We start from the raw sequence: 144,179 nt of genomic DNA, 5'->3' as shown, positions 1-144,179 counted from the left end.
ATATCTCGGAAACGAAGAGAGCTATGGCAAAATGTTAAGAGACCTTTTTTGTAGAGAATTAAGTTTCCTACTTTTTATGTTCTATGATATTTTTTGATCAGAGGCGTAGTTCTCGAGATATATCAAGATATTTAAAAGTTCCGAAGCCGCACCAACATAATAGAGATACAGAAACACCGTGGCCCCTTTCTTTGAGATAACTCTGCACTAGCGCGAGCCGCAAATGCCACTTACAGCTTAGCTGTGCAGAAGAAGAACAACGAGAAGAAGAAATATCTCGAAATATGTCCGTCAGGCCCCTTCCCTTGAGATAAATCTGCAAATATCTCGGAAACGAAGCGAGCTATGGCAAAATGTTAAGAGACCTTCTTTGTAGAGAATTAAGTTTCCTACATTTTATGTTCTATGATATTTTTTGATCAGATGCGTAGTTCTCGAGATATATCAAGATATTTAAAAGTTCCGAAGCCGCACCAACATAATAGAGATACAGAAACACCGTGGCTCCTTTCTTTGAGATAACTCTGCACTATTGCGAGCTGGAAATGCCACTTCCAGTTTAGCTGTGCAGAAGAAGAACAACAAGAAGAAGAAATATCTCGAAATATGTCCGTTAGGCCCCTTCCCTTGAGATAAATCTGCAAATATCTCGGAAACGGAGAGAGGTATTGGCAAAATGTTAAGCGACCTTTTTTGTAGAGAATTAAGTTTCCTACTTTTTATGTTCTATGATATTTTTTGATCAGATGCGTAGTTCTCGAGATATATCAAGATATTTAAAAGTTCCGAAGCCGCACCAACATAATAGAGATACAGAAACACCGTGGCCCCTTTCTTTGAGATAACTCTGCACTATTGCGAGCTGCAAATGCCACTTCCAGCTTAGCTGTGCAGAGGAAGAACAACAAGAAGAAGAAATATCTCGAAATATGTCCGTCAGGCCAGTTCCTTTGAGCTGAATCTGCAAATATCTCGGAAACGGAGAGAGGTATTGGCAAAATGTTAAGAGACCTTTTTTGTAGAGAATTAAGTTTCCTACTTTTCATGTTCTATGATATTTTTTGATCAGATGCGTAGTTCTCGAGATATATCAAGATATTTAAAAGTTCCGAAGCCGCACCAACATAATAGAGATACAGAAACACCGTGGCCCCTTTCTTTGAGATAACTCTGCACTATTGCGAGCTGCAAATGCCACTTCCAGCTTAGCTGTGCAGAAGAAGAACAACAAGAAGAAGAAATATCTCGAAATATGTCCGTCAGGCCCCTTCCCTTGAGATAAATATGCAAATATCTCGGAAACGAAGCGAGCTATGGCAAAATGTTAAGCGACCTTTTTTGTAGAGAATTAAGTGTCCTACTTTTTATGTTCTATGATATTTTTTGATCAGATGCGTAGTTCTCGAGATATATCAAGATATTTAAAAGTTCCGAAGCCCCACCAACATAATAGAGATACAGAAACACCGTGGCCCCTTTCTTTGAGATAACTCTGCACTATTGCGAGCTGCAAATGCCACTTCCAGCTTAGCTGTGCAGAGGAAGAACAACAAGAAGAAGAAATATCTCGAAATATGTCCGTCAGGCCAGTTCCTTTGAGCTGAATCTGCAAATATCTCGGAAACGAAGCGAGCTATGGCAAAATGTTAAGAGACGTTTTTTGTAGAGAATTATGTTTCCTACAATTTATGTTCTATGATATTTTTTGATCAGAAGCGTAGTTTTCGAGATATATCGAGATACTTAAAAGTTCCGAAGCCGCACCAACATAATAGAGATACAGAAACACCGTGGCCCCTTTCTTTGAGATATCTATGCACTATTGCGAGCTGCAAATGCTACTTCCAGCTTAGCTGTGCAGAAGAAGAACAACAAGAAGAAGAAGTATCTCGAAATATGTCCGTCAGGCCCCTTCCCTTGAGATAAATCTGCAAATATCTCGGAAACGAAGCGAGCTATGGCAAAATGTTAAGAGATCTTTTTTGTAGAGAATTAAGTTTCCTACTTTTTATGTTCTATCATATTTTTTGATCAGATGCGTAGTTCTCGAGATATATCAAGATATTTAAAAGTTCCGAAGCCGCACCAACATAATAGAGATACAGAAACACCGTGGCCCCTTTCTTTGAGATAACTCTGCACTAGCGCGAGCCGCAAATGCCACTTACAGCTTAGCTGTGCAGAAGAAGAACAACGAGAAGAAGAAATATCTCGAAATATGTCCGTCAGGCCCCTTCCCTTAAGATAAATCTGCAAATATCTCGGAAACGAAGCGAGCTATGGCAAAATGTTAAGAGATCTTTTTTGTAGAGAATTAAGTTTCCTACTTTTTATGTTCTATGATATTTTTTGATCAGATGCGTAGTTCTCGAGATATATCAAGATATTTAAAAGTTCCGAAGCCCCACCAACATAATAGAGATACAGAAACACCGTGGCCCCTTTCTTTGAGATAACTCTGCACTATTGCGAGCTGCAAATGCCACTTCCAGCTTAGCTGTGCAGAGGAAGAACAACAAGAAGAAGAAATATCTCGAAATATGTCCGTCAGGCCAGTTCCTTTGAGCTGAATCTGCAAATATCTCGGAAACGGAGAGAGGTATTGGCAAAATGTTAAGAGACCTTTTTTGTAGAGAATTAAGTTTCCTACTTTTCATGTTCTATGATATTTTTTGATCAGATGCGTAGTTCTCGAGATATATCAAGATATTTAAAAGTTCCGAAGCCGCACCAACATAATAGAGATACAGAAACACCGTGGCCCCTTTCTTTGAGATAACTCTGCACTATTGCGAGCTGCAAATGCCACTTCCAGCTTAGCTGTGCAGAAGAAGAACAACAAGAAGAAGAAGTATCTCGAAATATGTCCGTCAGGCCCCTTCCCTTGAGATAAATCTGCAAATATCTCGGAAACGAAGAGAGCTATGGCAAAATGTTAAGAGACCTTTTTTGTAGAGAATTAAGTTTCCTACTTTTTATGTTCTATGATATTTTTTGATCAGATGCGTAGTTCTCGAGATATATCAAGATATTTAAAAGTTCCGAAGCCGCACCAACATAATAGAGATACAGAAACAACGTGGCTCCTTTCTTTGAGATAACTCTGCACTATTGCGAGCTGGAAATGCCACTTCCAGTTTAGCTGTGCAGAAGAAGAACAACAAGAAGAAGAAATATCTCGAAATATGTCCGCCAGGCCCCTGCCCTTGAGATATATCTGCAAATATCTCGGAAACGAAGCGAGCTATGGCAAAATGTTGAGAGACCTTTTTTGTAGAGAATTATGTTTCCTACAATTTATGTTCTATGATATTTTTTGATCAGAAGCGTAGTTTTCGAGATATATCGAGATATTTAAAAGTTCCGAAGCCGCACCAACATAATAGAGATACAGAAACACCGTGGCCCCTTTCTTTGAGATAACTCTGCACTATTGCGAGCTGCAAATGCCACTTCCAGCTTAGCTGTGCAGAGGAAGAACAACAAGAAGAAGAAATATCTCGAAATATGTCCGTCAGGCCAGTTCCTTTGAGCTGAATCTGCAAATATCTCGGAAACAAAGCGAGCTATGGCAAAATGTTAAGAGACGTTTTTTGTAGAGAATTATGTTTCCTACAATTTATGTTCTATGATATTTTTTGATCAGAAGCGTAGTTTTCGAGATATATCGAGATACTTAAAAGTTCCGAAGCCGCACCAACATAATAGAGATACAGAAACACCGTGGCCCCTTTCTTTGAGATATCTATGCACTATTGCGAGCTGCAAATGCTACTTCCAGCTTAGCTGTGCAGAAGAAGAACAACAAGAAGAAGAAATATCTCGGAATATGTCCGTGAGGCCCCTTCCCTTGACATAAATCTGCAAATATCTCGGAAACGAAGCGAGCTATGGCAAAATGTTAAGAGACCTTTTTTGTAGAGAATTAAGTTTCCTACTTTTTATGTTCTATGATATTTTTTGATCAGATGCGTAGTTCTCGAGATATATTAAGATATTTAAAAGTTCCGAAGCCGCACCAACATAATAGAGATACAGAAACACCGTGGCCCCTTTCTTTGAGATAACTCTGCACTATTGCGAGCTGCAAATGCCACTTCCAGCTTAGCTGTGCAGAAGAAGAACAACAAGAAGAAGAAGTATCTCGAAATATGTCCGTCAGGCCCGTTCCCTTGAGATAAATCTCCAAATATCTCGGAAACGAAGCGAGCTATGGCAAAATGTTAAGAGATCTTTTTTGTAGAGAATTAAGTTTCCTACTTTTTATGTTCTATCATATTTTTTGATCAGATGCGTAGTTCTCGAGATATATCAAGATATTTAAAAGTTCCGAAGCCGCACCAACATAATAGAGATACAGAAACACCGTGGCCCCTTTCTTTGAGATAACTCTGCACTAGCGCGAGCCGCAAATGCCACTTACAGCTTAGCTGTGCAGAAGAAGAACAACGAGAAGAAGAAATATCTCGAAATATGTCCGTCAGGCCCCTTCCCTTGAGATAAATCTGCAAATATCTCGGAAACGAAGCGAGCTATGGCAAAATGTTAAGAGATCTTTTTTGTAGAGAATTAAGTTTCCTACTTTTTATGTTCTATGATATTTTTTGATCAGATGCGTAGTTCTCGAGATATATCAAGATATTTAAAAGTTCCGAAGCCGCACCAACATAATAGAGATACAGAAACACCGTGGCCCCTTTCTTTGAGATAACTCTGCACTAGCGCGAGCCGCAAATGCCACTTACAGCTTAGCTGTGCAGAAGAAGAACAACGAGAAGAAGAAATATCTCGAAATATGTCCGTCAGGCCCCTTCCCTTGAGATAAATCTGCAAATATCTCGGAAACGAAGCGAGCTATGGCAAAATGTTAAGAGACCTTTTTTGTAGAGAATTAAGTTTCCTACATTTTATGTTCTATGATATTTTTTGATCAGATGCGTAGTTCTCGAGATATATCAAGATATTTAAAAGTTCCGAAGCCGCACCAACATAATAGAGATACAGAAACACCGTGGCCCCTTTCTTTGAGATAACTCTGCACTAGCGCGAGCCGCAAATGCCACTTACAGCTTAGCTGTGCAGAAGAAGAACAACGAGAAGAAGAAATATCTCGAAATATGTCCGTCAGGCCCCTTCCCTTGAGATAAATCTGCAAATATCTCGGAAACGAAGCGAGCTATGGCAAAATGTTAAGAGACCTTTTTTGTAGAGAATTAAGTTTCCTACATTTTATGTTCTATGATATTTTTTGATCAGATGCGTAGTTCTCGAGATATATCAAGATATTTAAAAGTTCCGAAGCCGCACCAACATAATAGAGATACAGAAACACCGTGGCTCCTTTCTTTGAGATAACTCTGCACTATTGCGAGCTGGAAATGCCACTTCCAGTTTAGCTGTGCAGAAGAAGAACAACAAGAAGAGGAAATATCTCGAAATATGTCCGTTAGGCCCCTTTCCTTGAGATAAATCTGCAAATATCTCGGAAACGAAGCGAGCTATGGCAAAATGTTAAGAGACCTTTTTTGTAGAGAATTAAGTTTCCTACTTTTTATGTTCTATGATATTTTTTGATCAGATGCGTAGTTCTCGAGATATATCAAGATATTTAAAGGTTCCGAAGCCGCACCAACATAATAGAGATACAGAAACACCGTGGCCCCGTTCTTTGAGATAACTCTGCACTAGCGCGAGCCGCAAATGCCACTTACAGCTTAGCTGTGCAGAAGAAGAACAACGAGAAGAAGAAATATCTCGAAATATGTCCGTCAGGCCCGTTCCCTTGAGATAAATCTGCAAATATCTCGGAAACGAAGCGAGCTATGGCAAAATGTTAAGAGATCTTTTTTGTAGAGAATTAAGTTTCCTACTTTTTATGTTCTATGATATTTTTTGATCAGATGCGTAGTTCTCGAGATATATCAAGATATTTAAAAGTTCCGAAGCCGCACCAACATAATAGAGATACAGAAACACCGTGGCCCCTTTCTTTGAGATAACTCTGCACTATTGCGAGCTGCAAATGCCACTTCCAGCTTAGCTGTGCAGAAGAGGAACAACAAGAAGAAGAAATATCTCGGAATATATCCGTCAGGCCCCTTCCCTTGAGATAAATCTGCAAATATCTCGGAAACGATGCCAGCTATGGGAAAATGTTGAGAGACCTTTTTTGTAGAGAATTAAGTTTCCTACTTTTTATCTTCTATGATATTTTTTGATCAGATGCGTAGTTCTAGAGATATATCAAGATATTTAAAAGTTCCGAAGCCGCACCAACATAATAGAGATACAGAAACACCGTGGCCCCTTTCTTTGAGATAACTGTGCACTAGTGCGAGCCGGAAATGCCACTTCCAGCTTAGCTGTGCAGAAGAAGAACAACAAGAAGAAGAAATATCTCGAAATATGTCCGTCAGGCCCCTTCCCTTGAGATAAATCTGCAAATATCTCGGAAACGAAGCGAGCTATGGCAAAATGTTGAGAGATCTTTTTTGTAGAGAATTAAGTTTCCTACTTTTTATGTTCTATGATATTTTTTGATCAGATGCGTAGTTCTCGAGATATATCAAGATATTTAAAAGTTCCGAAGCCGCACCAACATAATAGAGATACAGAAACACCGTGGCCCCTTTCTTTGAGATAACTCTGCACTAGCGCGAGCCGCAAATGCCACTTACAGCTTAGCTGTGCAGAAGAAGAACAACGAGAAGAAGAAATATCTCGAAATATGTCCGTCAGGCCCGTTCCCTTGAGATAAATCTGCAAATATCTCGGAAACGAAGCGAGCTATGGCAAAATGTTAAGAGATCTTTTTTGTAGAGAATTAAGTTTCCTACTTTTTATGTTCTATGATATTTTTTGATCAGATGCGTAGTTCTCGAGATATATCAAGATATTTAAAAGTTCCGAAGCCGCACCAACATAATAGAGATACAGAAACACCGTGGCCCCTTTCTTTGAGATAACTCTGTACTAGCGCGAGCCGCAAATGCCACTTACAGCTTAGCTGTGCAGAAGAAGAACAACGAGAAGAAGAAATATCTCGAAATATGTCCGTCAGGCCCCTTCCCTTGAGATAAATCTGCAAATATCTCGGAAACGAAGCGAGCTATGGCAAAATGTTAAGAGACCTTTTTTGTAGAGAATTAAGTTTCCTACAATTTATGTTCTATGATATTTTTTGATCAGATGCGTAGTTCTCGAGATATATCAAGATATTTAAAAGTTCCGAAGCCGCACAGACATAATAGAGATACAGAAACACCGTGGCCCCTTTCTTTGAGATAACTCTGCACTATTGCGAGCTGCAAATGCCACTTCCAGCTTAGCTGTGCAGAAGAGGAACAACAAGAAGAAGAAATATCTCGGAATATGTCCGTCAGGCCCCTTCCCTTGAGATAAATCTGCAAATATCTCGGAAACGATGCCAGCTATGGGAAAATGTTGAGAGACCTTTTTTGTAGAGAATTAAGTTTCCTACTTTTTATCTTCTATGATATTTTTTGATCAGATGCGTAGTTCTAGAGATATATCAAGATATTTAAAAGTTCCGAAGCCGCACCAACATAATAGAGATACAGAAACACCGTGGCCCCTTTCTTTGAGATAACTGTGCACTAGTGCGAGCCGGAAATGCCACTTCCAGCTTAGCTGTGCAGAAGAAGAACAACAAGAAGAAGAAATATCTCGAAATATGTCCGTCAGGCCCCTTCCCTTGAGATACATCTGCAAATATCTCGGAAACGAAGCGAGCTATGGCAAAATGTTAAGAGACCCTTTTTGTAGAGAATTAAGTTTCCCACTTTTTATGTTCTATGATATTTTTTGATCAGACGCGTAGTTCTCGAGATATATCAAGATATTTAGAAGTTCCGAAGCCGCACCAACATAATAGAGATACAGAAACACCGTGGCCCCTTTCTTTGAGATAACTCTGCACTATTGCGAGCTGCAAATGCCACTTCCAGCTTAGCTGTGCAGAAGAAGAACAACAAGAAGAACAAATATCTCGAAATATGTCCGTCAGGCCCCTTCCCTTGAGATATATCTACAAATCTCTCGGAAACGAAGCGAGCTATGGCAAAATGTTAAGAGACCTTTTTTGTAGAGAATTATGTTTCCTACAATTTATGTTCTATGATATTTTTTGATCAGATGCGTAGTTTTCGAGATATATCGAGATATTTAAAAGATCCGAAGCCGCACCAACATAATAGAGATACAGAAACACCGTGGCCCCTTTCTTTGATATAACTCTGCACTAGTGCGAGCCGCAAATGCCGCTTCCAGCTTAGCTGTGCAGAAGAAGAACAACAAGAAGAAGAAATATCTCGAAATATGTCCGTCAGGCCCCTTCCCTCGAGATAAATCTGCAAATATCTCGGAAATGAAGCGAGCTATGGCAAAATGTTAAGAGACCTTTTTTGTAGAGAATTAAGTTTCGTACTTTTTATGTTGTATGATATATTTTGATCGGATGCGTAGTTCTCGAGATATATCAAGATATTTAAAAGTTCCGAAGCCGCACCAACATAATAGAGATACAGAAACACCGTGGCCCCTTTCTTTGAGATAACTCTGCACTATTGCGAGCTGCAAATGCCACTTCCAGCTTAGCTGTGCAGAAGAAGAACAACAAGAAGAAGAAATATCTCGAAATATGTCCGTCAGGCCCCTTCCCTTGAGATAAATCTGCAAATATCTCGGAAACGAAGCGAGCTATGGCAAAATGTTAAGAGATCTTTTTTGTAGAGAATTAAGTTTCCTACTTTTTATGTTCTATGATATTTTTTGATCAGGTGCGTAGTTCTCGAGATATATCAAGATATTTAAAAGTTCCGAAGCCGCACCAACATAATAGAGATACAGAAACACCGTGGCCCCTTTCTTTAAGATAACTCTGCACTAGCGCGAGCCGCAAATGCCACTTACAGCTTAGCTGTGCAGAAGAAGAACAACAAGAAGAAGAAATATCTCGAAATATGTCCGTCAGGCCCCTTCCCTTGAGATACATCTGCAAATATCTCGGAAACGAAGCGAGCTATGGCAAAATGTTAAGAGACCCTTTTTGTAGAGAATTAAGTTTCCCACTTTTTATGTTCTATGATATTTTTTGATCAGACGCGTAGTTTTCGAGATATATCAAGATATTTAGAAGTTCCGAAGCCGCACCAACATAATAGAGATACAGAAACACCGTGGCCCCTTTCTTTGAGATAACTGTGCACTATTGCGAGCTGCAAATGCCACTTCCAGCTTAGCTGTGCAGAAGAAGAACAACAAGAAGAACAAATATCTCGAAATATGTCCGTCAGGCCCCTTCCCTCGAGATAAATCTGCAAATATCTCGGAAATGAAGCGAGCTATGGCAAAATGTTAAGAGACCTTTTTTGTAGAGAATTAAGTTTCCTACTTTTTATGTTGTATGATATATTTTGATCGGATGCGTAGTTCTCGAGATATATCAAGATATTTAAAAGTTCCGAAGCCGCACCAACATAATAGAGATACAGAAACACCGTGGCCCCTTTCTTTGAGATAACTCTGCACTATTGCGAGCTGCAAATGCCACTTCCAGCTTAGCTGTGCAGAAGAAGAACAACAAGAAGAAGAAATATCTCGAAATATGTCCGTCAGGCCCCTTCCCTTGAGATAAATCTGCAAATATCTCGGAAACGAAGCGAGCTATGGCAAAATGTTAAGAGACCTTTTTTGTAGAGAATTATGTTTCCTACAATTTATGTTCTATGATATTTTTTGATCAGATGCGTAGTTTTCGAGATATATCGAGATATTTAAAAGATCCGAAGCCGCACCAACATAATAGAGATACAGAAACACCGTGGCCCCTTTCTTTGATATAACTCTGCACTAGTGCGAGCCGCAAATGCCGCTTCCAGCCTAGCTGTGCAGAAGAGGAACAACAAGAAGAAGAAATATCTCGAAATATGTCCGTCAGGCCCCTTCCCTTGAGATAAATCTGCAAATATCTCGGAAACGAAGCGAGCTACGGCAAAATGTTAAGAGACCTTTTTTGTAGAGAATTAAGTTTCCTACATTTTATGTTCTATGATATTTTTTGATCAGAAGCGTAGTTCTCGAGATATATCAAGATATTTAAAAGTTCCGAAGCCGCACCAACATAATAGAGATACAGAAACACCGTGGCTCCTTTCTTTGAGATAACTCTGCACTATTGCGAGCTGGAAATGCCACTTCCAGTTTAGCTGTGCAGAAGAAGAACAACAAGAAGAAGAAATATCTCGAAATATGTCCGTTAGGCCCCTTTCCTTGAGATAAATCTGCAAATATCTCGGAAACGAAGCGAGCTATGGCAAAATGTTAAGAGACCTTTTTTGTAGAGAATTAAGTTTCCTACTTTTTATGTTCTATGATATTTTTTGATCAGATGCGTAGTTCTCGAGATATATCAAGATATTTAAAGGTTCCGAAGCCGCACCAACATAATAGAGATACAGAAACACCGTGGCCCCGTTCTTTGAGATAACTCTGCACTAGCGCGAGCCGCAAATGCCACTTACAGCTTAGCTGTGCAGAAGAAGAACAACGAGAAGAAGAAATATCTCGAAATATGTCCGTCAGGCCCGTTCCCTTGAGATAAATCTGCAAATATCTCGGAAACGAAGCGAGCTATGGCAAAATGTTAAGAGATCTTTTTTGTAGAGAATTAAGTTTCCTACTTTTTATGTTCTATGATATTTTTTGATCAGATGCGTAGTTCTCGAGATATATCAAGATATTTAAAAGTTCCGAAGCCGCATCAACATAATAGAGATACAGAAACACCGTGGCCCCTTTCTTTGAGATAACTCTGCACTATTGCGAGCTGCAAATGCCACTTCCAGCTTAGCTGTGCAGAAGAGGAACAACAAGAAGAAGAAATATCTCGGAATATATCCGTCAGGCCCCTTCCCTTGAGATAAATCTGCAAATATCTCGGAAACGATGCCAGCTATGGGAAAATGTTGAGAGACCTTTTTTGTAGAGAATTAAGTATCCTACTTTTTATCTTCTATGATATTTTTTGATCAGATGCGTAGTTCTAGAGATATATCAAGATATTTAAAAGTTCCGAAGCCGCACCAACATAATAGAGATACAGAAACACCGTGGCCCCTTTCTTTGAGATAACTGTGCACTAGTGCGAGCCGGAAATGCCACTTCCAGCTTAGCTGTGCAGAAGAAGAACAACAAGAAGAAGAAATATCTCGAAATATGTCCGTCAGGCCCCTTCCCTTGAGATAAATCTGCAAATATCTCGGAAACGAAGCGAGCTATGGCAAAATGTTGAGAGACCCTTTTTGTAGAGAATTAAGTTTCCTACTTTTTATGTTCTATCATATTTTTTGATCAGATGCGTAGTTCTCGAGATATATCAAGATATTTAAAAGTTCCGAAGCCGCACCAACATAATAGAGATACAGAAACACCGTGGCCCCTTTCTTTGAGATAACTCTGCACTAGCGCGAGCCGCAAATGCCACTTACAGCTTAGCTGTGCAGAAGAAGAACAACGAGAAGAAGAAATATCTCGAAATATGTCCGTCAGGCCCCTTCCCTTGAGATAAATCTGCAAATATCTCGGAAACGAAGCGAGCTATGGCAAAATGTTAAGAGATCTTTTTTGTAGAGAATTAAGTTTCCTACTTTTTATGTTCTATGATATTTTTTGATCAGATGCGTAGTTCTCGAGATATATCAAGATATTTAAAAGTTCCGAAGCCGCACCAACATAATAGAGATACAGAAACACCGTGGCCCCTTTCTTTGAGATAACTCTGCACTAGCGCGAGCCGCAAATGCCACTTACAGCTTAGCTGTGCAGAAGAAGAACAACGAGAAGAAGAAATATCTCGAAATATGTCCGTCAGGCCCGTTCCCTTGAGATAAATCTGCAAATATCTCGGAAACGAAGCGAGCTATGGCAAAATGTTAAGAGATCTTTTTTGTAGAGAATTAAGTTTCCTACTTTTTATGATCTATGATATTTTTTGATCAGATGCGTAGTTCTCGAGATATATCAAGATATTTAAAAGTTCCGAAGCCGCACCAACATAATAGAGATACAGAAACACCGTGGCCCCTTTCTTTGAGATAACTCTGTACTAGCGCGAGCCGCAAATGCCACTTACAGCTTAGCTGTGCAGAAGAAGAACAACGAGAAGAAGAAATATCTCGAAATATGTCCGTCAGGCCCCTTCCCTTGAGATAAATCTGCAAATATCTCGGAAACGAAGCGAGCTATGGCAGAATGTTAAGAGACCTTTTTTGTAGAGAATTAAGTTTCCTACAATTTATGTTCTATGATATTTTTTGATCAGATGCGTAGTTCTCGAGATATATCAAGATATTTAAAAGTTCCGAAGCCGCACAGACATAATAGAGATACAGAAACACCGTGGCCCCTTTCTTTGAGATAACTCTGTACTAGCGCGAGCCGCAGATGCCACTTACAGCTTAGCTGTGCAGAAGAAGAACAACGAGAAGAAGAAATATCTCGAAATATGTCCGTCAGGCCCCTTCCCTTGAGATAAATCTGCAAATATCTCGGAAACGAAGCGAGCTATGGCAAAATGTTAAGAGACCTTTTTTGTAGAGAATTAAGTTTCCTACAATTTATGTTCTATGATATTTTTTGATCAGATGCGTAGTTCTCGAGATATATCAAGATATTTAAAAGTTCCGAAGCCGCACAGACATAATAGAGATACAGAAACACCGTGGCCCCTTTCTTTGAGATAACTCTGCACTATTGCGAGCTGCAAATGCCACTTCCAGCTTAGCTGTGCAGAAGAGGAACAACAAGAAGAAGAAATATCTCGGAATATGTCCGTCAGGCCCCTTCCCTTGAGATAAATCTGCAAATATCTCGGAAACGATGCCAGCTATGGGAAAATATTAAGAGACCTTTTTTGTAGAGAATTAAGTTTCCTACTTTTTATGTTCTATGATATTTTTTGATCAGATGCGTAGTTCTCGAGATATATCAAGATATTTAAAAGTTCCGAAGCCGCACCAACATAATAGAGATACAGAAACACCGTGGCCCCTTTCTTTGAGATAACTCTGCACTATTGCGCGCTGCAAATGCCACTTCCAGCTTAGCTGTGCAGAAGAAGAACAACAAGAATAAGAAATGTTTCGAAATATGTCCGTCAGGCCCCTTCCCTTGAGATAAATCTGCAAATATCTCGGAAACGAAGCGAGCTACGGCAAAATGTTAAGAGACCTTTTTTGTAGAAAATTAGGTTTCCTACTTTTTATGTTCTATGATATTTTTTGATCAGATGCGTAGTTCTCGAGATATATCAAGATATTTAAAAGTTCCGAAGCCGCACCAACATAATAGAGATACAGAAACACCGTGGCCCCTTTCTTTGAGATAACTCTGCACTACTGCGAGCTGCAAATGCCACTTCCAGCTTAGCTGTGCAGAAGAAGAACAACAAGAAGAAGAAATATCTGGAAATATGTCCGTCAGGCCCCTTCCCTTGAGATAAATCTGCAACTATCTCGGAAACCAAGCGAGCTATGGCAAAATGTTAAGAGACCTTTTTTGTAGAGAATTAAGTTTCCTACTTTTTATGTTCTATGATATTTTTTGATCAGATGCGTAGTTCTCGAGATATATCCAGATATTTAAAAGTTCCGAAGCGGCACCAACATAATAGAGATACAGAAACACCGTGGCCCCTTTCTTTGAGGTAACTCTGCACTATTGCGAGCTGCAAATGCCACTTCCAGCTTAGCTGTGCAGAAGAAGAACAACAAGAAGAAGAAATATCTCGAAATATGTCCCTCAGGCCCCTTCCCTTGAGATAAATCTGCAAATATCTCGGAAACCAAGCGAGCTATGGCAAAATGTTAAGAGACCTTATTTGTAGAGAATTAAGTTTTCTACTTTTTATGTTCTACGATATTTTTTGATCAGATGCGTAGTTCTCGAGATATATCAAGATATTTAAAAGTTCCCAAGCCGCACCGACATAATAGAGATACAGAAACACCGTGGCCCCTTTCTTTGAGATAACTCTGCACTATTGCGAGCTGCAAATGCCACTTCCAGCTTAGCTGTGCAGAAGAAGAACAACAAGAACAAGAAATATCTCGAAATATGTCCGTCAGGCCCCTTCCCTTGAGCTAAATCTGCAAATATCTCGGAAACGATGCCAGCTATGGGAAAATGTTAAGAGACCTTTCTTGTAGAAAATTAAGTTTCCTACTTTTTATGTTCTATGATATTTTTTGATCAGATGCGTAGTTTTCGAGATATATCGAGATATTTAAAAGTTCCGAAGCCGCACCAACATAATAGAGATACAGAAACATCGTGGCCCCTTTCTTTGGGATAACTCTGCACTATTGCGAGTTGGAAATGCCACTTCCAGTTTAGCTGTGCAGAAGAAGAACAACAAGAAGAAGAAATATCTCGAAATATGTCCGTCAGGACCCTTCCCTTGAGATAAATCTGCAAATATCTCGGAAACGAAGCGAGCTATTGCAAAACGTTAAGAGACCTTTTTTGTAGAGAATTAAGTTTCCTACTTTTTATGTTCTATGATATTTTTTGATCAGATGCGTAGTTCTCGAGATATATCAAGATATTTAAAAGTTCCGAAGCCGCACCAACATAATAGAGATACAGAAACACCGTGGCCCCTTTCTTTGAGATAACTCTGCACTATTGCGAGCTGCAGATGCCACTTCCAGCTTAGCTGTGCAGAAGAAGAACAACAAGAAGAAGAAATATCTGGAAATATGTCCGTCAGGCCCCTTCCCTTGAGATAAATCTGCAAATATCTCGGAAACGAAGCGAGCTACGGCAAAATGTTAAGAGACCTTTTTTGTAGAAAATTAGGATTCCTACTTTTTATGTTCTATGATATTTTTTGAACAGATGCGTAGTTCTCGAGATATATCAAGATATTTAAAAGTTCCGAAGCCGCACTAACATAATAGAGATACAGAAACACCGTGGCCCCTTTCTTTGAGGTAACTCTGCACTATTGCGAGCTGCAAATGCCACTTCCAGCTTAGCTGTGCAGAAGAAGAACAACAAGAAGAAGAAATATCTCGAAATATGTCCCTCAGGCCCCTTCCCTTGAGATAAATCTGCAAATATCTCGGAAACCAAGCGAGCTATGGCAAAATGTTAAGAGACCTTATTTGTAGAGAATTAAGTTTCCTCCTTTTTATGTTCTACGATATTTTTTGATCAGATGCGTAGTTCTCGAGATATATCAAGATATTTAAAAGTTCCCAAGCCGCACCAACATAATAGAGATACAGAAACACCGTGGCCCCTTTCTTTGAGATAACTCTGCACTATTGCGCGCTGCAAATGCCACTTCCAGCTTAGCTGTGCAGAAGAAGAACAACAACAAGAAGAAATATCTCGAAATATGTCCGTCAGGCCCCTTCCCTTGAGATAAATCTGCAAATATCTCGGAAACGAAGCGAGCTATGGCAAAATGTTAAGAGACCTTTTTTGTAGAGAATTAGGTTTCCTACTTTTTATGTTCTATGATATTTTTTGATCAGATGCGTAGTTCTCGAGATATATCAAGATATTTAAAAGTTCCGAAGCCGCACCAACATAATAGAGATACAGAAACACCGTGGCCCCTTTCTTTGAGATAACTCTGTACTAGCGCGAGCCGCAAATGCCACTTACAGCTTAGCTGTGCAGAAGAAGAACAACGAGAAGAAGAAATATCTCGAAATATGTCCGTCAGGCCCCTTCCCTTGAGATAAATCTGCAAATATCTCGGAAACGAAGCGAGCTATGGCAGAATGTTAAGAGACCTTTTTTGTAGAGAATTAAGTTTCCTACAATTTATGTTCTATGATATTTTTTGATCAGATGCGTAGTTCTCGAGATATATCAAGATATTTAAAAGTTCCGAAGCCGCACAGACATAATAGAGATACAGAAACACCGTGGCCCCTTTCTTTGAGATAACTCTGTACTAGCGCGAGCCGCAGATGCCACTTACAGCTTAGCTGTGCAGAAGAAGAACAACGAGAAGAAGAAATATCTCGAAATATGTCCGTCAGGCCCCTTCCCTTGAGATAAATCTGCAAATATCTCGGAAACGAAGCGAGCTATGGCAAAATGTTAAGAGACCTTTTTTGTAGAGAATTAAGTTTCCTACAATTTATGTTCTATGATATTTTTTGATCAGATGCGTAGTTCTCGAGATATATCAAGATATTTAAAAGTTCCGAAGCCGCACAGACATAATAGAGATACAGAAACACCGTGGCCCCTTTCTTTGAGATAACTCTGCACTATTGCGAGCTGCAAATGCCACTTCCAGCTTAGCTGTGCAGAAGAGGAACAACAAGAAGAAGAAATATCTCGGAATATGTCCGTCAGGCCCCTTCCCTTGAGATAAATCTGCAAATATCTCGGAAACGATGCCAGCTATGGGAAAATATTAAGAGACCTTTTTTGTAGAGAATTAAGTTTCCTACTTTTTATGTTCTATGATATTTTTTGATCAGATGCGTAGTTCTCGAGATATATCAAGATATTTAAAAGTTCCGAAGCCGCACCAACATAATAGAGATACAGAAACACCGTGGCCCCTTTCTTTGAGATAACTCTGCACTATTGCGCGCTGCAAATGCCACTTCCAGCTTAGCTGTGCAGAAGAAGAACAACAAGAATAAGAAATGTTTCGAAATATGTCCGTCAGGCCCCTTCCCTTGAGATAAATCTGCAAATATCTCGGAAACGAAGCGAGCTACGGCAAAATGTTAAGAGACCTTTTTTGTAGAAAATTAGGTTTCCTACTTTTTATGTTCTATGATATTTTTTGATCAGATGCGTAGTTCTCGAGATATATCAAGATATTTAAAAGTTCCGAAGCCGCACCAACATAATAGAGATACAGAAACACCGTGGCCCCTTTCTTTGAGATAACTCTGCACTACTGCGAGCTGCAAATGCCACTTCCAGCTTAGCTGTGCAGAAGAAGAACAACAAGAAGAAGAAATATCTGGAAATATGTCCGTCAGGCCCCTTCCCTTGAGATAAATCTGCAACTATCTCGGAAACCAAGCGAGCTATGGCAAAATGTTAAGAGACCTTTTTTGTAGAGAATTAAGTTTCCTACTTTTTATGTTCTATGATATTTTTTGATCAGATGCGTAGTTCTCGAGATATATCCAGATATTTAAAAGTTCCGAAGCGGCACCAACATAATAGAGATACAGAAACACCGTGGCCCCTTTCTTTGAGGTAACTCTGCACTATTGCGAGCTGCAAATGCCACTTCCAGCTTAGCTGTGCAGAAGAAGAACAACAAGAAGAAGAAATATCTCGAAATATGTCCCTCAGGCCCCTTCCCTTGAGATAAATCTGCAAATATCTCGGAAACCAAGCGAGCTATGGCAAAATGTTAAGAGACCTTATTTGTAGAGAATTAAGTTTTCTACTTTTTATGTTCTACGATATTTTTTGATCAGATGCGTAGTTCTCGAGATATATCAAGATATTTAAAAGTTCCCAAGCCGCACCGACATAATAGAGATACAGAAACACCGTGGCCCCTTTCTTTGAGATAACTCTGCACTATTGCGAGCTGCAAATGCCACTTCCAGCTTAGCTGTGCAGAAGAAGAACAACAAGAACAAGAAATATCTCGAAATATGTCCGTCAGGCCCCTTCCCTTGAGCTAAATCTGCAAATATCTCGGAAACGATGCCAGCTATGGGAAAATGTTAAGAGACCTTTCTTGTAGAAAATTAAGTTTCCTACTTTTTATGTTCTATGATATTTTTTGATCAGATGCGTAGTTTTCGAGATATATCGAGATATTTAAAAGTTCCGAAGCCGCACCAACATAATAGAGATACAGAAACATCGTGGCCCCTTTCTTTGGGATAACTCTGCACTATTGCGAGTTGGAAATGCCACTTCCAGTTTAGCTGTGCAGAAGAAGAACAACAAGAAGAAGAAATATCTCGAAATATGTCCGTCAGGACCCTTCCCTTGAGATAAATCTGCAAATATCTCGGAAACGAAGCGAGCTATTGCAAAACGTTAAGAGACCTTTTTTGTAGAGAATTAAGTTTCCTACTTTTTATGTTCTATGATATTTTTTGATCAGATGCGTAGTTCTCGAGATATATCAAGATATTTAAAAGTTCCGAAGCCGCACCAACATAATAGAGATACAGAAACACCGTGGCCCCTTTCTTTGAGATAACTCTGCACTATTGCGAGCTGCAGATGCCACTTCCAGCTTAGCTGTGCAGAAGAAGAACAACAAGAAGAAGAAATATCTGGAAATATGTCCGTCAGGCCCCTTCCCTTGAGATAAATCTGCAAATATCTCGGAAACGAAGCGAGCTACGGCAAAATGTTAAGAGACCTTTTTTGTAGAAAATTAGGATTCCTACTTTTTATGTTCTATGATATTTTTTGAACAGATGCGTAGTTCTCGAGATATATCAAGATATTTAAAAGTTCCGAAGCCGCACTAACATAATAGAGATACAGAAACACCGTGGCCCCTTTCTTTGAGGTAACTCTGCACTATTGCGAGCTGCAAATGCCACTTCCAGCTTAGCTGTGCAGAAGAAGAACAACAAGAAGAAGAAATATCTCGAAATATGTCCCTCAGGCCCCTTCCCTTGAGATAAATCTGCAAATATCTCGGAAACCAAGCGAGCTATGGCAAAATGTTAAGAGACCTTATTTGTAGAGAATTAAGTTTCCTCCTTTTTATGTTCTACGATATTTTTTGATCAGATGCGTAGTTCTCGAGATATATCAAGATATTTAAAAGTTCCCAAGCCGCACCAACATAATAGAGATACAGAAACACCGTGGCCCCTTTCTTTGAGATAACTCTGCACTATTGCGCGCTGCAAATGCCACTTCCAGCTTAGCTGTGCAGAAGAAGAACAACAACAAGAAGAAATATCTCGAAATATGTCCGTCAGGCCCCTTCCCTTGAGATAAATCTGCAAATATCTCGGAAACGAAGCGAGCTATGGCAAAATGTTAAGAGACCTTTTTTGTAGAGAATTAGGTTTCCTACTTTTTATGTTCTATGATATTTTTTGATCAGATGCGTAGTTCTCGAGATATATCCAGATATTTAAAAGTTCCGAAGCGGCACCAACATAATAGAGATACAGAAACACCGTGGCCCCTTTCTTTGAGGTAACTCTGCACTATTGCGAGCTGCAAATGCCACTTCCAGCTTAGCTGTGCAGAAGAAGAACAACAAGAAGAAGAAATATCTCGAAATATGTCCCTCAGGCCCCTTCCCTTGAGATAAATCTGCAAATATCTCGGAAACGAAGCGAGCTATGGCAAAATGTTTAGAGACCTTTCTTGTAGAGAATTAAGTTTCCTACTTTTTATGTAGTATGATATTTTTTGATCAGTTGCGTAGTTCTCGAGATATATCAAGATATTTAAAAGTTCCGAAGCCGCACCAACATAATAGAGATACAGAAACACCGTGGCCCCTTTCTTTGAGATAACTCTGCACTATTGCGCGCTGCAAATGCCACTTCCAGCTAAGCTGTGCAGAGGAAGAACAACAAGAAGAAGAAATATCTCGAAATATGTCCGTCAGGCCCCTTCCCTTGAGATAAATCTGCAAATATCTCGGAAACGAAGCGAGCTATGGCAAAATGTTAAGAGACCTTTTTTGTAGAGAATTATGTTTCCTACAATATATGTTCTATGATATTTTTTGATCAGAAGCGTAGTTTTCGAGATGTATCGAGATATTTAAAAGTTCCGAAGCCGCACCAACATAATAGAGATACAGAAACATCGTGGCCCCTTTCTTTGAGATAACTCTGCACTATTGCGAGTTGCAAATGCCACTTCCAGCTTAGCTGTGCAGAAGAAGAACAACAAGAAGAAGAAATATCTGGAAATATGTCCGTCGGCCCCTTCCCTTGAGATAAATCTGCAAATATCTCGGAAACGAAGCGAGCTATGGCAAAATGTTAAGAGACCTTTTTTGTAGAGAATTAAGTTTCCTACTCTTTATGTTCTATGATATTTTTCGATCAGAGGCGTAGTTCTCGAGATATATCAAGATATTTAATAGTTCCGAAGCCGCACCAACATAATAGAGATACAGAAACACCGTGGCCCCTTTCTTTGAGATTACTCTGCACGATTGCGAGCTGGAAATGCCACTTCCAGTTTAGCTGTGCAGAAGAAGAACAACAAGAAGAAGAAATATCTCGAAATATGTCCGTCGGCCCCTTCCCTTGAGATAAATCTGCAAATATCTCGGAAACGAAGCGAGCTACGGCAAAATGTTAAGAGACCTTTTTTGTAGAAAATTAGGTTTCCTACTTTTTATGTTCTAGGATATTTTTTGATCAGATGCGTAGTTCTCGAGATATATCAAGATATTTAAAAGTTCCGAAGCCGCACCAACATAATAGAGATACAGAAACACCGTGGCCCCTTTCTTTGCGATAACTCTGCACTATTGCGAGCTGCAAATGCCACTTCCAGCTTAGCTGTGCAGAAGAAGAACAACAAGAAGAAGAAATATCTCGAAATATGTCCGTCAGGCCCCTTCCCTTGAGATAAATCTGCAAATACCTCGGAAACCAAGCGAGCTATGGCAAAATGTTAAGAGACCTTTTTTGTAGAGAATTAAGTTTCCTACTTTTTATGTTCTATGATATTTTTCGATCAGAGGCGTAGTTCTCGAGATATATCAAGATATTTAAAAGTTCCGAAGCCGCACCAACATAATAGAGATACAGAAACACCGTGGCCCCTTTCTTTGAGATAACTCTGCACGATTGCGAGCTGGAAATGCCACTTCCAGTTTAGCTGTGCAGAAGAAGACAACAAGAAGAAGAAATATCTCGAAATATGTCCATCAGGACCCTTCCCTTGAGATAAATCTGCAAATATCTCGGAAACGAAGCGAGCTATGGCAAAATGTTAAGAGACCTTTTTTGTAGAGAATTCAGTTTCCTACTTTTTATGTTCTATGATATTTTTCGATCAGAGGCGTAGTTCTCGAGATATATCAAGATATTTAAAAGTTCCGAAGCCGCACCAACATAATAGAGATACAGAAACACCGTGGCCCCTTTCTTTGAGATAACTCTGCACGATTGCGAGCTGGAAATGCCACTTCCAGTTTAGCTGTGCAGAAGAAGAACAACAAGAAGAAGAAATATCTCGAAATATGTCCGTCAGGCCAGTTCCTTTGAGCTGAATCTGCAAATATCTCGGAAACGAAGCGAGCTATGGCAAAATGTTAAGAGACGTTTTTTGTAGAGAATTATGTTTCCTACAATTTATGTTCTATGATATTTTTTGATCAGAAGCGTAGTTTTCGAGATATATCGAGATATTTAAAAGTTCCGAAGACGCACCAACATAATAGAGATACAGAAACACCGTGGCCCCTTTCTTTGAGATAACTGTGCACCAGTGCGAGCCGCAAATGCCACTTTCAGCTTAGCTGTGCAGAAGAAGAACAACAAGAAGAAGAAATATCTCGAAATATGTCCGTCAGGCCCCTTCCCTTGAGATATATCTGCAAATATCTCGGAAACGAAGCGAGCTATGGCAAAATGTTAAGAGACCTTTTTTGTAGAGAATTATGTTTCCTACAATTTATGTTCTATGATATTTTTTGATCAGAAGCGTAGTTTTCGAGATATATCGAGATATTTAAAAGTTCCGAAGCCGCACCAACATAATAGAGATACAGAAACACCGTGGCCCCTATCTTTGAGATAACTCTGCACTAGTGCGAGCCGCAAATGCCACTTCCAGCTTAGCTGTGCAGAAGAAGAACAACAAGAAGAAGAAATATCTCGAAATATGTCCGTGAGGCCCCTTCCCTTGAGATAAATCTGCAAATATCTCGGAAACGAAGCGAGCTATGGCAAAATGTTTAGAGACCTTTCTTGTAGAGAATTAAGTTTCCTACTTTTTATGTTCTATGATATTTTTTGATGAGATGCGTAGTTCTCGAGATATATCAAGATATTTAAAAGTTCCGAAGCCGCACCAACATAATAGAGATACAGAAACACCGTGGCCCCTTTCTTTGAGATAACTCTGCACTATTGCGCGCTGCAAATGCCACTTCCAGCTAAGCTGTGCAGAGGAAGAACAACAAGAAGAAGAAATATCTCGAAATATGTCCGTCAGGCCCCTTCCCTTGAGATAAATCTGCAAATATCTCGGAAACGAAGCGAGCTATGGCAAAATGTTAAGAGACCTTTTTTGTAGAGAATTATGTTTCCTACAATATATGTTCTATGATATTTTTTGATCAGAAGCGTAGTTTTCGAGATGTATCGAGATATTTAAAAGTTCCGAAGCCGCACCAACATAATAGAGATACAGAAACATCGTGGCCCCTTTCTTTGAGATAACTCTGCACTATTGCGAGTTGCAAATGCCACTTCCAGCTTAGCTGTGCAGAAGAAGAACAACAAGAAGAAGAAATATCTGGAAATATGTCCGTCGGCCCCTTCCCTTGAGATAAATCTGCAAATATCTCGGAAACGAAGCGAGCTATGGCAAAATGTTAAGAGACGTTTTTTGTAGAGAATTAAGTTTCGTACTTTTTATGTTCTATGACATTTTTTGATCAGATGCGTAGTTTTCGAGATATATCGAGATATTTAAAAGTTCCGAAGACGCACCAACATAATAGAGATACAGAAACACCGTGGCCCCTTTCTTTGAGATAACTGTGCACTAGTGCGAGCCGCAAATGCCACTTCCAGCTTAGCTGTGCAGAAGAAGAACAACAAGAAGAAGAAATATCTCGAAATATGTCCGTCAGGCCCCTTCCCTTGAGATATATCTGCAAATATCTCGGAAACGAAGCGAGCTATGGCGAAATGTTAAGAGACCTTTTTTGTAGAGAATTAAGTTTCCTACTTTTTATCTTCTATGATATTTTTTGATGAGATGCGTAGTTCTCGAGATATATCAAGATATTTAAAAGTTCCGAAGCCGCACCAACATAATAGAGATACAGAAACACCGTGGCCCCTCTCTTTGAGATAACTCTGCACTATTGCGAGCTGCAAATGCCACTCCCAGCTTAGCTGTGCAGAAGAAGAACAACAAGAAGAAGAAATATCTCGAAATATGTCCGTCAGGCCCCTTCGCTTGAGATACATCTGCAAATATCTCGGAAACGAAGCGAGCTATGGCAAAATGTTTAGAGACCTTTCTTGTAGAGAATTAAGTTTCCTACTTTTTATGTAGTATGATATTTTTTGATCAGATGCGTAGTTCTCGAGATATATCAAGATATTTAAAAGTTCCGAAGCCGCACCAACATAATAGAGATACAGAAACACCGTGGCCCCTTTCTTTGGGATAACTCTGCACTATTGCGAGCTGCAAATGCCACTTCCAGCTTAGCTGTGCAGAACAAGAACAACAAGAAGAAGAAATATCTCGAAATATGTCCGTCAGGCCACTTCCCTTGAGATAAATCTGCAAATATCTCGGAAACGAAGCGAGCTATGGCAAAATGTTAAGAGACCTTTTTTGTAGAGAATTAAGTTTCCTGCTTTTTATGTTCGATGATATTTTTTGATCAGATGCGTAGTTCTCGAGATATATCAAGATATTTAAAAGTTCCGAAGCTGCACCAACATAATAGAGGTACAGAAACACCGTGGCCTCTTTCTTTGAGATAACTCTGCACTATTGCGAGCTGCAAATGCCGCTTCGAGCTTAGCTGTGCAGAAGAAGAACAACAAGAAGAAGAAATATCTCGAAATATGTCCGTCAGACCCCTTCCCTTGAGATGAATCTGCAAATATCTCGGAAACGAAGCGAGCTATGGCGAAATGTTAAGAGACCTTTTTTGTAGAGAATTAAGTTTCCTACTTTTTATCTTCTATGATATTTTTTGATGAGATGCGTAGTTATCGAGATATATCAAGATATTTAAAAGTTCCGAAGCCGCACCAACATAATAGAGATACAGAAACACCGTGGCCCCTCTCTTTGAGATAACTCTGCACTATTGCGAGCTGCAAATGCCACTCCCAGCTTAGCTGTGCAGAAGAAGAACAACAAGAAGAAGAAATATCTCGAAATATGTCCGTCAGGCCCCTTCCCTTGAGATAAATCTGCAAATATCTCGGAAACGAAGCGAGCTATGGCAAAATGTTTAGAGACCTTTCTTGTAGAGAATTAAGTTTCCTACTTTTTATGTACTATGATATTTTTTGATCAGATGCGTAGTTCTCGAGATATATCAAGATATTTAAAAGTTCCGAAGCCGCACCAACATAATAGAGATACAGAAACACCGTGGCCCCTTTCTTTGGGATAACTCTGCACTATTGCGAGCTGCAAATGCCACTTCCAGCTTAGCTGTGCAGAACAAGAACAACAAGAAGAAGAAATATCTCGAAATATGTCCGTCAGGCCACTTCCCTTGAGATAAATCTGCAAATATCTCGGAAACGAAGCGAGCTATGGCAAAATGTTAAGAGACCTTTTTTGTAGAGAATTAAGTTTCCTACTTTTTATGTTCGATGATATTTTTTGATCAGATGCGTAGTTCTCGAGATATATCAAGATATTTAAAAGTTCCGAAGCTGCACCAACATAATAGAGGTACAGAAACACCGTGGCCTCTTTCTTTGAGATAACTCTGCACTATTGCGAGGTGCAAATGCCGCTTCGAGCTTAGCTGTGCAGAAGAAGAACAACAAGAAGAAGAAATATCTCGAAATATGTCCGTCAGACCCCTTCCCTTGAGATGAATCTGCAAATATCTCGGAAACGAAGCGAGCTATGGCGAAATGTTAAGAGACCTTTTTTGTAGAGAATTAAGTTTCCTACTTTTTATCTTCTATGATATTTTTTGATGAGATGCGTAGTTATCGAGATATATCAAGATATTTAAAAGTTCCGAAGCCGCACCAACATAATAGAGATACAGAAACACCGTGGCCCCTCTCTTTGAGATAACTCTGCACTATTGCGAGCTGCAAATGCCACTCCCAGCTTAGCTGTGCAGAAGAAGAACAACAAGAAGAAGAAATATCTCGAAATATGTCCGTCAGGCCCCTTCCCTTGAGATAAATCTGCAAATATCTCGGAAACGAAGCGAGCTATGGCAAAATGTTTAGAGACCTTTCTTGTAGAGAATTAAGTTTCCTACTTTTTATGTACTATGATATTTTTTGATCAGATGCGTAGTTCTCGAGATATATCAAGATATTTAAAAGTTCCGAAGCCGCACCAACATAATAGAGATACAGAAACACCGTGGCCCCTTTCTTTGGGATAACTCTGCACTATTGCGAGCTGCAAATGCCACTTCCAGCTTAGCTGTGCAGAACAAGAACAACAAGAAGAAGAAATATCTCGAAATATGTCCGTCAGGCCACTTCCCTTGAGATAAATCTGCAAATATCTCGGAAACGAAGCGAGCTATGGCAAAATGTTAAGAGACCTTTTTTGTAGAGAATTAAGTTTCCTACTTTTTATGTTCGATGATATTTTTTGATCAGATGCGTAGTTCTCGAGATATATCAAGATATTTAAAAGTTCCGAAGCTGCACCAACATAATAGAGGTACAGAAACACCGTGGCCTCTTTCTTTGAGATAACTCTGCACTATTGCGAGGTGCAAATGCCGCTTCGAGCTTAGCTGTGCAGAAGAAGAACAACAAGAAGAAGAAATATCTCGAAATATGTCCGTCAGACCCCTTCCCTTGAGATGAATCTGCAAATATCTCGGAAACGAAGCGAGCTATGGCAAAATGTTAAGAGACCTTTTTTGTAGAGAATAATGTTTCCTACAATTTACGTTCTATGATATTTTTTGATCAGAAGCGTAGTTTTCGAGATATATCGAGATATTTAAAAGTTCCGAAGCCGCACCAACATAATAGAGATACAGAAACACCGTGGCCCCTTTCTTTGAGATAACTCTGCACTATTGCGAGCTGCAAATGCCACTTCCAGCTTAGCTGTGCAGAGGAAGAACAACAAGAAGAAGAAATATCTCGAAATATGTCCGTCAGGCCAGTTCCTTTGAGCTGAATCTGCAAATATCTCGGAAACGAAGCGAGCTATGGCAAAATGTTAAGAGACGTTTTTTGTAGAGAATTAAGTTTCCTACTTTTTATGTTCTATGATATTTTTTGATCAGATGCGTAGTTCTCGAGATATATCAAGATATTTAAAAGTTCCGAAACCGCACCAACATAATAGAGATACAGAAACACCGTGGCCCCTTTCTTTGAGATAACTCTGCACTATTGCGAGCTGGAAATGCCACTTCCAGCTTAGCTGTGCAGAGGAAGAACAACAAGAAGAAGAAATATCTCGAAATATGTCCGTCAGGCCAGTTCCTTTGAGCTGAATCTGCAATTATCTCGGAAACGAAGCGAGCTATGGCAAAATGTTAAGAGACCTTTTTTGTAGAGAATTATGTTTCCAACAATTTATGTTGTATGATATTTTTTGATCAGAAGCGTAGTTTTCGAGATATATCGAGATATTTAAAAGTTCCGAAGCCGCACCAACATAATAGAGATACAGAAACACCGTGGCCCCTTTCTTTGAGATAACTGTGCACTAGTGCGAGCCGCAAATGCAACTTCCAGCTTAGCTGTGCAGAAGAAGAACAACAAGAAGAAGAAATATCTCGAAATATGTCCGTCAGGCCCCTTCCCTTGAGATAAATCTGCAAATGTCTCGGAAACGAAGCGAGCTATGGCAAAATGTTAAGAGACCTTTTTTGTAGAGAATTAAGTTTCCTACTTTTTATGTTCTATGATATTTTTTGATCAGATGCGCAGTTCTCGAGATATATCAAGATATTTAAAAGTTCCGAAGCCGCACCAACATAATAGAGATACAGAAACACCGTGGCCCCTTTCTTTGAGATAACTCTGCACTATTGCGAGCTGCAAATGCCACTTCCAGCTTAGCTGTGCAGAGGAAGAACAACAAGAAGAAGAAATATCTCGAAATATGTCCGTCAGGCCAGTTCCTTTGAGCTGAATCTGCAAATATCTCGGAAACGAAGCGATCTATGGCAAAATGTTAAGAGACGTTTTTTGTAGAGAATTATGTTTCCTACAATTTATGTTCTATGATATTTTTTGATCAGAAGCGTAGTTTTCGAGATATATCGAGATATTTAAAAGTTCCGAAGCCGCACCAACATAATAGGGATACAGAAACACCGTGGCCCCTTTCTTTGAGATAACTCTGCACTAGTGCGAGCCGCAAATGCCACTTCCAGCTTAGCTGTGCAGAAGAAGAACAACAAGAAGAAGAAATATCTCGAAATATGTCCGTCAGGCCACTTCCCTTGAGATAAATCTGCAAATATCTCGGAAACGAAGCGAGCTATGGCAAAATGTTAAGAGACCTTTTTTGTAGAGAATTATGTTTCCTACAATTTATGTTCTATGATATTTTTTGATCAGAAGCGTAGTTTTCGAGATATATCGAGATATTTAAAAGTTCCGAAGCCGCACCAACATAATAGATATACAGAAACACCGTGGCCCCTTTCTTTGAGATAACTCTGCACTATTGCGAGCTGTAAATGCCACTTCCAGCTTAGCTGTGCAGAAGAAGAACAACAAGAAGAAGAATTATCTCGAAATATGTCCGTCAGGCCCCTTCCCTTGAGATATATCTGCAAATATCTCGGAAACGAAGCGAGCTATGGCAAAATGTTAAGAGACCTTTTTTGTAGAGAATTATGTTTCCTACAATTTATGTTCTATGATATTTTTTGATCAGAAGCGTAGTTTTCGAGATATATCGAGATATTTAAAAGTTCCGAAGCCGCACCAACATAATAGAGATACAGAAACACCGTGGCCCCTTTCTTTGAGATAACTCTGCACTAGTGCGAGCCGCAAATGCCACTTCCAGCTTAGCTGTGCAGAAGAAGAACAACAAGAAGAAGAAATATCTCGAAATATGTCCGTCAGGCCCCTTCCCTTGAGATAAATCTGCAAATATCTCGGAAACGAAGCGAGCTATGGCAAAATGTTGAGAGACCTTTTTTGTAGAGAATTAAGTTTCCTACTTTTTATGTTCTATGATATTTTTTGATCAGACGCGTAGTTCTCGAGATATATCAAGATATTTAAAAGTTCCGAAGCCGCACCAACATAATAGAGATACAGAAACACCGTGGCCCCTTTCTTTGAGATAACTCTGCACTATTGCGACCTGCAAATGCCACTTCCAGCTTAGCTGTGCAGAAGAAGAACAACAAGAAGAAGAAATATCTCGAAATATGTCCGTCAGGCCAGTTCCTTTGAGCTGAATCTGCAAATATCTCGGAAACGAAGCGAGCTATGGCAAAATGTTAAGAGACGTTTTTTGTAGAGAATTAAGTTTCCTACTTTTTATGTTCTATGATATTTTTTGATCAGATGCGTAGTTCTCGAGATATATCAAGATATTTAAAAGTTCCGAAACCGCACCAACATAATAGAGATACAGAAACACCGTGGCCCCTTTCTTTGAGATAACTCTGCACTATTGCGAGCTGGAAATGCCACTTCCAGTTTAGCTGTGCAGAAGAAGAACAACAAGAAGAAGAAATATCTCGAAATATGTCCGTCAGGCCCCTTCCCTTGAGATAAATCTGCAAATATCTCGGAAACGAAGCGAGCTATGGCAAAATGCTAAGAGACATTTTTTGTAGAGAATTAAGTTTCCTACTTTTTATGTTCTATGATATTTTTTGATCAGAAGCGTAGTTTTCGAGATATATCGAGATATTTAAAAGTTCCGAAGCCGCACCAACATAATAGAGATAGAGAAACACCGTGGCCCCTTTCTTTGAGATAACTCTGCACTAGTGCGAGCCGCAAATGCCACTTCCAGCTTAGCTGTGCAGAAGAAGAACAACAAGAAGAAGAAATATCTCGAAATACGTCCGTCAGGCCCCTTCCCTTGAGATAAATCTGCAAATATCTCGGAAACGAAGCGAGCTATGGCAAAATGTTAAGAGACCTTTTTTGTAGAGAATTAAGTTTCCTACTTTTTATGTTCTATGATATTTTTTGATCAGATGCGTAGTTCTCGAGATATATCAGGTTATTTAAAAGTTCCGAAACCGCACCAACATAATAGAGATACAGAAACACCGCGGCCCCTTTCTTTGAGATAACTCTGCACTATTGCGAGCTGCAAATGCCACTTCCAGCTTAGCTGTGCAGAGGAAGAACAACAAGAAGAAGAAATATCTCGAAATATGTCCGTCAGGCCAGTTCCTTTGAGCTGAATCTGCAATTATCTCGGAAACGAAGCGAGCTATGGCAAAATGTTAAGAGACCTTTTTTGTAGAGAATTATGTTTCCAACAATTTATGTTGTATGATATTTTTTGATCAGAAGCGTAGTTTTCGAGATATATCGAGATATTTAAAAGTTCCGAAGCCGCACCAACATAATAGAGATACAGAAACACCGTGGCCCCTTTCTTTGAGATAACTGTGCACTAGTGCGAGCCGCAAATGCAACTTCCAGCTTAGCTGTGCAGAAGAAGAACAACAAGAAGAAGAAATATCTCGAAATATGTCCGTCAGGCCCCTTCCCTTGAGATAAATCTGCAAATGTCTCGGAAACGAAGCGAGCTATGGCAAAATGTTAAGAGACCTTTTTTGTAGAGAATTAAGTTTCCTACTTTTTATGTTCTATGATATTTTTTGATCAGATGCGCAGTTCTCGAGATATATCAAGATATTTAAAAGTTCCGAAGCCGCACCAACATAATAGAGATACAGAAACACCGTGGCCCCTTTCTTTGAGATAACTCTGCACTATTGCGAGCTGCAAATGCCACTTCCAGCTTAGCTGTGCAGAGGAAGAACAACAAGAAGAAGAAATATCTCGAAATATGTCCGTCAGGCCAGTTCCTTTGAGCTGAATCTGCAAATATCTCGGAAACGAAGCGATCTATGGCAAAATGTTAAGAGACGTTTTTTGTAGAGAATTATGTTTCCTACAATTTATGTTCTATGATATTTTTTGATCAGAAGCGTAGTTTTCGAGATATATCGAGATATTTAAAAGTTCCGAAGCCGCACCAACATAATAGGGATACAGAAACACCGTGGCCCCTTTCTTTGAGATAACTCTGCACTAGTGCGAGCCGCAAATGCCACTTCCAGCTTAGCTGTGCAGAAGAAGAACAACAAGAAGAAGAAATATCTCGAAATATGTCCGTCAGGCCACTTCCCTTGAGATAAATCTGCAAATATCTCGGAAACGAAGCGAGCTATGGCAAAATGTTAAGAGACCTTTTTTGTAGAGAATTATGTTTCCTACAATTTATGTTCTATGATATTTTTTGATCAGAAGCGTAGTTTTCGAGATATATCGAGATATTTAAAAGTTCCGAAGCCGCACCAACATAATAGATATACAGAAACACCGTGGCCCCTTTCTTTGAGATAACTCTGCACTATTGCGAGCTGTAAATGCCACTTCCAGCTTAGCTGTGCAGAAGAAGAACAACAAGAAGAAGAATTATCTCGAAATATGTCCGTCAGGCCCCTTCCCTTGAGATATATCTGCAAATATCTCGGAAACGAAGCGAGCTATGGCAAAATGTTAAGAGACCTTTTTTGTAGAGAATTATGTTTCCTACAATTTATGTTCTATGATATTTTTTGATCAGAAGCGTAGTTTTCGAGATATATCGAGATATTTAAAAGTTCCGAAGCCGCACCAACATAATAGAGATACAGAAACACCGTGGCCCCTTTCTTTGAGATAACTCTGCACTAGTGCGAGCCGCAAATGCCACTTCCAGCTTAGCTGTGCAGAAGAAGAACAACAAGAAGAAGAAATATCTCGAAATATGTCCGTCAGGCCCCTTCCCTTGAGATAAATCTGCAAATATCTCGGAAACGAAGCGAGCTATGGCAAAATGTTGAGAGACCTTTTTTGTAGAGAATTAAGTTTCCTACTTTTTATGTTCTATGATATTTTTTGATCAGACGCGTAGTTCTCGAGATATATCAAGATATTTAAAAGTTCCGAAGCCGCACCAACATAATAGAGATACAGAAACACCGTGGCCCCTTTCTTTGAGATAACTCTGCACTATTGCGACCTGCAAATGCCACTTCCAGCTCAGCTGTGCAGAAGAAGAACAACAAGAAGAAGAAATATCTCGAAATATGTCCGTCAGGCCCCTTCCCTTGAGATAAATCTGCAAATATCTCGGAAACGAAGCGAGCTATGGCAAAATGTTAAGAGACCTTTTTTGTAGAGAATTAAGTTTCCTACTTTTTATGTTCTATGATATTTTTTGATCAGATGCGTAGTTCTCGAGATATATCAAGATATTTAAAAGTTCCGAAGTCGCACCAATATAATAGAGATACAGAAACACCGTGGCCCCTTTCTTTGAGATAACTCTGCACTATTGCGAGCTGGAAATGTCACTTCCAGTTTAGCTGTGCAGAAGAAGAACAACAAGAAGAAGAAATATCTCGAAATATGTCCGTTAGGCCCCTTCCCTTGAGATAAATCTGCAAATATCTCGGAAACAAAGCGAGCTATGGCAAAATGTTAACAGACCTTTTTTGTAGAGAATTAAGTTTCCTACTTTTTATGTTCTATGATATTTTTTGATCAGAAGCGTAGTTTTCGAGATATATCGAGATATTTAAAAGTTCCGAAGCCGCACCAACATAATAGAGATACAGAAACACCGTGGCACCTTTCTTTGAGATAACTCTGCACTATTGCGAGCTGCAAATGCCACTTCCAGCTTAGCTGTGCAGAGGAAGAACAACAAGAAGAAGAAGTATCTCGAAATATGTCCGTCAGGCCCGTTCCTTTGAGCTGAATCTGCAAATATCTCGGAAACGAAGCGAGCTATGGCAAAATGTTAAGATACGTTTTTTGTAGAGAATTATGTTTCCTACAATTTATGTTCTATGATATTTTTTGATCAGAAGCGTAGTTTTCGAGATATATCGAGATATTTAAAAGTTCCGAAGCCGCACCAACATAATAGAGATACAGAAACACCGTGGCCCCTTTCTTTGAGATAACTCTGCACTAGTGCGAGCCGCAAATGCCACTTCCAGCTTAGCTGTGCAGAAGAAGAACAACAAGAAGAAGAAATATCTCGAAATATGTCCGTCAGGCCCCTTCCCTTGAGATAAATCTGCAAATATCTCGGAAACGAAGCGAGCTATGGCAAAATGTTAAGAGACCTTTTTTGTAGAGAATTATGTTTCCTACAATTTATGTTCTATGATATTTTTTGATCAGAAGCGTAGTTTTCGAGATATATCGAGATATTTAAAAGTTCCGAAGCCGCACCAACATAATAGAGATACAGAAACACCGTGGCCCCTTTCTTTGAGATAACTCTGCACTATTGCGACCTGCAAATGCCACTTCCAGTTTAGCTGTGCAGAAGAAGAACAACAAGAAGAAGAAATATCTCGAAATATGTCCGTTAGGCCCCTTCCCTTGAGATATATCTGCAAATATCTCGGAAACGAAGCGAGCTATGGCAAAATGTTAAGAGACCTTTTTCGTAGAGAATTATGTTTCCTACAATCTATGTTCTATGATATTTTTTGATCAGAAGCGTAGTTTTCGAGATATATCGAGATATTTAAAAGTTCCGAAGCCGCACCAACATAATAGAGATACAGAAACACCGTGGCCCCTTTCTTTGAGATAACTCTGCACTAGTGCGAGCCGCAAATGCCACTTCCAACTTAGCTGTGCAGAAGAAGAACAACAAGAAGAAGAAATATCTCGAAATATGTCCGTCAGGCCCCTTCCCTTGAGATAAATCTGCAAATGTCTCGGAAACGAAGCGAGCTATGGCAAAATCTTAAGAGACCTTTTTTGTAGAAAATTATGTTTCCTACAATTTATGTTCTATGATATTTTTTGATCAGAAGCGTAGTTTTCGAGATATATCGAGATATTTAAAAGTTCCGAAGCCGCACCAACATAATAGAGATACAGAAACACCGTGGCCCCTTTCTTTGAGATAACTCTGCACTATTGCGACCTGCAAATGCCACTTCCAGCTCAGCTGTGCAGAAGAAGAACAACAAGAAGAAGAAATATCTCGAAATATGTCCGTCAGACCCCTTCCCTTGAGATGAATCTGCAAATATCTCGGAAACGAAGCGAGCTATGGCAAAATGTTAAGAGACCTTTTTTGTAGAGAATTAAGTTTCCTACTTTTTATGTTCTATGATATTTTTTGATCAGAAGCGTAGTTTTCGAGATATATCGAGATATTTAAAAGTTCCGAAGCCGCACCAACATAATAGAGGTACAGAAACACCGTGGCCTCTTTCTTTGAGATAACTCTGCACTATTGCGAGCTGCAAATGCCGCTTCGAGCTTAGCTGTGCAGAAGAAGAACAACAAGAAGAAGAAATATCTCTAAATATGTCTGTCAGACCCCTTCCCTTGAGATGAATCTGCAAATATCTCGGAAACGAAGCGAGCTATGGCAAGATGTTAAGAGACCTTTTTTGTAGAGAATAATGTTTCCTACAATTTACGTTCTATGATATTTTTTGATCAGAAGCGTAGTTTTCGAGCTATATCGAGATATTTAAAAGTTCCGAAGCCGCACCAACATAATAGAGATACAGAAACACCGTGGCCCCTTTCTTTGAGATAACTCTGCACTATTGCGACCTGCAAATGCCACTTCCAGCTCAGCTGTGCAGAAGAAGAACAACAAGAAGAAGAAATATCTCGAAATATGTCCGTCAGGCCCCTTCCCTTGAGATAAATCTGCAAATATCTCGGAAACGAAGCGAGCTATGGCAAAATGTTAAGAGACCTTTTTTGTAGAGAATTAAGTTTCCTACTTTTTATGTTCTATGATATTTTTTGATCAGATGCGTAGTTCTCGAGATATATCAAGATATTTAAAAGTTCCGAAACCGCACCAACATAATAGAGATACAGAAACACCGTGGCCTCTTTCTCTGAGATAACTCTGCACTATTGCGAGCTGGAAATGCCACTTCCAGTTTAGCTGTGCAGAAGAAGAACAACAAGAAGAAGAAATATCTCGAAATATGTCCGTTAGGCCCCTTCCCTTGCGATAAATCTGCAAATATCTCGGAAACAAAGCGAGCTATGGCAAAATGTTAAGAGACCTTTTTTGTAGAGAATTAAGTTTCCTACTTTTTATGTTCTATGATATTTTTTGATCAGATGCGTAGTTCTCGAGATATATCAAGATATTTAAAAGTTCCGAAGCCGCACCAACATAATAGAGATACAGAAACACCGTGGCCCCTTTCTTTGAGATAACTCTGCACTATTGCGAGCTGGAAATGCCACTTCCAGTTTAGCTGTGCAGAAGAAGAACAACAAGAAGAAGAAATATCTCGAAATATGTCCGTCAGGCCCCTTCCCTTCAGATAAATCTGCAAATATCTCGGAAACGAAGCGAGCTATGGCAAAATGTTAAGAGACCTTTTTTGTAGAGAATTATGTTTCCTACTTTTTATGTTCTATGATATTTTTTGATCAGACGCGTAGTTCTCGAGATATATCAAGATATTTAAAAGTTCCGAAGCCGCACCAACATAATAGAGATACAGAAACACCGTGGCTCCTTTCTTTGAGATAACTCTGCACTATTGCGACCTGGAAATGCCACTTCCAGTTTAGCTGTGCAGAAGAAGAACAACAAGAAGAAGAAATATCTGGAAATATGTCCGTCAGGCCCCTTACCTTGAGATAAATCTGCAAATATCTCGGAAACGAAGAGAGCTATGGCAAAATGTTAAGAGACCTTTTTTGTAGAGAATTAAGTTTCCTACTTTTTATCTTCTATGATATTTTCTGATCAGATGCGTAGTTCTCGAGATATATCAAGATATTTGAAAGTTCCGAAGCCGCACCAACATAATAGAGATACAGAAACACCGTGGCCCCTCTCTTTGAGATAACTCTGCACTATTGCGAGCTGCAAATGCCACTTCCAGCTTAGCTGTGCAGAAGAGGAACAACAAGAAGAAGAAATATCTCGGAATATGTCCGTCAGGCCCCTTCCCTTGAGATAAATCTGCAAATATCTCGGAAACGATGCCAGCTATGGGAAAATGTTAAGAGACCTTTTTTGTAGAGAATTAAGTTCCCTACTTTTTATCTTCTATGATATTTTTTGATCAGATGCGTAGTTGTCGAGATATATCAAGATATTTAAAAGTTCCGAAGCCGCACCAACATAATAGAGATACAGAAACACCGTGGCCCCTTTCTTTGAGATAACTCTGCACTATTGCGAGCTGTAAATGCCACTTCCAGCTTAGCTGTGCAGAAGAAGAACAACAAGAAGAAGAAATATCTCGAAATATGTCCGTCAGGCCCCTTCCCTTGAGATATATCTGCAAATATCTCGGAAACGAAGCGTGCTATGGCAAAATGTGAAGAGACCTTTTTTGTAGAGAATTAAGTTCCCTACTTTTTATCTTCTATGATATTTTTTGATCAGATGCGTAGTTCTCGAGTTATATCAAGATATTTAAAAGTTCCGAAGCCGCACCAACATAATAGAGATACAGAAACACCGTGGCCCCTTTCTTTGAGATAACTCTGCACTATTGCGAGCTGTAAATGCCACTTCCAGCTTAGCTGTGCAGAAGAAGAACAACAAGAAGAAGAAATATCTGGAAATATGTCCGTCAGGCCCCTTCCCTTGAGATAAATCTGCAAATATCTCGGAAACGAAGAGAGCTATGGCAAAATGTTAAGAGACCTTTTTTGTAGAGAATTAAGTTTCCTACTTTTTATCTTCTATGATATTTTCTGATCAGATGCGTAGTTCTCGAGATATATCAAGATATTTGAAAGTTCCGAAGCCGCACCAACATAATAGAGATACAGAAACACCGTGGCCCCTCTCTTTGAGATAACTCTGCACTATTGCGAGCTGCAAATGCCACTTCCAGCTTAGCTGTGCAGAAGAGGAACAACAAGAAGAAGAAATATCTCGAAATATGTCCGTCAGGCCCCTTCCCTTGAGATATATCTGCAAATATCTCGGAAACGAAGCGAGCTATGGCAAAATGTTAAGAGACCTTTTTTGTAGAGAATAATGTTTCCTACAATTTACGTTCTATGATATTTTTTGATCAGAAGCGTAGTTTTCGAGATATATCGAGATATTTAAAAGTTCCGAAGCCGCACCAACATAATAGAGATACAGAAACACCGTGGCCCCTTTCTTTGAGATAACTCTGCACTATTGCGACCTGCAAATGCCACTTCCAGCTCAGCTGTGCAGAAGAAGAACAACAAGAAGAAGAAATATCTCGAAATATGTCCGTCAGGCCACTTCCCTTGAGATAAATCTGCAAATATCTCGGAAACGAAGCGAGCTATGGCAAAATCTTAAGAGACCTTTTTTGTAGAGAATTAAGTTTCCTACTTTTTATGTTCGATGATATTTTTTGATCAGATGCGTAGTTCTCGAGATATATCAAGATATTTAAAAGTTCCGAAGCTGCACTAACATAATAGAGGTACAGAAACACCGTGGCCTCTTTCTTTGAGATAACTCTGCACTATTGCGAGCTGCAAATGCCACTTCGAGCTTAGCTGTGCAGAAGAAGAGCAACAAGAAGAAGAAATATCTCGAAATATGTCCGACAGGCCCCTTCCCTTGAGATAAATCTGCAAATATCTCGGAAACGAAGAGAGCTATGGCAAAATGTTAAGAGACCTTTTTTGTAGAGAAGTAAGTTTCCTACTTTTCATGTTCTATGATATTTTTTGATCAGATGCGTAGTTCTCGAGATATATCAAGATATTTAAAAGTTCCGAAGCCGCACCAACATAACAGAGATACAGAAACACCGTGGCCCCTTTCTTTGAGATAACTCTGCACTATTGCGAGCTGTAAATGCCACTTCCAGCTTAGCTGTGCAGAAGAAGAACAACAAGAAGAAGAAATATCTCGAAATATGTCCGTCAGGCCCCTTCCCTTGAGATATATCTGCAAATATCTCGGAAACGAAGCGAGCTATGGCAAAATGTTAAGAGACCTTTTTTGTAGAGAATTATGTTTCCTACAATTTATGTTCTATGATATTTTTTGATCAGAAGCGTAGTTTTCGAGATATATCGAGATATTTAAAAGTTCCGAAGCCGCACCAACATAATAGAGATACAGAAACACCGTGGCCCCTTTCTTTGAGATAACTCTGCACTAGTGCGAGCCGCGAATGCCACTTCCAGCTCAGCTGTGCAGAAGAAGAACAACAAGAAGAAGAAATATCTCGAAATATGTCCGTCAGGCCACTTCCCTTGAGATAAATCTGCAAATATCTCGGAAACGAAGAGAGCTATGGCAAAATGTTAAGAGACCTTTTTTGTAGAGAATTAGGTTTCCTACTTTTTATGTTCTATGATATTTTTTGATCAGATGCGTAGTTCTCGAGATATATCAAGATATTTAAAAGTTCCGAAGCCGCACCAACATAATAGAGATACAGAAACACCGTGGCCTCTTTCTTTGAGATAACTCTGCACTATTGCGAGCTGCAAATGCCACTTCGAGCTTAGCTGTGGAGAAGAAGAACAACAAGAAGAAGAAATATCTCGAAATATGTCCGTCAGACCCCTTCCCTTGAGATGAATCTGCAAATATCTCGGAAACGAAGCGAGCTATGGCAAAATGTTAAGAGACCTTTTTTGTAGAGAATTAAGTTTCCTACTTTTTATGTTCGATGATATTTTTTGATCAGATGCGTAGTTCTCGAGATATATCAAGATATTTAAAAGTTCCGAAGCCGCACCAACACAATAGAGATACAGAAACACCGTGGCCCCTTTCTTTGAGATAACTCTGCACTATTGCGAGCTGCAAATGCCACTTTCAGCTTAGCTGTACAGAAGAAGAACAACAAGAAGAAGAAATATCTCGAAATATGTCCGTCAGGCCCCTTCCCTTGAGATAAATCTGCAAATATCTCGGAAACGAAGAGAGCTATGGCAAAATGTTAAGAGACCTTTTTTGTAGAGAATTAGGTTTCCTACTTTTTATGTTCTATGATATTTTTTGATCAGATGCGTAGTTCTCGAGATATATCAAGATATTTAAAAGTTCCGAAGCCGCACCAACATAATAGAGATACAGAAACACCGTGGCCTCTTTCTTTGAGATAACTCTGCACTATTGCGAGCTGCAAATGCCACTTCGAGCTTAGCTGTGGAGAAGAAGAACAACAAGAAGAAGAAATATCTCGAAATATGTCCGTCAGACCCCTTCCCTTGAGATGAATCTGCAAATATCTCGGAAACGAAGCGAGCTATGGCAAAATGTTAAGAGACCTTTTTTGTAGAGAATTAAGTTTCCTCCAATTTATGTTCTATGATATTTTTTGATCAGAAGCGTAGTTTTCGAGATATATCGAGATATTTAAAAGTTCCGAAGCCGCACCAACATAATAGAGATACAGAAACACCGTGGCCCCTTTCTTTGGGATAACTCTGCACTATTGCGAGCTGCAAATGCCACTTCCAGCTTAGCTGTGCAGAAGAAGAACAACAAGAAGAAGAAATATCTCGAAATATGCCCGTCAGGCCACTTCCCTTGAGATAAATCTGCAAATATCTCGGAAACGAAGCGAGCTATGGCAAAATGTTAAGAGACCTTTTTTGTAGAGAATTAAGTTTCCTACTTTTTATGTTCTATGAAATTTTTTGATCAGATGCGTAGCTCTCGAGATATATCAAGATATTTAAAAGTTCCGAAGCCGCACCAACATAATAGGGATACAGAAACACCGTGGCCCCTTTCTTTGAGATAACTCTGCACTAGTGCGAGCCGCAAATGCCACTTCCAGCTTAGCTGTGCAGAAGAAGAACAACAAGAAGAAGAAATATCTCGAAATATGTCCGTCAGGCCACTTCCCTTGAGATAAATCTGCAAATATCTCGGAAACGAAGCGAGCTATGGCAAAATGTTAAGAGACCTTTTTTGTAGAGAATTAAGTTTCCTACTTTTTATGTTCGATGATATTTTTTGATCAGATGCGTAGTTCTCGAGATATATCAAGATATTTAAAAGTTCCGAAGCTGCACCAACATAATAGAGGTACAGAAACACCGTGGCCTCTTTCTTTGAGATAACTCTGCACTATTGCGAGCTGCAAATGCCGCTTCGAGCTTAGCTGTGCAGAAGAAGAACAACAAGAAGAAGAAATATCTCGAAATATGTCCGTCAGACCCCTTCCCTTGAGATGAATCTGCAAATATCTCGGAAACGAAGCGAGCTATGGCAAAATGTTAAGAGACCTTTTTTGTAGAGAATAATGTTTCCTACAATTTACGGTCTATGATATTTTTTGATCAGAAGCGTAGTTTTCGAGATATATCGAGATATTTAAAAGTTCCGAAGCCGCACCAACATAATAGAGATACAGAAACACCGTGGCCCCTTTCTTTGAGATAACTCTGCACTATTGCGACCTGCAAATGCCACTTCCAGCTCAGCTGTGCAGAAGAAGAACAACAAGAAGAAGAAATATCTCGAAATATGTCCGTCAGGCCACTTCCCTTGAGATAAATCTGCAAATATCTCGGAAACGAAGCGAGCTATGGCAAAATGTTAAGAGACCTTTTTTGTAGAGAATTAAGTTTCCTACTTTTTATGTTCGATGATATTTTTTGATCAGATGCGTAGTTCTCGAGATATATCAAGATATTTAAAAGTTCCGAAGCTGCACCAACATAATAGAGGTACAGAAACACCGTGGCCTCTTTCTTTGAGATAACTCTGCACTATTGCGAGCTGCAAATGCCGCTTCGAGCTTAGCTGTGCAGAAGAAGAACAACAAGAAGAAGAAATATCTCGAAATATGTCCGTCAGACCCCTTCCCTTGAGATGAATCTGCAAATATCTCGGAAACGAAGCGAGCTATGGCAAAATGTTAAGAGACCTTTTTTGTAGAGAATAATGTTTCCTACAATTTACGGTCTATGATATTTTTTGATCAGAAGCGTAGTTTTCGAGATATATCGAGATATTTAAAAGTTCCGAAGCCGCACCAACATAATAGAGATACAGAAACACCGTGGCCCCTTTCTTTGAGATAACTCTGCACTATTGCGACCTGCAAATGCCACTTCCAGCTCAGCTGTGCAGAAGAAGAACAACAAGAAGAAGAAATATCTCGAAATATGTCCGTCAGGCCACTTCCCTTGAGATAAATCTGCAAATATCTCGGAAACGAAGCGAGCTATGGCAAAATGTTAAGAGACCTTTTTTGTAGAGAATTAAGTTTCCTACTTTTTATGTTCGATGATATTTTTTGATCAGATGCGTAGTTCTCGAGATATATCAAGATATTTAAAAGTTCCGAAGCCGCACCAACACAATAGAGATACAGAAACACCGTGGCCCCTTTCTTTGAGATAACTCTGCACTATTGCGAGCTGCAAATGCCACTTTCAGCTTAGCTGTACAGAAGAAGAACAACAAGAAGAAGAAATATCTCGAAATATGTCCGTCAGGCCCCTTCCCTTGAGATAAATCTGCAAATATCTCGGAAACGAAGAGAGCTATGGCAAAATGTTAAGAGACCTTTTTTGTAGAGAATTAGGTTTCCTACTTTTTATGTTCTATGATATTTTTTGATCAGATGCGTAGTTCTCGAGATATATCAAGATATTTAAAAGTTCCGAAGCCGCACCAACATAATAGAGATACAGAAACACCGTGGCCTCTTTCTTTGAGATAACTCTGCACTATTGCGAGCTGCAAATGCCACTTCGAGCTTAGCTGTGGAGAAGAAGAACAACAAGAAGAAGAAATATCTCGAAATATGTCCGTCAGACCCCTTCCCTTGAGATGAATCTGCAAATATCTCGGAAACGAAGCGAGCTATGGCAAAATGTTAAGAGACCTTTTTTGTAGAGAATTAAGTTTCCTCCAATTTATGTTGTATGATATTTTTTGATCAGAAGCGTAGTTTTCGAGATATATCGAGATATTTAAAAGTTCCGAAGCCGCACCAACATAATAGAGATACAGAAACACCGTGGCCCCTTTCTTTGGGATAACTCTGCACTATTGCGAGCTGCAAATGCCACTTCCAGCTTAGCTGTGCAGAAGAAGAACAACAAGAAGAAGAAATATCTCGAAATATGCCCGTCAGGCCACTTCCCTTGAGATAAATCTGCAAATATCTCGGAAACGAAGCGAGCTATGGCAAAATGTTAAGAGACCTTTTTTGTAGAGAATTAAGTTTCCTACTTTTTATGTTCTATGAAATTTTTTGATCAGATGCGTAGCTCTCGAGATATATCAAGATATTTAAAAGTTCCGAAGCCGCACCAACATAATAGGGATACAGAAACACCGTGGCCCCTTTCTTTGAGATAACTCTGCACTAGTGCGAGCCGCAAATGCCACTTCCAGCTTAGCTGTGCAGAAGAAGAACAACAAGAAGAAGAAATATCTCGAAATATGTCCGTCAGGCCACTTCCCTTGAGATAAATCTGCAAATATCTCGGAAACGAAGCGAGCTATGGCAAAATGTTAAGAGACCTTTTTTGTAGAGAATTAAGTTTCCTACTTTTTATGTTCGATGATATTTTTTGATCAGATGCGTAGTTCTCGAGATATATCAAGATATTTAAAAGTTCCGAAGCTGCACCAACATAATAGAGGTACAGAAACACCGTGGCCTCTTTCTTTGAGATAACTCTGCACTATTGCGAGCTGCAAATGCCGCTTCGAGCTTAGCTGTGCAGAAGAAGAACAACAAGAAGAAGAAATATCTCGAAATATGTCCGTCAGACCCCTTCCCTTGAGATGAATCTGCAAATATCTCGGAAACGAAGCGAGCTATGGCAAAATGTTAAGAGACCTTTTTTGTAGAGAATAATGTTTCCTACAATTTACGGTCTATGATATTTTTTGATCAGAAGCGTAGTTTTCGAGATATATCGAGATATTTAAAAGTTCCGAAGCCGCACCAACATAATAGAGATACAGAAACACCGTGGCCCCTTTCTTTGAGATAACTCTGCACTATTGCGACCTGCAAATGCCACTTCCAGCTCAGCTGTGCAGAAGAAGAACAACAAGAAGAAGAAATATCTCGAAATATGTCCGTCAGGCCACTTCCCTTGAGATAAATCTGCAAATATCTCGGAAACGAAGCGAGCTATGGCAAAATGTTAAGAGACCTTTTTTGTAGAGAATTAAGTTTCCTACTTTTTATGTTCGATGATATTTTTTGATCAGATGCGTAGTTCTCGAGATATATCAAGATATTTAAAAGTTCCGAAGCTGCACCAACATAATAGAGGTACAGAAACACCGTGGCCTCTTTCTTTGAGATAACTCTGCACTATTGCGAGCTGCAAATGCCACTTCGAGCTTAGCTGTGCAGAAGAAGAGCAACAAGAAGAAGAAATATCTCGAAATATGTCCGACAGGCCCCTTCCCTTGAGATAAATCTGCAAATATCTCGGAAACGATGCGAGGTATGGCGAAATGTTAAGAGACCTTTTTTGTAGAGAATTAAGTTTCCTACTTTTTATCTTCTATGATATTTTTTGATCAGATGCGTAGTTCTAGAGATAGATCAAGATACTTAAAAGTTCCGAAGCCGCACCAACATAATAGAGATACAGAAACACCGTGGCCTCTTTCTTTGAGATAACTCTGCACTATTGCGAGCTGCAAATGCCACTTCGAGCTTAGCTGTGGAGAAGAAGAACAACAAGAAGAAGAAATATCTCGAAATATGTCCGTCAGACCCCTTCCCTTGAGATGAATCTGCAAATATCTCGGAAACGAAGCGAGCTATGGCAAAATGTTAAGAGACCTTTTTTGTAGAGAATTAAGTTTCCTCCAATTTATGTTCTATGATATTTTTTGATCAGAAGCGTAGTTTTCGAGATATATCGAGATATTTAAAAGTTCCGAAGCCGCACCAACATAATAGAGATACAGAAACACCGTGGCCCCTTTCTTTGGGATAACTCTGCACTATTGCGAGCTGCAAATGCCACTTCCAGCTTAGCTGTGCAGAAGAAGAACAACAAGAAGAAGAAATATCTCGAAATATGTCCGTCAGGCCACTTCCCTTGAGATAAATCTGCAAATATCTCGGAAACGAAGCGAGCTATGGCAAAATGTTAAGAGACCTTTTTTGTAGAGAATTAAGTTTCCTACTTTTGATGTTCGATGATATTTTTTGATCAGATGCGTAGTTCTCGAGATATATCAAGATATTTAAAAGTTCCGAAGCTGCACCAACATAATAGAGGTACAGAAACACCGTGGCCTCTTTCTTTGAGATAACTCTGCACTATTGCGAGCTGCAAATGCCGCTTCGAGCTTAGCTGTGCAGAAGAAGAACAACAAGAAGAAGAAATATCTCGAAATATGTCCGTCAGACCCCTTCCCTTGAGATGAATCTGCAAATATCTCGGAAACGATGCGAGCTATGGCAAAATGTTAAGAGACCTTTTTTGTAGAGAATAATGTTTCCTACAATTTACGGTCTATGATATTTTTTGATCAGAAGCGTAGTTTTCGAGATATATCGAGATATTTAAAAGTTCCGAAGCCGCACCAACATAATAGAGATACAGAAACACCGTGGCCCCTTTCTTTGAGATAACTCTGCACTATTGCGAGCTGTAAATGCCACTTCCAGCTTAGCTGTGCAGAAGAAGAACAACAAGAAGAAGAAATATCTCGAAATATGTCCGTCAGGCCCCTTCCCTTGAGATATATCTGCAAATATCTCGGAAACGAAGCGAGCTATGGCAAAATGTTAAGAGACCTTTTTTGTAGAGAATTATGTTTCCTACAATTTATGTTCTATGATATTTTTTGATCAGAAGCGTAGTTTTCGAGATATATCGAGATATTTAAAAGTTCCGAAGCCGCACCAACATAATAGAGATACAGAAACACCGTGGCCCCTTTCTTTGAGATAACTCTGCACTAGTGCGAGCCGCAAATGCCACTTGCAGCTTAGCTGTGCAGAAGAAGAACAACAAGAAGAAGAAATATCTCGAAATATGTCCGTCAGGCCACTTCCCTTGAGATAAATCTGCAAATATCTCGGAAACGAAGCGAGCTATGGCAAAATGTTAAGAGACCTTTTTTGTAGAGAATTAAGTTTCCTACTTTTTATGTTCGATGATATTTTTTGATCAGATGCGTAGTTCTCGAGATATATCAAGATATTTAAAAGTTCCGAAGCTGCACCAACATAATAGAGGTACAGAAACACCGTGGCCTCTTTCTTTGAGATAACTCTGCCCTATTGCGAGCTGCAAATGCCGCTTCGAGCTTAGCTGTGCAGAAGAAGAACAACAAGAAGAAGAAATATCTCGAAATATGTCCGTCAGACCCCTTCCCTTGAGATGAATCTGCAAATATCTCGGAAACGAAGCGAGCTATGGCAAAATGTTAAGAGACCTTTTTTGTAGAGAATTATGTTTCCTACAATTTATGTTCTATGATATTTTTTGATCAGAAGCGTAGTTTTCGAGATATATCGAGATATTTAAAAGTTCCGAAGCCGCACCAACATAATAGAGATACAGAAACACCGTGGCCCCTTTCTTTGAGATAACTCTGCACTAGTGCGAGCCGCAAATGCCACTTCCAGCTTAGCTGTGCAGAAGAAGAACAACAAGAAGAAGAAATATCTCGAAATATGTCCGTCAGGCCCCTTCCCTTGAGATAAATCTGCAAATATCTCGGAAACGAAGCGAGCTATGGCAAAATGTTAAGAGACCTTTTTTGTAGAGAATTAAGTTTCCTACTTTTTACGTTCTATGATATTTTTTGATCAGATGCGTAGCTCTCGAGATATATCAAGATATTTAAAAGTTCCGAAGCCGCACCAACATAATAGGGATACAGAAACACCGTGGCCTCTTTCTTTGAGATAACTCTGCACTAGTGCGAGCCGCAAATGCCACTTCCAGCTTAGCTGTGCAGAAGAAGAACAACAAGAAGAAGAAATATCTCGAAATATGTCCGTCAGGCCACTTCCCTTGAGATAAATCTGCAAATATCTCGGAAACGAAGCGAGCTATGGCAAAATGTTAAGAGACCTTTTTTGTAGAGAATTAAGTTTCCTACTTTTTATCTTCGATGATATTTTTTGATCAGATGCGTAGTTCTCGAGATATATCAAGATATTTAAAAGTTCCGAAGCTGCACCAACATAATAGAGGTACAGAAACACCGTGGCCTCTTTCTTTGAGATAACTCTGCACTATTGCGAGCTGCAAATGCCGCTTCGAGCTTAGCTGTGCAGAAGAAGAACAACAAGAAGAAGAAATATCTCGAAATATGTCCGTCAGACCCCTTCCCTTGAGATGAATCTGCAAATATCTCGGAAACGAAGCGAGCTATGGCAAAATGTTAAGAGACCTTTTTTGTAGACAATAATGTTTCCTACAATTTACGTTCTATGATATTTTTTGATCAGAAGCGTAGTTTTCGAGATATATCGAGATATTTAAAAGTTCCGAAGCCGCACCAACATAATAGAGATACAGAAACACCGTGGCCCCTTTCTTTGAGATAACTCTGCACTATTGCTACCTGCAAATGCCACTTCCAGCTCAGCTGTGCAGAAGAAGAACAACAAGAAGAAGAAATATCTCGAAATATGTCCGTCAGGCCACTTCCCTTGAGATAAATCTGCAAATATCTCGGAAACGAAGCGAGCTATGGCAAAATGTTAAGAGACCTTTTTTGTAGAGAATTAAGTTTCCTACTTTTTATGTTCGATGATATTTTTTGATCAGATGCGTAGTTCTCGAGATATATCAAGATATTTAAAAGTTCCGAAGCTGCACCAACATAATAGAGGTACAGAAACACCGTGGCCTCTTTCTTTGAGACAACTCTGCACTATTGCGAGCTGCAAATGCCGCTTCGAGCTTAGCTGTGCAGAAGAAGAACAACAAGAAGAAGAAATATCTCGAAATATGTCCGTCAGACCCCTTCCCTTGAGATGAATCTGCAAATATCTCGGAAACGAAGCGAGCTATGGCAAAATGTTAAGAGACCTTTTTTGTAGAGAATTAAGTTTCCTACTTTTTATGTTCTATGATATTTTTTGATCAGATGCGTAGTTCTCGAGATATATCAAGATATTTAAAAGTTCCGAAACCGCACCAACATAATAGAGATACAGAAACACCGTGGCCCCTTTCTTTGAGATAACTCTACACTATTGCGAGCTGGAAATGCCACTTCCAGTTTAGCTGTGCAGAAGAAGAACAACAAGAAGAAGAAATATCTCGAAATATGTCCGTTAGGCCCCTTCCCTTGAGATAAATCTGCAAATATCTCGGAAACGAAGCGAGCTATGGCAAAATGTTAAGAGACCTTTTTTGTAGAGAATTAAGTTTCCTACTTTTTATGTTCTATGATATTTTTTGATCAGAAGCGTAGTTTTCGAGATATATCGAGATATTTAAAAGTTCCGAAGCCGCACCAACATAATAGAGATACAGAAACACCGTGGCCCCTTTCTTTGCGATAACTCTGCACTAGTGCGAGCCGCAAATGCCACTTCCAGCTTAGCTGTGCAGAAGAAGAACAACAAGAAGAAGAAATATCTCGAAATATGTCCGTCAGGCCCCTTCCCTTGAGATATATATGCAAATATCTCGGAAACGAAGCGAGCTATGGCAAAATGTTAAGAGACCTTTTTTGTAGAGAATTAAGTTTCCTACTTTTTATGTTCTATGACATTTTTTGATCAGATGCGTAGTTCTCGAGATATATCAAGATATTTAAAAGTTCCGAAGCCGCACCAACATAATAGAGATACAGAAACACCGTGGCCCCTTTCTTTAAGATAACTCTGCACTATTGCGAGCTGCAAATGCCACTTCCAGCTTAGCTGTGCAGAGGAAGAACAACAAGAAGAAGAAATATCTCGAAATATGTCCGTCAGGCCAGTTCCATTGAGCTGAATCTGCAAATATTTCGGAAACGAAGCGAGCTATGGCAAAATGTTAAGAGACCTTTTTTGTAGAGAATTAAGTTTCCTACTTTTCATGTTCTATGATATTTTTTGATCAGATGCGTAGCTCTCGAGATATATCAAGATATTTAAAAGTTCCGAAGCCGCACCAACATAATAGAGATACAGAAACACCGTGGCCCCTTTCTTTGAGATAACTCTGCACTATTGCGAGCTGCAAATGCCACTTCCAGCTTAGCTGTGCAGAGGAAGAACAACAAGAAGAAGAAATATCTCGAAATATGCCCGTCAGGCCCCTTCCCTTGAGATAAATATGCAAATATCTCGGAAACGAAGCGAGCTATGGCAAAATGTTAAGAGACCTTTTTTGTAGAGAATTATGTTTCCTACAATTTAGGTTCTATGATATTTTTTGATCAGAAGCGTAGTTTTCGAGATATATCGAGATATTTAAAAGTTCCGAAGCCGCACCAACATAATAGAGATACAGAAACACCGTGGCCCCTTTCTTTGAGATAACTCTGCACCAGTCCGAGCCGCAAATGCCACTTCCAGCTTAGGTGTGCAGAAGAAGAACAACAAGAAGAAGAAATATCTCGAAATATGTCCGTCAGGCCGCTTCCCTTGAGATATATCTGCAAATATCTCGGAAACGAAGCGAGCTATGGCAAGATGTTAAGAGACCTTTTTTGTAGAGAATTATGCTTCCTACAATTTATGTTCTATGATATTTTTTGATCAGAAGCGTAGTTTTCGAGATATATCGAGATATTTAAAGGTTCCGAAGCCGCACCAACATAATAGAGATACAGAAACACCGTGGCCCCTTTCGTTGAGATAACTCTGCACTAGTGCGAGCCGCAAATGCCACTTCCAGCTTAGCTGTGCAGAAGAAGAACAACAAGAAGAAGAAATATCTCGAAATATGTCCGTCAGGCCCCTTCCCTTGAGATAAATCTGCAAATATCTCGGAAACGAAGCGAGCAATGGCAAAATGTTAAGAGACCTTTTTTGTAGAGAATTAAGTTTCCTACTTTTTATGTTCTATGATATTTTTTGATCAGATGCGTAGTTCTCGAGATATATCAAGATATTTAAAAGTTCCGAAGCCGCACCAACATAATAGAGATACAGAAACACCGTGGCCCCTTTCTTTGAGATAACTCTGCACTATTGCGAGCTGTAAATGCCACTTCCAGCTTAGCTGTGCAGAAGAAGAACAACAAGAAGAAGAAATATCTCGAAATATGTCCGTCAGGCCCCTTCCCTTGAGATATATCTGCAAATATCTCGGAAACGAAGCGAGCTATGGCAAAATGTTAAGAGACCGTTTTTGTAGAGAATTATGTTTCCTACAATTTATGTTCTATGATATTTTTTGATCAGAAGCGTAGTTTTCGAGATATATCGAGATATTTAAAAGTTCCGAAGCCGCACCAACATAATAGAGATACAGAAACACCGTGGCCCCTTTCTTTGAGATAACTCTGCACTAGTGCGAGCCGCAAATGCCACTTCCAGTTTAGCTGTGCAGAAGAAGAACAACAAGAAGAAGAAATATCTCGAAATATGTCCGTTAGGCCCCTTCCCTTCAGATAAATCTGCAAATATCTCGGAAACGAAGCGAGCTATGGCAAAATGTTAAGAGACCTTTTTTGTAGAGAATTAAGTTTCCTACTTTTCAGGTTCTATGATATTTTTTGATCAGATGCGTAGTTCTCGAGATATATCAAGATATTTAAAAGTTCCGAAGCCGCACCAACATAATAGAGATACAGAAACACCGTGGCCCCTTTCTTTGATATAACTCTGCACTATTGCGAGCTGTAAATGCCACTTCCAGCTTAGCTGTGCAGAAGAAGAACAACAAGAAGAAGAAATATCTCGAAATATGTCCGTCAGGCCCCTTCCCTTGAGATATATCTGCAAATATCTCGGAAACGAAGCGAGCTATGGCAAAATGTTAAGAGACCTTTTTTGTAGAGAATAATGTTTCCTACAATTTATGTTCTATGATATTTTTTGATCAGAGGCGTAGTTTTCGAGATATATCGAGATATTTAAAAGTTCCGAAGCCGCACCAACATAATACAGATACAGAAACACCGTGGCCCCTTTCTTTGAGATAACTCTGCACTAGTACGAGCCGCAAATGCCACTTCCAGCTTAGCTGTGCAGAAGAAGAACAACAAGAAGAAGAAATATCTCGAAATATGTCCGTCAGGCCCCTTCCCTTGAGATAAATCTGCAAATATCTCGGAAACGAAGCGAGCTATGGCAAAATGTTAAGAGACCTTTTTTGTAGAGAATTAAGTTTCCTACTTTTTATGTTCTATGATATTTTTTGATCAGATGCGTAGTTCTCGAGATATATCAAGATATTTAAAAGTTCCGAAGCCGCACCAACATAATAGAGATACCGAAACACCGTGGCCCCTTTCTTTGAGATATCTCTGCACTATTGCGAGCTGCAAATGCCACTTCCAGCTTAGCTGTGCAGAAGAAGAACAACAAGAAGAAGAAATATCTCGAAATATGTCCGTGAGGCCCCTTCCCTTGAGATAAATCTGCAAATATCTCGGAAACGAAGCGAGCTATGGCAAAATGTTAAGAGACCTTATTTATAGAGAATTAAGTTTCCTACTTTTTATGTTCTATGATATTTTTTGATCAGATGCGTAGTTCTCGAGATATATCAAGATATTTAAAAGTTCCGAAGCCGCACCAACATAATAGAGATACCGAAACACCGTGGCCCCTTTCTTTGAGATAACTGTGCACTAGTGCGAGCCGCAAATGCCACTTCCAGCTTAGCTGTGCAGAAGAAGAACAACAAGAAGAAGAAATATCTCGAAATATGTCCGTCAGGCCAGTTCCTTTGAGCTGAATCTGCAAATATCTCGGAAACGAAGCGAGCTATGGCAAAATGTTAAGAGACCTTATTTATAGAGAATTAAGTTTCCTACTTTTTATGTTCTATGATATTTTTTGATCAGATGCGTAGTTCTCGAGATATATCAAGATATTTAAAAGTTCCGAAGCCGCACCAACATAATAGAGATACCGAAACACCGTGGCCCCTTTCTTTGAGATAACTGTGCACTAGTGCGAGCCGCAAATGCCACTTCGAGCTTAGCTGTGCAGAAGAAGAACAACAAGAAGAAGAAATATCTCGAAATATGTCCGTCAGGCCCCTGCCCTTGAGATATATCTGCAAATATCTCGAAAACCAAGCGAGCTATGGCAAAATGTTAAGAGACCTTTTTTGTAGAGAATTATGTTTCCTACAATTTATGTTCTATGATATTTTTTGATCAGAAGCGTAGTTTTCGAGATATATCTAGATATTTAAAAGTTACGAAGCCGCACCAACATAATAGAGATACAGAAACACCGCGGCTCCTTTCTTTGAGATAACTCTGCACTATTGCGAGCTGTAAATGCCACTTCCAGCTTAGCTGTGCAGAAGAAGAACAACAAGAAGAAGAAATATCTCGAAATATGTCCGTCAGGCCCCTGCCCTTGAGATATATCTGCAAATATCTCGAAAACCAAGCGAGCTATGGCAAAATGTTAAGAGACCTTTTTTGTAGAGAATTATGTTTCCTACAATTTATGTTCTATGATATTTTTTGATCAGAAGCGTAGTTTTCGAGATATATCTAGATATTTAAAAGTTACGAAGCCGCACCAACATAATAGAGATACAGAAACACCGCGGCTCCTTTCTTTGAGATAACTCTGCACTATTGCGAGCTGTAAATGCCACTTCCAGCTTAGCTGTGCAGAAGAAGAACAACAAGAAGAAGAAATATCTCGAAATATGTCCGTCAGGCCCCTGCCCTTGAGATATATCTGCAAATATCTCGGAAACCAAGCGAGCTATGGCAAAATGTTAAGAGACCTTTTTTGTAGAGAATTATGTTTCCTACAATTTATGTTCTATGATATTTTTTGATCAGACGCGTAGTTTTCGAGATATATCAAGATATTTAAAAGTTCCGAAGCCGCACCAACATAATAGAGATACAGAAACACCGTGGCCCCTTTCTTTGAGATAACTCTGCACTAGTGCGAGCCGCAAATGCCACTTCCAGCTTAGCTGTGCAGAAGAACAACAAGAAGAAGAAATATCTCGAAATATGTCCGTCAGGCCCCTTCCCTTGAGATAAATCTGCAAATATCTCGGAAACGAAGCGAGCTATGGCAAAATGTTTAGAGACCTTTCTTGTAGAGAATTAAGTTTCCTACTTTTTATGTAGTATGATATTTTTTGATCAGATGCGTAGTTCTCGAGATATATCAAGATATTTAAAAGTTCCGAAGCCGCACCAACATAATAGAGATACAGAAACACCGTGGCACCTTTCTTTGGGATAACTCTGCACTATTGCGAGCTGCAAATGCCACTTCCAGCTTAGCTGTGCAGAAGAAGAACAACAAGAAGAAGAAATATCTCGAAATATGTCCGTCAGGCCACTTCCCTTGAGATGAATCTGCAAATATCTCGGAAACGAAGCGAGCTATGGCAAAATGTTAAGAGACCTTTTTTGTAGAGAATAATGTTTCCTACAATTTACGCTCTATGATATTTTTTGATCAGAAGCGTAGTTTTCGAGATATATCGAGATACTTAAAGTTCCGAAGCCGCACCAACATATTAGAGATACAGAAACACCGTGGCCCCTTTCTTTGAGATAACTGTGCACTAGTGCGAGCCGCAAATGCCACTTCCAGCTTAGCTGTGCAGAAGAAGAACAACAAGAAGAAGAAATATCTCGAAATATGTCCGTCAGGCCCCTTCCCTTGAGATAAATCTGCAAATATCTCGGAAACGAAGCGAGCTATGGCAAAATGTTAAGAGACCTTTTTTGTAGAGAATTATGTTTCCTACTTTTTATGTTCTATGATATTTTTTGATCAGACGCGTAGTTCTCGAGATATATCAAGATATTTAAAAGTTCCGAAGCCGCACCAACATAATACAGATACAGAAACACCGTGGCCCCTTTCTTTGAGATAACTCTGCACTAGTGCGAGCCGCAAATGCCACTTCCAGCTTAGCTGTGCAGAAGAAGAACAACAAGAAGAAGAAATATCTCGAAATATGTCCGTCAGGCCCCTTCCCTTGAGATAAATCTGCAAATATCTCGGAAACGAAGCGAGCTATGGCAAAATGTTAAGAGACCTTTTTTGTAGAGAATTATGTTTCCTACTTTTTATGTTCTATGATATTTTTTGATCAGACGCGTAGTTCTCGAGATATATCAAGATATTTAAAAGTTCCGAAGCCGCACCAACATAATAGAGATACCGAAACACCGTGGCCCCTTTCTTTGAGATAACTGTGCACTAGTGCGAGCCGCAAATGCCACTTCCAGCTTAGCTGTGCAGAAGAAGAACAACAAGAAGAAGAAATATCACGAAATATGTCCGTTAGGCCCCTTCCCTTGAGATAAATCTGCAAATATCTCGGAAACGAAGCGAGCTATGGCAAAATGTTAAGAGACCTTTTTTGTAGCGAATTAAGTTTCCTACTTTTTATGTTCTATGATATTTTTTGATCAGATGCGTAGTTCTCGTGATATATCAAGATATTTAAAAGTTCCGAAGCCGCACCAACATAATAGAGATACAGAAACCCCGTGGCCCCTTTCTTTCAAATAGCTATGCACTATTGCGAGCTGCAAATGCCACTTCCAGCTTAGCTGTGCAGAAGAAGAACAACAAGAAGAAGAAATATCTCGAAATATGTCCGTCAGGCCCCTTACCTTGAGATAAATCTGCAAATATCTCGGAAACGAAGCGAGCTATGGCAAAATGTTAAGAGACCTTTTTTGTAGAGAATTAAGTTTCCTACTTTTTATCTTCTATGATATTTTCTGATCAGATGCGTAGTTCTCGAGATATATCAAGATATTTAAAAGTTCCGAAGCCGCACCAACATAATAGAGATACAGAAACAACGTGGCCCCTCTCTTTGAGATAACTCTGCACAATTGCGAGCTGGAAATGCCACTTCCAGTTTAGCTGTGCAGAAGAAGAACAACAAGAAGAAGAAATATCTCGAAATATGTCCGTTAGGCCCCTTCCCTTGAGATAAATCTGCAAATATCTCGGAAACGAAGCGAGCTATGGCAAAATGTTAGGAGACCTTTTTTGTAGAGAATTAAGTTTCCTACGTTTTATGTTCTATGATATTTTTTGATCAGATGCGTAGTTCTCGAGATATATCAAGATATTTAAAAGTTCCGAAGCCGCACCAACATAATAGAGATACAGAAACACCGTGGCCCCTTTCTTTGAGATAACTCTGCACTATTGCGAGCTGCAAATGCCACTTCCAGCTTAGCTGTGCAGAAGAAGAACAACAAGAAGAAGAAATATCTCGAAATATGTCCGTCAGGCCCCTTCCCTTGAGATAAATCTGCAAATATCTCGGAAACGAAGCGAGCTATTGCAAAACGTTAAGAGACCTTTTTTGTAGAGAATTAAGTTTCCTACTTTTTATGTTCTATGATATTTTTTGATCAGATGCGTAGTTCTCGAGATATATCAAGATATTTAAAAGCTCCGAAGCTGCACCAACATAATAGAGGTACAGAAACACCGTGGCCCCTTTCTTTGAGATAACTCTGCACTATTGCGAGCTGCAAATGCCACTTCCAGCTTAGCTGTGCAGAAGAAGAACAACAAGAATAAGAAATATTTCGAAATATGTCCGTCAGGCCCCTTCCCTTGAGATAAATCTGCAAATATCTCTGAAACGAAGCGAGCTACGGCAAAATGTTAAGCGACCTTTTTTGTAGAAAATTAGGTTTCCTACTTTTTATGTTCTATGATATTTTTTGAACAGATGCGTAGTTCTCGAGATATATCAAGATATTTAAAAGTTCCGAAGCCGCACCAACATAATAGAGATACAGAAACACCGTGGCCCCTTTCTTTGGGATAACTCTGCACTATTGCGAGCTGGAAATGCCACTTCCAGTTTAGCTGTGCAGAAGAAGAACAACAAGAAGAAGAAATATCTCGAAATATGTCCGTCAGGACCCTTCCCTTGAGATAAATCTGCAAATATCTCGGAAACGACGCGAGCTATGGCAAAATGTTAAGAGACCTTTTTTGTAGAGAATTAAGTTTCCTACTTTTTATGTTCTATGATATTTTTTGATCAGATGCGTAGTTCTCGAGATATATCCAGATATTTAAAAGTTCCGAAGCGGCACCAACATAATAGAGATACAGAAACACCGTGGCCCCTTTCTTTGAGGTAACTCTGCACTATTGCGAGCTGCAAATGCCACTTCCAGCTTAGCTGTGCAGAAGAAGAACAACAAGAAGAAGAAATATCTCGAAATATGTCCCTCAGGCCCCTTCCCTTGAGATAAATCTGCAAATATCTCGGAAACCAATCGAGCTATGGCAAAATGTTAAGAGACCTTATTTGTAGAGAATTAAGTTTCCTACTTTTTATGTTCTACGATATTTTTTGATCAGATGCGTAGTTCTCGAGATATATCAAGATATTTAAAAGTTCCGAAGCCGCACCAACAGAATAGAGATACAGAAACACCGTGGCCCCTTTCTTTGAGATAACTCTGCACTATTGCGCGCTGCAAATGCCACTTCCAGCTTAGCTGTGCAGAAGAAGAACAACAAGAAGAAGAAATATCTCGAAATATGTCCGTCAGGTCCCTTCCCTTGAGATAAATCTGCAAATATCTCGGAAACGAAGCGAGCTATGGCAAAATGTTAAGAGACCTTTTTTGTAGAGAATTAAGTTTCCTACTTTTTATGTTCTATGATATTTTTTGATCAGATGCGTAGTGCTCGAGATATAGCAAGATATTTAAAAGTTCCGAAGCCGCACCAACATAATAGAGATACAGAAACACCGTGGCCCCTTTCTTTGAGATAACTCTGCACTACTGCGAGCTGCAAATGCCACTTCCAGCTTAGCTGTGCAGAAGAAGAACAACAAGAAGAAGAAATATCTCGAAATATGTCCGTCAGACCCCTTCCCTTGAGATGAATCTGCAAATATCTCGGAAACGAAGCGAGCTATGGCAAAATGTTAAGAGACCTTTTTTGTAGAGAATTATGTTTCCTACAATTTATGTTCTATGATATTTTTTGATCAGAAGCGTAGTTTTCGAGATATATCGAGATATTTAAAAGTTCCGAAGCCGCACCAACATAATAGAGATACAGAAACACCGTGGCCCCTTTCTTTGAGATAACTCTGCACTAGTGCGAGCCGCAAATGCCACTTCCAGCTTAGCTGTGCAGAAGAAGAACAACAAGAAGAAGAAATATCTCGAAATATGTCCGTCAGGCCACTTCCCTTGAGATAAATCTGCAAATATCTCGGAAACGAAGCGAGCTATGGCAAAATGTTAAGAGACCTTTTTTGTAGAGAATTAAGTTTCCTACTTTTTATGTTCGATGATATTTTTTGATCAGATGCGTAGTTCTCGAGATATATCAAGATATTTAAAAGTTCCGAAGCTGCACCAACATAATAGAGGTACAGAAACACCGTGGCCTCTTTCTTTGAGATAACTCTGCACTATTGCGAGCTGCAAATGCCGCTTCGAGCTTAGCTGTGCAGAAGAAGAACAACAAGAAGAAGAAATATCTCGAAATATGTCCGTCAGACCCCTTCCCTTGAGATGAATCTGCAAATATCTCGGAAACGAAGCGAGCTATGGCAAAATGTTAAGAGACCTTTTTTGTAGAGAATTAAGTTTCCTACTTTTTATGTTCTATGATATTTTTTGATCAGATGCGTAGTTCTCGAGATATATCAAGATATTTAAAAGTTCCGAAACCGCACCAACATAATAGAGATACAGAAACACCGTGGCCCCTTTCTTTGAGATAACTCTGCACTAGTGCGAGCCGCAAATGCCACTTCCAGCTTAGCTGTGCAGAAGAAGAACAACAAGAAGAAGAAATATCTCGAAATATGTCCGTCAGGCCCCTTCCCTTGAGATATATATGCAAATATCTCGGAAACGAAGCGAGCTATGGCAAAATGTTAAGAGACCTTTTTTGTAGAGAATTAAGTTTCCTACTTTTTATGTTCTATGACATTTTTTGATCAGATGCGTAGTTCTCGAGATATATCAAGATATTTAAAAGTTCCGAAGCCGCACCAACATAATAGAGATACAGAAACACCGTGGCCCCTTTCTTTAAGATAACTCTGCACTATTGCGAGCTGCAAATGCCACTTCCAGCTTAGCTGTGCAGAGGAAGAACAACAAGAAGAAGAAATATCTCGAAATATGTCCGTCAGGCCAGTTCCTTTGAGCTGAATCTGCAAATATTTCGGAAACGAAGCGAGCTATGGCAAAATGTTGAGACCTTTTTTGTAGAGAATTAAGTTTCCTACTTTTCATGTTCTATGATATTTTTTGATCAGATGCGTAGCTCTCGAGATATATCAAGATATTTAAAAGTTCCGAAGCCGCACCAACATAATAGAGATACAGAAACACCGTGGCCCCTTTCTTTGAGATAACTCTGCACTATTGCGAGCTGCAAATGCCACTTCCAGCTTAGCTGTGCAGAGGAAGAACAACAAGAAGAAGAAATATCTCGAAATATGCCCGTCAGGCCCCTTCCCTTGAGATAAATATGCAAATATCTCGGAAACGAAGCGAGCTATGGCAAAATGTTAAGAGACCTTTTTTGTAGAGAATTATGTTTCCTACAATTTAGGTTCTATGATATTTTTTGATCAGAAGCGTAGTTTTCGAGATATATCGAGATACTTAAAAGTTCCGAAGCCGCACCAACATAATAGAGATACAGAAACACCGTGGCCCCTTTCTTTGAGATAACTCTGCACCAGTCCGAGCCGCAAATGCCACTTCCAGCTTAGGTGTGCAGAAGAAGAACAACAAGAAGAAGAAATATCTCGAAATATGTCCGTCAGGCCGCTTCCCTTGAGATATATCTGCAAATATCTCGGAAACGAAGCGAGCTATGGCAAGATGTTAAGAGACCTTTTTTGTAGAGAATTATGCTTCCTACAATTTATGTTCTATGATATTTTTTGATCAGAAGCGTAGTTTTCGAGATATATCGAGATATTTAAAGGTTCCGAAGCCGCACCAACATAATAGAGATACAGAAACACCGTGGCCCCTTTCGTTGAGATAACTCTGCACTAGTGCGAGCCGCAAATGCCACTTCCAGCTTAGCTGTGCAGAAGAAGAACAACAAGAAGAAGAAATATCTCGAAATATGTCCGTCAGGCCCCTTCCCTTGAGATAAATCTGCAAATATCTCGGAAACGAAGCGAGCAATGGCAAAATGTTAAGAGACCTTTTTTGTAGAGAATTAAGTTTCCTACTTTTTATGTTCTATGATATTTTTTGATCAGATGCGTAGTTCTCGAGATATATCAAGATATTTAAAAGTTCCGAAGCCGCACCAACATAATAGAGATACAGAAACACCGTGGCCCCTTTCTTTGAGATAACTCTGCACTATTGCGAGCTGTAAATGCCACTTCCAGCTTAGCTGTGCAGAAGAAGAACAACAAGAAGAAGAAATATCTCGAAATATGTCCGTCAGGCCCCTTCCCTTGAGATATATCTGCAAATATCTCGGAAACGAAGCGAGCTATGGCAAAATGTTAAGAGACCGTTTTTGTAGAGAATTATGTTTCCTACAATTTATGTTCTATGATATTTTTTGATCAGAAGCGTAGTTTTCGAGATATATCGAGATATTTAAAAGTTCCGAAGCCGCACCAACATAATAGAGATACAGAAACACCGTGGCCCCTTTCTTTGAGATAACTCTGCACTATTGCGACCTGCAAATGCCACTTCCAGCTCAGCTGTGCAGAAGAAGAACAACAAGAAGAAGTAATATCTCGAAATATGTCCGTCAGGCCCCTTCCCTTGAGATAAATCTGCAAATATCTCGGAAACGAAGCGAGCTATGGCAAAATGTTAAGAGACCTTTTTTGTAGAGAATTAAGTTTCCTACTTTTTGTGTTCTATGATATTTTTTGATCAGATGCGTAGTTCTCGAGATATATCAAGATATTTAAAAGTTCCGAAGCCGCACCAACATAATAGAGATACAGAAACACCGTGGCCCCTTTCTTTGAGATAACTCTGCACTATTGCGAGCTGGAAATGCCACTTCCAGTTTAGCTGTGCAGAAGAAGAACAACAAGAAGAAGAAATATCTCGAAATATGTCCGTTAGGCCCCTTCCCTTGAGATAAATCTGCAAATATCTCGGAAACGAAGCGAGCCATGGCAAAATGATAAGAGACTTTTTTTGTAGAGAATTATGTTTCCTACAATTTATGTTCTATGATATTTTTTGATCAGAAGCGTAGTTTTCGAGATATATCGAGATATTTAAAAGTTCCGAAGCCGCACCAACATAATAGAGATACAGAAACACGGTGGCCCCTTTCTTTGAGATAACTCTGCACTATTGCGAGCTGCAAATGCCGCTTCGAGCTTAGCTGTGCAGAAGAAGATCAACAAGAAGAAGAAATATCTCGAAATATGTCCGTCAGGCCCCTTCCCTTGAGATAAATCTGCAAATATCTCGGAAACGAAGCGAGCTATGGCAAAATGTTAAGAGACCTTTTTTGTAGAGAATTAAGTTTCCTACTTTTTATGTTCGTTGATATTTTTTGATCAGATGCGTAGTTCTCGAGATATATCAAGATATTTAAAAGTTCCGAAGCTGCACCAACATAATAGAGGTACAGAAACACCGTGGCCTCTTTCTTTGAGATAACTCTGCACTATTGCGAGCTGCAAATGTCACTTCGAGCTTAGCTGTGCAGAAGAAGAACAACAAGAAGAAGAAATATCTCGAAATATGTCCGTCAGGCCCCTGCCCTTGAGATATATCTGCAAATATCTCGAAAACCAAGCGAGCTATGGCAAAATGTTAAGAGACCTTTTTTGTAGAGAATTATGTTTCCTACAATTTATATTCTATGATATTTTTTGATCAGAAGCGTAGTTTTCGAGATATATCTAGATATTTAAAAGTTACGAAGCCGCACCAACATAATAGAGATACAGAAACACCGCGGCTCCTTTCTTTGAGATAACTCTGCACTATTGCGAGCTGTAAATGCCACTTCCAGCTTAGCTGTGCAGAAGAAGAACAACAAGAAGAAGAAATATCTCGAAATATGTCCGTCAGGCCCCTGCCCTTGAGATATATCTGCAAATATCTCGGAAACCAAGCGAGCTATGGCAAAATGTTAAGAGACCTTTTTTGTAGAGAATTATGTTTCCTACAATTTATGTTCTATGATATTTTTTGATCAGACGCGTAGTTTTCGAGATATATCAAGATATTTAAAAGTTCCGAAGCCGCACCAACATAATAGAGATACAGAAACACCGTGGCCCCTTTCTTTGAGATAACTCTGCACTAGTGCGAGCCGCAAATGCCACTTCCAGCTTAGCTGTGCAGAAGAACAACAAGAAGAAGAAATATCTCGAAATATGTCCGTCAGGCCCCTTCCCTTGAGAGAAATCTGCAAATATCTCGGAAACGAAGCGAGCTATGGCAAAATGTTTAGAGACCTTTCTTGTAGAGAATTAAGTTTCCTACTTTTTATGTAGTATGATATTTTTTGATCAGATGCGTAGTTCTCGAGATATATCAAGATATTTAAAAGTTCCGAAGCCGCACCAACATAATAGAGATACAGAAACACCGTGGCACCTTTCTTTGGGATAACTCTGCACTATTGCGAGCTGCAAATGCCACTTCCAGCTTAGCTGTGCAGAAGAAGAACAACAAGAAGAAGAAATATCTCGAAATATGTCCGTCAGGCCACTTCCCTTGAGATGAATCTGCAAATATCTCGGAAACGAAGCGAGCTATGGCAAAATGTTAAGAGACCTTTTTTGTAGAGAATAATGTTTCCTACAATTTACGCTCTATGATATTTTTTGATCAGAAGCGTAGTTTTCGAGATATATCGAGATACTTAAAGTTCCGAAGCCGCACCAACATATTAGAGATACAGAAACACCGTGGCCCCTTTCTTTGAGATAACTGTGCACTAGTGCGAGCCGCAAATGCCACTTCCAGCTTAGCTGTGCAGAAGAAGAACAACAAGAAGAAGAAATATCTCGAAATATGTCCGTCAGGCCCCTTCCCTTGAGATAAATCTGCAAATATCTCGGAAACGAAGCGAGCTATGGCAAAATGTTAAGAGACCTTTTTTGTAGAGAATTATGTTTCCTACTTTTTATGTTCTATGATATTTTTTGATCAGACGCGTAGTTCTCGAGATATATCAAGATATTTAAAAGTTCCGAAGCCGCACCAACATAATACAGATACAGAAACACCGTGGCCCCTTTCTTTGAGATAACTCTGCACTAGTGCGAGCCGCAAATGCCACTTCCAGCTTAGCTGTGCAGAAGAAGAACAACAAGAAGAAGAAATATCTCGAAATATGTCCGTCAGGCCCCTTCCCTTGAGATAAATCTGCAAATATCTCGGAAACGAAGCGAGCTATGGCAAAATGTTAAGAGACCTTTTTTGTAGAGAATTAAGTTTCCTACTTTTTATGTTCTATGATATTTTTTGATCAGATGCGTAGTTCTCGAGATATATCAAGATATTTAAAAGTTCCGAAGCCGCACCAACATAATAGAGATACCGAAACACCGTGGCCCCTTTCTTTGAGATATCTCTGCACTATTGCGAGCTGCAAATGCCACTTCCAGCTTAGCTGTGCAGAAGAAGAACAACAAGAAGAAGAAATATCTCGAAATATGTCCGTGAAGCCCCTTCCCTTGAGATGAATCTGCAAATATCTCGGAAACGAAGCGAGCTATGGCAAAATGTTAAGAGACCTTATTTATAGAGAATTAAGTTTCCTACTTTTTATGTTCTATGATATTTTTTGATCAGATGCGTAGTTCTCGAGATATATCAAGATATTTAAAAGTTCCGAAACCGCACCAACATAATAGAGATATAGAAACACCGTGGCCCCTTTCTTTGAGATAACTCTGCACTATTGCGAGCTGTAAATGCCACTTCCAGCTTAGCTGTGCAGAAGAAGAACAACAAGAAGAAGAAATATCTCGAAATATGTCCGTCAGGCCCCTGCCCTTGAGATATATCTGCAAATATCTCGGAAACCAAACGAGCTATGGCAAAATGTTAAGAGACCTTTTTTGTAGAGAATTATGTTTCCTACTTTTTATGTTGTATGATATTTTTTGATCAGACGCGTAGTTCTCGAGATATATCAAGATATTTAAAAGTTCCGAAGCCGCACCAACATAATAGAGATACAGAAACACCGTGGCCCCTTTCTTTGAGATATCTCTGCACTATTGCGAGCTGCAAATGCCACTTCCAGCTTAGCTGTGCAGAAGAAGAACAACAAGAAGAAGAAATATCTCGAAATATGTCCGTGAGGCCCCTTCCCTTGAGATAAATCTGCAAATATCTCGGAAACGAAGCGAGCTATGGCAAAATGTTAAGAGACCTTTTTTGTAGAGAATTAAGTTTCCTACTTTTTATGTTCTATGATATTTTTTGATGAGATGCGTAGTTCTCGAGATATATCAAGATATTTAAAAGTTCCGAAACCGCACCAACATAATAGAGATACAGAAACACCGTGGCCCCTTTCTTTGAGATAACTCTGCACTATTGCGAGCTGTAAATGCCACTTCCAGCTTAGCTGTGCAGAAGAAGAACAACAAGAAGAAGAAATATCTCGAAATATGTCCGTCAGGCCCCTGCCCTTGAGATATATCTGCAAATATCTCGAAAACCAAGCGAGCTATGGCAAAATGTTAAGAGACCTTTTTTGTAGAGAATTATGTTTCCTACAATTTATGTTCTATGATATTTTTTGATCAGAAGCGTAGTTTTCGAGATATATCTAGATATTTAAAAGTTACGAAGCCGCACCAACATAATAGAGATACAGAAACACCGCGGCTCCTTTCTTTGAGATAACTCTGCACTATTGCGAGCTGTAAATGCCACTTCCAGCTTAGCTGTGCAGAAGAAGAACAACAAGAAGAAGAAATATCTCGAAATATGTCCGTCAGGCCCCTGCCCTTGAGATATATCTGCAAATATCTCGGAAACCAAGCGAGCTATGGCAAAATGTTAAGAGACCTTTTTTGTAGAGAATTATGTTTCCTACAATTTATGTTCTATGATATTTTTTGATCAGACGCGTAGTTTTCGAGATATATCAAGATATTTAAAAGTTCCGAAGCCGCACCAACATAATAGAGATACAGAAACACCGTGGCCCCTTTCTTTGAGATAACTCTGCACTAGTGCGAGCCGCAAATGCCACTTCCAGCTTAGCTGTGCAGAAGAACAACAAGAAGAAGAAATATCTCGAAATATGTCCGTCAGGCCCCTGCCCTTGAGATATATCTGCAAATATCTCGGAAACCAAACGAGCTATGGCAAAATGTTAAGAGACCTTTTTTGTAGAGAATTATGTTTCCTACTTTTTATGTTGTATGATATTTTTTGATCAGACGCGTAGTTCTCGAGATATATCAAGATATTTAAAAGTTCCGAAGCCGCACCAACATAATAGAGATACAGAAACACCGTGGCCCCTTTCTTTGAGATATCTCTGCACTATTGCGAGCTGCAAATGCCACTTCCAGCTTAGCTGTGCAGAAGAAGAACAACAAGAAGAAGAAATATCTCGAAATATGTCCGTGAGGCCCCTTCCCTTGAGATAAATCTGCAAATATCTCGGAAACGAAGCGAGCTATGGCAAAATGTTAAGAGACCTTTTTTGTAGAGAATTAAGTTTCCTACTTTTTATGTTCTATGATATTTTTTGATGAGATGCGTAGTTCTCGAGATATATCAAGATATTTAAAAGTTCCGAAACCGCACCAACATAATAGAGATACAGAAACACCGTGGCCCCTTTCTTTGAGATAACTCTGCACTATTGCGAGCTGTAAATGCCACTTCCAGCTTAGCTGTGCAGAAGAAGAACAACAAGAAGAAGAAATATCTCGAAAAATGTCCGTCAGGCCCCTGCCCTTGAGATATATCTGCAAATATCTCGAAAACCACGCGAGCTATGGCAAAATGTTAAGAGACCTTTTTTGTAGAGAATTATGTTTCCTACAATTTATGTTCTATGATATTTTTTGATCAGAAGCGTAGTTTTCGAGATATATCTAGATATTTAAAAGTTACGAAGCCGCACCAACATAATAGAGATACAGAAACACCGCGGCTCCTATCTTTGAGATAACTCTGCACTATTGCGAGCTGTAAATGCCACTTCCAGCTTAGCTGTGCAGAAGAAGAACAACAAGAAGAAGAAATATCTCGAAATATGTCCGTCAGGCCCCTGCCCTTGAGATATATCTGCAAATATCTCGGAAACCAAGCGAGCTATGGCAAAATGTTAAGAGACCTTTTTTGTAGAGAATTATGTTTCCTACAATTTATGTTCTATGATATTTTTTGATCAGACGCGTAGTTTTCGAGATATATCTAGATATTTAAAAGTTACGAAGCCGCACCAACATAATAGAGATACAGAAACACCGCGGCCCCTTTCTTTGAGATAACTCTGCAATAGTGCGAGCCGCAAATGCCACTTCCAGCTTAGCTGTGCAGAAGAAGAACAACAAGAAGAAGAAATATCTCGAAATATGTCCGTCAGGCCCCTGCCCTTGAGATATATCTGCAAATATCTCGGAAACCAAGCGAGCTATGGCAAAATGTTAAGAGACCTTTTTTGTAGAGAATTAAGTTTCCTACTTTTTATGTTCTATGATATTTTTTGATGAGATGCGTAGTTCTCGAGATATATCAAGATATTTAAAAGTTCCGAAACCGCACCAACATAATAGAGATACAGAAACACCGTGGCCCCTTTCTTTGAGATAACTCTGCACTATTGCGAGCTGTAAATGCCACTTCCAGCTTAGCTGTGCAGAAGAAGAACAACAAGAAGAAGAAATATCTCGAAATATGTCCGTCAGGCCCCTGCCCTTGAGATATATCTGCAAATATCTCGAAAACCAAGCGAGCTATGGCAAAATGTTAAGAGACCTTTTTTGTAGAGAATTATGTTTCCTACAATTTATGTTCTATGATATTTTTTGATCAGAAGCGTAGTTTTCGAGATATATCTAGATATTTAAAAGTTACGAAGCCGCACCAACATAATAGAGATACAGAAACACCGCGGCTCCTTTCTTTGAGATAACTCTGCACTATTGCGAGCTGTAAATGCCACTTCCAGCTTAGCTGTGCAGAAGAAGAAATATCTCGAAATATGTCCGTCAGGCCCCTGCCCTTGAGATATATCTGCAAATATCTCGGAAACCAAGCGAGCTATGGCAAAATGTTAAGAGACCTTTTTTGTAGAGAATTATGTTTCCTACAATTTATGTTCTATGATATTTTTTGATCAGACGCGTAGTTTTCGAGATATATCAAGATATTTAAAAGTTCCGAAGCCGCACCAACATAATAGAGATACAGAAACACCGTGGCCCCTTTCTTTGAGATAACTCTGCACTAGTGCGAGCCGCAAATGCCACTTCCAGCTTAGCTGTGCAGAAGAACAACAAGAAGAAGAAATATCTCGAAATATGTCCGTCAGGCCCCTTCCCTTGAGATAAATCTGCAAATATCTCGGAAACGAAGCGAGCTATGGCAAAATGTTTAGAGACCTTTCTTGTAGAGAATTAAGTTTCCTACTTTTTATGTAGTATGATATTTTTTGATCAGATGCGTAGTTCTCGAGATATATCAAGATATTTAAAAGTTCCGAAGCCGCACCAACATAATAGAGATACAGAAACACCGTGGCACCTTTCTTTGGGATAACTCTGCACTATTGCGAGCTGCAAATGCCACTTCCAGCTTAGCTGTGCAGAAGAAGAACAACAAGAAGAAGAAATATCTCGAAATATGTCCGTCAGGCCACTTCCCTTGAGATGAATCTGCAAATATCTCGGAAACGAAGCGAGCTATGGCAAAATGTTAAGAGACCTTTTTTGTAGAGAATAATGTTTCCTACAATTTACGCTCTATGATATTTTTTGATCAGAAGCGTAGTTTTCGAGATATATCGAGATACTTAAAGTTCCGAAGCCGCACCAACATATTAGAGATACAGAAACACCGTGGCCCCTTTCTTTGAGATAACTGTGCACTAGTGCGAGCCGCAAATGCCACTTCCAGCTTAGCTGTGCAGAAGAAGAACAACAAGAAGAAGAAATATCTCGAAATATGTCCGTCAGGCCCCTTCCCTTGAGATAAATCTGCAAATATCTCGGAAACGAAGCGAGCTATGGCAAAATGTTAAGAGACCTTATTTATAGAGAATTAAGTTTCCTACTTTTTATGTTCTATGATATTTTTTGATCAGATGCGTAGTTCTCGAGATATATCAAGATATTTAAAAGTTCCGAAACCGCACCAACATAATAGAGATATAGAAACACCGCGGCCCCTTTCTTTGAGATAACTCTGCAATAGTGCGAGCCGCAAATGCCACTTCCAGCTTAGCTGTGCAGAAGAAGAACAACAAGAAGAAGAAATATCTCGAAATATGTCCGTGAGGCCCCTTCCCTTGAGATAAATCTGCAAATATCTCGGAAACGAAGCGAGCTATGGCAAAATGTTAAGAGACCTTTTTTGTAGAGAATTAAGTTTCCTACTTTTTATGTTCTATGATATTTTTTGATGAGATGCGTAGTTCTCGAGATATATCAAGATATTTAAAAGTTCCGAAACCGCACCAACATAATAGAGATACAGAAACACCGTGGCCCCTTTCTTTGAGATAACTCTGCACTATTGCGAGCTGTAAATGCCACTTCCAGCTTAGCTGTGCAGAAGAAGAACAACAAGAAGAAGAAATATCTCGAAATATGTCCGTCAGGCCCCTGCCCTTGAGATATATCTGCAAATATCTCGAAAACCAAGCGAGCTATGGCAAAATGTTAAGAGACCTTTTTTGTAGAGAATTATGTTTCCTACAATTTATGTTCTATGATATTTTTTGATCAGAAGCGTAGTTTTCGAGATATATCTAGATATTTAAAAGTTACGAAGCCGCACCAACATAATAGAGATACAGAAACACCGCGGCTCCTTTCTTTGAGATAACTCTGCACTATTGCGAGCTGTAAATGCCACTTCCAGCTTAGCTGTGCAGAAGAAGAACAACAAGAAGAAGAAATATCTCGAAATATGTCCGTCAGGCCCCTGCCCTTGAGATATATCTGCAAATATCTCGGAAACCAAGCGAGCTATGGCAAAATGTTAAGAGACCTTTTTTGTAGAGAATTATGTTTCCTACAATTTATGTTCTATGATATTTTTTGATCAGACGCGTAGTTTTCGAGATATATCAAGATATTTAAAAGTTCCGAAGCCGCACCAACATAATAGAGATACAGAAACACCGTGGCCCCTTTCTTTGAGATAACTCTGCACTAGTGCGAGCCGCAAATGCCACTTCCAGCTTAGCTGTGCAGAAGAACAACAAGAAGAAGAAATATCTCGAAATATGTCCGTCAGGCCCCTTCCCTTGAGATAAATCTGCAAATATCTCGGAAACGAAGCGAGCTATGGCAAAATGTTTAGAGACCTTTCTTGTAGAGAATTAAGTTTCCTACTTTTTATGTAGTATGATATTTTTTGATCAGATGCGTAGTTCTCGAGATATATCAAGATATTTAAAAGTTCCGAAGCCGCACCAACATAATAGAGATACAGAAACACCGTGGCACCTTTCTTTGGGATAACTCTGCACTATTGCGAGCTGCAAATGCCACTTCCAGCTTAGCTGTGCAGAAGAAGAACAACAAGAAGAAGAAATATCTCGAAATATGTCCGTCAGGCCACTTCCCTTGAGATGAATCTGCAAATATCTCGGAAACGAAGCGAGCTATGGCAAAATGTTAAGAGACCTTTTTTGTAGAGAATAATGTTTCCTACAATTTACGCTCTATGATATTTTTTGATCAGAAGCGTAGTTTTCGAGATATATCGAGATACTTAAAGTTCCGAAGCCGCACCAACATATTAGAGATACAGAAACACCGTGGCCCCTTTCTTTGAGATAACTGTGCACTAGTGCGAGCCGCAAATGCCACTTCCAGCTTAGCTGTGCAGAAGAAGAACAACAAGAAGAAGAAATATCTCGAAATATGTCCGTCAGGCCCCTTCCCTTGAGATAAATCTGCAAATATCTCGGAAACGAAGCGAGCTATGGCAAAATGTTAAGAGACCTTATTTATAGAGAATTAAGTTTCCTACTTTTTATGTTCTATGATATTTTTTGATCAGATGCGTAGTTCTCGAGATATATCAAGATATTTAAAAGTTCCGAAACCGCACCAACATAATAGAGATATAGAAACACCGTGGCCCCTTTCTTTGAGATAACTCTGCACTATTGCGAGCTGTAAATGCCACTTCCAGCTTAGCTGTGCAGAAGAAGAACAACAAGAAGAAGAAATATCTCGAAATATGTCCGTCAGGCCCCTGCCCTTGAGATATATCTGCAAATATCTCGGAAACCAAACGAGCTATGGCAAAATGTTAAGAGACCTTTTTTGTAGAGAATTATGTTTTCTACTTTTTATGTTGTATGATATTTTTTGATCAGACGCGTAGTTCTCGAGATATATCAAGATATTTAAAAGTTCCGAAGCCGCACCAACATAATAGAGATACAGAAACACCGTGGCCCCTTTCTTTGAGATATCTCTGCACTATTGCGAGCTGCAAATGCCACTTCCAGCTTAGCTGTGCAGAAGAAGAACAACAAGAAGAAGAAATATCTCGAAATATGTCCGTGAGGCCCCTTCCCTTGAGATAAATCTGCAAATATCTCGGAAACGAAGCGAGCTATGGCAAAATGTTAAGAGACCTTTTTTGTAGAGAATTAAGTTTCCTACTTTTTATGTTCTATGATATTTTTTGATGAGATGCGTAGTTCTCGAGATATATCAAGATATTTAAAAGTTCCGAAACCGCACCAACATAATAGAGATACAGAAACACCGTGGCCCCTTTCTTTGAGATAACTCTGCACTATTGCGAGCTGTAAATGCCACTTCCAGCTTAGCTGTGCAGAAGAAGAACAACAAGAAGAAGAAATATCTCGAAATATGTCCGTCAGGCCCCTGCCCTTGAGATATATCTGCAAATATCTCGAAAACCACGCGAGCCATGGCAAAATGTTAAGAGACCTTTTTTGTAGAGAATTATGTTTCCTACAATCTATGTTCTATGATATTTTTTGATCAGAAGCGTAGTTTTCGAGATATATCTAGATATTTAAAAGTTACGAAGCCGCACCAACAAAATAGAGATACAGAAACACCGCGGCTCCTATCTTTGAGATAACTCTGCACTATTGCGAGCTGTAAATGCCACTTCCAGCTTAGCTGTGCAGAAGAAGAACAACAAGAAGAAGAAATATCTCGAAATATGTCCGTCAGGCCCCTGCCCTTGAGATATATCTGCAAATATCTCGGAAACGAAGCGAGCTATGGCAAAATGTTAAGAGACCTTTTTTGTAGAGAATTAAGTTTCCTACTTTTTATGTTCTATGATATTTTTTGATCAGATGCGTAGTTCTCGAGATATATCAAGATATTTAAAAGTTCCGAAGCCGCACCAACATAATAGAGATACAGAAACACCGTGGCCCCTTTCTTTGAGATAACTCTGCACTATTGCGAGCTGTAAATGCCACTTCCAGCTTAGCTGTGCAGAAGAAGAACAACAAGAAGAAGAAATATCTCGAAGTATGTCCGTCAGGCCCCTGCCCTTGAGATATATCTGCAAATATCTCGGAAACGAAGCGAGCTATGGCAAAATGTTAAGAGACCTTTTTTGTAGAGAATTAAGTTTCCTACTTTTTATGTTGTATGATATTTTTTGATCAGATGCGTAGTTCTCGAGATATATCAAGATATTTAAAAGTTCCGAAGCCGCACCAACATAATAGAGATACAGAAACACCGTGGCCCCTTTCTTTGAGATAACTCTGCACTATTGCGAGCTGTAAATGCCACTTCCAGCTTAGCTGTGCAGAAGAAGAACAACAAGAAGAAGAAATATCTCGAAATATGTCCGTCAGGCCCCTGCCCTTGAGATATATCTGCAAATATCTCGGAAACTAAGCGAGCTATGGCAAAATGTTGAGAGACCTTTTTTGTAGAGAATTATGTTTCCTACAATTTATGTTCTATGATATTTTTTGATCAGAAGCGTAGTTTTCGAGATATATCGAGATATTTAAAAGTTCCGAAGCCGCACCAACATAATAGAGATACAGAAACACCGTGGCCCCTTTCTTTGAGATAACTCTGCAATAGTGCGAGCCGCAAATGCCACTTCCAGCTTAGCTGTGCAGAAGAAGAACAACAAGAAGAAGAAATATCTCGAAATATGTCCGTCAGGCCCCTTCCCTTGAGATAAATCTGCAAATATCTCGGAAACGAAGCGAGCTATGGCAAAATGTTAAGAGACCTTTTTTGTAGAGAATTAAGTTTCCTACTTTTTATGTTCTATAATATTTTTTGATCAGATGCGTAGTTCTCGAGATATATCAAGATATTTAAAAGTTCCGAAGCCGCACCAACATAATAGAGATACAGAAACACCGTGGCCCCTTTCTTTGAGATATCTCTGCACTATTGCGAGCTGCAAATGCCACTTCCAGCTTAGCTGTGCAGAAGAAGAACAACAAGAAGAAGAAATATCTCGAAATATGTCCGTGAGGCCCCTTCCCTTGAGATAAATCTGCAAATATCTCGGAAACGAAGCGAGCTATGGCAAAATGTTAAGAGACCTTTTTTGTAGAGAATTAAGTTTCCTACTTTTTATGTTCTATGATATTTTTTGATGAGATGCGTAGTTCTCGAGATATATCAAGATATTTAAAAGTTCCGAAACCGCACCAACATAATAGAGATACAGAAACACCGTGGCCCCTTTCTTTGAGATAACTCTGCACTATTGCGAGCTGTAAATGCCACTTCCAGCTTAGCTGTGCAGAAGAAGAACAACAAGAAGAAGAAATATCTCGAAATATGTCCGTCAGGCCCCTGCCCTTGAGATATATCTGCAAATATCTCGAAAACCAAGCGAGCTATGGCAAAATGTTAAGAGACCTTTTTTGTAGAGAATTATGTTTCCTACAATTTATGTTCTATGATATTTTTTGATCAGAAGCGTAGTTTTCGAGATATATCTAGATATTTAAAAGTTACGAAGCCGCACCAACATAATAGAGATACAGAAACACCGCGGCTCCTTTCTTTGAGATAACTCTGCACTATTGCGAGCTGTAAATGCCACTTCCAGCTTAGCTGTGCAGAAGAAGAACAACAAGAAGAAGAAATATCTCGAAATATGTCCGTCAGGCCCCTGCCCTTGAGATATATCTGCAAATATCTCGGAAACCAAGCGAGCTATGGCAAAATGTTAAGAGACCTTTTTTGTAGAGAATTATGTTTCCTACAATTTATGTTCTATGATATTTTTTGATCAGACGCGTAGTTTTCGAGATATATCTAGATATTTAAAAGTTACGAAGCCGCACCAACATAATAGAGATACAGAAACACCGCGGCCCCTTTCTTTGAGATAACTCTGCAATAGTGCGAGCCGCAAATGCCACTTCCAGCTTAGCTGTGCAGAAGAAGAACAACAAGAAGAAGAAATATCTCGAAATATGTCCGTCAGGCCCCTGCCCTTGAGATATATCTGCAAATATCTCGGAAACCAAGCGAGCTATGGCAAAATGTTAAGAGACCTTTTTTGTAGAGAATTATGTTTCCTACAATTTATGTTCTATGACATTTTTTGATCAGACGCGTAGTTTTCGAGATATATCTAGATATTTAAAAGTTACGAAGCCGCACCAACATAATAGAGATACAGAAACACCGCGGCCCCTTCCTTTGAGATAACTCTGCAATAGTGCGAGCCGCAAATGCCACTTCCAGCTTAGCTGTGCAGAAGAAGAACAACAAGAAGAAGAAATATCTCGAAATATGTCCGTCAGGCCCCTTCCCTTGAGATAAATCTGCAAATATCTCGGAAACGAACCGAGCTATGGCAAAATGTTAAGAGACCTTTTTTGTAGAGAATTAAGTTTCCTACTTTTTATGTTCTATGATATTTTTTGATCAGATGCGTAGTTCTCGAGATATATCAAGATATTTAAAAGTTCCGAAGCCCCACCAACATAATAGAGATACAGAAACACCGTGGCCCCTTTCTTTGAGATAACTCTGCACTAGTGCGAGCCGCAAATGCCACTTCCAGCTTAGCTGTGCAGAAGAAGAACAACAAGAAGAAGAAATATCTCGAAATATGTCCGACAGGCCCCTTCCCTTGAGATAAATCTGCAAATATCTCGGAAACGAAGCGAGCTATGGCGAAATGTTAAGAGACCTTCTTTGTAGAGAATTAAGTTTCCTACTTTTTATGTTCTATGATATTTTTTGATCAGATGCGTAGTTCTCGAGATATATCAAGATATTTAAAAGTTCCGAAGCCGCACCAACATAATAGAGATACAGAAACACCGTGGCTCCTTTCTTTGAGATAACTCTGCACTATTGCGAGCTGGAAATGCCACTTCCAGTTTAGCTGTGCAGAAGAAGAACAACAAGAAGAAGAAATATCTCGAAATATGTCCGTCAGGCCCCTTCCCTTGAGATAAATCTGCAAATATCTCGGAAACGACGCGAGCTATGGCAAAATGTTAAGAGACCTTTTTTGTAGAGAATTAAGTTTCCTACTTTTTATGTTCTATAATATTTTTTGATCAGATGCGTAGTTCTCGAGATATATCAAGATATCTAAAAGTTCCGAAGCCGCACCAACATAATAGAGATACAGAAACACCGTGGCCCCTTTCTTTGAGATAACTCTGCACTATTGCGAGCTGGAAATGCCACTTCCAGTTTAGCTGTGCAGAAGAAGAACAACAAGAAGAAGAAATATCTCGAAATATGTCCGTTAGGCCCCTTCCCTTGAGATAAATCTGCAAATATCTCGGAAACGAAGCGAGCTATGGCAAAATGTTGAGAGACCTTTTTTGTAGAGAATTAAGTTTCCTACTTTTTATGTTCTATGATATTTTTTGATCAGATGCGTAGTTCTCGAGATATATCAAGATATTTAAAAGTTCCGAAGCCGCACCAACATAATAGAGATACAGAAAAACCGTGGCCCCTCTCTTTGAGATAACTCTGCACTATTGCGAGCTGCAAATGCCACTTCCAGCTTAGCTGTGCAGAAGAAGAACAACAAGAAGAAGAAATATCTCGAAATATGTCCGTCAGGCCCCTTCCCTTGAGATAAATCTGCAAATATCTCGGAAACGAAGCGAGCTATGGCAAAATGTTAAGAGACCTTTTTTGTAGAGAATTATGTTTCCTACAATTTATGTTCTATGATATTTTTTGATCAGAAGCGTAGTTTTCGAGATATATCGAGATATTTAAAAGTTCCGAAGCCGCACCAACATAATAGAGATACAGAAACACCGTGGCCCCTTTCTTTGAGATAACTCTGCACTATTGCGAGCTGGAAATGCCACTTCCAGTTTAGCTGTGCAGAAGAAGAACAACAAGAAGAAGAAATATCTCGAAATATGTCCGTCAGGCCCCTTCCCTTGTGATAAATCTGCAAATATCTCGGAAACGAAGCGAGCTATGGCAAAATGTTAAGAGACCTTTTTTGTAGAGAATTAAGTTTCCTACTTTTTATGTTCTATGATATTTTTTGATCAGATGCGTAGTTCTCGAGATATATCAAGATATTTAAAAGTTCCGAAGCCGCACCAACATAATAGAGATACAGAAACACCGTGGCCCCTTTCTTTGAGATAACTCTGCACTATTGCGAGCTGTAAATGCCACTTCCAGCTTAGCTGTGCAGAAGAAGAACAACAAGAAGAAGAAATATCTCGAAATATGTCCGTCAGGCCCCTGCCCTTGAGATATATCTGCAAATATCTCGGAAACGAAGCGAGCTATGGCAAAATGTTGAGAGACCTTTTTTGTAGCGAATTATGTTTCCTACAAGTTATGTTCTATGATATTTTTTGATCAGAAGCGTAGTTTTCGAGATATATCGAGATATTTAAAAGTTCCGAAGCCGCACCAACATAATAGAGATACAGAAACACCGTGGCCCCTTTCTTTGAGATAACTCTGCACTATTGCGAGCTGGAAATGCCACTTCCAGTTTAGCTGTGCAGAAGAAGAACAACAAGAAGAAGAAATATCTCGAAATATGTCCGTTAGGCCCCTTCCCTTGAGATAAATCTGCAAATATCTCGGAAACGAAGCGAGCTATGGCAAAATGTTGAGAGACCTTTTTTGTAGAGAATTAAGTTTCCTACTTTTTATGTTCTATGATATTTTTTGATCAGATGCGTAGTTCTCGAGATATATCAAGATATTTAAAAGTTCCGAAGCCGCACCAACATAATAGAGATACAGAAACACCGTGGCCCCTTTCTTTGAGATAACTCTGCACTAGTGCGAGCCGCAAATGCCACTTCCAGCTTAGCTGTGCAGAAGAAGAACAACAAGAAGAAGAGATATCTCGAAATATGTCCGTCAGGCCCCTTCCCTTGTGATAAATCTGCAAATATCTCTGAAACGAAGCGAGCTATGGCAAAATTTTAAGAGACCTTTTTTGTAGAGAATTAAGTTTCCTACTTTTTATGTTCTATGATATTTTTTGATCAGATGCGTAGTTCTCGAGATATATCAAGATATTTAAAAGTTCCGAAGCCGCACCAACATAATAGAGATACAGAAACACCGTGGCCCCTTTCTTTGAGATAACTATGCACTATTGCGAGCTGTAAATGCCACTTCCAGCTTAGCTGTGCAGAAGAAGAACAACAAGAAGAAGAAATATCTCGAAATATGTCCGTCAGGCCCCTGCCCTTGAGATATATCTGCAAATATCTCGGAAACGAAGCGAGCTATGGCAAAATGTTGAGAGACCTTTTTTGTAGCGAATTATGTTTCCTACAATTTATGTTCTATGATATTTTTTGATCAGAAGCGTAGTTTTCGAGATATATCGAGATATTTAAAAGTTCCGAAGCCGCACCAACATAATAGAGATACAGAAACACCGTGGCCCCTTTCTTTGAGATAACTCTGCACTATTGCGAGCTGCAAATGCCACTTCCAGCTTAGCTGTGCAGAGGAAGAACAACAAGAAGAAGAAGTATCTCGAAATATGTCCGTCAGGCCCGTTCCTTTGAGCTGAATCTGCAAATATCTCGGAAACGAAGCGAGCTATGGCAAAATGTTAAGAGACGTTTTTTGTAGAGAATTATGTTTCCTACAATTTATGTTCTATGATATTTTTTTATCAGAAGCGTAGTTTTCGTGATATATCGAGATATTTAAAAGTTCCGAAGCCGCACCAACATAATAGAGATACAGAAACACCGTGGCCCCTTTCTTTGAGATAACTCTGCACTAGTGCGAGCCGCAAATGCCACTTCCAGCTTAGCTGTGCAGAAGAAGAACAACAAGAAGAAGAAATATCTCGAAATATGTCCGTCAGGCCCCTTCCCTTGAGATAAATCTGCAAATATCTCGGAAACGAAGCGAGCTATGGCAAAATGTTAAGAGACCTTTTTTGTAGAGAATTAAGTTTCCTACTTTTTATGTTCTATGATATTTTTTGATCAGAAGCGTAGTTTTCGAGATATATCGAGATATTTAAAAGTTCCGAAGCCGCACCAACATAATAGGGATACAGAAACACCGTGGCCCCTTTCTTTGAGATAACTCTGCTCTAGTGCGAGCCGCAAATGCCACTTCCAGCTTAGCTGTGCAGAAGAAGAACAACAAGAAGAAGAAATATCTCGAAATATGTCCGTCAGGCCCCTTCCCTTGAGATAAATCTGCAAATATCTCGGAAACGAAGCGAGCTATGGCAAAATGTTAAGAGACCATTTTTGTAGAGAATTAAGTTTCCTACTTTTTATGTTCTATGATATTTTTTGATCAGATGCGTAGTTCTCGAGATATATCAAGATATTTAAAAGTTCCGAAGCCGCACCAACATAATAGAGATACAGAAACACCGTGGCCCCTTTCTTTGAGATAACTCTGCACTATTGCGAGCTGTAAATGCCACTTCCAGCTTAGCTGTGCAGAAGAAGAACAACAACAAGAAGAAATATCTCGAAATATGTCCGTCAGGCCCCTTCCCTTGAGATATATCTGCAAATATCTCGGAAACGAAGCGAGCTATGGCAAAATGTTAAGAGACCTTTTTTGTAGAGAATTATGTTTCCTACAATTTATGTTCTATGATATTTTTTGATCAGAAGCGTAGTTTTCGAGATATATCGAGATATTTAAAAGTTCCGAAGCCGCACCAACATAATAGAGATACAGAAACACCGTGGCCCCTTTCTTTGAGATAACTCTGCACTAGTGCGAGCCGCAAATGCCACTTCCAGCTTAGCTGTGCAGAAGAAGAACAACAAGAAGAAGAAATATCTCGAAATATGTCCGTCAGGCCCCTTCCCTTGAGATAAATCTGCAAATATCTCGGAATCGAAGCGAGCTATGGCAAAATGTTAAGAGACCTTTTTTGTAGAGAATTAAGTTTCCTACTTTTTATCTTCTATGATATTTTTTGATCAGATGCGTAGTTCTCGAGATATATCAAGATATTTAAAAGTTCCGAAGCCGCACCAACATAATAGAGATACAGAAACACCGTGGCCCCTCTCTTTGAGATAACTCTGCACTATTGCGAGCTGGAAATGCCACTTCCAGTTTAGCTGTGCAGAAGAAGAACAACAAGAAGAAGAAATATCTCGAAATATGTCCGTCAGGCCCCTTCCCTTGAGATATATCTGCAAATATCTCGGAAACGAAGCGAGCTATGACAAAATGTTAACAGACCTTTTTTGTAGAGAATTATGTTTCCTACAATTTATGTTCTATGATATTTTTTGATCAGAAGCGTAGTTTTCGAGATATATCGAGATATTTAAAAGTTCCGAAGCCGCACCAACATAATAGAGATACAGAAACACCGTGGCCCCTTTCTTTGAGATAACTCTGCACTAGTGCGAGCCGCAAATGCCACTTCCAGCTTAGCTGTGCAGAAGAAGAACAACAAGAAGAAGAAATATCTCGAAATATGTCCGTCAGGCCCCTTCCCTTGAGATAAATCTGCAAATATCTCGGAAACGAAGCGAGCTATCGCAAAATGTTAAGAGACCTTTTTTGTAGAGAATTAAGTTTCCTACTTTTTATGTTCTATGATATTTTTTTATCTGATGCGTAGTTCTCGAGATATATCAAGATATTTAAAAGTTCCGAAGCCGCACCAACATAATAGAGATACAGAAACACCGTGGCCCCTTTCTTTGAGATAACTCTGCGCTAGTGCGAGCCGCAAATGCCACTTCCAGCTTAGCTGTGCAGAAGAAGAACAACAAGAAGAAGAAATATCTCGAAATATGTCCGTCAGGCCCCTTCCCTTGAGATAAATCTGCAAATATCTCGGAAACGAAGCGAGCTATGGCAAAATGTTAAGAGACCTTTTTTGTAGAGAATTAAGTTTCCTACTTTTTATGTTCTATGATATTTTTTGATCAGATGCGTAGTTCTCGAGATATATCAAGATATTTAAAAGTTCCGAAGCCGCACCAACATAATAGAGATACAGAAACACCGTGGCCCCTTTCTTTGAGATAACTCTGCACTATTGCGAGCTGCAAATGCCACTTCCAGCTTAGCTGTGCAGAGGAAGAACAACAAGAAGAAGAAATATCTCGAAATATGTCCGTCAGGCCAGTTCCTTTGAGCTGAATCGGCAAATATCTCGGAAACGAAGCGAGCTATGGCAAAATGTTAAGAGACGTTTTTTGTAGAGAATTATGTTTCCTACAATTTAAGTTCTATGATATTTTTTGATCAGAAGCGTAGTTTTCGAGATATATCGAGATATTTAAAAGTTCCGATGCCGCACCAACATAATAGGGATACAGAAACACCGTGGCCCCTTTCTTTGAGATAACTCTGCACTAGTGCGAGCCGCAAATGCCACTTCCAGCTTAGCTGTGCAGAAGAAGAACAACAAGAAGAAGAAATATCTCGAAATATGTCCGTCAGGCCCCTTCCCTTGAGATATATCTGCAAATATCTCGGAAACGAAGCGAGCTATGACAAAATGTTAACAGACCTTTTTTGTAGAGAATTATGTTTCCTACAATTTATGTTCTATGATATTTTTTGATCAGAAGCGTAGTTTTCGAGATATATCGAGATATTTAAAAATTCCGAAGCCGCACCAACATAATAGAGATACAGAAACACCGTGGCCCCTTTCTTTGAGATAACTCTGCACTAGTGCGAGCCGCAAATGCCACTTCCAGCTTAGCTGTGCAGAAGAAGAACAACAAGAAGAAGAAATATCTCGAAATATGTCCGTCAGGCCCCTTCCCTTGAGATAAATCTGCAAATATCTCGGAAACGAAGCGAGCTATGGCAAAATGTTAAGAGACCTTTTTTGTAGAGAATTAGGTTTCCTACTTTTTATGTTCTATGATATTTTTTGATCAGACGCGTAGCTCTCGATATATATCAAGATATTTAAAAGTTCCGAAGCCGCACCAACATAATAGAGATACAGAAACAGCGTGGCCCCTTTCTTTGAGATATCTCTGCACTATTGCGAGCTGCAAATGCCACTTCCAGCTTAGCTGCGCAGAAGAAGAACAACAAGAAGAAGAAATATCTCGAAATATGTCCGTCAGGCCCCTTCCCTTGAGATAAATCTGCAAATATCTCGGAAACGAAGCGAGCTATGGCAAAATGTTAAGAGACCTTTTTTGTAGAGAATTAAGTTTCCTACTTTTTATGTTCTATGATATTTTTTGATCAGATGCGTAGTTCTCGAGATATATCAAGATATTTAAAAGTTCCGAAGCCGCACCAACATAATAGAGATACAGAAACACCGTGGCCCCTTTCTTTGAGATAACTCTGCACTATTGCGAGCTGCAAATGCCACTTCCAGCTTAGCTGTGCAGAAGAAGAACAACAAGAAGAAGAAATATCTCGAAATATGTCCGTCAGGCCCCTTCCCTTGAGATATATCTGCAAATATCTCGGAAACGAAGCGAGCTATGGCAAAATGTTAAGAGACCTTTTTTGTAGAGAATTATGTTTCCTACTTTTTATGTTCTATGATATTTTTTGATCAGACGCGTAGCTCTCGATATATATCAAGATATTTAAAAGTTCCGAAGCCGCACCAACATAATAGAGATACAGAAACAGCGTGGCCCCTTTCTTTGAGATATCTCTGCACTATTGCGAGCTGCAAATGCCACTTCCAGCTTAGCTGCGCAGAAGAAGAACAACAAGAAGAAGAAATATCTCGAAATATGTCCGTCAGGCCCCTTCCCTTGAGATAAATCTGCAAATATCTCGGAAACGAAGCGAGCTATGGCAAAATGTTAAGAGACCTTATTTGTAGAGAATTAAGTTTCCTACTTTTTATGTTCTATGATATTTTTTGATCAGATGCGTAGTTCTCGAGATATATCAAGATATTTAAAAGTTCCGAAGCCGCACCAACATAATAGAGATACAGAAACACCGTGGCCCCTTTCTTTGAGATAACTCTGCACTATTGCGAGCTGCAAATGCCACTTCCAGCTTAGCTGTGCAGAGGAAGAACAACAAGAAGAAGAAATATCTCGAAATATGTCCGTCAGGCCAGTTCCTTTGAGCTGAATCGGCAAATATCTCGGAAACGAAGCGAGCTATGGCAAAATGTTAAGAGACGTTTTTTGTAGAGAATTATGTTTCCTACAATTTAAGTTCTATGATATTTTTTGATCAGAAGCGTAGTTTTCGAGATATATCGAGATATTTAAAAGTTCCGATGCCGCACCAACATAATAGGGATACAGAAACACCGTGGCCCCTTTCTTTGAGATAACTCTGCACTAGTGCGAGCCGCAAATGCCACTTCCAGCTTAGCTGTGCAGAAGAAGAACAACAAGAAGAAGAAATATCTCGAAATATGTCCGTCAGGCCCCTTCCCTTGAGATATATCTGCAAATATCTCGGAAACGAAGCGAGCTATGACAAAATGTTAAGAGACCTTTTTTGTAGAGAATTATGTTTCCTACAATTTATGTTCTATGATATTTTTTGATCAGAAGCGTAGTTTTCGAGATATATCGAGATATTTAAAAATTCCGAAGCCGCACCAACATAATAGAGATACAGAAACACCGTGGCCCCTTTCTTTGAGATAACTCTGCACTAGTGCGAGCCGCAAATGCCACTTCCAGCTTAGCTGTGCAGAAGAAGAACAACAAGAAGAAGAAATATCTCGAAATATGTCCGTCAGGCCCCTTCCCTTGAGATAAATCTGCAAATATCTCGGAAACGAAGCGAGCTATGGCAAAATGTTAAGAGACCTTTTTTGTAGAGAATTAGGTTTCCTACTTTTTATGTTCTATGATATTTTTTGATCAGATGCGTAGTTCTCGAGATATATCAAGATATTTGAAAGTTCCGAAGCCGCACCAACATAATAGAGATACAGAAACACCGTGGCCCCTTTCTTTGAGATAACTCTGCACTATTGCGAGCTGCAAATGCCACTTCCAGCTTAGCTGTGCAGAAGAAGAACAACAAGAAGAAGAAATATCTCGAAATATGTCCGTCATGCCCCTTCCCTTGAGATATATCTGCAAATATCTCGGAAACGAAGCGAGCTATGGCAAAATGTTAAGAGACCTTTTTTGTAGAGAATTATGTTTCCTACTTTTTATGTTCTATGATATTTTTTGATCAGACGCGTAGCTCTCGATATATATCAAGATATTTAAAAGTTCCGAAGCCGCACCAACATAATAGAGATACAGAAACAGCGTGGCCCCTTTCTTTGAGATATCTCTGCACTATTGCGAGCTGCAAATGCCACTTCCAGCTTAGCTGCGCAGAAGAAGAACAACAAGAAGAAGAAATATCTCGAAATATGTCCGTCATGCCCCTTCCCTTGAGATAAATCTGCAAATATCTCGGAAACGAAGCGAGCTATGGCAAAATGTTAAGAGACCTTTTTTGTAGAGAATTAAGTTTCCTACTTTTTATGTTCTATGATATTTTTTGATCAGATGCGTAGTTCTCGAGATATATCAAGATATTTAAAAGTTCCGAAGCCGCACCAACATAATAGAGATACAGAAACACCGTGGCCCCTTTCTTTGAGATAACTCTGCACTATTGCGAGCTGCAAATGCCACTTCCAGCTTAGCTGTGCAGAAGAAGAACAACAAGAAGAAGAAATATCTCGAAATATGTCCGTCAGGCCCCTTCCCTTGAGATATATCTGCAAATATCTCGGAAACGAAGCGAGCTATGGCAAAATGTTAAGAGACCTTTTTTGTAGAGAATTATGTTTCCTACTTTTTATGTTCTATGATATTTTTTGATCAGACGCGTAGCTCTCGATATATATCAAGATATTTAAAAGTTCCGAAGCCGCACCAACATAATAGAGATACAGAAACAGCGTGGCCCCTTTCTTTGAGATATCTCTGCACTATTGCGAGCTGCAAATGCCACTTCCAGCTTAGCTGCGCAGAAGAAGAACAACAAGAAGAAGAAATATCTCGAAATATGTCCGTCAGGCCCCTTCCCTTGAGATAAATCTGCAAATATCTCGGAAACGAAGCGAGCTATGGCAAAATGTTAAGAGACCTTATTTGTAGAGAATTAAGTTTCCTACTTTTTATGTTCTATGATATTTTTTGATCAGATGCGTAGTTGTCGAGATATATCAAGATATTTAAAAGTTCCGAAGCCGCACCAACATAATAGAGATACAGAAACACCGTGGCCCCTTTCTTTGAGATAACTCTGCACTAGTGCGAGCCGCAAATGCCACTTCCAGCTTAGCTGTGCAGAAGAAGAACAACAAGAAGAAGAAATATCTCGAAATATGTCCGTCAGGCCCCTTCCCTTGAGATAAATCTGCAAATATCTCGGAAACGAAGCGAGCTATGGCAAAATGTTAAGAGACCTTTTTTGTAGAGAATTAAGTTTCCTACTTTTTATGTTCTATGATATTTTTTTATCTGATGCGTAGTTCTCGAGATATATCAAGATATTTAAAAGTTCCGAAGCCGCACCAACATAATAGAGATACAGAAACACCGTGGCCCCTTTCTTTGAGATAACTCTGCGCTAGTGCGAGCCGCAAATGCCACTTCCAGCTTAGCTGTGCAGAAGAAGAACAACAAGAAGAAGAAATATCTCGAAATATGTCCGTCAGGCCCCTTCCCTTGAGATAAATCTGCAAATATCTCGGAAACGAAGCGAGCTATGGCAAAATGTTAAGAGACCTTTTTTGTAGAGAATTAAGTTTCCTACTTTTTATGTTCTATGATATTTTTTGATCAGATGCGTAGTTCTCGAGATATATCAAGATATTTAAAAGTTCCGAAGCCGCACCAACATAATAGAGATACAGAAACACCGTGGCCCCTTTCTTTGAGATAACTCTGCACTATTGCGAGCTGCAAATGCCACTTCCAGCTTAGCTGTGCAGAGGAAGAACAACAAGAAGAAGAAATATCTCGAAATATGTCCGTCAGGCCAGTTCCTTTGAGCTGAATCGGCAAATATCTCGGAAACGAAGCGAGCTATGGCAAAATGTTAAGAGACGTTTTTTGTAGAGAATTATGTTTCCTACAATTTAAGTTCTATGATATTTTTTGATCAGAAGCGTAGTTTTCGAGATATATCGAGATATTTAAAAGTTCCGATGCCGCACCAACATAATAGGGATACAGAAACACCGTGGCCCCTTTCTTTGAGATAACTCTGCACTATTGCGAGCTGTAAATGCCACTTCCAGCTTAGCTGTGCAGAAGAAGAACAACAAGAAGAAGAAATATCTCGAAATATGTCCGTCAGGCCCCTTCCCTTGAGATATATCTGCAAATATCTCGGAAACCAAGCGAGCTGTGGCAAAATGTTAAGAGACCTTTTTTGTAGACAATTATGTTTCCTACAATTTATGTTGTATGATATTTTTTGATCAGAAGCGTAGTTTTCGAGATATATCGAGATATTTAAAAGTTCCGAAGCCGCACCAACATAATAGAGATACAGAAACACCGTGGCCCCTTTCTTTGAGATAACTCTGCACTAGTGCGAGCCGCAAATGCCACTTCCAGCTTAGCTGTGCAGAAGAAGAACAACAAGAAGAAGAAATATCTCGAAATATGTCCGTCAGGCCCCTTCCCTTGAGATAAATCTGCAAATATCTCGGAAACGAAGCGGGCTATGGCAAAATGTTAAGAGACCTTTTTTGTAGAGAATTAAGTTTCCTACTTTTTATGTTCTATGATATTTTTTGATCAGATGCGTAGTTCTCGAGATATATCAAGATATTTAAAAGTTTCGTAGCCGCACCAACATAATAGAGATACAGAAACACCGTGGCCCCTTTCTTTGAGATTACTCTGCACTATTGCGAGCTGCAAATGCCACTTCCAGCTTAGCTGTGCAGAGGAAGAACAACAAGAAGAAGAAATATCTCGAAATATGTCCGTCAGGCCAGTTCCTTTGAGCTGAATCGGCAAATATCTCGGAAACGAAGCGAGCTATGGCAAAATGTTAAGAGACGTTTTTTGTAGAGAATTATGTTTCCTACAATTTACGTTCTATGATATTTTTTGATCAGAAGCGTAGTTTTCGAGATATATCGAGATATTTAAAAGTTCCGAAGCCGCACCAACATAATAGGGATACAGAAACACCGTGGCCCCTTTCTTTGAGATAACTCTGCACTAGTGCGAGCCGCAAATGCCACTTCCAGCTTAGCTGTGCAGAGGAAGAACAACAAGAAGAAGAAATATCTCGAAATATGTCCGTCAGGCCAGTTCCTTTGAGCTGAATCTGCAAATATCTCGGAAACGAAGCGAGCTATGGCAAAATGTTAGGAGACGTTTTTTGTAGAGAATTATGTTTCCTACAATTTATGTTCTATGATATTTTTTGGTCAGAAGCGTAGTTTTCGAGATATATCGAGATATTTAAAAGTTCAGAAGCCGCACCAACATAATAGGGATACAGAAACACCGTGGCCCCTTTCTTTGAGATAACTCTGCACTAGTGCGAGCCGCAAATGCCACTTCCAGCTTAGCTGTGCAGAAGAAGAACAACAAGAAGAAGAAATATCTCGAAATATGTCCGTCAGGCCCCTTCCCTTGAGATAAATCTGCAAATATCTCGGAAACGAAGCGAGCTATGGCAAAATGTTAAGAGACCTTTTTTGTAGAGAATTAAGTTTCCTACTTTTTATGTTGTATGATATTTTTTGATCAGATGCGTAGTTCTCGAGATATATCAAGATATTTAAAAGTTCCGAAGCCGCACCAACATAATAGAGATACAGAAACACCGTGGCCCCTTTCTTTGAGATAACTCTGCACTATTGCGAGCTGCAAATGCCACTTCCAGCTTAGCTGTGCAGAGGAAGAACAACAAGAAGAAGAAATATCTCGAAATATGTACGTCAGGCCAGTTCCTTTGAGCTGAATCTACAAATATCTCGGAAACGAAGCGAGCTATGGCAAAATGTTAAGAGACGTTTTTTGTAGAGAATTATGTTTCCTACAATTTATGTTCTATGATATTTTTTGATCAGAAGCGTAGCTTTCGAGATATATCGAGATATTTAAAAGTTCCGAAGACGCACCAACATAATAGAGATACAGAAACACCGTGGCCCCTTTCTTTGAGATAACTGTGCACTAGTGCGAGCCGCAAATGCCACTTCCAGCTTAGCTGTGCAGAAGAAGAACAACAAGAAGAAGAAATATCTCGAAATATGTCCGTCAGGCCCCTTCCCTTGAGATATATCTGCAAATATCTCGGAAACCAAGCGAGCTATGGCAAAATGTTAAGAGACCTTTTTTGTAGAGAATTAAGTTTCCTACTTTTTATGTTCTATGATATTTTTTGATCAGATGCGTAGTTCTCGAGATATATCAAGATATTTAAAAGTTCCGAAGCCGCACCAACATAATAGAGATACAGAAACACCGTGGCCCCTTTCTTTGAGATAACTCTGCACTATTGCGAGCTGTAACAGAAACTTCCAGCTGAGCTGTGCAGAAGAAGAACAACAAGAAGAAGAAATATCTCGAAATATGTCCGTCAGGCCCCTTCCCTTGAGATAAATCTGCACATATCTCGGAAACGAAGCGAGCTATGGCAAAATGTTAAGAGACGTTTTTTGTAGAGAATTATGTTTCCTACTATTTATGTTCTATGATATTTTTTGATCCGAAGCGTAGTTTTCGAGATATATCAAGATATTTAAAAGTTCCGAAGCCGCACCAACATAATAGAGATACAGAAACACCGTGGCCCCTCTCTTTGAGATAACTCTGCACTATTGCGAGCTGGAAATGCCACTTCCAGTTTAGCTGTGCAGAAGAAGGACAACAAGAAGAAGAAATATCTCGAAATATGTCCGTTAGGCCCCTTCCCTTGAGATAAATCTGCAAATATCTAGGAAACGAAGCGACCTATGGCAAAATGTTTAGAGACCTTTTTTGTAGAGAATTAAGTTTCCTACTTTTTATGTTCTATGATATTTTTTGATCAGATGCGTAGTTCTCGAGATATATCAAGATATTTAAAAGTTCCGAAGCCGCACCAACATAATAGAGATACAGAAACGCCGTGGCCCCTTTCTTTGAGATAACTCTGCACTATTGCGAGCTGCAAATGCCACTTCCAGCTTAGCTGTGCAGAGGAAGAACAACAAGAAGAAGAAATATCTCGAAATATGTCCGTCAGGCCAGTTCCTTTGAGATGAATCTGCAAATATCTCGGAAACGAAGCGAGCTATGGCAAAATGTTAAGAGACGTTTTTTATAGAGAATTATGTTTCCTACAATTTATGTTCTATGATATTTTTTGATCAGAAGCGTAGTTTTCGAGATATATCGAGATATTTAAAAGTTCCGAAGCCGCACCAACATAATAGGGATACAGAAACACCGTGGCCCCTTTCTTTGAGATAACTCTGCACTAGTGCGAGCCGCAAATGCCACTTCCAGCTTAGCTGTGCAGAAGAAGAACAACAAGAAGAAGAAATATCTCGAAATATGTCCGTCAGGCCCCTTCCCTTGAGATATATCTGCAAATATCTCGGAAACGAAGCGAGCTATGACAAAATGTTAAGAGACCTTCTTTGTAGAGAATTATGTTTCCTACAATTTATGTTCTATGATATTTTTTGATCAGAAGCGTAGTTTTCGAGATATATCGAGATATTTAAAAATTCCGAAGCCGCACCAACATAATAGAGATACAGAAACACCGTGGCCCCTTTCTTTGAGATAACTCTGCACTAGTGCGAGCCGCAAATGCCACTTCCAGCTTAGCTGTGCAGAGGAAGAACAACAAGAAGAAGAAATATCTCGAAATATGTCCGTTAGGCCCCTTCCCTTGAGATAAATCTGCAAATATCTCGGAAACTAAGCGAGCTATGGCAAAATGTTAAGAGACCTCTTTTGTAGAGAATTTAGTTTCCTACTTTTTATGTTCTATGATATTTTTTGATCAGATGCGTAGTTCTCGAGATATATCAAGATATTTAAAAGTTCCGAAGCCGCACCAACATAATAGAGATACAGAAACACCGTGGCCCCTTTCTTTGAGATAACTCTGCACTATTGCGAGCTGTAAATGCCACTTCCAGCTTAGCTGTGCAGAAGAAGAACAACAAGAAGAAGAAATATCTCGAAATATGTCCGTCCGGCCCCTTCCCTTGAGATATATCTGCAAATATCTCGGAAACGAAGCGAGCTATGACAAAATGTTAAGAGACCTTCTTTGTAGAGAATTATGTTTCCTACAATTTATGTTCTATGATATTTTTTGATCAGAAGCGTAGTTTTCGAGATATATCGAGATATTTAAAAATTCCGAAGCCGCACCAACATAATAGAGATACAGAAACACCGTGGCCCCTTTCTTTGAGATAACTCTGCACTAGTGCGAGCCGCAAATGCCACTTCCAGCTTAGCTGTGCAGAGGAAGAACAACAAGAAGAAGAAATATCTCGAAATATGTCCGTTAGGCCCCTTCCCTTGAGATAAATCTGCAAATATCTCGGAAACTAAGCGAGCTATGGCAAAATGTTAAGAGACCTTTTTTGTAGAGAATTATGTTTCCTACAATTTATGTTCTATGATATTTTTTGATCAGAAGCGTAGTTTTCGAGATATATCGAGATATTTAAAAGTTCCGAAGCCGCACCAACATAATAGAGATACAGAAACACCGTGGCCCCTTTCTTTGAGATAACTCTGCACTAGTGCGAGCCGCAAATGCCACTTCCAGCTTAGCTGTGCAGAAGAAGAACAACAAGAAGAAGAAATATCTCGAAATATGTCCGTCAGGCCCCTTCCCTTGAGATAAATCTGCAAATATCTCGGAAACGAAGCGAGCTATGGCAAAATGTTAAGAGACCTTTTTTGTAGAGAATTAAGTTTCCTACTTTTTATGTTCTATGATATTTTTTTATCTGATGCGTAGTTCTCGAGATATATCAAGATATTTAAAAGTTCCGAAGCCGCACCAACATAATAGAGATACAGAAACACCGTGGCCCCTTTCTTTGAGATAACTCTGCGCTAGTGCGAGCCGCAAATGCCACTTCCAGCTTAGCTGTGCAGAAGAAGAACAACAAGAAGAAGAAATATCTCGAAATATGTCCGTCAGGCCCCTTCCCTTGAGATAAATCTGCAAATATCTCGGAAACGAAGCGAGCTATGGCAAAATGTTAAGAGACCTTTTTTGTAGAGAATTAAGTTTCCTACTTTTTATGTTCTATGATATTTTTTGATCAGATGCGTAGTTCTCGAGATATATCAAGATATTTAAAAGTTCCGAAGCCGCACCAACATAATAGAGATACAGAAACACCGTGGCCCCTTTCTTTGAGATAACTCTGCACTATTGCGAGCTGCAAATGCCACTTCCAGCTTAGCTGTGCAGAAGAAGAACAACAAGAAGAAGAAATATCTCGAAATATGTCCGTCAGGCCAGTTCCTTTGAGATGAATCGGCAAATATCTCGGAAACGAAGCGAGCTATGGCAAAATGTTAAGAGACGTTTTTTGTAGAGAATTATGTTTCCTACAATTTAAGTTCTATGATATTTTTTGATCAGAAGCGTAGTTTTCGAGATATATCGAGATATTTAAAAGTTCCGAAGCCGCACCAACATAATAGGGATACAGAAACACCGTGGCCCCTTTCTTTGAGATAACTCTGCACTAGTGCGAGCCGCAAATGCCACTTCCAGCTTAGCTGTGCAGAAGAAGAACAACAAGAAGAAGAAATATCTCGAAATATGTCCGTCAGGCCCCTTCCCTTGAGATATATCTGCAAATATCTCGGAAACGAAGCGAGCTATGACAAAATGTTAAGAGACCTTCTTTGTAGAGAATTATGTTTCCTACAATTTATGTTCTATGATATTTTTTGATCAGAAGCGTAGTTTTCGAGATATATCGAGATATTTAAAAATTCCGAAGCCGCACCAACATAATAGAGATACAGAAACACCGTGGCCCCTTTCTTTGAGATAACTCTGCACTAGTGCGAGCCGCAAATGCCACTTCCAGCTTAGCTGTGCAGAGGAAGAACAACAAGAAGAAGAAATATCTCGAAATATGTCCGTTAGGACCCTTCCCTTGAGATAAATCTGCAAATATCTCGGAAACTAAGCGAGCTATGGCAAAATGTTAAGAGACCTCTTTTGTAGAGAATTAAGTTTCCTACTTTTTATGTTCTATGATATTTTTTGATCAGATGCGTAGTTCTCGAGATATATCAAGATATTTAAAAGTTCCGAAGCCGCACCAACATAATAGAGATACAGAAACACCGTGGCCCCTTTCTTTGAGATAACTCTGCACTATTGCGAGCTGTAAATGCCACTTCCAGCTTAGCTGTGCAGAAGAAGAACAACAAGAAGAAGAAATATCTCGAAATATGTCCGTCCGGCCCCTTCCCTTGAGATATATCTGCAAATATCTCGGAAACGAAGCGAGCTATGGCAAAATGTTAAGAGACCTTTTTTGTAGAGAATTATGTTTCCTACAATTTATGTTCTATGATATTTTTTGATCAGAAGCGTAGTTTTCGAGATATATCGAGATATTTAAAAGTTCCAAAGCCGCACCAACATAATAGAGATACAGAAACACCGTGGCCCCTTTCTTTGAGATAACTCTGCACTAGTGCGAGCCGCAAATGCCACTTCCAGCTTAGCTGTGCAGAAGAAGAACAACAAGAAGAAGAAATATCTCGAAATATGTCCGTCAGGCCCCTTCCCTTGAGATAAATCTGCAAATATCTCGGAAACGAAGCGAGCTATGGCAAAATGTTAAGAGACCTTTTTTGCAGAGAATTAAGTTTCCTACTTTTTATCTTCTATGATATTTTTTGATCAGATGCGTAGTTCTCGATATATATCAAGATATTTAAAAGTTCCGAAGCCGCACCAACATAATAGAGATACAGAAACACCGTGGCCCCTTTCTTTGAGATAACTCTGCACTATTGCGAGCTGTAAATGCCACTTCCAGCTTAGCTGTGCAGAAGAAGAACAACAAGAAGAAGAAATATCTCGAAATATGTCCGTCAGGCCCCTTCCCTTGAGATATATCTGCAAATATCTCGGAAACCAAGCGAGCTATGGCAAAATGTTAAGAGACCTTTTTTGTAGAGAATTAAGTTTCCTACTTTTTATGTTCTATGATATTTTTTGATCAGATGCGTAGTTCTCGAGATATATCAAGATATTTAAAAGTTTCGTAGCCGCACCAACATAATAGAGATACAGAAACACCGTGGCCCCTTTCTTTGAGATAACTCTGCACTATTGCGAGCTGCAAATGCCACTTCCAGCTTAGCTGTGCAGAGGAAGAACAACAAGAAGAAGAAATATCTCGAAATATGTCCGTCAGGCCAGTTCCTTTGAGCTGAATCGGCAAATATCTCGGAAACGAAGCGAGCTATGGCAAAATGTTAAGAGACGTTTTTTGTAGAGAATTATGTTTCCTACAATTTCCGTTCTATGATATTTTTTGATCAGAAGCGTAGTTTTCGAGATATATCGAGATATTTAAAAGTTCAGAAGCCGCACCAACATAATAGGGATACAGAAACACCGTGGCCCCTTTCTTTGAGATAACTCTGCACTATTGCGAGCTGCAAATGCCACTTCCAGCTTAGCTGTGCAGAGGAAGAACAACAAGAAGAAGAAATATCTCGAAATATGTCCGTCAGGCCAGTTGCTTTGAGCTGAATCGGCAAATATCTCGGAAACGAAGCGAGCTATGGCAAAATGTTAAGAGACGTTTTTTGTAGAGAGTTATGTTTCCTACAATTTATGTTCTATGATATTTTTTGATCAGATGCGTAGTTCTCGAGATATATCAAGATATTTAAAAGTTCCGAAGCCGCACCAACATAATAGAGATACAGAAACACCGTGGCCCCTTTCTTTGAGATAACTCTGCACTATTGCGAGCTGTAAATGCCACTTCCAGCTTAGCTGTGCAGAAGAAGAACAACAAGAAGAAGAAATATCTCGAAATATGTCCGTCAGGCCCCTTCCCTTGAGATATATCTGCAAATATCTCGGAAACCAAGCGAGCTGTGGCAAAATGTTAAGAGACCTTTTTTGTAGACAATTATGTTTCCTACTTTTTATGTTCTATGATATTTTTTGATCAGATGCGTAGTTCTCGAGATATATCAAGATATTTAAAAGTTTCGTAGCCGCACCAACATAATAGAGATACAGAAACACCGTGGCCCCTTTCTTTGAGATTACTCTGCACTATTGCGAGCTGCAAATGCCACTTCCAGCTTAGCTGTGCAGAGGAAGAACAACAAGAAGAAGAAATATCTCGAAATATGTCCGTCAGGCCAGTTCCTTTGAGCTGAATCGGCAAATATCTCGGAAACGAAGCGAGCTATGGCAAAATGTTAAGAGACGTTTTTTGTAGAGAATTATGTTTCCTACAATTTACGTTCTATGATATTTTTTGATCAGAAGCGTAGTTTTCGAGATATATCGAGATATTTAAAAGTTCCGAAGCCGCACCAACATAATAGGGATACAGAAACACCGTGGCCCCTTTCTTTGAGATAACTCTGCACTAGTGCGAGCCGCAAATGCCACTTCCAGCTTAGCTGTGCAGAAGAAGAACAACAAGAAGAAGAAATATCTCGAAATATGTCCGTCAGGCCCCTTCCCTTGAGATAAATCTGCAAATATCTCGGAAACGAAGCGAGCTATGGCAAAATGTTAAGAGACCTTTTTTGTAGAGAATTAAGTTTCCTACTTTTTATGTTGTATGATATTTTTTGATCAGATGCGTAGTTCTCGAGATATATCAAGATATTTAAAAGTTCCGAAGCCGCACCAACATAATAGAGATACAGAAACACCGTGGCCCCTTTCTTTGAGATAACTCTGCACTATTGCGAGCTGCAAATGCCACTTCCAGCTTAGCTGTGCAGAGGAAGAACAACAAGAAGAAGAAATATCTCGAAATATGTACGTCAGGCCAGTTCCTTTGAGCTGAATCTACAAATATCTCGGAAACGAAGCGAGCTATGGCAAAATGTTAAGAGACGTTTTTTGTAGAGAATTATGTTTCCTACAATTTATGTTCTATGATATTTTTTGATCAGAAGCGTAGCTTTCGAGATATATCGAGATATTTAAAAGTTCCGAAGACGCACCAACATAATAGAGATACAGAAACACCGTGGCCCCTTTCTTTGAGATAACTGTGCACTAGTGCGAGCCGCAAATGCCACTTCCAGCTTAGCTGTGCAGAAGAAGAACAACAAGAAGAAGAAATATCTCGAAATATGTCCGTCAGGCCCCTTCCCTTGAGATATATCTGCAAATATCTCGGAAACCAAGCGAGCTATGGCAAAATGTTAAGAGACCTTTTTTGTAGAGAATTAAGTTTCCTACTTTTTATGTTCTATGATATTTTTTGGTCAGATGCGTAGTTCTCGAGATATATCAAGATATTTAAAAGTTCCGAAGCCGCACCAACATAATAGAGATACAGAAACACCGTGGCCCCTTTCTTTGAGATAACTCTGCACTATTGCGAGCTGTAACAGAAACTTCCAGCTGAGCTGTGCAGAAGAAGAACAACAAGAAGAAGAAATATCTCGAAATATGTCCGTCAGGCCCCTTCCCTTGAGATAAATCTGCACATATCTCGGAAACGAAGCGAGCTATGGCAAAATGTTAAGAGACGTTTTTTGTAGAGAATTATGTTTCCAACTATTTATGTTCTATGATATTTTTTGATCCGAAGCGTAGTTTTCGAGATATATCAAGATATTTAAAAGTTCCGAAGCCGCACCAACATAATAGAGATACAGAAACACCGTGGCCCCTCTCTTTGAGATAACTCTGCACTATTGCGAGCTGGAAATGCCACTTCCAGTTTAGCTGTGCAGAAGAAGGACAACAAGAAGAAGAAATATCTCGAAATATGTCCGTTAGGCCCCTTCCCTTGAGATAAATCTGCAAATATCTAGGAAACGAAGCGACCTATGGCAAAATGTTTAGAGACCTTTTTTGTAGAGAATTAAGTTTCCTACTTTTTATGTTCTATGATATTTTTTGATCAGATGCGTAGTTCTCGAGATATATCAAGATATTTAAAAGTTCCGAAGCCGCACCAACATAATAGAGATACAGAAACGCCGTGGCCCCTTTCTTTGAGATAACTCTGCACTATTGCGAGCTGCAAATGCCACTTCCAGCTTAGCTGTGCAGAGGAAGAACAACAAGAAGAAGAAATATCTCGAAATATGTCCGTCAGGCCAGTTCCTTTGAGATGAATCTGCAAATATCTCGGAAACGAAGCGAGCTATGGCAAAATGTTAAGAGACGTTTTTTATAGAGAATTATGTTTCCTACAATTTATGTTCTATGATATTTATTGATCAGAAGCGTACTTTTCGAGATACATCGAGATATTTAAAAGTTCCGAAGCCGCACCAACATAATAGAGATACAGAAACACCGTGGCCCCTTTCTTTGAGATAACTCTGCACTAGTGCGAGCCGCAAATGCCACTTCCTGCTTAGCTGTGCAGAAGAAGAACAACAAGAAGAAGAAATATCTCGAAATATGTCCGTCAGGCCCCTTCCCTTGAGATAAATCTGCAAATATCTCGGAAACGAAGCGAGCTATGGCAAAATGTTAAGAGACCTTTTTTGTAGAGAATTAAGTTTCCTACTTTTTATCTTCTATGATATTTTTTGATCAGATGCGTAGTTCTCGAGATATATCAAGATATTTAAAAGTTCCGAAGCCGCACCAACATAATAGAGATACAGAAACACCGTGGCCCCTCTCTTTGAGATAACTCTGCACTATTGCGAGCTGGAAATGCCACTTCCAGTTTAGCTGTGCAGAAGAAGGACAACAAGAAGAAGAAATATCTCGAAATATGTCCGTTAGGCCCCTTCCCTTGAGATAAATCTGCAAATATCTCGGAAACGAAGCGACCTATGGCAAAATGTTAAGAGACCTTTTTTGTAGAGAATTAAGTTTCCTACTTTTTATGTTCTATGATATTTTTTGATCAGATGCGTAGTTCTCGAGATATATCAAGATATTTAAAAGTTCCGAAGCCGCACCAACATAATAGAGATACAGAAACGCCGTGGCCCCTTTCTTTGAGATAACTCTGCACTATTGCGAGCTGCAAATGCCACTTCTAGCTTAGCTGTGCAGAGGAAGAACAACAAGAAGAAGAAATATCTCGAAATATGTCCGTCAGGCCAGTTCCTTTGAGATGAATCTGCAAATATCTCGGAAACGAAGCGAGCTATGGCAAAATGTTAAGAGACGTTTTTTATAGAGAATTATGTTTCCTACAATTTATGTTCTATGATATTTTTTGATCAGAAGCGTAGTTTTCGAGATACATCGAGATATTTAAAAGTTCCGAAGCCGCACCAACATAATAGAGATACAGAAACACCGTGGCCCCTTTCTTTGAGATAACTCTGCACTAGTGCGAGCCGCAAATGCCACTTCCAGCTTAGCTGTGCAGAAGAAGAACAACAAGAAGAAGAAATATCTCGAAATATGTCCGTCAGGCCCCTTCCCTTGAGATAAATCTGCAAATATCTCGGAAACGAAGCGAGCTATGGCAAAATGTTAAGAGACCTTTTTTGTAGAGAATTAAGTTTCCTACTTTTTATCTTCTATGATATTTTTTGATCAGATGCGTAGTTCTCGAGATATATCAAGATATTTAAAAGTTCCGAAGCCGCACCAACATAATAGAGATACCGAAACACCGTGGCCCCTCTCTTTGAGATAACTCTGCACTATTGCGAGCTGGAAATGCCACTTCCAGTTTAGCTGTGCAGAAGAAGGACAACAAGAAGAAGAAATATCTCGAAATATGTCCGTTAGGCCCCTTCCCTTGAGATAAATCTGCAAATATCTAGGAAACGAAGAGAGCTATGGCAAAATGTTAAGAGACCTTTTTTGTAGAGAATTAAGTTTCCTACTTTTTATGTTCTATGATATTTTTTGATCAGATGCGTAGTTCTCGAGATATATCAAGATATTTAAAAGTTCCGAAGCCGCACCAACATAATAGAGATACAGAAACACCGTGGCTCCTTTCTTTGAGATAACTCTGCACTAGTGCGAGCCGCAAATGCCACTTCCAGCTTAGCTGTGCAGAAGAAGAACAACAAGAAGAAGAAATATCTCGAAATATGTCCGTCAGGCCCCTTCCCTTGAGATAAATCTGCAAATATCTCGGAAACGAAGCGAGCTATGGCAAAATATTAAGAGACCTTTTTTGTAGAGAATTAAGTTTCCTACTTTTTATCTTCTATGATATTTTTTGATCAGATGCGTAGTTCTCGAGATATATCAAGATATTTAAAAGTTCCGAAGCCGCACCAACATAATAGAGATACAGAAACACCGTGGCCCCTCTCTTTGAGATAACTCTGCACTATTGCGAGCTGGAAATGCCACTTCCAGTTTAGCTGTGCAGAAGAAGGACAACAAGAAGAAGAAATATCTCGAAATATGTCCGTTAGGCCCCTTCCCTTGAGATAAATCTGCAAATATCTAGGAAACGAAGCGACCTATGGCAAAATGTTAAGAGACCTTTTTTGTAGAGAATTAAGTTTCCTACTTTTTATGTTCTATGATATTTTTTGATCAGATGCGTAGTTCTCGAGATATATCAAGATATTTAAAAGTTCCGAAGCCGCACCAACATAATAGAGATACAGAAACACCGTGGCCCCTCTCTTTGAGATAACTCTGCACTATTGCGAGCTGGAAATGCCACTTCCAGTTTAGCTGTGCAGAAGAAGGACAACAAGAAGAAGAAATATCTCGAAATATGTCCGTTAGGCCCCTTCCCTTGAGATAAATCTGCAAATATCTAGGAAACGAAGCGACCTATGGCAAAATGTTAAGAGACCTTTTTTGTAGAGAATTAAGTTTCCTACTTTTTATGTTCTATGATATTTTTTGATCAGATGCGTAGTTCTCGAGATATATCAAGATATTTAAAAGTTCCGAAGCCGCACCAACATAATAGAGATACAGAAACACCGTGGCCCCTCTCTTTGAGATAACTCTGCACTATTGCGAGCTGGAAATGCCACTTCCAGTTTAGCTGTGCAGAAGAAGGACAACAAGAAGAAGAAATATCTCGAAATATGTCCGTTAGGCCCCTTCCCTTGAGATAAATCTGCAAATATCTAGGAAACGAAGCGACCTATGGCAAAATGTTAAGAGACCTTTTTTGTAGAGAATTAAGTTTCCTACTTTTTATGTTCTATGATATTTTTTGATCAGATGCGTAGTTCTCGAGATATATCAAGATATTTAAAAGTTCCGAAGCCGCACCAACATAATAGAGATACAGAAACGCCGTGGCCCCTTTCTTTGAGATAACTCTGCACTATTGCGAGCTGCAAATGCCACTTCCAGCTTAGCTGTGCAGAGGAAGAACAACAAGAAGAAGAAATATCTCGAAATATGTCCGTCAGGCCAGTTCCTTTGAGATGAATCTGCAAATATCTCGGAAACGAAGCGAGCTATGGCAAAATGTTAAGAGACGTTTTTTATAGAGAATTATGTTTCCTACAATTTATGTTCTATGATATTTATTGATCAGAAGCGTACTTTTCGAGATACATCGAGATATTTAAAAGTTCCGAAGCCGCACCAACATAATAGAGATACAGAAACACCGTGGCCCCTTTCTTTGAGATAACTCTGCACTAGTGCGAGCCGCAAATGCCACTTCCAGCTTAGCTGTGCAGAAGAAGAACAACAAGAAGAAGAAATATCTCGAAATATGTCCGTCAGGCCCCTTCCCTTGAGATAAATCTGCAAATATCTCGGAAACGAAGCGAGCTATGGCAAAATGTTAAGAGACCTTTTTTGTAGAGAATTAAGTTTCCTACTTTTTATCTTCTATGATATTTTTTGATCAGATGCGTAGTTCTCGAGATATATCAAGATATTTAAAAGTTCCGAAGCCGCACCAACATAATAGAGATACAGAAACACCGTGGCCCCTCTCTTTGAGATAACTCTGCACTATTGCGAGCTGGAAATGCCACTTCCAGTTTAGCTGTGCAGAAGAAGGACAACAAGAAGAAGAAATATCTCGAAATATGTCCGTTAGGCCCCTTCCCTTGAGATAAATCTGCAAATATCTAGGAAACGAAGAGAGCTATGGCAAAATGTTAAGAGACCTTTTTTGTAGAGAATTAAGTTTCCTACTTTTTATGTTCTATGATATTTTTTGATCAGATGCGTAGTTCTCGAGATATATCAAGATATTTAAAAGTTCCGAAGCCGCACCAACATAATAGAGATACAGAAACACCGTGGCTCCTTTCTTTGAGATAACTCTGCACTAGTGCGAGCCGCAAATGCCACTTCCAGCTTAGCTGTGCAGAAGAAGAACAACAAGAAGAAGAAATATCTCGAAATATGTCCGTCAGGCCCCTTCCCTTGAGATAAATCTGCAAATATCTCGGAAACGAAGCGAGCTATGGCAAAATATTAAGAGACCTTTTTTGTAGAGAATTAAGGTTCCTACTTTTTATCTTCTATGATATTTTTTGATCAGATGCGTAGTTCTCGAGATATATCAAGATATTTAAAAGTTCCGAAGCCGCACCAACATAATAGAGATACAGAAACACCGTGGCCCCTCTCTTTGAGATAACTCTGCACTATTGCGAGCTGGAAATGCCACTTCCAGTTTAGCTGTGCAGAAGAAGGACAACAAGAAGAAGAAATATCTCGAAATATGTCCGTTAGGCCCCTTCCCTTGAGATAAATCTGCAAATATCTAGGAAACGAAGCGACCTATGGCAAAATGTTAAGAGACCTTTTTTGTAGAGAATTAAGTTTCCTACTTTTTATGTTCTATGATATTTTTTGATCAGATGCGTAGTTCTCGAGATATATCAAGATATTTAAAAGTTCCGAAGCCGCACCAACATAATAGAGATACAGAAACGCCGTGGCCCCTTTCTTTGAGATAACTCTGCACTATTGCGAGCTGCAAATGCCACTTCCAGCTTAGCTGTGCAGAGGAAGAACAACAAGAAGAAGAAATATCTCGAAATATGTCCGTCAGGCCAGTTCCTTTGAGATGAATCTGCAAATATCTCGGAAACGAAGCGAGCTATGGCAAAATGTTAAGAGACGTTTTTTATAGAGAATTATGTTTCCTACAATTTATGTTCTATGATATTTATTGATCAGAAGCGTACTTTTCGAGATACATCGAGATATTTAAAAGTTCCGAAGCCGCACCAACATAATAGAGATACAGAAACACCGTGGCCCCTTTCTTTGAGATAACTCTGCACTAGTGCGAGCCGCAAATGCCACTTCCAGCTTAGCTGTGCAGAAGAAGAACAACAAGAAGAAGAAATATCTCGAAATATGTCCGTCAGGCCCCTTCCCTTGAGATAAATCTGCAAATATCTCGGAAACGAAGCGAGCTATGGCAAAATGTTAAGAGACCTTTTTTGTAGAGAATTAAGTTTCCTACTTTTTATCTTCTATGATATTTTTTGATCAGATGCGTAGTTCTCGAGATATATCAAGATATTTAAAAGTTCCGAAGCCGCACCAACATAATAGAGATACAGAAACACCGTGGCCCCTCTCTTTGAGATAACTCTGCACTATTGCGAGCTGGAAATGCCACTTCCAGTTTAGCTGTGCAGAAGAAGGACAACAAGAAGAAGAAATATCTCGAAATATGTCCGTTAGGCCCCTTCCCTTGAGATAAATCTGCAAATATCTAGGAAACGAAGAGAGCTATGGCAAAATGTTAAGAGACCTTTTTTGTAGAGAATTAAGTTTCCTACTTTTTATGTTCTATGATATTTTTTGATCAGATGCGTAGTTCTCGAGATATATCAAGATATTTAAAAGTTCCGAAGCCGCACCAACATAATAGAGATACAGAAACACCGTGGCTCCTTTCTTTGAGATAACTCTGCACTAGTGCGAGCCGCAAATGCCACTTCCAGCTTAGCTGTGCAGAAGAAGAACAACAAGAAGAAGAAATATCTCGAAATATGTCCGTCAGGCCCCTTCCCTTGAGATAAATCTGCAAATATCTCGGAAATGAAGCGAGCTATGGCAAAATATTAAGAGACCTTTTTTGTAGAGAATTAAGTTTCCTACTTTTTATCTTCTATGATATTTTTTGATCAGATGCGTAGTTCTCGAGATATATCAAGATATTTAAAAGTTCCGAAGCCGCACCAACATAATAGAGATACAGAAACACCGTGGCCCCTCTCTTTGAGATAACTCTGCACTATTGCGAGCTGGAAATGCCACTTCCAGTTTAGCTGTGCAGAAGAAGGACAACAAGAAGAAGAAATATCTCGAAATATGTCCGTTAGGCCCCTTCCCTTGAGATAAATCTGCAAATATCTAGGAAACGAAGCGACCTATGGCAAAATGTTAAGAGACCTTTTTTGTAGAGAATTAAGTTTCCTACTTTTTATGTTCTATGATATTTTTTGATCAGATGCGTAGTTCTCGAGATATATCAAGATATTTAAAAGTTCCGAAGCCGCACCAACATAATAGAGATACAGAAACGCCGTGGCCCCTTTCTTTGAGATAACTCTGCACTATTGCGAGCTGCAAATGCCACTTCCAGCTTAGCTGTGCAGAGGAAGAACAACAAGAAGAAGAAATATCTCGAAATATGTCCGTCAGGCCAGTTCCTTTGAGATGAATCTGCAAATATCTCGGAAACGAAGCGAGCTATGGCAAAATGTTAAGAGACGTTTTTTATAGAGAATTATGTTTCCTACAATTTATGTTCTATGATATTTATTGATCAGAAGCGTACTTTTCGAGATACATCGAGATATTTGAAAGTTCCGAAGCCGCACCAACATAATAGAGATACAGAAACACCGTGGCCCCTTTCTTTGCGATAACTCTGCACTAGTGCGAGCCGCAAATGCCACTTCCAGCTTAGCTGTGCAGAAGAAGAACAACAAGAAGAAGAAATATCTCGAAATATGTCCGTCAGGCCCCTTCCCTTGAGATAAATTTGCAAATATCTCGGAAACGAAGAGAGCTATGGCAAAATGTTAAGAGACCTTTTTTGTAGAGAATTAAGTTTCCTACTTTTTATGTTCTATGATATTTTTTGATCAGATGCGTAGTTCTCGAGATATACCAAGATATTTAAAAGTTCCGAAGCCGCACCAACATAATAGAGATACAGAAACACCGTGGCCCCTTTCTTTGAGATAACTCTGCACTATTGCGAGCTGTAAATGCCACTTCCAGCTTAGCTGTGCAGAAGAAGAACAACAAGAAGAAGAAATATCTCGAAATATGTCCGTCAGGCCCCTTCCCTTGAGATATATCTGCAAATATCTCGGAAACGAAGCGAGCTATGGCAAAATGTTGGGAGACCTTTTTTGTAGAGAATTATGTTTCCTACAATTTATGTTCTATGATATTTTTTGATCAGAAGCGTAGTTTTCGAGATATATCGAGATATTTAAAAGTTCCGAAGCCGCACCAACATAATAGAGATACAGAAACACCGTGGCCCCTTTCGTTGAGATAACTCTGCACTAGTGCGAGCCGCAAATGCCACTTCCAGCTTAGCTGTGCAGAAGAAGAACAACAAGAAGAAGAAATATCTCGAAATATGTCCGTCAGGCCCCTTCCCTTGAGATAAATCTGCACATATCTCGGAAACGAAGCGAGCTATGGCAAAATGTTAAGAGACGTTTTTTGTAGAGAATTATGTTTCCTCCTATTTATGTTCTATGATATTTTTTGATCCGAAGCGTAGTTTTCGAGATATATCAAGATATTTAAAAGTTCCGAAGCCGCACCAACATAATAGAGATACAGAAACACCGTGGCCCCTCTCTTTGAGATAACTCTGCACTATTGCGAGCTGCAAATGCCACTTCCAGCTTAGCTGTGCAGAAGAAGAACAACAAGAAGAAGAAATATCTCGAAATATGTCCGTCAGGCCCCTTCCCTTGTGATAAATCTGCAAATATCTCGGAAACGAAGCGAGCTATGGCAAAATGTTAAGAGACCTTTTTTGTAGAGAATTAAGTTTCCTACTTTTTATCTTCTATGATATTTTTTGATCAGATTCGTAGTTCTCGAGATATATCAAGATATTTAAAAGTTCCGAAGCCGCACCAACATAATAGAGATACAGAAACACCGTGGCCCCTCTCTTTGAGATAACTCTGCACTATTGCGAGCTGGAAATGCCACTTCCAGTTTAGCTGTGCAGAAGAAGGACAACAAGAAGAAGAAATATCTCGAAATATGTCCGTTAGGCCCCTTCCCTTGAGATAAATCTGCAAATATCTCGGAAACGAAGCGACGTATGGCAAAATGTTAAGAGACCTTTTTTGTAGAGAATTAAGTTTCCTACTTTTTATGTTCTATGATATTTTTTGATCAGATGCGTAGTTCTCGAGATATATCAAGATATTTAAAAGTTCCGAAGCCGCACCAACATAATAGAGATACAGAAACGCCGTGGCCCCTTTCTTTGAGATAACTCTGCACTATTGCGAGCTGCAAATGCCACTTCCAGCTTAGCTGTGCAGAGGAAGAACAACAAGAAGAAGAAATATCTCGAAATATGTCCGTCAGGCCAGTTCCTTTGAGATGAATCTGCAAATATCTCGGAAACGAAGCGAGCTATGGCAAAATGTTAAGAGACGTTTTTTATAGAGAATTATGTTTCCTACAATTTATGTTCTATGATATTTTTTGATCAGAAGCGTAGTTTTCGAGATACATCGAGATATTTAAAAGTTCCGAAGCCGCACCAACATAATAGAGATACAGAAACACCGTGGCCCCTTTCTTTGAGATAACTCTGCACTAGTGCGAGCCGCAAATGCCACTTCCAGCTTAGCTGTGCAGAAGAAGAACAACAAGAAGAAGAAATGTCTCGAAATATGTCCGTCAGGCCCCTTCCCTTGAGATAAATTTGCAAATATCTCGGAAACGAAGAGAGCTATGGCAAAATGTTGAGAGACCTTTTTTGTAGAGAATTAAGTTTCCTACTTTTTATGTTCTATGATATTTTTTGATCAGATGCGTAGTTCTCGAGATATATCAAGATATTTAAAAGTTCCGAAGCCGCACCAACATAATAGAGATACAGAAACACCGTGGCCCCTTTCTTTGAGATAACTCTGCACAATTGCGAGCTGTAAATGCCACTTCCAGCTTAGCTGTGCAGAAGAAGAACAACAAGAAGAAGAAATATCTCGAAATATGTCCGTCAGGTCCCTTCCCTTGAGATATATCTGCAAATATCTCGGAAACGAAGCGAGCTATGGGAAAATGTTGAGAGACCTTTTTTGTAGAGAATTATGTTTCCTACAATTTATGTTCTATGATATTTTTTGATCAGAAGCGTAGTTTTCGAGATATATCGAGATATTTAAAAGTTCCGAAGCCGCACCAACATAATAGAGATACAGAAACACCGTGGCCCCTTTCGTTGAGATAACTCTGCACTAGTGCGAGCCGCAAATGCCACTTCCAGCTTAGCTGTGCAGAAGAAGAACAACAAGAAGAAGAAATATCTCGAAATATGTCCGTCAGGCCCCTTCCCTTGAGATAAATCTGCACATATCTCGGAAACGAAGCGAGCTATGGCAAAATGTTAAGAGACGTTTTTTGTAGAGAATTATGTTTCCTACTATTTATGTTCTATGATATTTTTTGATCCGAAGCGTAGTTTTCGAGATATATCGAGATATTTAAAAGTTCCGAAGCCGCACCAACATAATAGGGATACAGAAACACCGTGGCCCCTTTCTTTGAGATAACTCTGCACTAGTGCGAGCCGCAAATGCCACTTCCAGCTTAGCTGTGCAGAAGAAGAACAACAAGAAGAAGAAATATCTCGAAATATGTCCGTCAGGCCCCTTCCCTTGAGATAAATCTGCAAATATCTCGGAAACGAAGCGAGCTATGGCAAAATGTTAAGAGACCTTTTTTGTAGAGAATTAAGTTTCCTACTTTTTATTTTCTATGATATTTTTTGATCAGATGCGTAGTTCTCGAGATATATCAAGATATTTAAAAGTTCCGAAGCCGCACCAACATAATAGAGATACAGAAACACCGTGGCCCCTCTCTTTGAGATAACTCTGCACTATTGCGAGCTGCAAATGCCACTTCCAGCTTAGCTGTGCAGAAGAAGAACAACAAGAAGAAGAAATATCTCGAAATATGTCCGTCAGGCCAGTTCCTTTGAGCTGAATCTGCAAATATCTCGGAAACGAAGCGAGCTATGGCAAAATGTTAAGAGACGTTTTTTGTAGAGAATTATGTTTCCTACAATTTATGTTCTATGATATTTTTTGATCAGAAGCGTAGTTTTCGAGATATATCGAGATATTTAAAAGTTCCGAAGACGCACCAACATAATAGAGATACAGAAACACCGTGGCCCCTTTCTTTGAGATAACTGTGCACTAGTGCGAGCCGCAAATGCCACTTCCAGCTTAGCTGTGCAGAAGAAGAACAACAAGAAGAAGAAATATCTCGAAATATGTCCGTCAGGCCAGTTCCTTTGAGCTGAATCTGCAAATATCTCGGAAACGAAGCGAGCTATGGCAAAATGTTAAGAGACCTTTTTTGTAGAGAATTAAGTTTCCTACTTTTTATTTTCTATGATATTTTTTGATCAGATGCGTAGTTCTCGAGATATATCAAGATATTTAAAAGTTCCGAAGCCGCACCAACATAATAGAGATACAGAAACACCGTGGCCCCTCTCTTTGAGATAACTCTGCACTATTGCGAGCTGCAAATGCCACTTCCAGCTTAGCTGTGCAGAAGAAGAACAACAAGAAGAAGAAATATCTCGAAATATGTCCGTCAGGCCAGTTCCTTTGAGCTGAATCTGCAAATATCTCGGAAACGAAGCGAGCTATGGCAAAATGTTAAGAGACGTTTTTTGTAGAGAATTATGTTTCCTACAATTTATGTTCTATGATATTTTTTGATCAGAAGCGTAGTTTTCGAGATATATCGAGGTATTTAAAAGTTCCGAAGACGCACCAACATAATAGAGATACAGAAACACCGTGGCCCCTTTCTTTGAGATAACTGTGCACTAGTGCGAGCCGCAAATGCCACTTCCAGCTTAGCTGTGCAGAAGAAGAACAACAAGAAGAAGAAATATCTCGAAATATGTCCGTCAGGCCAGTTCCTTTGAGCTGAATCTGCAAATATCTCGGAAACGAAGCGAGCTATGGCAAAATGTTAAGAGACGTTTTTTGTAGAGAATTATGTTTCCTATAATTTATGTTCTATGATATTTTTTGATCGGATGCGTAGTTCTCGAGATATATCAAGATATTTAAAAGTTCCGAAGCCGCACCAACATAATAGAGATACAGAAACACCGTGGCTCCTTTCTTTGAGATAACTCTGCACTAGTGCGAGCCGCAAATGCCACTTCCAGCTTAGCTGTGCAGAAGAAGAACAACAAGAAGAAGAAATATCTCGAAATATGTCCGTCAGGCCCCTTCCCTTGAGATATATCTGCAAATATCTCGGAAACGAAGCGAGCTATGGCAAAATGTTAAGAGACCTTTTTTGTAGAGAATTATGTTTCCTACTTTTTATGTTCTATGATATTTTTTGATCAGATGCGTAGTTCTCGAGATATATCAAGATATTTAAAAGTTCCGAAGCCGCACCAACATAATAGAGATACAGAAACACCGTGGCTCCTTTCTTTGAGATAACTCTGCGCTAGTGCGAGCCGCAAATGCCACTTCCAGCTTAGCTGTGCAGAAGAAGAACAACAAGAAGAAGAAATATCTCGAAATATGTCCGTCAGGCCCCTTCCCTTGAGATATATCTGCAAATATCTCGGAAACGAAGCGAGCTATGGCAAAATGTTAAGAGACCGTTTTTGTAGAGAATTAAGTTTCATACTTTTTATGTTCTATGATATTTTTTGATCAGACGCGTAGTTCTCGAGATATATCAAGATATTTAAAAGTTCCGAAGCCGCACCAACATAATAGAGATACAGAAACACCGTGGCCCCTTTCTTTGAGATAACTCTGCACTATTGCGAGCTGTAAATGCCACTTCCAGCTTAGCTGTGCAGAAGAAGAACAACAAGAAGAAGAAATATCTCGAAATATGTCCGTCAGGCCCCTTCCCTTGAGATATATCTGCAAATATCTCGGAAACGAAGCGAGCTATGGCAAAATGTTAAGAGACCTTTTTTGTAGAGAATTATGCTTCCTACAATTTATGTTCTATGATATTTTTTGATCAGAAGCGTAGTTTTCGAGATATATCGAGATATTTAAAAGTTCCGAAGCCGCACCAACATAATAGGGATACAGAAACACCGTGGCCCCTTTCTTTGAGATAACTCTGCACTAGTGCGAGCCGCAAATGCCACTTCCAGCTTAGCTGTGCAGAAGAAGAACAACAAGAAGAAGAAATATCTCGAAATATGTCCGTCAGGCCCCTTCCCTTGAGATAAATCTGCACATATCTCGGAAACGAAGCGAGCTATGGCAAAATTTTAAGAGACGTTTTTTGTAGAGAATTATGTTTCCTACTATTTATGTTCTATGATATTTTTTGATCAGATGCGTAGTTCTCGAGATATATCGAGATATTTAAAAGTTCCGAAACCGCACCAACATAATAGGGATACAGAAACACCGTGGCCCCTTTCTTTGAGATAACTCTGCACTATTGCGAGCTGCAAATGCCACTTCCAGCTTAGCTGTGCAGAAGAAGAACAACAAGAAGAAGAAATATCTCGAAATATGTCCGTCAGGCCAGTTCCTTTGAGCTGAATCTGCAAATATCTCGGAAACGAAGCGAGCTATGGCAAAATGTTAAGAGACGTTTTTTGTAGAGAATTATGTTTCCTACAATTTATGTTCTATGATATTTTTTGATCAGAAGCGTAGTTTTCGAGATATATCGAGATATTTAAAAGTTCCGAAGACGCACCAACATAATAGAGATACAGAAACACCGTGGCCCCTTTCTTTGAGATAACTGTGCACTAGTGCGAGTCGCAAATGCCACTTCCAGCTTAGCTGTGCAGAAGAAGAACAACAAGAAGAAGAAATATCTCGAAATATGTCCGTCAGGCCAGTTCCTTTGAGCTGAATCTGCAAATATCTCGGAAACGAAGCGAGCTATGGCAAAATGTTAAGAGACGTTTTTTGTAGAGAATTATGTTTCCTACAATTTATGTTCTATGATATTTTTTGATCAGATGCGTAGTTCTCGAGATATATCAAGATATTTAAAAGTTCCGAAGCCGCACCAACATAATAGAGATACAGAAACACCGTGGCTCCTTTCTTTGAGATAACTCTGCACTAGTGCGAGCCGCAAATGCCACTTCCAGCTTAGCTGTGCAGAAGAAGAACAACAAGAAGAAGAAATATCTCGAAATATGTCCGTCAGGCCCCTTCCCTTGAGATATATCTGCAAATATCTCGGAAACGAAGCGAGCTATGGCAAAATGTTAAGAGACCTTTTTTGTAGAGAATTATGTTTCCTACTTTTTATGTTCTATGATATTTTTTGATCAGATGCGTAGTTCTCGAGATATATCAAGATATTTAAAAGTTCCGAAGCCGCACCAACATAATAGAGATACAGAAACACCGTGGCTCCTTTCTTTGAGATAACTCTGCGCTAGTGCGAGCCGCAAATGCCACTTCCAGCTTAGCTGTGCAGAAGAAGAACAACAAGAAGAAGAAATATCTCGAAATATGTCCGTCAGGCCCCTTCCCTTGAGATATATCTGCAAATATCTCGGAAACGAAGCGAGCTATGGCAAAATGTTAAGAGACCGTTTTTGTAGAGAATTAAGTTTCATACTTTTTATGTTCTATGATATTTTTTGATCAGACGCGTAGTTCTCGAGATATATCAAGATATTTAAAAGTTCCGAAGCCGCACCAACATAATAGAGATACAGAAACACCGTGGCCCCTTTCTTTGAGATAACTCTGCACTATTGCGAGCTGTAAATGCCACTTCCAGCTTAGCTGTGCAGAAGAAGAACAACAAGAAGAAGAAATATCTCGAAATATGTCCGTCAGGCCCCTTCCCTTGAGATATATCTGCAAATATCTCGGAAACGAAGCGAGCTATGGCAAAATGTTAAGAGACCTTTTTTGTAGAGAATTATGCTTCCTACAATTTATGTTCTATGATATTTTTTGATCAGAAGCGTAGTTTTCGAGATATATCGAGATATTTAAAAGTTCCGAAGCCGCACCAACATAATAGGGATACAGAAACACCGTGGCCCCTTTCTTTGAGATAACTCTGCACTAGTGCGAGCCGCAAATGCCACTTCCAGCTTAGCTGTGCAGAAGAAGAACAACAAGAAGAAGAAATATCTCGAAATATGTCCGTCAGGCCCCTTCCCTTGAGATAAATCTGCACATATCTCGGAAACGAAGCGAGCTATGGCAAAATTTTAAGAGACGTTTTTTGTAGAGAATTATGTTTCCTACTATTTATGTTCTATGATATTTTTTGATCAGATGCGTAGTTCTCGAGATATATCGAGATATTTAAAAGTTCCGAAGCCGCACCAACATAATAGGGATACAGAAACACCGTGGCCCCTTTCTTTGAGATAACTCTGCACTATTGCGAGCTGCAAATGCCACTTCCAGCTTAGCTGTGCAGAAGAAGAACAACAAGAAGAAGAAATATCTCGAAATATGTCCGTCAGGCCAGTTCCTTTGAGCTGAATCTGCAAATATCTCGGAAACGAAGCGAGCTATGGCAAAATGTTAAGAGACGTTTTTTGTAGAGAATTATGTTTCCTACAATTTATGTTCTATGATATTTTTTGATCAGAAGCGTAGTTTTCGAGATATATCGAGATATTTAAAAGTTCCGAAGACGCACCAACATAATAGAGATACAGAAACACCGTGGCCCCTTTCTTTGAGATAACTGTGCACTAGTGCGAGTCGCAAATGCCACTTCCAGCTTAGCTGTGCAGAAGAAGAACAACAAGAAGAAGAAATATCTCGAAATATGTCCGTCAGGCCAGTTCCTTTGAGCTGAATCTGCAAATATCTCGGAAACGAAGCGAGCTATGGCAAAATGTTAAGAGACGTTTTTTGTAGAGAATTATGTTTCCTACAATTTATGTTCTATGATATTTTTTGATCAGATGCGTAGTTCTCGAGATATATCAAGATATTTAAAAGTTCCGAAGCCGCACCAACATAATAGAGATACAGAAACACCGTGGCTCCTTTCTTTGAGATAACTCTGCACTAGTGCGAGCCGCAAATGCCACTTCCAGCTTAGCTGTGCAGAAGAAGAACAACAAGAAGAAGAAATATCTCGAAATATGTCCGTCAGGCCCCTTCCCTTGAGATATATCTGCAAATATCTCGGAAACGAAGCGAGCTATGGCAAAATGTTAAGAGACCTTTTTTGTAGAGAATTATGTTTCCTACTTTTTATGTTCTATGATATTTTTTGATCAGATGCGTAGTTCTCGAGATATATCAAGATATTTAAAAGTTCCGAAGCCGCACCAACATAATAGAGATACAGAAACACCGTGGCTCCTTTCTTTGAGATAACTCTGCGCTAGTGCGAGCCGCAAATGCCACTTCCAGCTTAGCTGTGCAGAAGAAGAACAACAAGAAGAAGAAATATCTCGAAATATGTCCGTCAGGCCCCTTCCCTTGAGATATATCTGCAAATATCTCGGAAACGAAGCGAGCTATGGCAAAATGTTAAGAGACCGTTTTTGTAGAGAATTAAGTTTCCTACTTTTTATGTTCTATGATATTTTTTGATCAGACGCGTAGTTCTCGAGATATATCAAGATATTTAAAAGTTCCGAAGCCGCACCAACATAATAGGGATACAGAAACACCGTGGCCCCTTTCTTTGAGATAACTCTGCACTATTGCGAGCTGTAAATGCCACTTCCAGCTTAGCTGTGCAGAAGAAGAACAACAAGAAGAAGAAATATCTCGAAATATGTCCGTCAGGCCCCTTCCCTTGAGATATATCTGCAAATATCTCGGAAACGAAGCGAGCTATGGCAAAATGTTAAGAGACCTTTTTTGTAGAGAATTATGCTTCCTACAATTTATGTTCTATGATATTTTTTGATCAGAAGCGTAGTTTTCGAGATATATCGAGATATTTAAAAGTTCCGAAGCCGCCCCAACATAATAGGGATACAGAAACACCGTGGCCCCTTTCTTTGAGATAACTCTGCACTAGTGCGAGCCGCAAATGCCACTTCCAGCTTAGCTGTGCAGAAGAAGAACAACAAGAAGAAGAAATATCTCGAAATATGTCCGTCAGGCCCCTTCCCTTGAGATAAATCTGCAAATATCTCGGAAACGAAGCGAGCTATGGCAAAATGTTAAGAGACCTTTTTTGTAGAGAATTAAGTTCCTACTTTTTATCTTCTATGAGATTTTTTGATCAGATGCGTAGTTCTCGAGATATATCAAGATATTTAAAAGTTCCGAAGCCGCACCAACATAATAGAGATACAGAAACACCGTGGCCCCTCTCTTTGAGATAACTCTGCACTATTGCGAGCTGGAAATGCCACTTCCAGCTTAGCTGTGCAGAAGAAGAACAACAAGAAGAAGAAATATCTCGAAATATGTCCGTCAGGCCCCTTCCCTTGAGATAATTCTGCAAATATCTCGGAAACGAAGCGAGCTATGGCAAAATGTTAAGAGACCTTTTTTGTAGAGAATTATGTTTCCTACAATTTATGTTCTATGATATTTTTTGATCAGAAGCGTAGTTTTCGAGATATATCGAGATATTTAAAAGTTCCGAAGCCGCACCAACATAATAGAGATACAGAAACACCGTGGCCCCTTTCTTTGAGATAACTCTGCACTAGTGCGAGCCGCAAATGCCACTTCCAGCTTAGCTGTGCAGAAGAAGAACAACAAGAAGAAGAAATATCTCGAAATATGTCCGACAGGCCCCTTCCCTTGAGATAAATCTGCAAATATCTCGGAAACGAAGCGAGCTATGGCGAAATGTTAAGAGACCTTTTTTGTAGAGAATTAAGTTTCCTACTTTTTATCTTCTATGATATTTTTTGATCAGACGCGTAGTTCTCGAGATATATCAAGATATTTAAAAGTTCCGAAGCCGCACCAACATAATAGAGATACAGAAACACCGTGGCCCCTTTCTTTGAGATAACTCTGCACTATTGCGAGCTGCAAATGCCACTTCCAGCTTAGCTGTGCAGAAGAAGAACAACAAGAAGAAGAAATATCTCGAAATATGTCCGTCAGGCCCCTTCCCTTGAGATAAATCTGCAAATATCTCGGAAACGAAGAGAGCTATGGCAAAATGTTAAGAGACCTTTTTTGTAGAGAATTAAGTTTCCTACTTTTCATGTTCTATGATATTTTTTGATCAGATGCGTAGTTCTCGAGATATATCAAGATATTTAAAAGTTCCGAAGCCGCACCAACATAATAGAGATACAGAAACACCGTGGCCCCTTTCTTTGAGATAACTCTGCACTATTGCGAGCTGTAAATGCCACTTCCAGCTTAGCTGTGCAGAAGAAGAACAACAAGAAGAAGAAATATCTCGAAATATGTCCGTCAGGCCCCTTCCCTTGAGATATATCTGCAAATATCTCGGAAACGAAGCGAGCTATGGCAAAATGTTAAGAGACCTTTTTTGTAGAGAATTATGCTTCCTACAATTTATGTTCTATGATATTTTTTGATCAGAAGCGTAGTTTTCGAGATATATCGAGATATTTAAAAGTTCCGAAGCCGCACCAACATAATAGGGATACAGAAACACCGTGGCCCCTTTCTTTGAGATAACTCTGCACTAGTGCGAGCCGCAAATGCCACTTCCAGCTTAGCTGTGCAGAAGAAGAACAACAAGAAGAAGAAATATTTCGAAATATGTCCGTCAGGCCCCTTCCCTTGAGATAAATCTGCAAATATCTCGGAAACGAAGCGAGCTATGGCAAAATGTTAAGAGACCTTTTTTGTAGAGAATTAAGTTTCCTACTTTTTATCTTCTATGAGATTTTTTGATCAGATGCGTAGTTCTCGAGATATATCAAGATATTTAAAAGTTCCGAAGCCGCACCAACATAATAGAGATACAGAAACACCGTGGCCCCTCTCTTTGAGATAACTCTGCACTATTGCGAGCTGGAAATGCCACTTCCAGCTTAGCTGTGCAGAAGAAGAACAACAAGAAGAAGAAATATCTCGAAATATGTCCGTCAGGCCCCTTCCCTTGAGATAAATCTGCAAATGTCTCGGAAACGAAGCGAGCTATGGCGAAATGTTAAGAGACCTTTTTTGTAGAGAATTAAGTTTCCTACTTTTTATCTTCTATGATATTTTTTGATCAGATGCGTAGTTCTCGAGATATATCAAGATATTTAAAAGTTCCGAAGCCGCACCAACATAATAGAGATACAGAAACACCGTGGCCCCTCTCTTTGAGATTACTCTGCACTATTGCGAGCTGCAAATGCCACTACCAGCTTAGCTGTGCAGAAGAAGAACAACAAGAAGAAGAAATATCTCGAAATATGTCCGTCAGGCCAGTTCCTTTGAGCTGAATCTGCAAATATCTCGGAAACGAAGCGAGCTATGGCAATATGTTAAGAGACGTTTTTTGTAGAGAATTATGTTTCCTACAATTTATGTTCTATGATATTTTTTGATCAGAAGCGTAGTTTTCGCGATATATCGAGATATTTAAAAGTTCCGAAGACGCACCAACATAATAGAGATACAGAAACACCGTGGCCCCTTTCTTTGAGATAACTGTGCACTAGTGCGAGCCGCAAGTGCCACTTCCAGCTTAGCTGTGCAGAAGAAGAACAACAAGAAGGAGAAACATCTCGAAATATGTCCGTCAGGCCAGTTCCTTTGAGCTGAATCTGCAAATATCTCGGAAACGAAGCGAGCTATGGCAAAATGTTAAGAGACGTTTTTTGTAGAGAATTATGTTTCCTACAATTTATGTTCTATGATATTTTTTGATCAGATGCGTAGTTCTCGAGATATATCAAGATATTTAAAAGTTCCGAAGCCGCACCAACATAATAGAGATACAGAAACACCGTGGCTCCTTTCTTTGAGATAACTCTGCACTAGTGCGAGCCGCAAATGCCACTTCCAGCTTAGCTGTGCAGAAGAAGAACAACAAGAAGAAGAAATATCTCGAAATATGTCCGTCAGGCCCCTTCCCTTGAGATAAATCTGCAAATATCTCGGAAACGAAGAGAGCTATGGCAAAATGTTAAGAGACCTTTTTTGTAGAGAATTAAGTTTCCTACTTTTCATGTTCTATGATATTTTTTGATCAGATGCGTAGTTCTCGAGATATATCAAGATATTTAAAAGTTCCGAAGCCGCACCAACATAATAGAGATACAGAAACACCGTGGCCCCTTTCTTTGAGATAACTCTGCACTATTGCGAGCTGCAAATGCCACTTCCAGCTTAGCTGTGCAGAAGAAGAACAACAAGAAGAAGAAATATCTCGAAATATGTCCGTCAGGCCCCTTCCCTTGAGATAAATCTGCAAATATCTCGGAAACGAAGAGAGCTATGGCAAAATGTTAAGAGACCTTTTTTGTAGAGAATTAAGTTTCCTACTTTTCCTGTTCTATGATATTTTTTGATCAGATGCGTAGTTCTCGAGATATATCAAGATATTTAAAAGTTCCGAAGCCGCACCAACATAATAGAGATACAGAAACACCGTGGCCCCTTTCTTTGAGATAACTCTGCACCATTGCGAGCTGGAAATGCCACTTCCAGTTCAGCTGTGCAGAAGAAGAACAACAAGAAGAAGGAATATCTCGAAATATGTCCGTCAGGCCCCTTCCCTTGAGATAAATCTGCAAATATCTCGGAAACGAAACGAGCTATGGCAAAATGTTAAGAGACCTTTTTTGTAGAGAATTATGTTTCCTACTTTTTATGTTCTATGATATTTTTTGATCAGATGCGTAGTTCTCGAGATATATCAAGATATTTAAAAGTTCCGAAGCCGCACCAACATAATAGAGATACAGAAACACCCTGGCCCCTTTCTTTGAGATAACTCTGCACTATTGCGAGCTGCAAATGCCACTTCCAGCTTAGCTGTGCAGAAGAAGAACAACAAGAAGAAGAAATATCTCGAAATACGTCCGTCAGGCCCCTTCCCTTGAGATAAATCTGCAAATATCTCGGAAACGAAGAGAGCTATGGCATAATGTTAAGAGACCTTCTTTGTAGAGAATTAAGTTTCCTACTTTTCATGTTCTATGATATTTTTTGATCAGATGCGTAGTTCTCGAGATATATCAAGATATTTAAAAGTTCCGAAGCCGCACCAACATAATAGAGATACAGAAACACCGTGGCCCCTTTCTTTGAGATAACTCTGCACTATTGCGAGCTGCAAATGCCACTTCCAGCTTAGCTGTGCAGAAGAAGAACAACAAGAAGAAGAAATATCTCGAAATATGTCCGTCAGGCCCCTTCCCTTGAGATAAATCTGCAAATATCTCGGAAACGAAGAGAGCTATGGCAAAATGTTAAGAGGCCTTTTTTGTAGAGAATTAAGTTTCCTACTTTTCATGTTCTATGATATTTTTTGATCAGATGCGTAGTTCTCGAGATATATCAAGATATTTAAAAGTTCCGAAGCCGCACCAACATAATAGAGATACAGAAACACCGTGGCCCCTTTCTTTGAGATAACTCTGCACTATTGCGAGCTGCAAATGCCACTTCCAGCTTAGCTGTGCAGAAGAAGAACAACAAGAAGAAGAAATATCTCGAAATATGTCCGTCAGGCCCCTTCCCTTGAGATAAATCTGCAAATATCTCGGAAAGGAAGAGAGCTATGGCAAAATGTTAAGAGACCTTTTTTGTAGAGAATTAAGTTTCCTACTTTTCATGTTGTATGATATTTTTTGATCAGATGCGTAGTTCTCGAGATATATCAAGATATTTAAAAGTTCCGAAGCCGCACCAACATAATAGAGATACAGAAACACCGTGGCCCCTTTCTTTGAGATAACTCTGCACTATTGCGAGCTGTAAATGCCACTTCCAGCTTAGCTGTGCAGAAGAAGAACAACAAGAAGAAGAAATATCTCGAAATATGTCCGTCAGGCCCCTTCCCTTGAGATATATCTGCAAATATCTCGGAAACGAAGCGAGCTATGGCAAAATGTTAAGAGACCTTTCTTGTAGAGAATTATGTTTCCTACAATTTATGTTCTATGATATTTTTTGATCAGAAGCGTAGTTTTCGAGATATATCGAGATATTTAAAAGTTCCGAAGCCGCACCAACATAATAGAGATACAGAAACACCGTGGCCCCTTTCGTTGAGACAACTCTGCACTAGTGCGAGCCGCAAATGCCACTTCCAGCTTAGCTGTGCAGAAGAAGAACAAGAAGAAGAAGAAATATCTCGAAATATGTCCGTCAGGCCCCTTCCCTTGAGATAAATCTGCAAATATCTCGGAAACGAAGCGAGCTATGGCAAAATGTTAAGAGACCTTTTTTGTAGAGAATTATGTTTCCTACTTTTTATGTTCTATGATATTTTTTGATCAGATGCGTAGTTCTCGAGATATATCAAGATATTTAAAAGTTCCGAAGCTGCACCAACATAATAGAGATACAGAAACACCGTGGCTCCTTTCTTTGAGATAACTCTGCACTAGTGCGAGCCGCAAATGCCACTTCCAGCTTAGCTGTGCAGAAGAAGAACAACAAGAAGAAGAAATATCTCGAAATATGTCCGTCAGGCCCCTTCCCTTGAGATAAATCTGCAAATATCTCGGAAACGATGCGAGCTATGGCAAAATGTTAAGAGACCTTTTTTGTAGAGAATTAAGTTTCCTACTTTTTATGTTCTATGATATTTTTCGATCAGAGGCGTAGTTCTCGAGATATATCAAGATATTTAAAAGTTCCGAAGCCGCACCAACATAATAGAGATACAGAAACACCGTGGCCCCTTTCTTTGAGATAACTCTGCACGATTGCGAGCTGGAAATGCCACTTCCAGTTTAGCTGTGCAGAAGAAGAACAACAAGAAGAAGGAATATCTCGAAATATGTCCGTCAGGCCACTTCCCTTGAGATAAATCTGCAAATATCTCGGAAACGAAGCGAGCTATGGCAAAATGTTAAGAGACCTTTTTTGTAGAGAATTATGCTTCCTACAATTTATGTTCTATGATATTTTTTGATCAGAATCGTAGTTTTCGAGATATATCGAGATATTTAAAAGTTCCGAAGCCGCACCAACATAATAGAGATACAGAAACACCGTGGCCCCTTTCGTTGAGACAACTCTGCACTAGTGCGAGCCGCAAATGCCACTTCCAGCTTAGCTGTGCAGAAGAAGAACAACAAGAAGAAGAAATATCTCGAAATATGTCCGTCAGGCCCCTTCCCTTGAGATAAATCTGCAAATATCTCGGAAACGAAGCGAGCTATGGCAAAATGTTAAGAGACCTTTTTTGTAGAGAATTATGTTTCCTACTTTTTATGTTCTATGATATTTTTTGATCAGATGCGTAGTTCTCGAGATATATCAAGATATTTAAAAGTTCCGAAGCCGCACCAACATAATAGAGATACAGAAACACCGTGGCTCCTTTCTTTGAGATAACTCTGCACTAGTGCGAGCGGCAAATGCCACTTCCAGCTTAGCTGTGCAGAAGAAGAACAACAAGAAGAAGAAATATCTCGAAATATGTCCGTCAGGCCCCTTCCCTTGAGATAAATCTGCAAATATCTCGGAAACGAAGAGAGCTATGGCAAAATGTTAAGAGACCTTTTTTGTAGAGAATTAAGTTTCCTACTTTTCATGTTCTATGATATTTTTTGATCAGATGCGTAGTTCTCGAGATATATCAAGATATTTAAAAGTTCCGAAGCCGCACCAACATAATAGAGATACAGAAACACCGTGGCCCCTTTCTTTGAGATAACTCTGCACTATTGCGAGCTGTAAATGCCACTTCCAGCTCAGCTGTGCAGAAGAAGAACAACAAGAAGAAGAAATATCTCGAAATATGTCCGTCAGGCCCCTTCCCTTGAGATATATCTGCAAATATCTCGGAAACGAAGCGAGCTATGGCAAAATGTTAAGAGACCTTTCTTGTAGAGAATTATGTTTCCTACAATTTATGTTCTATGATATTTTTTGATCAGAAGCGTAGTTTTCGAGATATATCGAGATATTTAAAAGTTCCGAAGCCGCACCAACATAATAGAGATACAGAAACACCGTGGCCCCTTTCGTTGAGACAACTCTGCACTAGTGCGAGCCGCAAATGCCACTTCCAGCTTAGCTGTGCAGAAGAAGAACAAGAAGAAGAAGAAATATCTCGAAATATGTCCGTCAGGCCCCTTCCCTTGAGATAAATCTGCAAATATCTCGGAAACGAAGCGAGCTATGGCAAAATGTTAAGAGACCTTTTTTGTAGAGAATTATGTTTCCTACTTTTTATGTTCTATGATATTTTTTGATCAGATGCGTAGTTCTCGAGATATATCAAGATATTTAAAAGTTCCGAAGCTGCACCAACATAATAGAGATACAGAAACACCGTGGCTCCTTTCTTTGAGATAACTCTGCACTAGTGCGAGCCGCAAATGCCACTTCCAGCTTAGCTGTGCAGAAGAAGAACAACAAGAAGAAGAAATATCTCGAAATATGTCCGTCAGGCCCCTTCCCTTGAGATAAATCTGCAAATATCTCGGAAACGATGCGAGCTATGGCAAAATGTTAAGAGACCTTTTTTGTAGAGAATTAAGTTTCCTACTTTTTATGTTCTATGATATTTTTCGATCAGAGGCGTAGTTCTCGAGATATATCAAGATATTTAAAAGTTCCGAAGCCGCACCAACATAATAGAGATACAGAAACACCGTGGCCCCTTTCTTTGAGATAACTCTGCACGATTGCGAGCTGGAAATGCCACTTCCAGTTTAGCTGTGCAGAAGAAGAACAACAAGAAGAAGGAATATCTCGAAATATGTCCGTCAGGCCACTTCCCTTGAGATAAATCTGCAAATATCTCGGAAACGAAGCGAGCTATGGCAAAATGTTAAGAGACCTTTTTTGTAGAGAATTATGCTTCCTACAATTTATGTTCTATGATATTTTTTGATCAGAAGCGTAGTTTTCGAGATATATCGGGATATTTAAAAGTTCCGAAGCCGCACCAACATAATAGAGATACAGAAACACCGTGGCCCCTTTCGTTGAGACAACTCTGCACTAGTGCGAGCCGCAAATGCCACTTCCAGCTTAGCTGTGCAGAAGAAGAACTACAAGAAGAAGAAATATCTCGAAATATGTCCGTCAGGCCCCTTCCCTTGAGATAAATCTGCAAATATCTCGGAAACGAAGCGAGCTATGGCAAAATGTTAAGAGACCTTTTTTGTAGAGAATTATGCTTCCTACAATTTATGTTCTATGATATTTTTTGATCAGAAGCGTAGTTTTCGAGATATATCGAGATATTTAAAAGTTCCGAAGCCGCACCAACATAATAGAGATACAGAAACACCGTGGCCCCTTTCTTTGAGATAACTCTGCACTATTGCGAGCTGCAAATGCCACTTCCAGCTTAGCTGTGCAGAAGAAGAACAACAAGAAGAAGAAATATCTCGAAATACGTCCGTCAGGCCCCTTCCCTTGAGATAAATCTGCAAATATCTCGGAAACGAAGAGAGCTATGGCAAAATGTTAAGAGACCTTTTTGGTAGAGAATTAAGTTTCCTACTTTTCATGTTCTATGATATTTTTTGATGAGATGCGTAGTTCTCGAGATATATCAAGATATTTAAAAGTTCCGAAGCCGCACCAACATAATAGAGATACAGAAACACCGTGGCCCCTTTCTTTGAGATAACTCTGCACTATTGCGAGCTGTAAATGCCACTTCCAGCTTAGCTGTGCAGAAGAAGAACAACAAGAAGAAGAAATATCTCGAAATATGTCCGTCAGGCCCCTTCCCTTGAGATATATCTGCAAATATCTCGGAAACGAAGCGAGCTATGGCAAAATGTTAAGAGACCTTTTTTGTAGAGAATTAGGTTTCCTACAATTTATGTTCTATGATATTTTTTGATCAGAAGCGTAGTTTTCGAGATATATCGAGATATTTAAAAGATCCGAAGCCGCACCAACATAATAGAGATACAGAAACACCGTGGCCCCTTTCTTTGAGATAACTCTGCACTAGTGCGAGCCGCAAATGCCGCTTCCAGCTTAGCTGTGCAGAAGAAGAACAACAAGAAGAAGAAATATCTCGAAATATGTCCGTCAGGCCCCTTCCCTCGAGATAAATCTGCAAATATCTCGGAAACGAAGCGAGCTATGGCAAAATGTTAAGAGACCTTTTTTGTAGAGAATTAAGTTTCCTACTTTTTATGTTCTATGATATTTTTTGATCGGATGCGTAGTTCTCGAGATATATCAAGATATTTAAAAGTTCCGAAGCCGCACCAACATAATAGAGATACAGAAACACCGTGGCCCCTGTTTTTGAGATAACTCTGCACTATTGCGAACTGCAAATGCCACTTCCAGCTTAGCTGTGCAGAAGAAGAACAACAAAAAGAAGAAATATCTCGAAATATGTCCGTCAGACCCCTTCCCTTGAGATAAATCTGCAAATATCTCGGAAACAAAGCGAGCTACGGCAAAATGTTAAGAGACCTTTTTTGTAGAAAATTAGGATTCCTACTTTTTATGTTCTATGATATTTTTTGATCAGATGCGTAGTTCTCGAGATATATCCTGATATTTAAAAGTTCCGAAGCCGCACCAACATAATAGAGATACAGAAACACCGTGGCCCCTTTCTTTGAGATAACTCTGCACTATTGCGCGCTGCAAATGCCACTTCCAGCTTAGCTGTGCAGAAGAAGAACAACAAGAAGAAGAAATATCTCGAAATATGTCCGTCAGGCCCCTTCCCTCGAGATAAATCTGCAAATATCTCGGAAACCATGCGAGCTATGGCAAAATGTTTAGAGACCTTATTTGTAGAGAATTAAGTTTCCTACTTTTTATGTTGTACGATATTTTTTGATCAGATGCGTAGTTCTCGAGATATATCAAGATATTTAAAAGTTCCGAAGCCGCACCAACATAATAGAGATACAGAAACACCGTGGCCCCTTTCTTTGAGATAACTCTGCACTATTGCGAGCTGCAAATGCCACTTCCAGCTTAGCTGTGCAGAAGAAGAACAACAAGAAGAAGAAATATCTCGAAATATGTCCGTCAGGCCCCTTCCCTTGAGATAAATCTGCAAATATCTCGGAAACGAAGCGAGCTATGGCAAAATGTTAGGAGACCTTTTTTGTAGAGAATTATGTTTCCTACAATTTACGTTCTCTGATATTTTTTGATCAGAAGCGTAGTTTTCGAGATATATCGAGATATTTAAAAGTTCCGAAGCCGCACCAACATAATAGAGATACAGAAACACCGTGGCCCCTTTCTTTGAGATAACTCTGCACTATTGCGACCTGCAAATGCCACTTCCAGCTTAGCTGTGCAGAAGAGGAACAACAAGAAGAAGAAATATCTCGGAATATGTCCGTCAGGCCCCTTCCCTTGAGCTAAATCTGCAAATATCTCGGAAACGATGCCAGCTATGGGAAGATGTTAAGAGACCTTTTTTGTAGAGAATTAAGTTTCCTACTTTTTATGTTCTATGATATTTTTTGATCAGATGCGTAGTTCTCGAGATATATCAAGATATTTAAAAGTTCCGAAGCCGCACCAACATAATAGAGATACAGAAACACCGTGGCCCCTTTCTTTGAGATAACTCTGCACTATTGCGCGCAGCAAATGCCACTTCCAGCTTAGCTGTGCAGAAGAAGAACAACAAGAAGAAGAAATATCTCGAAATATGTCCGTCAGGCCCCTTCCCTTGAGATAAATCTGCAAATATCTCGGAAACGAAGCGAGCTATGGCAAAATGTTAAGAGACCTTTTTTGTAGAGAATTAAGTTTCCTACTTTTTATGTTCTATGATATTTTTTGATCAGATGCGTAGTTCTCGAGATATATCAAGATATTTAAAAGTTCCGAAGCCGCACCAACATAATAGAGATACAGAATCACCGTGGCCCCTTTCTTTGAGATAACTCTGCACTATTGCGCGCAGCAAATGCCACTTCCAGCTTAGCTGTGCAGAAGAAGAACAACAAGAAGAAGAAATATCTCGAAATATGTCCGTCAGGCCCCTTCCCTTGAGATAAATCTGCAAATATCTCGGAAACGAAGCGAGCTATGGCAAAATGTTAAGAGACCTTTTTTGTAGAGAATTAAGTTTCCTACTTTTTATGTTCTATGATATTTTTTGATCAGATGCGTAGTTCTCGAGATATATCAAAATATTTAAAAGCTCCGAAGCTGCACCAACATAATAGAGATACAGAAACACCGTGGCCCCTTTCTTTGCGATAACTCTGCACTATTGCGAGCTGCAAATGCCACTTCCAGCTTAGCTGTGCAGAAGAAGAACAACAAGAAGATGAAATATCTCGAAATATGTCCGTCAGGCCCCTTCCCTTGAGATAAATCTACAAATATCTCGGAAACGAAGCGAGCTATGGCAAAATGTTAAGAGACCTTTTTTGTAGAGAATTAGGTTTCCTACTTTTTATGTTCTATGATATTTTTCGATCAGAGGCGTAGTTCTCGAGATATATCAAGATATTTAAAAGTTTCGAAGCCGCACCAACATAATAGAGATACAGAAACACCGTGGCCCCTTTCTTTGAGATAACTCTGCACTATTGCGAGCTGCAAATGCCACTTCCAGCTTAGCTGTGCAGAAGAGGAACAACAAGAAGAAGAAATATCTCGGAATATGTCCGTCAGGCCCCTTCCCTTGAGATAAATCTGCAAATATCTCGGAAACGATGCCAGTTATGGGAAAATGTTAAGAGACCTTTTTTGTAGAGAATTAAGTTTCCTACTTTTTATGTTCTATGATATTTTTTGATCAGATGCGTAGTTCTCGAGATATATCAAGATATTGAAAAGTTCCGAAGCCGCACCAACATAATAGAGATACAGAAACACCGTGGCCCCTTTCTTTGAGATAACTCTGCACTATTGCGCGCTGCAAATGCCACTTCCAGCTTAGCTGTGCAGAAGAAGAACAACAAGAAGAAGAAATATCTCGAAATATGTCCGTCAGGCCCCTTCCCTTGAGATAAATCTGCAAATATCTCGGAAACGAAGCGAGCTACGGCAAAATGTTAAGAGACCTTTTTTGTAGGAAATTAGGTTTCCTACTTTTTATGTTCTATGATATTTTTTGATCAGATGCGTAGTTCTCGAGATATATCAAGATATTTAAAAGTTCCGAAGCCGCACCAACATAATAGAGATACAGAAACACCGTGGCCCCTTTCTTTGCGATAACTCTGCACTATTGCAAGCTGCAAATGCCACTTCCAGCTTAGCTGTGCAGAAGAAGAACAACAAGAAGAAGAAATATCTCGGAATATGTCCGTCAGGCCCCTTCCCTTGAGCTAAATCTGCAAATATCTCGGAAACGATGCCAGCTATGGGAAAATGTTAAGAGACCTTTTTTGTAGAGAATTAAGTTTTCTACTTTTTATGTTTTATGATATTTCTTGATCAGATGCGTAGTTCTCGTGATATATCAAGATATTTAAAAGTTCCGAAGCCGCACCAACATAATAGAGATACAGAATCACCGTGGCCCCTTTCTTTGAGATAACTCTGCACTATTGCGCGCAGCAAATGCCACTTCCAGCTTAGCTGTGCAGAAGAAGAACAACAAGAAGAAGAAATATCTCGAAATATGTCCGTCAGGCCCCTTCCCTTGAGATAAATCTGCAAATATCTCGCAAACGAAGCGAGCTATGGCAAAATGTTAAGAGACCTTTTTCGTAGAGAATTAAGTTTCCTACTTTTTATGTTCTATGATATTTTTTGATCAGATGCGTAGTTCTCGAGATATATCAAGATATTTAAAAGCTCCGAAGCTGCACCAACATAATAGAGATACAGAAACACCGTGGCCCCTTTCTTTGCGATAACTCTGCACTATTGCGAGTTGCAAATGCCACTTCCAGCTTAGCTGTGCAGAAGAAGAACAACAAGAAGAAGAAATATCTCGAAATATGTCCGTCAGGCCCCTTCCCTTGAGATAAATCTGCAAATATCTCGGAAACGAAGCGAGCTACGGCAAAATGTCAAGAGACCTTTTTTGTAGAAAATTAGGTTTCCTACTTTTTATGTTCTATGATATTTTTTGATCAGATGCGTAGTTCTCGAGATATATCAAGATATTTGAAAGTTCCGAAGCCGCACCAACATAATAGAGATACAGAAACACCGTAGCCCCTTTCTTTGCGATAACTCTGCACTATTGCGAGCTGCAAATGCCACTTCCAGCTTAGCTGTGCAGAAGAAGAACAACAAGAAGAAGAAATATCTCGAAATATGTCCGTCAGGCCCCTTCCCTTGAGATAAATCTGCAAATATCTCGGAAACGAAGCGAGCTATGGCAAAATGTTAAGAGACCTTTTTTGTAGAGAATTAAGTTTCCTACTTTTTATGTTCTATGATATTTTTCGATCAGAGGCGTAGTTCTCGAGATATATCAAGATATTTAAAAGTTCCGAAGCCGCACCAACATAATAGAGATACAGAAACACCGTGGCCCCTTTCTTTGCGATAACTCTGCACTATTGCGAGCTGCAAATGCCACTTCCAGCTTAGCTGTGCAGAAGAAGAACAACAAGAAGAAGAAATATCTCGAAATATGTCCGTCAGGCCACTTCCCTTGAGATAAATCTGCAAATATCTCGGAAACGAAGCGAGCTATGGCAAAATGTTAGGAGACCTTTTTTGTAGAGAATTAAGTTTCCTACTTTTTATGTTGTATGATATTTTTCGATCAGAGGCGTAGTTCTCGAGATATATCAAGATATTTAAAAGTTCCGAAGCCGCACCAACATAATAGAGATACAGAAACACCGTGGCCCCTTTCTTTGAGATTACTCTGCACGATTGCGAGCTGGAAATGCCACTTCCAGTTTAGCTGTGCAGAAGAAGAACAACAAGAAGAAGAAATATCTCGAAATATGTCCATCAGGACCCTTCCCTTGAGATAAATCTGCAAATATCTCGGAAACGAAGCGAGCTATTGCAAAACGTTAAGAGACCTTTTTTGTAGAAAATTGGGTTTCCTACTTTTTATGTTCTATGATATTTTTTGATCAGATGCGTAGTTCTCGAGATATATCAAGATATTTAAAAGTTCCGAAGCCGCACCAACATAATAGAGATACAGAAACACCGTGGCCCCTTTCTTTGCGATAACTCTGCACTATTGCGAGCTGCAAATGCCACTTCCAGCTTAGCTGTGCAGAAGAAGAACAACAAGAAGAAGAAATATCTCGGAATATGTCCGTCAGGCCCCTTCCCTTGAACTAAATCTGCAAATATCTCGGAAAGGATGCCAGCTATGGGAAAATGTTAAGAGACCTTTTTTGTAGAGAATTAAGTTCTCTACTTTTTATGTTTTATGATATTTCTTGATCAGATGCGTAGTTCTCGAGATATATCAAGATATTTAAAAGTTCCGAAGCCGCACCAACATAATAGAGATACAGAATCACCGTGGCCCCTTTCTTTGAGATAACTCTGCACTATTGCGCGCAGCAAATGCCACTTCCAGCTTAGCTGTGCAGAAGAAGAACAACAAGAAGAAGAAATATCTCGAAATATGTCCGTCAGGCCCCTTCCCTTGAGATAAATCTGCAAATATCTCGGAAACGAAGCGAGCTATGGCAAAATGTTAAGAGACCTTTTTTGTAGAGAATGAAGTTTCCTACTTTTTATGTTCTATGATATTTTTCGATCAGAGGCGTAGTTCTCGAGATATATCAAGATATTTAAAAGTTTCGAAGCCGCACCAACATAATAGAGATACAGAAACACCGTGGCCCCTCTCTTTGAGATAACTCTGCATGATTGCGAGCTGGAAATGCCACTTCCAGTTTAGCTGTGCAGAAGAAGAACAACAAGAAGAAGAAATATCTCGAAATATGTCCGTCAGGACCCTTCCCTTGAGATAAATCTACAAATATCTCGGAAACGAAGCGAGCTATTGCAAAACGTTAAGAGACCTTTTTTGCAGAGAATTAAGTTTCCTACTTTTTATGTTTTATGATATTTTTTGATCAGATGCGTAGTTCTCGAGATATATCAAGATATTTAAAAGTTCCGAAGCCGCACCAACATAATAGAGATACAGAAACACCGTGGCCCCTTTCTTTGCGATAACTCTGCACTATTGCGAGCTGCAAATGCCACTTCCAGCTTAGCTGTGCAGAAGAAGAACAACAAGAAGAAGAAATATCAGGAAATATGTCCGCCAGGCCCCTTCCCTTGAGATAAATCTGCAAATATCTCGGAAACCAAGCGAGCTACGGCAAAATGTTAAGAGACCTTTTTTGTAGAAAATTAGGATTCCTACTTTTTATGTTCTATGATATTTTTTGAACAGATGCGTAGTTCTCGAGATATATCAAGATATTTAAAAGTTCCGAAGCCGCACCAACATAATAGAGATACAGAAACACCGTGGCCCCTTTCTTTGAGATAACTCTGCACTATTGCGCGCTGCAAATGCCACTTCCAGCTTAGCTGTGCAGAAGAAGAACAACAAGAAGAAGAAATATCTCGAAATATGTCCGTCAGGCCCCTTCCCTTGAGATAAATCTGCAAATATCTCGGAAACGAAGCGAGCTATGGCAAAATGTTAAGAGACCTTTTTTGTAGAGAATTAAGTTTCCTACTTTTTATGTTCTATGATATTTTTTGATCAGATGCGTAGTTCTCGAGATATATCATGATATGTAAAAGCTCCGAAGCTGCACCAACATAATAGAGGTACAGAAACACCGTGGCCCCTTTCTTTGAGATAACTCTGCACTATTGCGAGCTGCAAATGCCACTTCCAGCTTAGCTGTGCAGAAGAAGAACAACAAGAAGAAGAAATATCTCGAAATATGTCCGTCAGGACCCTTCCCTTGAGATAAATCTGCAAATATCTCGGAAACGAAGCGAGCTATTGCAAAACGTTAAGAGACCTTTTTTGTAGAGAATTAAGTTTCCTACCTTTTATGTTCTATGATATTTTTCGATCAGAGGCGTAGTTCTCGAGATATATCAAGATATTTAAAAGTTCCGAAGCCGCACCAACATAATAGAGATACAGAAACACCGTGGCCCCTTTCTTTGCGATAACTCTGCACTATTGCGAGCTGCAAATGCCACTTCCAGCTTAGCTGTGCAGAAGAAGAACAACAAGAAGAAGAAATATCTCGAAATATGTCCGTCAGGCCACTTCCCTTGAGATAAATCTGCAAATATCTCGGAAACGAAGCGAGCTATGGCAAAATGTTAGGAGACCTTTTTTGTAGAGAATTAAGTTTCCTACTTTTTAAGTTGTATGATATTTTTCGATCAGAGGCGTAGTTCTCGAGATATATCAAGATATTTAAAAGTTCCGAAGCCGCACCAACATAATAGAGATACTGAAACACCGTGGCCCCTTTCTTTGAGATTACTCTGCACGATTGCGAGCTGGAAATGCCACTTCCAGTTTAGCTGTGCAGAAGAAGAACAACAAGAAGAAGAAATATCTCGAAATATGTCCATCAGGACCCTTCCCTTGAGATAAATCTGCAAGTATCTCGGAAACGAAGCGAGCGATGGCAAAATGTTAAGAGACCTTTTTTGTAGAGAATTAAGTTTCCTACTTTTTATGTTCTATGATATTTTTTGATCAGATGCGTAGTTCTCGAGATATATCAAGATATTTAAAAGTTCCGAAGCCGCACCAACATAATAGAGATACAGAAACACCGTGGCCCCTTTCTTTGAGATAACTCTGCACTAGTGCGAGCCGCAAATGCCACTTCCAGCTTAGCTGTGCAGAAGAAGAACAACAAGAAGAAGAAATATCTCGAAATATGTCCGTCAGGCCACTTCCCTTGAGATAAATCTGCAAATATCTCGGAAACGAAGCGAGCTATGGCAAAATGTTGAGAGACCTTTTTTGTAGAGAATTATGTTTCCTACTTTTTATGTTCTATGATATTTTTTGATCAGACGCGTAGTTCTCGAGATATATCAAGATATTTAAAAGTTCCGAAGCCGCACGAACATAATAGAGATACAGAAACACCGTGGCCCCTTTCTTTGAGATAACTCTTCACTAGTGCGAGCCGCAAATGCCACTTCCAGCTTAGCTGTGCAGAAGAAGAACAACAAGAAGAAGAAATATCTCGAAATATGTCCGTCAGGCCCCTTCCCTTGAGATATATCTGCAAATATCTCGGAAACGAAGCGAGCTATGGCAAAATGTTCAGAGACCTTTTTTGTAGAGAATTATGTTTCCTACAATTTATGTTCTATGATATTTTTTGATCAGAAGCGTAGTTTTCGAGATATATCGAGATATTTAAAAGTTCCGAAGCCGCACCAACATAATAGAGATACAGAAACACCGTGGCCCCTTTCTTTGAGATAACTCTGCACTAGTGCGAGCCGCAAATGCCACTTCCAGCTTAGCTGTGCAGAAGAAGAACAACAAGAAGAAGAAATATCTCGAAATATGTCCGTCAGGCCCCTTCCCTTGAGATAAATCTGCAAATATCTCGGAAACGAAGCGAGCTATGGCAAAATGTTAAGAGACCTTTTTTGTAGAGAATTAAGTTTCCTACTTTTTATGTTCTATGATATTTTTTGATCAGATGCGTAGTTCTCGAGATATATCAAGATATTTAAAAGTTCCGAAGCCGCACCAACATAATAGAGATACAGAAACACCGTCGCCCCTTTCTTTGAGATAACTTTGCACTATTGCGAGCTGTAAATGCCACTTCCAGCTTAGCTGTGCAGAAGAAGTACAACAAGAAGAAGAAATATCTCGAAATATTTCCGTCAGGCCCCTTCCCTTGAGATATATCTGCAAATATCTCGGAAACGAAGCGAGCTATGGCAAAATGTTAAGAGACCTTTTTTGTAGAGAATTATGTTTCCTACAATTTATGTTCTATGATATTTTTTGATCAGAAGCGTAGTTCTCGAGATATATCAAGATATTTAAAAGTTCCGAAGCCGCACCAACATAATAGAGATACAGAAACACCGTGGCCCCTTTCTTTGAGATAACTCTGCACTATTGCGAGCTGCAAATGCCACTTCCAGCTTAGCTGTGCAGAAGAAGAACAACAAGAAGAAGAAATATCTCGAAATATGTCCGTCAGGCCCCTTCCCTTGAGATAAATCTGCAAATATCTCGGAAACGAAGAGAGGTATGGCAAAATGTTCAGAGACCTTTTTTGTAGAGAATTATGTTTCCTACAATTTATGTTCTATGATATTTTTTGATCAGAAGCGTAGTTTTCGAGATATATCGAGATATTTAAAAGTTCCGAAGCCGCACCAACATAATAGAGATACAGAAACACCGTGGCCCCTTTCTTTGAGATAACTCTGCACTAGTGCGAGCCGCAAATGCCACTTCCAGCTTAGCTGTGCAGAAGAAGAACAACAAGAAGAAGAAATATCTCGAAATATGTCCGTCAGGCCCCTTCCCTTGAGATAAATCTGCAAATATCTCGGAAACGAAGCGAGCTATGGCAAAATGTTAAGAGACGTTTTTTGTAGAGAATTATGTTTCCTACAATTTATGTTCTATGATATTTTTTGATCAGAAGCGTAGTTTTCGAGATATATCGGGATACTTAAACGTTCCGAAGACGCACCAACATAATAGAGATACAGAAACACCGTGGCCCCTTTCTTTGAGATAACTGTGCACTAGTGCGAGCCGCAAATGCCACTTCCAGCTTAGCTGTGCAGAAGAAGAACAACAAGAAGAAGAAATATCTCGAAATATGTCCGTCAGGCCCCTTCCCTTGAGATAAATCTGCAAATATCTCGGAAACGAAGCGAGCTATGGCAAAATGTTAAGAGACCTTTTTTGTAGAGAATTATGTTTCCTACTTTTCATGTTCTATGATATTTTTTGATCAGACGCGTAGTTCTCGAGATATATCAAGATATTTAAAAGTTCCGAAGCCGCACCAACATAATAGAGATACAGAAACACCGTGGCCCCTTTCTTTGAGATATCTCTGCACTATTGCGAGCCGCAAATGCCACTTCCAGCTTAGCTGTGCAGAAGAAGAACAACAAGAAGAAGAAATATCTCGAAATATGTCCGTTAGGCCCCTTCCCTTGAGATAAATCTGCAAATATCTCGGAAACGAAGCGAGCTATGGCAAAATGTTAAGAGACCTTTTTTGTAGAGAATTAAGTTTCCTACTTTTCATGTTCTATGATATTTTTTGATCAGATGCGTAGTTCTCGAGATATATCAAGATATTTAAAAGTTCCGAAGCCGCACCAACATAATAGAGATACAGAAACACCGTGGCCCCTTTCTTTGAGATAACTCTGCACTATTGCGAGCTGTAAATGCCACTTCCAGCTTAGCTGTGCAGAAGAAGAACAACAAGAAGAAGAAATATCTCGAAATATGTCCGTCAGGCCAGTTCCTTTGAGCTGAATCTGCAAATATCTCGGAAACGAAGCGAGCTATGGCAAAATGTTAAGAGACGTTTTTTGTAGAGAATTATGTTTCCTACAATTTATGTTCTATGATATTTTTTGATCAGAAGCGTAGTTTTCGAGATATATCGGGATACTTAAACGTTCCGAAGACGCACCAACATAATAGAGATACAGAAACACCGTGGCCCCTTTCTTTGAGATAACTGTGCACTAGTGCGAGCCGCAAATGCCACTTCCAGCTTAGCTGTGCAGAAGAAGAACAACAAGAAGAAGAAATATCTCGAAATATGTCCGTCAGGCCCCTTCCCTTGAGATAAATCTGCAAATATCTCGGAAACGAAGCGAGCTATGGCAAAATGTTAAGAGACCTTTTTTGTAGAGAATTATGTTTCCTACTTTTCATGTTCTATGATATTTTTTGATCAGACGCGTAGTTCTCGAGATATATCAAGATATTTAAAAGTTCCGAAGCCGCACCAACATAATAGAGATACAGAAACACCGTGGCCCCTTTCTTTGAGATATCTCTGCACTATTGCGAGCCGCAAATGCCACTTCCAGCTTAGCTGTGCAGAAGAAGAACAACAAGAAGAAGAAATATCTCGAAATATGTCCGTTAGGCCCCTTCCCTTGAGATAAATCTGCAAATATCTCGGAAACGAAGCGAGCTATGGCAAAATGTTAAGAGACCTTTTTTGTAGAGAATTAAGTTTCCTACTTTTTATGTTCTATGATATTTTTTGATCAGATGCGTAGTTCTCGAGATATATCAAGATATTTAAAAGTTCCGAAGCCGCACCAACATAATAGAGATACAGAAACACCGTGGCCCCTTTCTTTGAGATAACTCTGCACTATTGCGAGCTGCAAATGCCACTTCCAGCTTAGCTGTGCAGAAGAAGAACAACAAGAAGAAGAAATATCTCGAAATATGTCCGTCAGGCCCCTTCCCTTGAGATATATCTGCAAATATCTCGGAAACGAAGCGAGCTATGGCAAAATGTTTAGAGACCTTTTTTGTAGAGAATTATGTTTCCTACAATTTAGGTTCTATGATATTTTTTGATCAGAAGCGTAGTTTTCGAGATATATCGAGATATTTAAAAGTTCCGAAGCCGCACCAACATAATAGAGATACAGAAACACCGTGGCCCCTTTCTTGGAGATAACTGTGCACCAGTGCGAGCCGCAAATGCCACTTCCAGCTTAGCTGTGCAGAAGAAGAACAACAAGAAAAAGAAATATCTCGAAATATGTCCGTCAGGCCCCTTCGCTTGAGATATATCTGCAAATATCTCGGAAACGAAGAGAGCTATGGCAAAATGTTAAGAGACCTTTTTTGTAGAGAATTAAGTTTTCTACTTTTCATGTTCTATGATATTTTTTGATCAGATGCGTAGTTCTCGAGATATATCAAGATATTTAAAAGTTCCGAAGCCGCACCAACATAATAGAGATACAGAAACACCGTGGCCCCTTTCTTTGAGATAACTCTGCACTATTGCGAGCTGTAAATGCCACTTCCAGCTTAGCTGTGCAGAAGAAGAACAACAAGAAGAAGAAATATCTCGAAATATGTCCGTCAGGCCCCTTCCCTTGAGATAAATATGCAAATATCTCGGAAACGAAGCGAGCTATGGCAAAATGTTAAGAAACCTTTTTTGTAGAGAATTAAGTTTCCTACTTTTTATGTTCTATGATATTTTTTGATCAGACGCGTAGTTCTCGAGATATATCAAGATATTTAAAAGTTCCGAAGCCGCACCATCATAATAGAGATACAGAAACACCGTGGCCCCTTTCTTTGAGATAACTCTGCACTATTGCGAGCTGCAAATGCCACTTCGAGCTTAGCTGTGCAGAAGAAGAACAACAAGAAGAAGAAATATCTCGAAATATGTCCGTCAGGCCAGTTCCTTTGAGCTGAATCTGCAAATATCTCGGAAACGAAGCGAGCTATGGCAAAATGTTAAGAGACGTATTTTGTAGAGAATTATGTTTCCTACAATTTACGTTCTATGATATTTTTTGATCAGAAGCGTAGTTTTCGAGATATATCGAGATACTTAAAAGTTCCGAAGCCGCACCAACATAATAGAGATACAGAAACACCGTGGCCCCTTTCTTTGAGATAACTGTGCACCAGTGCGAGCCGCAAATGCCACTTCCAGCTTAGCTGTGCAGAAGAAGAACAACAAGAAGAAGAAATATCTCGAAATATGTCCGTCAGGCCCCTTCCCTTGAGATATATCTGCAAATATCTCGGAAACGAAGCGAGCTATGGCAAAATGTTAAGAGACCGTTTTTGTAGAGAATTATGTTTCCTACTTTTTATGCTCTATGATATTTTTCGATCAGACGCGTAGTTCTCGAGATATATCAAGATATTTGAAAGTTCCGAAGCCGCACCAACATAATAGAGATACAGAAACACCGTGGCCCCTTTCTTTGAGATAACTCTGCACTATTGCGAGCTGCAAATGCCACTTCCAGCTTAGCTGTGCAGAAGAAGAACAACAAGAAGAAGAAATATCTCGAAATATGTCCGTCAGGCCCCTTCCCTTGAGATAAATCTGCAAATATCTCGGAAACGAAGAGAGCTATGGCAAAATGTTAAGAGACCTTTTTTGTAGAGAATTAAGTTTCCTACTTTTCATGTTCTATGATATTTTTTGATCAGATGCGTAGTTCTCGAGATATATCAAGATATTTAAAAGTTCCGAAGCCGCACCAACATAATAGAGATACAGAAACACCGTGGCCCCTTTCTTTGAGATAACTCTGCACTATTGCGAGCTGTAAATGCCACTTCCAGCTTAGCTGTGCAGAAGAAGAACAACAAGAAGAAGAAATATCTCGAAATATGTCCGTCAGGCCCCTTCCCTTGAGATAAATATGCAAATATCTCGGAAACGAAGCGAGCTATGGCAAAATGTTAAGAAACCTTTTTTGTAGAGAATTAAGTTTCCTACTTTTTATGTTCTATGATATTTTTTGATCAGATGCGTAGTTCTCGAGATATATCAAGATATTTAAAAGTTCCGAAGCCGCACCATCATAATAGAGATACAGAAACACCGTGGCCCCTTTCTTTGAGATAACTCTGCACTATTGCGAGCTGCAAATGCCACTTCCAGCTTAGCTGTGCAGAGGAAGAACAACAAGAAGAAGAAATATCTCGAAATATGTCCGTCAGGCCAGTTCCTTTGAGCTGAATCTGCAAATATCTCGGAAACGAAGCGAGCTATGGCAAAATGTTAAGAGACGTTTTTTGTAGAGAATTATGTTTCCTACAATTTATGTTCTATGATATTTTTTGATCAGAAGCGTAGTTTTCGAGATATATCGAGATACTTAAAAGTTCCGAAGCCGCACCAACATAATAGAGATACAGAAACACCGTGGCCCCTTTCTTTGAGATAACTCTGCACTATTGCGAGCTGCAAATGCCACTTCCAGCTTAGCTGTGCAGAGGAAGAACAACAAGAAGAAGAAATATCTCGAAATATGTCCGTGAGGCCCCTTCCCTTGAGATAAATCTGCAAATATCTCGGAAACGAAGCGAGCTATGGCAAAATGTTAAGAGACGTTTTTTGTAGAGAATTATGTTTCCTACAATTTATGTTCTATGATATTTTTTGATCAGAAGCGTAGTTTTCGAGATATATCGAGATACTTAAAAGTTCCGAAGCCGCACCAACATAATAGAGATACAGAAACACCGTGGCCCCTTTCTTTGAGATAACTGTGCACTAGTGCGAGCCGCAAATGCCACTTCCAGCTTAGCTGTGCAGAAGAAGAACAACAAGAAGAAGAAATATCTCGAAATATGTCCGTGAGGCCCCTTCCCTTGAGATAAATCTGCAAATATCTCGGAAACGAAGCGAGCTATGGCAAAATGTTGAGAGACCTTATTTGTAGAGAATTAAGTTTCCTACTTTTTATGTTCTATGATATTTTTTGATCAGATGCGTAGTTCTCGAGATATATCAAGATATTTAAAAGTTCCGAAACCGCACCAACATAATAGAGATACAGAAACACCGTGGCCCCTTTCTTTGAGATAACTCTGCACTAGTGCGAGCCGCAAATGCCACTTCCAGCTTAGCTGTGCAGAAGAAGAACAACAAGAAAAAGAAATATCTCGAAATATGTCCGTCAGGCCCCTTCCCTTGAGATATATCTGCAAATATCTCGGAAACGAAGCGAGCTATGGCAAAATGTTAAGAGACCGCTTTTGTAGAGAATTATGTTTCCTACTTTTTATGTTCTATGATATTTTTTGATCAGACTCGTAGTTCTCGAGATATATCAAGATATTTAAAAGTTCCGAAGCCGCACCAACATAATAGAGATACAGAAACACCGTGGCCCCTTTCTTTGAGATAACTCTGCACTATTGCGAGCTGCAAATGCCACTTCCAGCTTAGCTGTGCAGAAGAAGAACAACAAGAAGAAGAAATATCTCGAAATATGTCCGTCAGGCCCCTTCCCTTGAGATAAATCTGCAAATATCTCGGAAACGAAGAGAGCTATGGCAAAATGTTAAGAGACCTTTTTTGTAGAGAATTAAGTTTTCTACTTTTCATGTTCTATGATATTTTTTGATCAGATGCGTAGTTCTCGAGATATATCAAGATATTTAAAAGTTCCGAAGCCGCACCAACATAATAGAGATACAGAAACACCGTGGCCCCTTTCTTTGAGATAACTCTGCACTATTGCGAGCTGTAAATGCCACTTCCAGCTTAGCTGTGCAGAAGAAGAACAACAAGAAGAAGAAATATCTCGAAATATGTCCGTCAGGCCCCTTCCCTTGAGATAAATATGCAAATATCTCGGAAACGAAGCGAGCTATGGCAAAATGTTAAGAAACCTTTTTTGTAGAGAATTAAGTTTCCTACTTTTTATGTTCTATGATATTTTTTGATCAGATGCGTAGTTCTCGAGATATATCAAGATATTTAAAAGTTCCGAAGCCGCACCATCATAATAGAGATACAGAAACACCGTGGCCCCTTTCTTTGAGATAACTCTGCACTATTGCGAGCTGCAAATGCCACTTCCAGCTTAGCTGTGCAGAGGAAGAACAACAAGAAGAAGAAATATCTCGAAATATGTCCGTCAGGCCTGTTCCTTTGAGCTGAATCTGCAAATATCTCGGAAACGAAGCGAGCTATGGCAAAATGTTAAGAGACGTTTTTTGTAGAGAATTATGTTTCCTACAATTTATGTTCTATGATATTTTTTGATCAGAAGCGTAGTTTTCGAGATATATCGAGATACTTAAAAGTTCCGAAGCCGCACCAACATAATAGAGATACAGAAACACCGTGGCCCCTTTCTTTGAGATAACTGTGCACCAGTGCGAGCCGCAAATGCCACTTCCAGCTTAGCTGTGCAGAAGAAGAACAACAAGAAGAAGAAATATCTCGAAATATGTCCGTCAGGCCCCTTCCCTTGAGATATATCTGCAAATATCTCGGAAACGAAGCGAGCTATGGCAAAATGTTAAGAGACCGTTTTTGTAGAGAATTATGTTTCCTACTTTTTATGTTCTATGATATTTTTTGATCAGACGCGTAGTTCTCGAGATATATCAAGATATTTAAAAGTTCCGAAGCCGCACCAACATAATAGAGATACAGAAACACCGTGGCCCCTTTCTTTGCGATAACTCTGCACTATTGCGAGCTGCAAATGCCACTTCCAGCTTAGCTGTGCAGAAGAAGAACAACAAGAAGAAGAAATATCTCGAAATATGTCCGTCAGGCCCCTTCCCTTGAGATAAATCTGCAAATATCTCGGAAACGAAGAGAGCTATGGCAAAATGTTAAGAAACCTTTTTTGTAGAGAATTAAGTTTCCTACTTTTCATGTTCTATGATATTTTTTGATCAGATGCGTAGTTCTCGAGATATATCAAGATATTTAAAAGTTCCGAAGCCGCACCAACATAATAGAGATACAGAAACCCCGTGGCCCCTTTCTTTGAGATAACTCTGCACTATTGCGAGCTGTAAATGCCACTTCCAGCTTAGCTGTGCAGAAGAAGAACAACAAGAAGAAGAAATATCTCGAAATATGTCCGTCAGGCCCCTTCCCTTGAGATATATCTGCAAATATCTCGGAAACGAAGCGAGCTATGGCAAAATGTTAAGAGACCGCTTTTGTAGAGAATTATGTTTCCTACTTTTTATGTTCTATGATATTTTTTGATCAGACTCGTAGTTCTCGAGATATATCAAGATATTTAAAAGTTCCGAAGCCGCACCAACATAATAGAGATACAGAAACACCGTGGCCCCTTTCTTTGAGATAACTCTGCACTATTGCGAGCTGCAAATGCCACTTCCAGCTTAGCTGTGCAGAAGAAGAACAACAAGAAGAAGAAATATCTCGAAATATGTCCGTCAGGCCCCTTCCCTTGAGATAAATCTGCAAATATCTCGGAAACGAAGAGAGCTATGGCAAAATGTTAAGAGACCTTTTTTGTAGAGAATTAAGTTTTCTACTTTTCATGTTCTATGATATTTTTTGATCAGATGCGTAGTTCTCGAGATATATCAAGATATTTAAAAGTTCCGAAGCCGCACCAACATAATAGAGATACAGAAACCCCGTGGCCCCTTTCTTTGAGATAACTCTGCACTATTGCGAGCTGTAAATGCCACTTCCAGCTTAGCTGTGCAGAAGAAGAACAACAAGAAGAAGAAATATCTCGAAATATGTCCGTCAGGCCCCTTCCCTTGAGATAAATATGCAAATATCTCGGAAACGAAGCGAGCTATGGCAAAATGTTAAGAAACCTTTTTTGTAGAGAATTAAGTTTCCTACTTTTTATGTTCTATGATATTTTTTGATCAGACGCGTAGTTCTCGAGATATATCAAGATATTTAAAAGTTCCGAAGCCGCACCATCATAATAGAGATACAGAAACACCGTGGCCCCTTTCTTTGAGATAACTCTGCACTATTGCGAGCTGCAAATGCCACTTCCAGCTTAGCTGTGCAGAGGAAGAACAACAAGAAGAAGAAATATCTCGAAATATGTCCGTCAGGCCAGTTCCTTTGAGCTGAATCTGCAAATATCTCGGAAACGAAGCGAGCTATGGCAAAATGTTAAGAGACGTTTTTTGTAGAGAATTATGTTTCCTACAATTTATGTTTTATGATATTTTTTGATCAGAAGCGTAGTTTTCGAGATATATCGAGATACTTAAAAGTTCCGAAGCCGCACCAACATAATAGAGATACAGAAACACCGTGGCCCCTTTCTTTGAGATAACTCTGCACTATTGCGAGCTGCAAATGCCACTTCCAGCTTAGCTGTGCAGAGGAAGAGCAACAAGAAGAAGAAATATCTCGAAGTATGTCCGTCAGGCCAGTTCCTTTGAGCTGAATCTGCAAATATCTCGGAAACGAAGCGAGCTATGGCAAAATGTTAAGAGACGTTTTTTGTAGAGAATTATGTTTCCTACAATTTATGTTCTATGATATTTTTTGATCAGAAGCGTAGTTTTCGAGATATATCGAGATACTTAAAAGTTCCGAAGCCGCACCAACATAATAGAGATACAGAAACACCGTGGCCCCTTTCTTTGAGATAACTGTGCACCAGTGCGAGCCGCAAATGCCACTTCCAGCTTAGCTGTGCAGAAGAAGAACAACAAGAAGAAGAAATATCTCGAAATATGTCCGTCAGGCCCCTTCCCTTGAGATATATCTGCAAATATCTCGGAAACGAAGCGAGCTATGGCAAAATGTTAAGAGACCGTTTTTGTAGAGAATTATGTTTCCTACTTTTTATGTTCTATGATATTTTTTGATCAGACGCGTAGTTCTCGAGATATATCAAGATATTTAAAAGTTCCGAAGCCGCACCAACATAATAGAGATACAGAAACACCGTGGCCCCTTTCTTTGAGATAACTCTGCACTATTGCGAGCTGCAAATGCCACTTCCAGCTTAGCTGTGCAGAAGAAGAACAACAAGAAGAAGAAATATCTCGAAATATGTCCGTCAGGCCCCTTCCCTTGAGATAAATCTGCAAATATCTCGGAAACGAAGAGAGCTATGGCAAAATGTTAAGAGACCTTTTTTGTAGAGAATTAAGTTTCCTACTTTTCATGTTCTATGATATTTTTTGATCAGATACGTAGTTCTCGAGATATATCAAGATATTTAAAAGTTCCGAAGCCGCACCAACATAATAGAGATACAGAAACACCGTGGCCCCTTTCTTTGAGATAACTCTGCACTATTGCGAGCTGTAAATGCCACTTCCAGCTTAGCTGTGCAGAAGAAGAACAACTAGAAGAAGAAATATCTCGAAATATGTCCGTCAGGCCCCTTCCCTTGAGATAAATATGCAAATATCTCGGAAACGAAGCGAGCTATGGCAAAATGTTAAGAAACCTTTTTTGTAGAGAATTAAGTTTCCTACTTTTTATGTTCTATGATATTTTTTGATCAGATGCGTAGTTCTCGAGATATATCAAGATATTTAAAAGTTCCGAAGCCGCACCATCATAATAGAGATACAGAAACACCGTGGCCCCTTTCTTTGAGATAACTCTGCACTATTGCGAGCTGCAAATGCCACTTCCAGCTTAGCTGTGCAGAGGAAGAACAACAAGAAGAAGAAATATCTCGAAATATGTCCGTCAGGCCTGTTCCTTTGAGCTGAATCTGCAAATATCTCGGAAACGAAGCGAGCTATGGCAAAATGTTAAGAGACGTTTTTTGTAGAGAATTATGTTTCCTACAATTTATGTTCTATGATATTTTTTGATCAGAAGCGTAGTTTTCGAGATATATCGAGATACTTAAAAGTTCCGAAGCCGCACCAACATAATAGAGATACAGAAACACCGTGGCCCCTTTCTTTGAGATAACTGTGCACCAGTGCGAGCCGCAAATGCCACTTCCAGCTTAGCTGTGCAGAAGAAGAACAACAAGAAGAAGAAATATCTCGAAATATGCCCGTCAGGCCCCTTCCCTTGAGATATATCTGCAAATATCTCGGAAACGAAGCGAGCTATGGCAAAATGTTAAGAGACCGTTTTTGTAGAGAATTATGTTTCCTACTTTTTATGTTCTATGATATTTTTTGATCAGACGCGTAGTTCTCGAGATATATCAAGATATTTAAAAGTTCCGAAGCCGCACCAACATAATAGAGATACAGAAACACCGTGGCCCCTTTCTTTGCGATAACTCTGCACTATTGCGAGCTGCAAATGCCACTTCCAGCTTAGCTGTGCAGAAGAAGAACAACAAGAAGAAGAAATATCTCGAAATATGTCCGTCAGGCCCCTTCCCTTGAGATAAATCTGCAAATATCTCGGAAACGAAGAGAGCTATGGCAAAATGTTAAGAAACCTTTTTTGTAGAGAATTAAGTTTCCTACTTTTCATGTTCTATGATATTTTTTGATCAGATGCGTAGTTCTCGAGATATATCAAGATATTTAAAAGTTCCGAAGCCGCACCAACATAATAGAGATACAGAAACCCCGTGGCCCCTTTCTTTGAGATAACTCTGCACTATTGCGAGCTGTAAATGCCACTTCCAGCTTAGCTGTGCAGAAGAAGAACAACAAGAAGAAGAAATATCTCGAAATATGTCCGTCAGGCCCCTTCCCTTGAGATATATCTGCAAATATCTCGGAAACGAAGCGAGCTATGGCAAAATGTTAAGAGACCGCTTTTGTAGAGAATTATGTTTCCTACTTTTTATGTTCTATGATATTTTTTGATCAGACTCGTAGTTCTCGAGATATATCAAGATATTTAAAAGTTCCGAAGCCGCACCAACATAATAGAGATACAGAAACACCGTGGCCCCTTTCTTTGAGATAACTCTGCACTATTGCGAGCTGCAAATGCCACTTCCAGCTTAGCTGTGCAGAAGAAGAACAACAAGAAGAAGAAATATCTCGAAATATGTCCGTCAGGCCCCTTCCCTTGAGATAAATCTGCAAATATCTCGGAAACGAAGAGAGCTATGGCAAAATGTTAAGAGACCTTTTTTGTAGAGAATTAAGTTTTCTACTTTTCATGTTCTATGATATTTTTTGATCAGATGCGTAGTTCTCGAGATATATCAAGATATTTAAAAGTTCCGAAGCCGCACCAACATAATAGAGATACAGAAACCCCGTGGCCCCTTTCTTTGAGATAACTCTGCACTATTGCGAGCTGTAAATGCCACTTCCAGCTTAGCTGTGCAGAAGAAGAACAACAAGAAGAAGAAATATCTCGAAATATGTCCGTCAGGCCCCTTCCCTTGAGATAAATATGCAAATATCTCGGAAACGAAGCGAGCTATGGCAAAATGTTAAGAAACCTTTTTTGTAGAGAATTAAGTTTCCTACTTTTTATGTTCTATGATATTTTTTGATCAGACGCGTAGTTCTCGAGATATATCAAGATATTTAAAAGTTCCGAAGCCGCACCATCATAATAGAGATACAGAAACACCGTGGCCCCTTTCTTTGAGATAACTCTGCACTATTGCGAGCTGCAAATGCCACTTCCAGCTTAGCTGTGCAGAGGAAGAACAACAAGAAGAAGAAATATCTCGAAATATGTCCGTCAGGCCAGTTCCTTTGAGCTGAATCTGCAAATATCTCGGAAACGAAGCGAGCTATGGCAAAATGTTAAGAGACGTTTTTTGTAGAGAATTATGTTTCCTACAATTTATGTTTTATGATATTTTTTGATCAGAAGCGTAGTTTTCGAGATATATCGAGATACTTAAAAGTTCCGAAGCCGCACCAACATAATAGAGATACAGAAACACCGTGGCCCCTTTCTTTGAGATAACTCTGCACTATTGCGAGCTGCAAATGCCACTTCCAGCTTAGCTGTGCAGAGGAAGAGCAACAAGAAGAAGAAATATCTCGAAGTATGTCCGTCAGGCCAGTTCCTTTGAGCTGAATCTGCAAATATCTCGGAAACGAAGCGAGCTATGGCAAAATGTTAAGAGACGTTTTTTGTAGAGAATTATGTTTCCTACAATTTATGTTCTATGATATTTTTTGATCAGAAGCGTAGTTTTCGAGATATATCGAGATACTTAAAAGTTCCGAAGCCGCACCAACATAATAGAGATACAGAAACACCGTGGCCCCTTTCTTTGAGATAACTGTGCACCAGTGCGAGCCGCAAATGCCACTTCCAGCTTAGCTGTGCAGAAGAAGAACAACAAGAAGAAGAAATATCTCGAAATATGTCCGTCAGGCCCCTTCCCTTGAGATATATCTGCAAATATCTCGGAAACGAAGCGAGCTATGGCAAAATGTTAAGAGACCGTTTTTGTAGAGAATTATGTTTCCTACTTTTTATGTTCTATGATATTTTTTGATCAGACGCGTAGTTCTCGAGATATATCAAGATATTTAAAAGTTCCGAAGCCGCACCAACATAATAGAGATACAGAAACACCGTGGCCCCTTTCTTTGAGATAACTCTGCACTATTGCGAGCTGCAAATGCCACTTCCAGCTTAGCTGTGCAGAAGAAGAACAACAAGAAGAAGAAATATCTCGAAATATGTCCGTCAGGCCCCTTCCCTTGAGATAAATCTGCAAATATCTCGGAAACGAAGAGAGCTATGGCAAAATGTTAAGAGACCTTTTTTGTAGAGAATTAAGTTTCCTACTTTTCATGTTCTATGATATTTTTTGATCAGATACGTAGTTCTCGAGATATATCAAGATATTTAAAAGTTCCGAAGCCGCACCAACATAATAGAGATACAGAAACACCGTGGCCCCTTTCTTTGAGATAACTCTGCACTATTGCGAGCTGTAAATGCCACTTCCAGCTTAGCTGTGCAGAAGAAGAACAACTAGAAGAAGAAATATCTCGAAATATGTCCGTCAGGCCCCTTCCCTTGAGATAAATATGCAAATATCTCGGAAACGAAGCGAGCTATGGCAAAATGTTAAGAAACCTTTTTTGTAGAGAATTAAGTTTCCTACTTTTTATGTTCTATGATATTTTTTGATCAGATGCGTAGTTCTCGAGATATATCAAGATATTTAAAAGTTCCGAAGCCGCACCATCATAATAGAGATACAGAAACACCGTGGCCCCTTTCTTTGAGATAACTCTGCACTATTGCGAGCTGCAAATGCCACTTCCAGCTTAGCTGTGCAGAGGAAGAACAACAAGAAGAAGAAATATCTCGAAATATGTCCGTCAGACCTGTTCCTTTGAGCTGAATCTGCAAATATCTCGGAAACGAAGCGAGCTATGGCAAAATGTTAAGAGACGTTTTTTGTAGAGAATTATGTTTCCTACAATTTATGTTCTATGATATTTTTTGATCAGAAGCGTAGTTTTCGAGATATATCGAGATACTTAAAAGTTCCGAAGCCGCACCAACATAATAGAGATACAGAAACACCGTGGCCCCTTTCTTTGAGATAACTGTGCACCAGTGCGAGCCGCAAATGCCACTTCCAGCTTAGCTGTGCAGAAGAAGAACAACAAGAAGAAGAAATATCTCGAAATATGTCCGTCAGGCCCCTTCCCTTGAGATATATCTGCAAATATCTCGGAAACGAAGCGAGCTATGGCAAAATGTTAAGAGACCGTTTTTGTAGAGAATTATGTTTCCTACTTTTTATGTTCTATGATATTTTTTGATCAGACGCGTAGTTCTCGAGATATATCAAGATATTTAAAAGTTCCGAAGCCGCACCAACATAATAGAGATACAGAAACACCGTGGCCCCTTTCTTTGCGATAACTCTGCACTATTGCGAGCTGCAAATGCCACTTCCAGCTTAGCTGTGCAGAAGAAGAACAACAAGAAGAAGAAATATCTCGAAATATGTCCGTCAGGCCCCTTCCCTTGAGATAAATCTGCAAATATCTCGGAAACGAAGAGAGCTATGGCAAAATGTTAAGAAACCTTTTTTGTAGAGAATTAAGTTTCCTACTTTTCATGTTCTATGATATTTTTTGATCAGATGCGTAGTTCTCGAGATATATCAAGATATTTAAAAGTTCCGAAGCCGCACCAACATAATAGAGATACAGAAACCCCGTGGCCCCTTTCTTTGAGATAACTCTGCACTATTGCGAGCTGTAAATGCCACTTCCAGCTTAGCTGTGCAGAAGAAGAACAACAAGAAGAAGAAATATCTCGAAATATGTCCGTCAGGCCCCTTCCCTTGAGATAAATATGCAAATATCTCGGAAACGAAGCGAGCTATGGCAAAATGTTAAGAAACCTTTTTTGTAGAGAATTAAGTTTCCTACTTTTTATGTTCTATGATATTTTTTGATCAGACGCGTAGTTCTCGAGATATATCAAGATATTTAAAAGTTCCGAAGCCGCACCATCATAATAGAGATACAGAAACACCGTGGCCCCTTTCTTTGAGATAACTCTGCACTATTGCGAGCTGCAAATGCCACTTCCAGCTTAGCTGTGCAGAGGAAGAACAACAAGAAGAAGAAATATCTCGAAATATGTCCGTCAGGCCAGTTCCTTTGAGCTGAATCTGCAAATATCTCGGAAACGAAGCGAGCTATGGCAAAATGTTAAGAGACGTTTTTTGTAGAGAATTATGTTTCCTACAATTTATGTTTTATGATATTTTTTGATCAGAAGCGTAGTTTTCGAGATATATCGAGATACTTAAAAGTTCCGAAGCCGCACCAACATAATAGAGATACAGAAACACCGTGGCCCCTTTCTTTGAGATAACTCTGCACTATTGCGAGCTGCAAATGCCACTTCCAGCTTAGCTGTGCAGAGGAAGAGCAACAAGAAGAAGAAATATCTCGAAGTATGTCCGTCAGGCCAGTTCCTTTGAGCTGAATCTGCAAATATCTCGGAAACGAAGCGAGCTATGGCAAAATGTTAAGAGACGTTTTTTGTAGAGAATTATGTTTCCTACAATTTATGTTCTATGATATTTTTTGATCAGAAGCGTAGTTTTCGAGATATATCGAGATACTTAAAAGTTCCGAAGCCGCACCAACATAATAGAGATACAGAAACACCGTGGCCCCTTTCTTTGAGATAACTGTGCACCAGTGCGAGCCGCAAATGCCACTTCCAGCTTAGCTGTGCAGAAGAAGAACAACAAGAAGAAGAAATATCTCGAAATATGTCCGTCAGGCCCCTTCCCTTGAGATATATCTGCAAATATCTCGGAAACGAAGCGAGCTATGGCAAAATGTTAAGAGACCGTTTTTGTAGAGAATTATGTTTCCTACTTTTTATGTTCTATGATATTTTTTGATCAGACGCGTAGTTCTCGAGATATATCAAGATATTTAAAAGTTCCGAAGCCGCACCAACATAATAGAGATACAGAAACACCGTGGCCCCTTTCTTTGAGATAACTCTGCACTATTGCGAGCTGCAAATGCCACTTCCAGCTTAGCTGTGCAGAAGAAGAACAACAAGAAGAAGAAATATCTCGAAATATGTCCGTCAGGCCCCTTCCCTTGAGATAAATCTGCAAATATCTCGGAAACGAAGAGAGCTATGGCAAAATGTTAAGAGACCTTTTTTGTAGAGAATTAAGTTTCCTACTTTTCATGTTCTATGATATTTTTTGATCAGATACGTAGTTCTCGAGATATATCAAGATATTTAAAAGTTCCGAAGCCGCACCAACATAATAGAGATACAGAAACACCGTGGCCCCTTTCTTTGAGATAACTCTGCACTATTGCGAGCTGTAAATGCCACTTCCAGCTTAGCTGTGCAGAAGAAGAACAACAAGAAGAAGAAATATCTCGAAATATGTCCGTCAGGCCCCTTCCCTTGAGATAAATATGCAAATATCTCGGAAACGAAGCGAGCTATGGCAAAATGTTAAGAAACCTTTTTTGTAGAGAATTAAGTTTCCTACTTTTTATGTTCTATGATATTTTTTGATCAGACGCGTAGTTCTCGAGATATATCAAGATATTTAAAAGTTCCGAAGCCGCACCATCATAATAGAGATACAGAAACACCGTGGCCCCTTTCTTTGAGATAACTCTGCACTATTGCGAGCTGCAAATGCCACTTCCAGCTTAGCTGTGCAGAGGAAGAACAACAAGAAGAAGAAATATCTCGAAATATGTCCGTCAGGCCAGTTCCTTTGAGCTGAATCTGCAAATATCTCGGAAACGAAGCGAGCTATGGCAAAATGTTAAGAGACGTTTTTTGTAGAGAATTATGTTTCCTACAATTTATGTTTTATGATATTTTTTGATCAGAAGCGTAGTTTTCGAGATATATCGAGATACTTAAAAGTTCCGAAGCCGCACCAACATAATAGAGATACAGAAACACCGTGGCCCCTTTCTTTGAGATAACTCTGCACTATTGCGAGCTGCAAATGCCACTTCCAGCTTAGCTGTGCAGAGGAAGAGCAACAAGAAGAAGAAATATCTCGAAGTATGTCCGTCAGGCCAGTTCCTTTGAGCTGAATCTGCAAATATCTCGGAAACGAAGCGAGCTATGGCAAAATGTTAAGAGACGTTTTTTGTAGAGAATTATGTTTCCTACAATTTATGTTCTATGATATTTTTTGATCAGAAGCGTAGTTTTCGAGATATATCGAGATACTTAAAAGTTCCGAAGCCGCACCAACATAATAGAGATACAGAAACACCGTGGCCCCTTTCTTTGAGATAACTGTGCACCAGTGCGAGCCGCAAATGCCACTTCCAGCTTAGCTGTGCAGAAGAAGAACAACAAGAAGAAGAAATATCTCGAAATATGTCCGTCAGGCCCCTTCCCTTGAGATATATCTGCAAATATCTCGGAAACGAAGCGAGCTATGGCAAAATGTTAAGAGACCGTTTTTGTAGAGAATTATGTTTCCTACTTTTTATGTTCTATGATATTTTTTGATCAGACGCGTAGTTCTCGAGATATATCAAGATATTTAAAAGTTCCGAAGCCGCACCAACATAATAGAGATACAGAAACACCGTGGCCCCTTTCTTTGAGATAACTCTGCACTATTGCGAGCTGCAAATGCCACTTCCAGCTTAGCTGTGCAGAAGAAGAACAACAAGAAGAAGAAATATCTCGAAATATGTCCGTCAGGCCCCTTCCCTTGAGATAAATCTGCAAATATCTCGGAAACGAAGAGAGCTATGGCAAAATGTTAAGAGACCTTTTTTGTAGAGAATTAAGTTTCCTACTTTTCATGTTCTATGATATTTTTTGATCAGATACGTAGTTCTCGAGATATATCAAGATATTTAAAAGTTCCGAAGCCGCACCAACATAATAGAGATACAGAAACACCGTGGCCCCTTTCTTTGAGATAACTCTGCACTATTGCGAGCTGTAAATGCCACTTCCAGCTTAGCTGTGCAGAAGAAGAACAACAAGAAGAAGAAATATCTCGAAATATGTCCGTCAGGCCCCTTCCCTTGAGATAAATATGCAAATATCTCGGAAACGAAGCGAGCTATGGCAAAATGTTAAGAAACCTTTTTTGTAGAGAATTAAGTTTCCTACTTTTTATGTTCTATGATATTTTTTGATCAGATGCGTAGTTCTCGAGATATATCAAGATATTTAAAAGTTCCGAAGCCGCACCATCATAATAGAGATACAGAAACACCGTGGCCCCTTTCTTTGAGATAACTCTGCACTATTGCGAGCTGCAAATGCCACTTCCAGCTTAGCTGTGCAGAGGAAGAACAACAAGAAGAAGAAATATCTCGAAG

Source organism: Osmia lignaria, chromosome 1, assembly GCF_051020975.1.
Source record: "Osmia lignaria lignaria isolate PbOS001 chromosome 1, iyOsmLign1, whole genome shotgun sequence".
NCBI classification, from domain to species: domain Eukaryota; kingdom Metazoa; phylum Arthropoda; class Insecta; order Hymenoptera; family Megachilidae; genus Osmia; species Osmia lignaria.
Note: the sequence above shows the minus strand (reverse complement) of the source record.